We start from the raw sequence: 144,179 nt of genomic DNA on the forward strand, positions 1-144,179 counted from the left end.
GCAATTCTCAAATATTACTGCATGATTGAATTATATATTCAGTAGGTCAATTTATTGAATAAGAAGAAATATTTGATAAACCTTGTTAAAATTTCATCATTCAAATTGTGTTGAGTGCCCACTGAATGCATGCTACTTTAATAGACCGAAGGGCACATGGGGAAAAGACACAATACTAAGAACAAAACAAAAATCTCCAGATTTTGCCCTTAAATTTAAGGTCATTGTTACCTGACTGGTTCTACACAAGTGATACAATCTTTTGAATTTCTTAATTCTCATCTTCAAACCAAACAAAATGATACTATTTACCTATTCTGAGTTGTAGTAAGATAGTAAAGAAGATAGGAGAGAAAGTCTAGGGTACATTAATCAGAGTTACCCACCAAAGGGCAGGTAGTTACATAAGTAAAGTGAAGTTATTACTATAGGCCATATCCTTTAGATAAGGATCTTATAATATGTCTGTGATAAATAAGTGTACAAAACAGTAATGACTCTCCTAAACATTTATACTGTTTTCTTTTTTCCTATTAGCATTTTAATCAGTCACTAATCTAATTTTAATTTCATGCAAGGAATCTGACAGAAAACTCAGTATTATATGAACTTTAACACTTAAGAGTTTTCACAATCTGTGATTTATTCCAACTGGCCAAACATATTTATTTTTGGATCTTAATAAACCTTTAATATGGAGTCTTTTTGTTACTTTTGTCATTTTAAGTCTTTCCCAATTACTGTTTCTTAGCACTTTCTACAACCTGTCTCCAGAAAAGACAATAAGACAGTATTCTATATAGATGCCATTGTAATAGGCCAGTGTCCATCAGCTGGACTTCCCTGGTTGATCAGCTACTAAAGAATCTGCCTGCAATGCAGGAGACCCTGGTTCCATTCCTGGGTGGGGAAGATCTGCTAGATAAGAAACAGGAAACCCACTCCAGTATTCTTGGGCTTCCCTGATGGCTCAACTGGTAAAGAATCTGCCTGCAATGTGGGAGACCTGGGTTCAATCCCTTGGTTAGAAAGATCCCCTGGAGAAGGGAACAGCTACCACTCCAGTATTCTGGCCTGGAGAATTCCATGAACTGTATAGCCCACAGGGTCGCAAAGAGTCGGACACAACTGAGTGACTTTCACGTTCACTTTCATTCTTCAACTATTTCATTTTTGGCATCATTTAGTATATAACCATGCAGCTTTTAAAGAGATAGATAAGTGACATTTATTTTTATGTATGTATCACTTTATATATTTTAATGATAACAAAACATTTGTATGATTGTATTATACAGTACCTTATTGTAAAATAGGATATTAAACAGGTCCTACACCTCATACCATTAATACTGTAAATTGAGAAAGTCATAAAATGTTAAAATTTAAAAAAAAAAAAAAAAAAAGAAAGTCACATATACCGACAGAATTCATTATCCACTGAAATATCACATACTCATTCAAAGTTTCTTGATCTAATTTACAGAGATATTTTATGGTTACTATCCTTCGGTTGAAATTTTCTGTTGTACTGAATTAACTAGATCCAGGGAAAATAGACTCCGCAGGAAACACTCTATTTATTGCTACTGCTCACATGCACATTATAAGTATAATGGAAAGTAAAAAATTACCAGAGATTATGTGTGAATTTCATAATTGAAGGGCCTGAAAATATATTCTTGAAAGTCTAAATGTTTATATCCTTCTTAAAAATGATATTTTGTAAATCCAAATTTTTAAGTAAATGAGATGATATTATAGAGGACTGTTATACTGTTAGCATAAATATGTAAATCACATAGTTAAGTTCTTTACCATTTCTCAGCTTATCTATGACAATTCCTTAAACAACAATAATAGATACTGGATACATAGCTACCAAGCCATTTTTGTCTTAAAATACAATTTCTGACTTACTATAAACTTTACTTATCAAGACATAAAATATACTCTGAGTATTAAAAAATATAATGTTACTTACTGCTGCTGTTTTTCAAAAAAATTGTTTTTATTTCATGTAATATTACCAAAAGAAAAGATGGCACCTAAAGTGCATGTGTTTAGAACAAATTTTCCTTTCATTAATTTTTTTTGTGAGGGCCTATTAACAGTTTGGAAAGTGTTTCTTAATTCTTTGAATTCTAGTTTCATTCAACACATCATAAACCATATTTTAACTGCAATGAGTAACACAATCATGGCAAAATTCTCTGCCATATCGTATCGGCAATAATCTAAGAAAGTTTCCAACTTACATATATGGTTATATCGACTTTCATTCAAATACAAAATGGACATTTGTCAAAGACATTTTAAATCCATGAGTTAATGATGATCCGAATATTGATACATTAAAAGCTGTTTAAGTGAAACTGACCATAGAGAGATGTATGTTTTCTGTAGGAAAAATTCATTTCCATTGCTATGAGCAGTGATTCTTTGTATTGCAACGGTCAGAAAATATTTGCATACCCCCCATTTTCTATAATTTTATGTCTCCCTCTATAGAGTTGTAAAATAGCCTAGATAGTGACAAAGGTGACCAGTTGTACATGTCTATGCAAAATCACATAATTGCGAGGAGTCACCTACACAATACTCAGACCTCCACAGAAAGAAATACCCAGTAATCTTTTTTCCCCCCATTTTCAAACTTTGGACAATTTTTCTGCATAATTTTCATTTTTTTGCATACTCCAGATTCACAGTTTAAATCTGTTTCCTATGGAATTCTATGAAATGCATAAAGGTATAAGTTGTTACATATATGCACAACAAAAATTGTACATACATAACTGACATAATAAATTTTATCAGGGCTACTGAATGATGAAATGAAATAGAACATTTTCTAAGTATTAAAAATTATTTTCAAACTAATGTTTTTAGCCAGTCTGTTTTGCAACATACCATTCAGACATAAAGAGCTGAGATTTCTTGACAGTGATTACTTACTCAAGTAAAACAAGATATTAATTAAACACAAAGGTCAACATGTGATGTGATCATAGAAAAAATGGCTCTAGTGCATTTGTAAGAAATAAGTGTCTGACTGTCACAGCTTCATTTGACAGTGAAATGTATAAACCAATAAATATTTAAAGCATCTTTATTATTTTATAAAAATTTCAAAATTCATGTAAAGACTACATGGAAGAATTGTTTGTGATTTAAAAAAAAGCAAATAACTTTAGCAAATCCAAATTGATCTGTAGCTGCAACTGAAACTGGAGCATAGATAAAAAGTTTAAAACATTAAGAAAAAGGTAGGACCATTTTGCAAAATTTGAAATAGTTATAGTATACAAGTGGAATTTAATATAACAATGTGTTAAGTGAGTTCTCATAAACAGAGAGATACACAATCAAAGTACATTATTATACTGAAATATTTTTCAGGTTGGTAAAAATCTAGTGGTTTAATAGCAGATTCTGATGTGCAACTGTGGGGAAACAGATAATCCAGTTACTATAGATGGAAATGCAAACATCACAAAAGGGGATAATGCAAAATCTATAAAATTCCACAGACAGTTACCATTTCACGTAGCAGTCTCAAGTTTAAGGCTCTATCACAAAACTCATTGGAAAATATTTAAAATAAAATGCACAGAGACTGTAATTGAAAAATTACTTGTAACAGCAAAAGTAAAACATAATAAGTAGCTGGACACATGAAATTCACACCAAGGGGATACTAATCAAATGAACTATGAAAAATCAGCAAAACAGACATCAAACACCCAAATCTCAACAAAATGGGAAAATAAACTGCTTGAAATGGAAAGCAAATTTTATATATTACTAATGAGTAATTTCTAGAAAATGCATATAGTAATTTTAGTTTAACCTTAAAAAACATACATACACACATACCTACCATACATATATATCTATATGTATAAATGTATTATTTATGTGTAGTGTTTAAAAGGTTATCTCTAAAAAAAGAATAGGATACAAAAACTATGGATTCAATCTAGTCGCCTTTTCTTGTTTTGATTCTAAATCCATAAAAAATAATTTGTCATATTAAAATAAAATTAAAGAAGTCCTTAATAATATAATATAAACAAATATAAAGTGAAAATAAAATTAAATATGAACTATTTGAGTGATTTTAACACTCAGTAATTTTACTGTCCATCTCTAGCAAAATATAGACAAAAACACACAAGTGTTAGCCATATAGGTATGTGTGTTCTTAGTTGCTCAATTGTCCCTGATTGTTTGCAACCCTTTGGACTGCAGACTGTCAGGCTCCACAGAATATATAAATGGTTTAGTAATCATATTGTTAATGGGAGTTTTGGAAGAATTGATAGTTTTGTCTGTTTTAATTGTGAGCACACTGTAATGAAGAATATGATTATTCATTCAGCACTTTGATCCACTACTGTGATTTGTGCCAAGATGCAAGGATTCTACTTCACAGAGAAATTTACACAATTTGTATAAAAAACAACCCAAGATAAAAGGACAAACACTGTCCCACTGTTGTATAGATATGTTTTTGATCCTGCCATCAGGAACTATAACAGATAAGGAACTTCATTCATACTTAAAAACTAAAATATTACCTGCCAAACTAAAATCTTAAGATGCTTGCAAAAACCCAAGAACTCTAGGTATATCAGGGGAAAAAAAAAAGTTTATTACCCACAGCAATAGCTGTAGCTGGAATGTTATTATTTTACTCTGGTTCCCTCCCCAATCCCACAGGATGATGCAAGAAGGGTTAACTAAAGTATTGTAAATTACCAATAACTTCATTGGCCTCCCTACAGAGTTTTAGCCTGGTCAATAACAAGCAATCAATTGTACTCCCCATACAAAATCAGGTCATCAAAAAGGATCACAAGACAAGATGGCACTTAGCACTCCACAATACATCCACAGTAGGATGTACTGAAGGAGAAGGGTCTTGAATTTAGGGACCCGGAAACATTTATAATGGGAAGTGAACTTGCCTGAATTCTGCCCTAGAGGAGACTGTTTTTATTAAACTGTAGAGTAAGTAAATCTGTCTCCCACAACAGAACCTAACTCAAAACCAAAGGGAAGAGATTGAGATGATGCAGTCTAGGCTCTCAATTTTTTGAGAACAGAAAGTCACAAAGAATAGAAAAGGGATTGGTATAGAGTAATCAGCAGGTTGAGAGTCCCTTGGACTGCAAGGAGATCCAACCAGTCCATCCTAAAAGAGATCAGTCCTGAGTGTTCACTGGAAGGACTGATGTTGAAGCTGAAACTCCAATATTTTGGCCACCTGATGTGAAGAGCTGACTCATTGGAAAAGAGCCTGATGCTGGGAAAAATTGAAGGCGGGAGGAGAAGGGGACGACAGAGGATGAGATGGTTGGATGGCATCACTGACTCGATGGAGATGAGTTTGAGTAGACTCTGGGAGTTGGTGATGAACAGGAAGGCCCGGCATGCTGTGATCCATAGGGTTGCGAAGAATTGGACACGACTGTGTGACTGAACTGAACTGAAATGAATCAGCACGTTTTAAGTTTTTCATTTTATTATTGTTTCCTTTTCATTAATTTAAATAATATGCACTTTTAATGGCTGAGTAAAAAGAATTCATTTGAATCAGTTCTAATGAGATGGATGAAACTGGAGCCCATTATACAGAGTGAAGTAAGCCAGAAAGATAAAGACCATTACAGCATACTAACACATATATATGGAATTTAGAAAGACGGTAACAATAATCCTATATGCAAAACAGAAAAAGAGACACAGATGTACAGAACAGACTTTTGGACTCTGGGGGAGAAAGCGAGGGTGGGATGTTTCGAGAGAATAGCATCGAAATATGTATATTATCTATGGTGAAACAGATCACCAGCCCAGGCTGGACGCATGAGACAAGTGCTCGTGCCTGGTGCACTGGGAAGACCCAGAGGAATCGGGTGGAGAGGGAGGTGGGAGGGGGGATCGGGATGGGAAATACCTGTAAATCCATGGCTGATTCATGTCAATGTATGACAAAAACCACTGCAATATTGTAAAGTAATTAGCCTCCAACTAATAAAAATAAATGGGAAAAATAAATAAAATGCATTTAATTTTCATTGTGAGTTCTGGATTCTCAGGCAAAATCCATCACCAGGTGTTACAACTATGGATCAGAAGTAATACAAAGACATTAGATCATAATTCTGCAGATTTTTTTATGGCAGTAACGGGGGCAGAGTTCACGGAGATCTAGTGTTATACTTTCTGAATTTCCCCTGATGATGCATATCCTTTTAAAGAACTGTCTCCCTTAGTTTTGATCATTTAGTCCTCAGGGGGTGAAACACTGAAAAGCTGCCTGTCTGTGACCATTATTAATTGTAAACACCGTACCTACTTCCTATCAAAATTAATCACGGCTATATCCTCATCGAAACCAATCTTCCCAAAGCCGCACTGCACTGGCTGTTCTCAAGATTAAAAGTATAAAACAGTGAGCTATGACATAAATCTTAATTTTCAGTAATAGAAAATGGCAGACAAAAATCTCTCCTACTGCTTTTACTGTCCTGTCTCTAGAGAAATTTTCTCTGCCATTCTCCATGCACAGTGGTTGCCTGCAATCCTTTCTAGTTTCAAGAAGACTTGCCATACACTCCATGGTTACATGGCAACCTTTTCTCCTTTATTGACCCTGTGCAAAATAATCAGTTGGAAGAGAAAGTACAAAGAAACCTTGGGCTGTGTATCTTCTCTTTCAGTCTTCTACTGTGCTTGGGTTCTGGAACCCAGAGTACCTTTTGTAACATTTTTTACGAAATAAATAATCTATTTCCCATCTGGCAGAGGACAAAGCACAATTCTGTTTTCAACAGTCTACTCGTTTCTGCTATGTGCGTCGTTCTAAATTTATCTACATTCTGAGAATCACAAGGACTATATGAAGTAATGATTTCTGTTTTCATCAATATCCTGTATTATATAAAAGGTAAACTCACTTTCTTCGATGTGCTGCATCCCAAATGTATTTTTAAAACTTTCCCCTGTATTTTGTCTTTGCTTTGATCATTTTTTTTAAATTTCATTTCAGTAAGAGTGGGGAAGAAGAAAATAAATTGACATGCACAAAGGGCCGTACCTAAATAGAAGTATCCACTTTCCAAGCCTAATGCTTTGCCATCAGATCAGAGATGCTGAGATTCTAATGCATAGCCATTAAACTTCTTTTGCAGAGGTTTTACCCATTTTTAAAGTTCTTTCTCTTCAGATAGCTACAGAGCTCATATTTTGTTTTCTGTAATATTATCCTTCTAACTTAAAAGTAATGAGACCAATTCTTCTACTCATAGCTACAAGTATATCTAACTTACTCATTTAAAGAAAACTATGACCTGGAAAATATCCATGTGATGCACTATGCAGAGCAAAGGAAATCAGTGTATTTTGATTTAAGTACTTTGGGTTATAAATTTAAAAATTTATTCCTAATTTTATTATATGAATATATATACATACAATAAAACTATATGTACCACAAATATCTGAAACTTACTCTCATAGCACATTGAGCATATATTTTCTGTCGAATTATTTCCCAGTCTTTCCACTTTCATGAAAAAAACACAGCAAAAGAGTTTTTGGAAAATGAGAAAGCTCTTCAATGTCAAACCAAAGGTCAGAAGAATTTTTCATAAGAATATCAGATAAGATTTCAAAATTCTTTACTCAGTAATTTAGAGTTTCTTTGAAAAGATTTGACTTTTGAAGTGCAGTTTTAATCATAACTTTGGAAATAAGAGTACTATGTCATAAAAGATTTTCAGTACATATAATAGGAAGCTCTTTCATTTCATTCTTCTTTAAAATGTCAAAGTGAACTTAACATATTTTATATAATATCAGTATCAGAATAGTGTCTCAATATAACTTCTCAGTTCTAAGGATTCCTTCAATAATTCTGCAATACATTATCTCAGAAGTACCTTGTCTTCAGGAAATGTTCTTTAATTAGTTCTCCTTTCTAAAGGCCCTGACACTTCCATGAATATTACTAAATGATACTCTGGTGGTCAAAAAGGATCAGTGTGACTCTTTATTGACCTAATTGAGAGACTAAACTTTCCTACTTATAAGAGGTAAAATAATTTAGAATTTGGTTATCACAGTGTAGTTGAAATAGCAAATTATAAGTATATGTAAGCAACTTATATTTTAACCTATAGTCTCATATATCCTCTAGGGCTCCCCAGGTGGTGCGGCAGTGTCCATAAGCCAATGCAGGAGATGTAGGTTCGATCCTTTGATTGGGAAGATCCCTGGGAGTAGGAAATGGCAACCCTCTCCAGGATTTTTGCCTGGAAAATCCCACGACAGAGGGACCTGGCAGGCTACAGTGCATGGTGCCACATAGAACGACACGACTGAGCAAATAAGCACCTTATATATCCTCTGTGTAGTGTTCTGAACTATTACAATGTTAACTAGGAAAGTGCAAAAAGCCTTCCAAATAATCTTCAACAAAACAGTGATTTAGAATTTCAATAAAGTGATGGCGAATACTTTGTTTTTTTAAATGGTATTACCATTATAGGATTTTTTTAATCATTTGTCATGTCTGCATTCAATTAAGCTGACTTAAGTCAGTAATCAAGAATGAACTAGGTTGCAAATATCGACCCACTAATGTATATCCAGGGAATAAATAAATCTTAAATTAAAACTTAATGTTCCATTTCTGATAATGAATGATACCATCTTTAGATATAACATTTATTGTAGAAAATATTTATCTAAATCTTGATTGGTAATCTAGACAACTTTCAGGACATTTAGGAGTCATAACTTTCAAAACATTTAGGAATCATTATTTTTCTTTTTTTTAGATTTTGTTTATTGACTTCCTTTTGTGGAAGAGGTGGATTTAGTTTTCAAACTATACCATCCTCTCTGCATTCCCTTCCCCATACAGTCAGTATTACAACTTTTATTAAGTCAATCTATAATATATATATATATATATATATGTGCCGATTCCTCTTTATACATTCTCTATCAACAGACACAGGTTGTTTCCATGTACTGGCTGTTGAAAACAGTGTTGGAATAAACATTGGGGTGCATGTAGTTTTTGGAATTATGGTTTTCTCTAAGTATATGACCAGACATGGGACAACTGGATCATATAATAGTTCTATTTTTAGTTTCTTAAGGAATTTCCTTATTGTTTTCCGTAGTGGCTGTGCCAATCCACATTCCCACCAACAGTGTAGCAGGGTTCCCTTTTCTCTACACCCTCTCCAGTATGTAGTGTTCATAGAATTTTTGATAGTATGGCCATTCTGATTGGTGTGGGGCGATAATTCATTGTAGTTTTGATTAAAAAGGAACAAAACTGTTGCTTTGCAGAGACATGGATGGACCTAGAGAATGTCATACAGAACAAAGTAAGTAAGAAAGAGAAAAACAAATATTGTTTAATGCATATATGTGGTCTCTAGAAAAGTGCTATGGGTGAACCTATTTGCAAGACAGATACAGTGACACAGACGTGGAGAACAAACATATGGACATCAAAGGGGGAAATAAGGAGTAGGATGAATTGGGAGATTAAGACTGACATATATACACTACTATGTATAAAAGAGATAAGTAATGAGAAGCTACCGTATGGCTCAGGGAAGTCTACACAATGCTCTGTGGTGACATAAATGGAAAGGAAATCCAAAAAAGAGGGGATATATGTATATGTATGACTGATGCACTTTGATGTACAGCAGAAAATAACACAATGCTTTAAGCAACTATACACAATAAAAATTTTAAGAAAGATCTGTATTTAGGTTATATGCCTATTCATGCCTCAGTGTTTCTATATAGGAAATTTTCTTTACTTTTTTGTTTATCCTAAAGTTAGTAACTGCCCAATTTTTTTAAATTTACCTTTTTATTGAAGGATAATTCCTTCACAGAATTTTGTTGCTTTCTGTCAAACCTCAACATGAATCAGCCATAGGTATACATATATCCCTTCCCTTTTGAACCTCCCTCCCATCTCCCTCCCCTTCCCAACCCCTCTATGTTGATACAGAGCCCCTGTTTGAGTTTCCTTAGCCATACAGCAATTCCTGTTGGCTATCTATTTTACATATGGTAATAGAAGTTTCCATGTTACTCTTTGCACACATCTCACCCTTTCCTCCCCTCTCCCCATGTCCATAAGTCTATTCTCTATGTTTGTGTCTTCATTGCTGCTCTGTAAATAAGGTCTTCAGTACCAGTCTTCTAGATTCCATATAAATGTGTTAGAATATGATATTTATCTTTCTCTTTCTGACTCACTTCACTCTGTATAATAGGTTCTAGGTTCATCCACTTCATCAGAACTGACTCAAATGCATTCTTTTTTATGGCTGAGTAATATTCCATTGTGTATATGTACCACAATTTCTTTATCCATGCATCTGTTGATGGACATCTAGGTTGTTCCGTGTTCATGAACAATGGGATACATGTATCTTTTTCAATTTTGGCTTCCTTAGGGTGTATGCCTAGGAGTGGGAATGCTGGGTCATAGGGTGGTTTCAGACCTACTTTTTTAAAGGAATCTCTATACCGTCTTCCATGGTGGCTGTTATCAATTTACATTCCCACCAATGGTGCAAGAGCATTCCCTTTACTCCACACCCTTCCCAGCATTTATTGTTTGTAGACTTTTTCATGATGGCCATTATGACCAGTGTGAGGTGATATTTCATTTTGTTTTTATTTGCACTTCTCTAATAATAAGCAATGTTGAACATCTTTTCATGTGCTTGTTAGTCATCTGTATGTCTTTGCAGAAAGGTATGTTTAGGTCTTTTCCCCCACTTTTTGATTTGGTTGTTTGCTTTTCTGGCATTGAGTTGTATGAGCTGCTTGTATATTTTGGAAATTAATCCTTTGTCAGTTGTTTCATTTGCTATTCTTTCTCCCATTCTGAGAAGATGTCTTTTCATCTTGCTTATAGTTTCCTTTGCTGTGCAAAAGCTTTTAAGTTCAGTCAGGTCCCACTTGTTTACTTTTGTTTTTTATTTCTGTTACTATAAGAGGTTGGTTGTAGAGGATATTACTTTGATTTATGTTACTGAATGTTCTGCCTATGTTTTCCTCTAAGAGTTTTACAGTTTCTGGTCTTACATATAGGTATTTAATCCATTTTTAGTTTATCTTTGTGTATGGTGTTAGGAAGTGTTCTAACTTCATTCTTTTACATGTAGCTGTCCAGTTTTCCCAGTAGCATTTATCGAAGAGGCTGTCTTTGTCCCATGGCATATTCTTGCCTCTTTTGTCAAAAATAAGGTACTCATAGATATAAAGGTTTATGTATTGGCATTCTATCTTGTTCCATTGGTCTACATTTCTGTTTTTGTGCCAGTACCATACTGTCTTGATGACTGTAGCTTTGTAGTATAATCTGAAGTCAGGAAGTTTGATTCCTCCAGCTCCATTTTTCTTTCTCAAGACTGCTTTGGGTACTCAGGGTCTTTTGTGTTTCCATACAAATTGTGAAATTTTTGTTCTAGTTCTGTGAAAAATGCCATTGGTAATTTGATAAGGATCACACTGAATCTGTAGATTGCATTTGGTAGTATAATCATATTCACAATATTGATTCTTCCTACTGAAGAACATGGAATATCTCGCCATCTCTTTATGTCGTCTTTGGTTTCTTTCATCAGTGTTTTAATTTTCTTGTACAGTTCTTTTGTCTTCTTAAGTTTATTCCTAGATATTGAATTCTTTTTGTTGCAATGGTGAATGGAATTGATCCTTTAGTTTCTCTTTCTGGTTTTTCAGTGTTAGTATATAGAAATGCAAGTGATTTCTTTGTATTGATTTTGTATCCTGCAAGTTGCTAAATTCACTGATTAGCTCTAGTAATTTTCTGATACTATCTTTAGGGTTTTCTATGTACAGTATCATGTCATCTACTAACAGTGAGAGCTTTACTTCTTATTTTCCTATCTGGATTCCTTTTATTTCTTTTTCTTCTCTGATAGCTGAAGCTAGGACTTCCAAAACGATGCTGAATAATAGTGGTAAAAGTGGACACCCTTGTCTTGTTCCTGATCTTAGGGGGAATGCTTTCAGTTTTTCACCATTGAGAATAATGTTTGCTGTAGGCTTATCATATATGGCCTTTAGTATGTTGAGGTAGGTTCCTTCTTTTTGGTAGGAAGGTAGGCCCATTTTTTGTAGAGAGTAACTGCCCAATTTTTGGAAACATTTTCTTTATTGTTGGATTTCCAGGAATCCTTGCAGAGACAACATAAACTCATATTGGCAATAGTTTTTAATACTCGCTATTATGATCCAGTAAGTAACACAGACACATTAGAAATTAGAAAAGAGGACGTGGTATAAACAACTGATTACACAAGAGCTGGAAAGAGCAAATGGAACATATGAGGAACCAAGGAACTACTATGGGAAGCAGCTGGTAAAATAAACAAAAAGGAAGAAATGGGAATCAAAAGTATCAGAAATGTCAGGGGAAAAAAACAAAAAACATGGAGCTTGCACTTGGGTTTCTGCTATAGCTGGAATATTTGTGTGTCCTCAAAATTCGTGTTGAAACCTATCCCCCAATATAATGGTATTTGGAGATGGTGCCGTTGGGAGGTGATTAGGTCATGAGAGTAGAGCCCTCATAAATATAAGTAGTGCCCTTACAAAAGAGACAAAAAGAGCTCCCTCACACATTCCAACATGTGAGAACACAGTAAGAATATCCTATCTATGAACCAGAGAGTGGACCCTCACCAGATACAGAATCTCCCTGCACCTTTATCTTGGCCTTTAAACTTCCAGAACCATGAGAAATAAATTTTTCTTGCTTGTGTTTTGAGAAAGAGAGAAGGCCAAATGCTTTAGGACCATCAAAGTACGTGAAAAGGGGTTGGTTTTAAAGTAGTTAGGGGACAGAACCACTGCTAGAATGAAGTGCTGATGCTGGAGAGAAGCTCACAAGAATGACAAGAAAACCAAAAGGGAGTGCTCCCTTCTCCTGACTTCCAATATTTCTCTAGGGCTTGCCAAGGATGAAATCTAAAATGAAGCAAGCTGACAAGAATCTATAAGATGTACTTCATAAAATTCCAGTCCTAGTTTCAGAAATCAAGTAGACCTTTCTAGATCTGGGCATTAGAGTTGAGGTGTTCACAATTTCCTGAGATTTGATATCAATACTGACACATTTTTTTTAATGTTTTGTTTTCCTTTTTTCTCTTACAGCTGGATTTATTTATTCTGTGATTTGGAGGATGCTTTCCTTGAACATTGAGGGGGAAAGGAGTTTATTCTTCTTTAGCAATATTCAGAAAACTTGGGGGAAGCAACTTAATACAGAGAAGTTCAGACAAATTTTTGTAGTTAGTATATTAATATCTTAGACATAGTCTAAGTGTGTGTGTGCATGTGAGCGTATGTACATGTGAGCATGAGTGTTCAATCAATCATGTCTTACTCTTTACAAGACCATGGATTGTAGCCTGCCAGGGTCCTCGGTCCATGGGATTTTCCAGACAAGAATACTGGAGTGAATTGCCATTTCCCCCTCTAGGGGCTTTTCCAAACCCAGGGATCAAATCAGTGTCTTCTGTGTCTCCTGCATTGGCAGGCAGATTCTTTACCACTTAGCCACTGGGAAGCCATAAGGGATGACATAATCCATAATTTGGCCAAGCCTTTCCAGGACTCATGTCATATTGTCATACAAAGATTACCCTGCATATATAGAAGTTTGCATACAACCAGAGACACATAGTATTTCTGCAAATAGTTATATAATATAAGGGCTGTATTAGTCTTCAAGTATAGTTTTAAGTCCTAAATTTTGCCTGAATACTACTATCATTTGGGCATTTAAGGTTACAATCTTGGAAAGGCACAATGACAATGATTTCATTATGGCGAAGATTCACTCCAATCCCTGTTTTTCAGTCATTGTCTCTCATACTACAGAGAAGGAGCATGGTACACAAGATGCTACATGATAGAAATACCGTATCTTCCTTTTACTCTTGGGCAAGTAATTTAATACATTTTAAAGTTTAAACTGGTATGATAATATAACTTAGTAAAGAGCACAAATCTCCCTAAAAGATTAAAAATAATATATGAAAAAATTATATTTGTGAAAGTTACTGATTTATATTGTGATACAACTGACTCCTTCAAATTCTTAAGAGTTAAATTTGTTGTTGGGTCGCTTCAAATAAATGCATCTATGCCTCAAGAACAGTATCAATATTTAACATTTAAATGTTATTTGTGGAATTAATTTTAAGATTTTTGACAACATGAGATTTTATTTTTCTCATTTATGATATACTTGTCCTCAACTTTGCTAGATCTCCATTCACCAAATTATAATGAGAAAGTCTTCCCTTTTGACTCAGTTGGTAAATAATCTGTCTGCAATATAGGAGACCTAGGTGTGATCCTGGGTAGGAAAGACCACCTAGAGAAGGAAATGGAAACCCATTCTAGACTTCTTGCCTGGAGAATTTCATGGAGAGAGGAACCTAACAGGCTATATGGGGTCATAGAGTTAAATATGACTGAGCAACTAACACATGCAGACAAATTATACAAAACTAATAACATATAATTTGGTTTTAAAGTGCTCTTTCTCCATGTTGCTGATGACACTGTTTGTTACAGGTTCACTTTTTGTCTCTCTGACGTTGGTCTTATTCATTTTCTCACCTCATCTCAATTTCTTGTCTTAGGAAGGAATAGTAATGGCCAAGAATAACACAAGCTGAGGATGTAAATGTCCAGGGTAGAATCAATGATTCGTATCCCAAAAAGAAGAAATGCAAAAAGTCAAAAAGGTTGTCTGAGGAGGTCTTACAAATAGCTGAGAAAAGAAGAGAAGCTAAAGGCAAAGGAGAAAAGGAAAGATATCCATCTGAATGCAGAATCTCAAAGGATACCAGGGAGAGATAAGAAAGCCTTCTTGAGTGATCAATGCAAAGAAATAGAGGAAAACAACAGAAAGGGAATGACTAGAGATTGTTCAAGAGAACTAGAACTACCAAGGGAAAATTTCATGCAAAGACGGGCAAAATAAAGGACAGAAATGGTATGGACCTAACAGAAGCAGAGGATATTAAGAAGAGGTGGCAAGAATATACAGCAGAATGGTACAAAAAAGATCTTCATGACCCAGATAACCACGATGGTATGATCACTCACATAGAGCCTGACATTGAACTGCAAAGTCAAGTGGGGCTTAGGAAACATCACTACAAACAAAGCTAGTGGAGATGATGGAATTCCAGTTGAGCTATTACAAATCCTAAACGATGATGTTGTGAAAGTGCTGCACTCAATATGCCAGCAAATTTGGAAAACTCAGCAGTGGCCACAAACTGGAAAAGGTCAAGTTTCATTCCAATCCCAAAGAAAGGCAATGCCGAAGAATGCTCAAACTACTGCACCACCGCCCTCATTTCACAGGCTAGCAAAGTAATGCTCAAAATTCTCCAAGCGAGGTTTCAACAGTACGTGAACTGATATGTTCAAGCTGGATAAAGAAAAGGCAAAGGAATCAGATATCAAATTGCCAACATCCACTGGATCATAGAAAAAACAAGAAAATTCCAGAAAAACATCTACCTCTGCTACACTGACTATGCTAAAGCCTTGGACTGTGTGAATCATGACAAACTGTGGAAAATTCTTTAAGGGATGGGAATACCAGACCACCTGACCTGCCTCTGAGAAATCTGTATGTAGGTCAAGAAGCAACAGTTAGAACCAGACATGGAACAACGGTGGTCTGGTTTCAAATTCTGGAAGGATACATCAAGGTTGTACAGTGCCACCCTGCTTATATAACTTAGATGCAGAGTACATTATGTGAAATGCTGGGCTGGAGGAAGCACAAGCTGGAATCAAGTTTGCCAGGAGAAATATCGATAACCTCAGATATTCAGATGACACCACCCTTATGGTAGAAAGCGGAGAAGAACTAAAGAGCCTCTTGATGAAAGTGAAAGAGGAGAGTGAAACAGTTGGCTTAAAATTCAACATTCAAAAAACTAAGATCATAGCATCCAGTTCCATCATTTCATGGCAAATAAATGAGGAAACAATGGAAACAGTGACAGACTTTTATTCTTGGGCTCCAAAATCACTGCAGGCATCACTGACTCAATGGACATGAATTTGAGCATGCTCTGGGAGCTGGTGATGGACGGAGAAGCCTTCTTCCTGCAGACTATGGGGTCGCAAAAAGTCAGACACTACTGAGTGACTGAACTGAACTGAGAATCCGTGCTCCATTATCTTAACCTCTCTTGATTTTGCTCTTAATCATTTAATGGTGATAAGAATGACATTTGCTTCATGTGATAGCTGTAAGATGAAACAAGATCATATGTTTTAAGTAGTTAGAATGCTGGAACACAGTAAATGCTACAACCAATATATGTTACCTTTCATCAGCCCCTTGATGTTTTTGCAAGACTCTTCCATAAACTCCTTTTTCTTTCCATTTCTATATATTCTTTCAAAATCACCTCTTATAGTCCATGGTTTCAACTGTTCTCTTGATACTGGGAAATTGTTAAGTTTATTTTTTTTTTTATTTCTAATTAATCTTATGTGTTGTAGTCCAAAACATTCACTTTTTTATTCAGAATCTTTATCTAAAACCCAGCATCCAAATCACTGGCCCATGTGTTTTTTGTTTTGTCTTTTCCTTTACATAGATTCCTACTTTTCTGCTTGTTTATATGATACTAAGATTCATCAAGTTGGTTATGCCAGAAATCTGCTTGTCATTTTGACTCCTTTTTTCCTGACTCTTCACAGCCAATTAACCACATAGCCTTCCCATTTTAAATGTTCAAAGTATGTTTTCCTTATTTTTTTCCTCAGTACTTTGGATTTTATTTTAATCCCTATAAGTTTTTTTTCAAATAAACTCTTTATAATATTCTCAATGGTTAAACTTACCCCATTCTTACAAAGTAATCACACAGAGATCTTTGCAGTATACTAATATTATGAAAACTTTCTTCTACAAGAAATTCATCAATATCTTGCCATAACCCTTCTACCACATATCTCACAGAGTGCTGAATCCCCTTTCTCTTGCACAGCATGCTTCAGCAATTCTAAGCATGTTCATTTGCCAAAGTGGACTGTGGAAGAATGCACTGTCTGAGATGACTGCTATACATATAACTGGCACTCCCCCCATTAAGACACAGAACTGATGTCATTTCCATTTGTTTCTAAGTGGGAGCCTGTGACTCCTCTAGCCAGTAGAGTACAGTGAAAATAATCCTAGATATCTTCCAAGGCTCAGCCTTGAAAAGGATCTGGCTTCCTCCTTTCTCTCTCTCTATCTCTAGCTCTCTTTCTCTCTCTGTGTCCTTCTATCTTTCTCAGGATATTCACCCTTAGAATCTAGCCACCATGCTGTAAGAAAGCCCAAAAGAGTCCATATAGAGAAACCACATGAAATGTCCCATATGAAGAGAGAAACAGGAATCCAAAGTCAACAACCAGCATCAAAGGCAATATATATAAGTCAAGTTTCCCTGACCCACAAAATATGTGAATGAAATAAATGGTTATTTAATGCCACTAAATTTCTCTGTAATTTGTCACACAGCCATATTACCAGGAATATGCACCATGCTATTATACATCTATTCTCTGGAAATTAACTTCCGTCTGAAACATTTTCAATTCTCTAACATCTCAAATCAAGACAGCAGCAACAACAGCCTTCCTCATCAATAGCTGTTCAAGTTATTAATTACAATTTAAATATTACTTCTTCTGGTCTATATTTTTCATCCCTCAGACTGTAGGGTCTCTTATTATTGCTTATGCCTATTAATATATACTCTATTCCTCTTTTATCAAAGCACTCTTCAAACCTGACATGACTAATTGCCAACCTTCACTGGAATGTAAGATCAATGAGGGTTGAGTATCTCTCTTGACTATAATTCCATGGGGTTGCACAGAGACATACAGGACTGAAGAGACTTAGCATATCCCCTCATGTGCCAAGCAAAACAGTGAATTATGCAAACTTGTGTTATGTGTTGAATCAGTATATTTTTTATCGGAATCTGTAAGCAACATAAGGCAAAATAATGAAAAATAATTAAACTTAAATATCTTAATTCATGATTTCCCCCAGTTAAATGAATTTATAAACTGACCTGGAAAAGAAAACTAAAAATCAAAAATATTTATAATTTTTCCAGCTCAAGCCTTCAAGTGAATTTGGTTTCTTAGATTTTGTTAAATTAGCATAATAGGTAGACTTAAAAATGGTGAAAATGGAAAATGGATGCAGTTGTTTAACATAAGAAATGATGTATATGCCTATAATGGGATCTGTAGTTAAGGAAATGGCAATCTACTTCAGTATTATTGCCTGGAAAATCCCAAGGACGGAAGAGCCTGGTAGGCTACAGTCTATGGGGCCACAAAGAGTCGAACACAACTAAGCAACTTCAGTTTCTTTCTTTCTTTCTAAATGCTAGGGAAGTAGAGACATTAGGGACCTATTCTAAGTATGACTGAAAACATACTGAGGTTGGTATTAGGATTTCTTGTGTACAGTATGTAGTACAGTTCCTACTTTCATTGCCCCACAAATAAATTTGCCAGTATGTCTGGCCATTTAAGCCGAATTTTTGCTTTGTAGTATATTTGTTTTGCTTGTTTATTTGATGTGATGACATGCAAAAAGAGCTACATGACAAATATTGACAGTTTTGAAGTCATCTGTGGGAAGCTTTCTTAAGCCTGGTTTCATTTCTCTAAAACATCTCTTGATATCTTGTATGTTATTGTTGTTGTTAGTAGACTTAAAACAATTCTTATAAAAAATAATAGATTCAAGCCTTAAAAAGTAAGGAAAAGTATAGTCATTATCATCCATGTTAATTTCTAGATAAATATTGTAGCTGTAAATCTATAAAAAGAAAAATGCTAGTCTGAGTCAAAAAATGAGGGGAAAAAATGTTTAGCCAGTCTAGAATTAAGTAGAATCTAGGTAGCTTTTCCACTCCAGTACTCTTGCCTGGAAAATCCCTCACGTTTCACTTTTGTGCATTGGAGAAGGAAATGGCAACCCACTCCAGCGTTCTTGCCTGGAGAATCCCAGGATTGGGGGAGCCTGGTGGGCTGCCGTCTATGGGGTCGCACAGAGTCGGACACGACTGAAGTGACAGCAGCAGCAGCAGCAGCAGGTAGCTTTTACTTCTACTTCAAAATGGTTTTATGAGGGTATATTTGTTGAATAAAGTGTCTGGTCCTTGAATTTTATCAGGTAAGATGTGCTGAAAAAAATATATCAGTCACTTATAGCTTTAAATAGCCATTGAGATTGCTTTCTCTTCCCCAGATTATTCTGGGGGACTGATCTTAGGCAGATTTCTAACTTTCCCCTATGCCCATTCTCTACCCACGGTAAATCATTTAGTTACTCAGTTTTCAGTCATTTTGATTCATATAGGAGTACTTAATTTGAATCTTATATGTAATCATGGAATTCAAAGTACCAGCAAAACACTGGGGATGTATATTTTTTTCCCATTTATTTTTATTAGTTGGAAGCTAACTACTTTACAATATTATAGTGGTTTTTGTCATACACTGACCTGAATCAGCCATGGATTTACATGTGTTCCCCATCCCGATCCCCCCACCCACCTCCCTCTCCACCCGATCCCTCTGGGTCTTCTCAGTGCACCAGGCCCGAGCACTTGTCTCATGCATCCAATCTGGGCTGATGATCTGTTTCACCTAGAAAATATACATGTTTCGATGCTGTTCTCTTGAAACATCCCACCATCACCTTCTCCCACAGAGTCCAAATACATCAGCAGATGAATGGATAAGGAAGCTGTGGTACATATACACCATGGAATATTACTCAGCCATTAAAAATAATTCATTTGAATCAGTTCTAATGAGATGGATGAAACTGGAGCCCATTATACAGAGTGAAGTAAGCCAGAAAGATAAAGACCAATACAGTATACTAACACATATATATGGAATTTAGAAAGATGGTAACAATAACCCTATATGCAAAACAGAAAAAGAGACACAGATGTACAGAACAGACTTTTGGGGATGTATTTGACATATGAAAAGAAGGTAATTATCTTTTGCACCACTGGAATTACACATGTTCTATTTACACAAACTGTATGGTTAAATAAAACCTGAACAGAAGTACAATTTCAAATAAAAGTACAGATGTAAATTTGGGTGTCAATAAAGATACAAACTTGAGCATGCTGTGTGTTTAGTCACTCAGTTTTGTCTGACTCTTTGTGACCCCATGGACTGCAGCCTGCCACACTACTCCATCCATGTGGATCCTCCAGGCAAGAATACTGGAGTATATATACAGTATATATATTCACTTTCCCTCATAGTCTATCAAAATCCATCACTACAAAACCTCAAATTTAGTATTTTCTAGAGACATTTGTTTTCTTCCTTGCAAACCTGTTTCAATTCAAACCCATTTCTTGATCAATGGCATCAGAGTGCCATGAAAATCCTTTTGCCCATGTGTAAAACATGGAACTAAGCTTGATTTATTCTCTCTTTTCCTTCACTATCTACCTGTCAAATTATAGATGGTTATAGGTCAGAATCATGTCTCAATTCCAGCTGCTTCATGTTGTTCCAAAAGGTGTTATGTTAAAATGATCCACACAATTCTGGTTTCTGTACCATTATAAAAATGTTCTTACTGGAGTCTGGCAATATCAGAATGTCACTAGCCATCCGGCTCTACAAGGATTGAGTCATTAGCCACAGTAGCCGCTGGCCTTAGGAACCATCCCAAAAGAGTTCATAGCAAGGTCAGGAATGAAGCACTCCGTGCTCTGGGAAAATTGGTAGAACAGACCTTCAGACAGTTAGATATTTTCAGGAGAATCTTTTTATGAACTCAGATTCTTGCATCATCCCATACTTAGAGCACTAAAATGTTTAAGTAAGGAAACTGCTTTTCCTGACTAGCAGCAACTTTCTACAGAGATTTGGATGTGGTGGCATGTATCCTGTTGGCCAAAATCACACGTAGAGTTTTCTTCCCTCCTTACCTCATCAGAACAGTTTCTCAGGGCTATCTGAGAGGTGGTTTCTTGGGCTATTGTCCTCGGAAAGACACTGAATAAAGTCAACTCACAGCTTTAACCTTGTGCATTCCTTTTAGTCAACAAATCTTTGCATGGAGTCCTATCTCTCAATAGGGGCTTCCCTTGTTACTTCCAGGAATTGATTACTCTTCAAGACAAGCTCTTAGACTATGGGAAATCACTTTTTCTTTTTCTTTTTTTAATTAATTTGTATTATAGTATAGTTACTTTACAATGTTTTTAGTTTCTACCATATAGCAAACAAACTCAATCCTATGTATACATATATTCCACATGTTCCCTCTCTTTTGGATTTACCTCCCATTCAGATTGAGTAGAGTTCCCTGTGCAATACAGTATATTTTCATTAGTTATCTTCTTTATACCTAGCATCAGTAGTGTGTATGCATCAATCGCCATCTCACAATTCCATCCACCCCCTTTCCCTCTTGGTATCTATATATTTGTTCTGAACATCTGTGTTACCTATTATTGTTAAGCTCTTCTTGTGTCTGGCTACCAACAGTCCTCTCAAGCAAAATCCAGCTTCAGAATTCTTGAGGTAGAAAGCTGTCACTCACACTCCAAGGTTAAAAACTCCCAAATTCTTAGAAAACCTGCAATTTCTTCAGAAACTAATCTGAAGATGGTGCTTTTGACATGATCTCAAATAAAATGCATGTTATTTTACTTATAGATTTAGTAAACCATGTCAGGTTAAATCAATCTATCAACTGGTTGAAAGCCTGGGAGAGGAGGGATAATGCCTCAACATTCCTTGTAATTCTGAAATCTTTCATTTTGTTTATTGCTTAAATGACCATCTGAATGGGACTTCTCATAATATCTTATATGGGAAAATCTAAAACAAAGAACCAAAAAATTGTCTCTTTTCTCCAGAATTTTTAAGTACAAATCAAATTCGGGCTTCAAATCCTAAGAATATAAACAAGCATCATGAGCTCAGTTGCTCAGTCATGTCTGACTCTTTGCCACCCCCTGGACTATTATAACCCCCAGGCTCCTCTGCCAATGGAATTTCTCAGGCAAGAATACTGGAGTGGGTTGCCATTTCCTCCTCCAGGAAAATACATCATAGCGAGCATAATTTTATAGGTTATACTCACTGTTAGTTAGTCAGATATCGAACCTTCAATTGAAATTGAACTGATATTATTAAAATTTTATTTAACATATATTGATAATTACAGATTCTTGAAAGGATTGATATTCAAATGTATGTTCTTTTTTATAAATTATTGCATAATGCCTCATAAATTATGCAAATGAATATTAAGAGATGTCTGTATTTCCCCATTTTAATTATCTGTGCACTTTCTAAAAAAGTTAGTGACTAATTTAAGATCAAAGTTAATTTACTGTCTACCCTTCAAATGCCTATAAAACTTATTTGATTTGCTTTGATGTCAGAATGTTTGAAGAGATGTCCACAGACATAAGCTAATCACATATAATACAAAAGCATTCACAAATCTGATCAATCAGTACATAAAAATTTAAATGTATACACCACTTTGCTGGAAAGAAAGTGGCATAATCTAGAAATTGTGAGTCTAGGTTGTAAACATGTTTGTCCATCTCTGTTAAGAGAAAGGTGAAAAAGCTGAAATCTCTGCAAGGTCAGTGCTGAATGAGGGATGTATGATAATATGTGACTTAATTCCAAAAGTAGATAGGTAAAAAAGGAAATTATTTTTAAACCTATCAATGTCACTTCAAAATACATGAGAAAAAATTAACAAAATATCGCATTCAAACAGTCAAATGGATTTTAAAAGAGATTTTTTTTAACACTCAGAAATTCAAAGAAAAAGCAGACTAAAAGTTAGTATAAATACTGAAGCAATGAAATAATGATAGTGAATAATATCATTAACAAGTTTGGGGTAATAGATGTGTAGAGTTCTGTTACTAATTAATGACTGATAAACTTTCTTTTCAAGCATATAAAAATGCTTGTGGCCTTAAAGCATAAAAAAAGGACTGAAATCGTGAAGGATATGCTTTTCAAAATAATATAATTGTTAAACATTATAAATAAATGCAAAGTTTTCCCTGAGTTTGGGCATTAAAAAGGATACTTCAAAATACACTAAATATTTTTAGGAAGGAAAAATAGAAAATACATGAGTAAAGAAAACTAGAAAAGTAAAACAATAAAATGAAAATAGAGATAAAATGTAAAAAGAAAATAAATGAAAAGATTATTTGGCAGCAGGAAAGTATTTTAAAGCTGTGTGTTCTCTAGCTATTTACAGGATTCCGTAAGATGTATTTATTATAGAAATAAGTGTTACAGATTGTGACTTTAAATATTAAAATAATAAATTCTTACAGTAATATGAGCTCTCTATGCCTACATAATCTTACCACAAGAGAAGGAATGCTGTTCTTTGAATCCATCTTAGATTCAAAATAGTTCAGTCACTCAGTCGTGTCTGACTCTTTGCCACCCCAAGGACTGCAGGATGAGAAACTTCCCTGACCATCACCAGCTCCTGGAGCTTGTTCAAAATCATGTCCATCTAGTCAATGAGCCATCCAACTATCTCATCCTCTGCTGTTCCCTTCTCCTGCCTTCAATCTTTCCCAGCAACAGGATCTTTTCTAATGAGTCAGTTCTCTGCTTCAGGTGGTCAAAGTGTTGGAGCTTCAGCTTCATCATCAGTCCTTCCAATGAATATTCAGGAATGATTTCCTTTAGGATGGACTGGTTGGATCTCCTTGCAGTCCAAGGGACTCTCAAGAGTCTTCTGTGACACCACAGTTCAAAAGCATCAATTCTTTGGTGTTCAGCTTTCTTTATGGTCCAACTCTCACATCCATACATGACTACTGGAAAAACCATAGCTTGGACTAGACAGATCTTTGTTGGCAAAGTAATGTCTCTGCTTTTTAATATGCTGTCTAGGTTGGTCATAGCTTTTCTTCCAGGAAGAAAGAATCTTTAAATTTCATGGCTGTAGTCACCATCTGCAGTGATTTTGGAACCCTCAAAAATAAAGTCTCACTGTTTCCATTGTTTCCCCATCTATTTTCTACGAAGTGATGGGACTGGATGCCTGATCTTAGTTTTTCGAATGTTGAGTTTTAAGCCAGCTTTTTCATACTTTCCTTTCACTTTCATCAAGAGGCTCTTTAGTTTCTCTTTACTTTCTGCCATAATGGTAGTGTCATCAGCATGCCTGAGGTGGTTGTTATTTCTCCCGGAAATCTTGATTCCAGTTTGTGTTCCATCTAGCCCGGCATTTTGCATGATGTACTCTGCATATAAGTTAAATAAGCAGGCTGACAATATACAGTCTTGACATCCTACTGTCCTAATTTGGAACCAATCCATTGTTCCATGTCCAGTTCTAACTTTTGCTTCCTGACTGGCATACAGATTTCTCAGGGGGCAGGTAAGATGGTCTTGTATTCCCAGCTCTTTAAGAATTTTCCACAGTTGTGATCCACACAGTCAAAGGCTTTAGTGTAAACAATTAAGCAGATGCTTTTATGGAATTCTCTTGTTTTTTTTTATGATCCAATGGATCATCTCATATACTGGGTCACAAATACAGACAGCAGAGCATATGTTGAGCAGGAAAGGCCAATATGAGAGCTGAAGGATTGAAACTGTCTGGGACATTTATTGAGGGATGAATTTGTTAACGGTTTTAGAATAAGTAAGCAGATGTTCACAGCAGAACCTGCTGGTGTTGGGGGAGGGGAGAATCAAAGGAACATCAGGAGTTAGATAACTACTGTTTATAGAATCTAAATTTAACAAACAGGTGCATGATGATATAATTGGAATATTAACTGATGATAGGTTGATTTCTTGAGAAATAAAGTTATTTTTATATATTCCTCCCCAACTTACATGCTTTCAGATTACTCCATCTAAATATGGAGGTATGGAGCCTCCATTTTTCTTGGAGACAAGTGGGCAAGAGCCCATTTTTAGGTTCTAAATTAAAATAACAGCAATTCTTATTGTGAGGTATTGTAGAATGTTTAAAAATTGGTGTAAACAGATAAACATCTTAAAGTGTTAAGACCAACTATCTAGCAGCCCCCTACTAGCCACAAGTGAGAAGTTAAATGGTCCTTTGAAATGAAAGTTCTGAATATACCTGTGGGAATTTAGAGATAAAGAGCTGAAGGTGAGAGGCAGCATTAAGTGCAAGACCACTATCCCTGGTTCTTAAGCAGTCACAAAAGAGAAAAATTGAGAATGTAAGGGATATATGAGGTGGTTCTACAAGAAATCTGCGAACCAATCAGAGAGCACATTATCATTTTCTACCTTCAGGCTTCAGTGAGGTAATATAAATAAGTCTTATACTCTCAGATTTGAGTTGCACTGGTAAATTTAGGCATGAATTTAAAAATTTTGTCTTATTCTAAAACCTGAATTGTGCAAAGACCAAAGAGTGACATGTAAGTAATCTCATCATGAGATAATAAGCTCATGAATATTACCAACGCTATACATCTCGGAAAGAGGGAATATAAACTAAGAAGACGGTAATAGGTGGAAATAAATAATAAACAGTCCATGGATTTATATTTTTGCTGTCTAGATGCTTTCTTCAATTTAAGTCTGAATTTGACAATAAGAATTTCATGATCTGAGCCACAGTGAGCTCCCAGTCTCATTTTTTCTGAATGTATAGAGTTTTTCCATCTTTAACTGCAAAGAATATAATCAATCTGATTTTTGTATTGACCATCTGGTGATGTCCATGTGTAGAGTCGTCTCTTGTGTTGTTGGAAGAGGGTGTTTGCTATGACCAGTGTGTTCTCTTGGCAAAACTCATTAGTCTTTGACCTGCTTTGTTTTGTACTCCAAGGCCAAATTTGCCTGTTACTCTAGGGATCTCTTGACTTCCTACTTTTGCATTCCAGTCCCCTATGATGACAAGGACATATTTTGGGGGTTTTAGTTCTAAAAGGCCTTGTAGATCTTCATAGAACTGTTCCACTTCAGCATTACTGGTGGGGGCAAAGACTTGGATTATTGTGGTATTGAATGGCTTGCCTTGGAAATGAACAGAAATCACTTGTCATTTTGCATTCAATCACTGCAATTTGGACTCTTTTGTTGACTATGATGGCTACTCCATTTTTCTAAGGGATTCTTGCCCACAGTAGTAGATATAATGGTCATCTGAGTTAAATTCACCTAATCCAGTCCATTTTAGTTCATTGATTCCTAAAATTTTGACATTCACTCTTGCCATCTCCTGTTTGACCACTTCCAATTTGCCCTGATTCATGGACCTAACATTACAGGTTCTTATGCAACATTGTTCTTTACAGCATCGAACTTTGCTTCTATCACCAGTCACATCCACAACTGGGTGTTGTGTTTGCCTTGGCTCTGTCTCTTTATTCTTTCTGGAGTTATTTCTCCACTGTTCTCCAGTAGCATACTGGGCACTTACCAACCTGGGGAGTTCATCTTTCAGTGTCATAACTTTTTGCTTTTTCATACTGCTCACGGTGTTCTCAAGGCAAGACTATTTAAGTGGTTTGCCATTCTCTTCTCCAGTGGACTACGTGTTGTCAGAAGTCTTCTTCATAACCCATCCATCTTGGGTGTCCCTACCCAACATGGCTCATAGATTCATTGAGCTAGACAAAGCTGTGGTCCATGTGATCAGTTTGATTAGTTTTCTGTGACTGTGGTTTTCATTCTGTCTGCCCTCTGACGGATAAAGATAAGAGGCTTATGGAAACTTCCTGATGAAAGAGACTGACTGAGGGGGAACTGGCTGTTGTTCTGATGGGCAGGACCATGTTCAGTAAATCTTTACTTTTTCTGTTGATGGGTGGGACTGTTTTCCCTCCCTATTGCTTGACCTGAAGACAAACTTCCTTGGTGGTAATGAAGATAATGGAGACCTCCTTCAAAAGGCCTTGGAGTGGGTCACCACTGACCCATGCATCAGTTGCCCTGTACACTCCTGGGCATGTCTGGGTCAGTCTCTTGTGGGATCACTGCTCCTTTATCCTGGGTTCAGGTGTGCACAAGGTTTAGTGTGTGCCCTCCAAGAGAAGTTTTCCCCAGTCCTGTGTAAGTTCTGGCACTTCTATGGTGGGGCTAACAGCAACCTCTTCCAAGAGGGCATATGCCACACCCAGGTCTGCTGCACCCAGAACCTCTGCTCCTGCAGCAGGCCACTGCTGACACATTCCTCCACAGGACACACTCAGGCACAGTTCAGCCAAATTATGACTTAAATGGAAGAAAGTAGGGCAAACCACTAGACCATTAAAGTATGACTGAAATCAAATCCCTTATTATATTCCCCTCTTCTGACAACACAAGAGAAGACTCTACACAAGGACATCACCAGATGGCCAACACTGAAATCAGATTGATTATATTCTTTGCAGTCAAAGATGAAGAAGCTCTATACAGCCATAAAAAACAAGACCGGGAGTTGACTGTGGCTCAGACCATGAACTCCTTATTGCCAAATTCAGACTGAAACTGAAGAAAGTAGGGCAAACCACTAGACCATTCAGGTATGACCTAGATCAAATCCATTATGATTATACAGTGGAACTAAGAATAGATTTAAGGGACTAACCTGATAGAGTGCCTGATGAAATATGGACGGAGGTTTGTGACATGGCACAGGAAACAGGGATCAAGACCATTCTCAAGGGTGGGGGGATGCAAAAAAGCAAAATGGCTGTCTGAGGAGGCCTTACAAATAGCTGTGAAAAGAAGAAAAGTGAAAAAGAAAGGAGAAAAGGAACTATATACCCATTTGAATGCAGAGTTCCAAAGAATAGCAAGGAGACAAAAGAAAGCCTTACTCAGTGACCAGTGCAAAGAAATAGAGGGAAAAAAACAGAATGGGGAAAAACTAGCGATCTCTTCAAGAAAATCAGAGATACCAAGGGAATATTTCATGCAAAGATGGGCTCAATAAAGGACAGAAATCATTAGGACCTAACAGAGGCAGAAGATATTAAGAAGAGGTGCCAAGAATACACAGAAGAACTGTACAAAAATGACCTTCACGATCCAGATAATCACCATGGTGTGATCACTCACTTAGAGCCAGATATTCTGGAATGTGAAGTCAACTAGGGCTTAGGAAGCATCACTAGGAACAAAGCTAGTGGAGGTGATGGAATTCCAGTTGAACTATTTCAAATCCTGAAAGATGACACTGTGAAAGTGTTTCACTCAATATGACAACTAATTTGAAAACTCAGCAGTGGCCACAGGACTGGAAAAGGTCAGTTTTCAATCCAATCTCTAAGAAAGGCAATGCCAAAGAATGTTCAAACAATTGCACAATTGTACTCATTTCACATGTTAGCAAAGTAATGCTCAGAATTCTCCAAGTCAGGCTTCAACAGTACATGAACCGTGAACTTCCAGATGTTCAAGATAGATTTAAAAAAGGCAGAGGAACTTAAGTTCAAATTGCCAACATCCTCTGGATCATGGAAAGACCAAGAGAGTTCCGGAAAAAGACCTCTTTTTGCTTTATTGACTATGCCAAATCCTTTGTGTGGATCACAACAAACTGTAGAAAATCCTCAAAGGGATGGGAATACCAGATCACCTGACTTCCCTCCTGAGAAATCTGTATGCAGGTCAAGAAGCAGCAGTTAGAACTGGACATGGAACAACAGACGGGTTCCAACTCAGGAAAGGAGTACATTAAGCCCATATATTGTCACCCTGCTTATTAAACTTGTATGCACAGTACATCATGTGAAATTCCAGACTGGATGAAGCACAGCTGGAATCAAGATTGCTGGGAGAAATATCAATAACCTCAGATACACAGATCACACTACCCTTATGGCAGAAAGTGAAGAATAACTAAAGCATCTCTTGTTGAAAGTGAAAGAGGATAGTGAAAAAGTTGGCTTAAAGCTCAACATTCAGAAAACTAAAATCATGGCATCTAGTGCCATCACTTCATGGCAAATATGGGGAAACAATGGAAATAATGACAAACTTTTCTTTTGGGGGGGGGGCTCCAAACATCACTGTACATAGTTACTGCAGCTATGACATTAAAAGACACTTACTCCTTAGAAGAAAAGCTATGACCAACATGGACAGCTTATTAAAAAAGAAGAGGCATTACTTTACCAACAAAGCTCCTTCTAGTCAAAGGTGTGGTTTTTCCAGTAGTCATGTATGGATGTGAGAGTTGGACTATATGGAAAGTTGAAGCCATAGGATTGATTCTTTTGAATTGTGGTGATGGAGAAGACTCTTGAGAGTCCTCTGGACTGGAAGGAGAGCTAACCAGTCTATCCTAAAGGAAATCAGTCCTGAATACTCATTTTAAGGCATGATGCTAAATTGAAACCCCAATACTTTGGCCCCTGATGTGAAGAATGGACTCATTGGAAAAGATCCTGATGCTGGGAAAGACTGTAGGTGGGAGGAGAAGGCAACAACAGAGGATGAGATGGTTGGATTTTATCAGTGATGCAATGGTCATGAGTTTGAGTAGGCTCTGTGAGTTGGGATGGATAGGGAAGCCTGGTGTGCTGCAGTCCATGGGGTTGCAAAGTGTCAGACATGTCTGAGTGAGTGAAATGAACTGAACTGAAGTCACTGAATAAACTCACTCAAAGTTCTTACATTTTATATGTGTGTGTTTCAAGTACTTATATTCATATCATTGGGTTAATAATCGCTCTCTAGTACTAACATGTGCTAAGATGAAATGTGATGAGTTTGGTGATATGTGGAAGATAACTTACTAAAATGTCTGGGACATCTAGCTAGTCAACATTTATTTAGAGAAAATCAGATAATTGCCAGGCATTGTACTAGAATATGACAGAGCCTCAAATGTGGCCAACCTAGGTTTAGTTAGACCTCAACATTGATGAAGTTTTGTTTCATTTTTAATGTATTGCCATGGTGTCTATTATTTTGTTTAATAATGATCATGACCTATTGTGTCCAGATATGTAGAAATAAGACTATGAAAACAGATAACATGGAAATTTGAAATATTCTTCATAAGTAGAATACAATTTATACTACTTCATCACTTGTATTAATTTATTTGCCAGTAAAGAAACCACCCTTATGGCATAAAGAGAAGAGGAACAAAAGATCCTCCCGATGAAGTTGAAAGAGGAGAGTGACAAAGCTGGCTTAAAAGTCAACATTCAAAACATGAAGATCATGGCATTCATTTCCATCACTTCATGGCAAATAGAGGGGGAAAGGATGGAAATAGTGACAGATTTTACATTCTTGGGCTCAAACTCACTACAGATGGTGATTGCAGCCATGAAATTAAAAGACGCTTTCTCCTTGGAAGAAAAGCTGTGACAAACCTAGAAAGCATATTAAAAAGCAAAGACATTGCTTTGCCAACAAAGGTCTATCTAATCGAAGTTATGGTTTTTCCAGTAGTCATGCATCGATGTGAGAGTTGGACCACAAAGAAAGTTGAGCACTAAAGAATTGATCCTTTTGAACTGTGATGTTGGAGAAGACTTGAGAATCCCTTAAACTGCAAGGAGATCAAACCAGTCAATGCTAAAGGAAATCAGTCCTGAATATTCATGGGAAATACTGATGCTGAAGCTGAAACTTCAATACTTTGGCCACCTGATGCGAAGGGCCAACTCATTAGAAAAGATCCTGATGCTGAGAAAGATTGAAGGCAGGTGGAAAGGGGTCAACAGAGGATGAGATGGTTAGATGGCATCACTGACTAGATGTACATGAGTTTGAGCAAGCTCCAGGAGTTGGTGACAGACAGGGAAGCCTGGAGTGCTGGAGTTCATTGAGTCACAGAGAGTCAGACATGACTTAGCAACTGAACTGAACTGAAAAGACAGGATGAGATTAAGACGGTTGGATACCATCACTGACTCAATGGATGTGAGTTTGAGCAAACTACAGGAGATAGTGAAGGACAGGGGAGGCTGGTGCTCTGTAATTCACGGGGTTGCAAAGAGTTGAACATGACTTTGTGACTGAAAACACAGCACTAAAGATAGCACAGCATAATGACAGCATCTTTTGTTAATTTCCAATCTGCCCCTAACGATTCAGTGTAGAGTGTGTAATATCATACTTAAAAAACATGAGAGGGCTTCCCTGTTGGCTCAATGGTAAACAATCTGCCTTTCAATGCAGGAGACGTGGGCTCGATCCCTGGTCCGGGAAGATCCCACATGTTGCAGAGCAACTAAGCCTCTCCACCACAGCTATCCAGACTGTGTTCTACAGCCCAGAACTGCAACTATCGAGCCCAAGTGCCACAGCTATTGAAGTTGGCATTCCCTGGAGCCCATGCTCTAATGAGTAGCCTGTGCACTGCAACAAAGAGTAGCCCCTGCTCGCCACGGTCAGAGAAAAGCCTGCTCAGCAACAAAGATCCAGCTGCTGCTGCTAAGTTGCTTCAGTCGTGTCCGACTCTGTGTGACCCCATAGTCGGCAGCCCACCAGGCTCCTCCGTCCCTGGGATTCTCTCCAGGCAAGAACACTGGAGTGGGTTGCCAGTTCCTTCTCCAATGCATGAAAGTGAAAAGTGAAAGTGAAGTCATTCAGTCAGGTCTGACTCTTCTGAGACCCCATGGACTGCAGCCTACCAGGCTCCTCCCCATGGGATTTTTCAGGCAAGAGTACCAGAGAGGGGTGCCATTGCCTTCTCCTCAAAGATCCAGAACAGTAAAAAATAAATACATAAATAAAATTAGTAAAACAATAACAACAAAAAAACAAACAACAACATCAACAACAGTTTAGAATTACAAGGCCAGGTAAAATAATGTGAAATAAATGCAGGATAATTTTCATATTTTAGATATTTCTGGTTTCTGCAGTTTACTTCCTCACACAGTTGTAACTCATTGAGTCCAGGTTGTAGGTTTAATTCCATCTTTGACTTTATACATGCAATTTTTCAATTGGCTACTGGGGAATTTAAAGAAATTTAACTTACCACTCTGTTACTCACCACTACACAATTGTGTTAGTATCCTGTTTTGGATTTTCTGTACTAGTTTGGATAACTGATATTCTAGTTATCTCCACAAGGCTAGGAGTTTGTCTTTCCTGTTGTATCAATTTAACTGAGGTGTGCTATTGTTAATCTCCTTCCTAGCATCTTGTGTAGCTTGTTACCTCCCCTCAAATTTCAAGGTGCGAATAGCCTGACTGCATTCCTCATCTGCTATATTATTTGAATAATTTCAGAATCTGTTATCCCATTCAAAGTCAGTGCAGCAATTGCTCTATTAGATTACCAAGTTTTCTATAAACTTCCTTGTGGCATGTGATCTGGGTCTGTTTTGATCTACCATCACCCAGATTATTTTAAGATGGTTACATCTGACTACATGTAATAACCATCCAGCAGCTTTTAAATGCTCACAACAAACTGGTTCTTGGTATTTCTTCTGACTCAAATTTTTGTTTCTAGTTTGATACATATCTCTTTTTCTGATGCTTTAAAATCCTTGTATATGATTCTACTAACTTGGAATTTTTAAGTAATGTTTCCAGAATTTGAATTTCATTGCCTCTAATCTGCTTACTTCTTTTGGCTAAATCAAAAATCCATTCAGGACTTTCAAAATACAGCCTCCTAGAAGTGGCAAGTTGACTGGCATTCTGGCCCACTCAGTATGATTTAGGTTTGAAGAAGCAGACATTTACCAGATTATCATTTTGTTCACCTCTGTCTACCCCATTTTGCTGAAGTTAATTAGCCCATACTTGGCCTAATTGGTTCAATTCATCTAAGTTATCAAATCTGTAGACAGTCATTTGTAGTATTCATTATCCATTTAATGTCCATGAGATCATTACTAATGAACCTACTTTCATTTTTTTATATTGGTAATGTGCTTCTTCCCTACTTTCCTTGATTAATGTATATAGAGTCTTATCAGTTTTATTGATCTTTTCAAAACACAAGCATTTGACTTCATTGTTTTCTATACTGTTTTCTGTTTCCAGTTTCATTGATTTTTGCTCTAATTTATGAATCTTCTGCTTGTTTTAGACCTAAATTGCTATTCTTTATCTAGTTGCCTAAGGTAAAGGCTTAGATTATTGATTTTAGAAATTTCTTATTTTATAACATACACAGTTTATACCATAATTTTAGCCTTAGAAGTGCTAGCACAGGATGTAGCATTAGGTTTATATTAATTTTATTTATCTCTAAATATTTAAAATTCCTCTTGAGCTTTTTAATAATTTGAATTGGTTCTAAATTACCGAGGTGCTATTTAGAAATTTGTTGTGTGATTTTTGAATATTTGGCAACTATTTTAGCTATTTTCTGGTATTAATGTCTAGTTTAATTCTACTGTGATTTGAGAAAATACTTTGTATAAATTGCTATACCTTTTAAGTTATGTTTTATATCTTAGAATATTGTTTTACTTGGTAAACATCCCATTTGACCTTGAGAAGAATCTGTAACCAGCTGGTTGGTGATCGAAATATTCCTTACATGTCAAGTAGATCAGTTTCACCGATAGTGCTGTTGGGGGCAACTATAACTTTATTGATTTTCTCCCTGCTTGATTTGTCAACTACTGAAAATAGTAGAATTTTTTTTTCTTTTTCCAGCTCTATTAGACTTTTATTCAAGGTTTTGGATAGTCTCTTGGTGGTGGCGGTGGTGGTGGTTTAGTTGCTAATTCAAGTCTGACTCTTGCAACCCTACGGACAGTAACCTGCCAGGTTCCTCTGGCCATTGGATTTCCCAGGCAGGAATAATGGAGTGACTTGCCATTTCCTTCTCTAGGGGAGCTTCCCAACCCAGGAATCAAACTTGCATCTCCTGCATTATATACAACTTAGGAAAGTTTTCTTTAGAGAATTAGTGTATTTATCTTCATATAATAACTCTATCCCTGATAAAGTCCCTTGTTTTGAATTTGGCTTTATTGGAAGTAATATAATTACTCTAGCTTTCTTTTCATTAATATGAGAATGGCATTTAGTTTCCTATCCTTTACCTTTAATCTACCTTTCTCTTTTTTTTTTCTTTTTTTATTTTTTTTTAATTTTTATTTTTTATTTTTTCAGTGGGTTTTGTCATACATTGATATGAATCAGCCATAGAGTTACACATGGGAAATCTACCTTTCTCTTTATACTTAATGTGAATTTCTTATAGAAAATATAGCTGGATATTTTTTATTTTTTTGGATAAGCTCTTTTCTAAGTTGGTTCATTTATGCCATTCTAATTTAGAGGTTATTCATATAGTTGGATTAGTATCTGCTATATTTGTAACTATTTTCTCTACGTTCCATTTCACATCTCTTCTAACGCCAACATTTTCCTGACTTATCTAGTGTTAATTGATTTTTTAAATGATTCAATTCTACTTTCTCCATTAGAATATCAGTTATGGTTCTAAAAGCATTTTAGTGATTGCCTTAGTGTTTCCAATATATAATTTTAATTATTCACAAACCACATTTAAATAACACTATATTGTTTTACATATTGTGCACATATTTTAGAGTAGTGAAATACTTCCCTTCCACTCCTTTTGATATTTTTGTTATTGAACCATATATGTATAGTTGCTGCTATGATAGAATACCATAGATTGGTTAATTTTAGCAACAAACGTTTTTTTTCTCATAGTTCTGCAGTGTGGAAAGTTCAAGATCAAAGTGCCAACAGATTAGATGTCTGGTGAAAGCCCTCTTCTTGTTTTGCAGACAACCATCTTTCTGCCAAAGCCTTACATGCCTGAGAGATCTCTTGTCTCCTCTTTGTCTAAGGTCAATGATTCCATCAAGAAAACCCTATTTTTCAGGATAATCTAACCCTGATTACTTTCAAAAGTCCCATTTCAAAATGGGGACTAGGGCTTCATTAATGTGAAGAGAACCTAAACAGTCAATCCAAAGCAGTTACTATTTTCTATTTAAAGTTATATTTTAGACTAATTTAGAATAAGAATGGTGAAATATTTTATTTGCCTTCATCATTTTCCTTTTTGGATGCTTGTCCTTTGTGTATGTAGATTATATTTCTGACCTAAATCTGAAGAATTTCTTTCTTCTAAAGGGTATCTGCATACCTTGGCTCACGGCCCCCTTCTTCTGTCTCCAGTGACAGCAAAGTTAACTCTCAGTTTCTTCCATAGTCGTATCTTCCTCTTAGTTTCCCCTTAGTAGGCACAGATACTCTGCTTCTACAGACTAATGTGTTCAGTGAGGGCTGACATCAATAATCTCCCTATCTCAAGGTCTTTAACCTAATCACTAAATTAGCCTCCTTTTCCCCTTGTTAGGTAACACAGTTATGAGGTCCAGTGATTGTAGACCTCTTTGATTCCCAATACTACAGCATTTTGTTTTAAAAAAACAGGTAAAGACATAGTGAAAGTGTGGTGATACTCTTATTGATAAGAATGTTGTCAGTTAAATGTATGCAATTATCCCTCAAAAGATAGAGAAACGTGACAAAAAATACTTTTCATGATACATAAAATGCTATTTATCCAAGATAACTTTAAGAGATTTTACACACACACACACCATTACAAAATACTTTACAACTAATTTCTGAACTCATTAAGATTAAAGAATCCATCGGAGTTTTAAGGACACATTTTATTAAACTCAGTAATTATTGGTCAAATGTATCACAACAACATAAAAATGCACAACAAAGCAAATAAAAGTTTTAAATAAAGAATGTTTCTATTTTTGCTTAATGTGGCCACAGAGAAACAAAATAAGTGGAAAAAGTAAAACTGTATATATGATACATTTAGTGCATTAATCACGCCAATTTTATCCGAATTTTGGTATAGAATCAATGAAACTTTTCTAATATTCCTATGTAAAATAGATGGGGGGCCTGGGGGGAAATGTCTTCCTTATAAGATGAATATAATAAAGAAATTTGGAAGGAATGATGGAATTACAAAATCATCACTTTCCTGACATCAAGGTTGATTTAGCAAAGAATCATCAGTGAATGCTAAAGATGGGGGTAAAAGCTTTATGATGAATAAGACAGTTTTATAGTGCAAAATGTCTCTTTAAACTTACTTGTTATAAGCATGTTTACAGACTAGACACCTGGCTGACACTGTAATAACCAATGGATTAAAGATTACATCATTAATAATAGACCAAACTAACATCATGTATCATCTGATATAATGCAGTATGAATGTCACTACATCACTTCTATCAGGGGATGAAGAAATGCAAACTTACTATCTGTATGTAAGGCAGTTCTGTTCAGTTCAGTCACTCAGTCGTGTCTGACTCTTTGTGACCCCATGGACTGCAGCACGTCAGGCTTCCCTGTCCATAACCAATCATGGAGTTTGCTTAAAATCATGTCCATTGAGTCGGTGATGCCATCCAAACATCTCGTCCTCTGTTGTCCCCTTCTCTTCCTGCCTTCAATCTTTTGTAGCATCAGGATCTTTTCCAGGGAGTCAGTTCTTCACATCAGATGGCCAAAATATGGAGCTTCAGTTTCAGCATCCGTCCTTCCAATGAATATTCAGGACTGATTTCCCTTAGGATAAACTGGTTGGATCTCCATGAAGTCCAAGGGACTCTCAAGAGTTTTCTCTAATACCTCAGTTCAAAAGCATCAATTCTTCAGCACTCAGCTTTCTTCATAGTCCAACTCTCACATCCATACATGACTACTAGAAAAAAACAGCTTTGACTAGACGGACCTTTGATGGTAAAGTAATGTCTCTCTGCTTCTTAATATGCTGCTTAGGTTGGTCATAGCTTTCCCTCCAAGGAGCAAGAGTCTTTCAATTTCATGGCTGCAGTCACCATCTGCAGTGATTTTGGAGCCCCAAAAATAAAGTCTCTCACTGTTTCCTTTTTTCCCCCATCTATGTGCCATGAAGTGATGGAAACGGATGCCATGATCTTAGTTTTCTGAATGTTGAGTTTTAAGCCAAAATTTTCACTCTCCTCTTACACTTTCATCAAGAGGTTCTTTAGTTCTTCTTTGCTTTATGCCATAACGGTGGTGTCATCTGCATATCTGAGGTTATTGATATTTCTCCCAGCAATCTTGACCCAAGATGGACAGGTCATGGTGGAGAGTTCTGACAAAACGTGATCTACTGGAGAAGGGAATGGCAAACCACTTCAGTAGTCTTGCCTTGAGAACCCCATGAACAGTATAAAAAGGCAGAAAGATAGGACACAGAAAGATGAACTCTCCAGGTCAGTAGGTATCCAATATGCTACTGGAGAACAGTAGAGAAATAACTCCAGAAAGAATAAAGAGACGGAGCCAAAGCAAAAGCAACATCCAGTTGTGGATATGACTGGTGATGGAAGAAAAGTCCAATTCTGTAAGGAACAATACTGCATAGGAACCTGGAATGTTAGGTCCAGGAATCAAGGTAAATTGGAAGTGGTCAAACAGGAGCTGGGCAAGAGTGAACATCAACAGTTTAGGAATCAGCGAGTTAAAATGGACTGGAAATGGGTGAATTTAACTCAGATGACCATTATATCTACTACTGTGGGCAAGAATCCCTTAGAAGAAATGGAGTAGTCATCATAGTCAACAAAAGAGTCTGAAATGCAGTACTTGGGGACAATCTCAAAAATGATAGAATGATCTCTGTTTGTTTCCAAAGGAAGCCATTCAGTATCACAGTAATCTAAGTCTATGTGCCAACCAGTAATGCTGAAGAAGCTGAAGTTGAGTGGTTCTATGAAGGCCTACAAGACCTTCTAGATCACACCCAAAAAAGATGTCCTTTCATTATAGAGGACTAGAATGCAAAAGTAACAAGTCAAGAGATCCCTGGAGTAACAGGCTAATCTGGCCTTGGAGTACAAAATGAAGCAGATCAAAGGCTAACACAGTTTACCAAGACAACACGCTGGTCATAGTAAACACCCTCTTCCAACAATACAAGAAGAGACTCATGGTCATCACCAGATGGTCAACACTGAAATCAGATTAATTATATTCTTTGCAGTCAAACACGGAGAAGCTCTATACAGTCAGCAAAAACAAGACCGTGAGCTGACTGTGGCTCAGATCATGAACTCCTTATTGCCAAATTCAGACTGAAATTGAAGAAAGTAGGGAAAACCACTAGATCATTCAGGTATGATCTGAATCAAATCCCTTATGATTATACAGTGAAAGTGAGAAATAGATTCAAGGGATTAGATCTGATAAACAGCATGTCTGAAGAACTATGGACTGAGGTTTGTGACATTGTACAGGAGGCAATGATCAATACCATCCTCAAGAAAAAGAAATGCAAAAAGGCAAAATGAATGTCTGAGGAGGCCTTAAAATAGCTGAGAAAAGAAGATAAGCTAAAGGCAAAGGAGAAAAGGAAAGATACACCCATATAAATGTAAGGCAGAGTTCAGAGGTATATAGTGAATGTATTAATGATAGAAAATAAAAGAATACTCTTTACTGTGGTTTGTTCTGATAAAAAACAATGAGTGAGACAAAAGGACAATACAGTACATGGTCTGGGTTAAATTCGGCATGTATCTCTGAGAAATGTTACACATCCAGGATGACTCACTAAAGGATGTGAGGGGCTTAATGAGGTGACAGACTGTTCATTATCTTATAGAATATTTTGCCTCAGACTTGTAGATCAAAAAGAGGTTTAATTTCATAAGAGAATTGCTAACCTAGCTGATTATTAGCAACCCATCTTTTAAGAACAAGGACTGTTCAAAATTACATCAAAAGGAGTTGTGTTCACTGGTTTTCATTATAAAAGAGATAAAAGATACTTGTTTGGCCCTTAGAACTTGCACAAAAATAGTATTTTGATACATTTTATATTTACTTACAACATTAGACATAGAATGTTGAATTAAATTTCTTACATGTGGCAACAGAGCAAAATAATAGCAGAAATTCTTTGAACTGTATAGAGTAAAAATAGAAAGGGTTTGTCTCCTCTGTTCCTAAAGATACATTTCCATCATTAGCTAATAAAATGTGACAGTCTCATATTTTACTCCCAAAAAAGGCTAGAATTGCTCAGATAAACAGGATTATTCAGATAAGCCTAAGGGTAATATCGGCCATATTAATAGTTAGAATGGTGTCAGAACAACATAGGGGTTAGCACTGGAAATTAAACTGAGAACCACCATCTACAATGCTCAACAGGAAAGAGAAACAGATATGACTTTGAAACTTTAAAAAATGTGCTTGTAGGTGGCATGTACCAATAAGTATGCATCTGTGTATATGTGTGTTTCATATAATCACTTTACTATCCATAGTGATTACATCATCAAGTTAGATGGAAAGGCAGGAAGACTGAATATTTTGTCTTGTCATTTATTTTTCTGAAATAGAATAAAACATTGTTTCTAAACGAATGTTTTAACAGCTATATCTGGGGTGAAGAAAGTTATATCAGGTGTTTGCTTGAGGAGCTTATGTGTATACTCTCAAATTCTGCATCTATCTGTCTCTCACACACATACACACATGTGTGCACACATAAAATTATATTTCAAATGATATATTTGTCATACTGATACAGACCAATCATGAACAACCATTAGAATTCATATAAAAATGGCATTTCCTTTTGATTTGCTCAGGTTGAGAGTAAACACGCTGCATCACAGACAGATTACGAATACGGATAAATATACATCAATCACTTGTATTCGTATACACATATATTCGTATGTTATATACTAATTTTATGAGATAAATTTTGCAAACAATAATTTATAACTAGATAAGGTTTTGTTTATGTCTTTCATTCCTTGGTAAAACCAAAACTGTCATCCAAAATAATAACATACATAATTATTTACACAGATTTCTGTCTCTTAAAATCGCAATCTTGAGACTGCTGCCACTGATGATAAGATATAGTCTCAGCCCTCAAGAAATTAAAATTACTAGTTCAGTTATAATACCACACAACTAGTAAAAATGTATAGCTTAAATGTCATTGTGGTAAATTTTATCACAATGCACTTTGAAGTAAAAATATTAATAATATGTTCACATCTACAGTAGTTCCTCTTTATCCAGTTTTGCTTTAGATAGTTTCAGTTATCCATGGTCAGAAAACACTGAATGAAAAATCCTAGAACTAACCAATTCATAAGTTTAAAATTGAGCATATTTTTGAGCAGCATGATCTAGTCATGTGCTACCCTGCTCTATCCTGCTTTTGGGCATTAATCATTCTTTTCTCAGGTATATCCATGCTGTATACTCTACCTGCCCATTAGCATAGGGAAAAAAACATAGTATATATAGGGCTTGGTACTATCCTTAGTTTCAGGTGTTCACTGGGGGTCTTGGAACATGTATTTTCCTATCTGGACCACACTGCACATTTATCTCTCTACTACTGTATTTTTATTGATGATGATAAATAAAAGTGATGAAATTTTGAATAAATCAGTGTATAAAGAGAACACTACCATCCCTGATTTTTTTTTTAAGGACGATTACATTAAATATTATTTTAGTGTAAAGTTTTGATCAATTCTTTTTTAATAATTATTGATTACCTCCAATATGTTGGCATTTAATTGTCACACATACTGGTGAATGACATAGACAATGACTACAGCATCCATGAAGCATTCCACTTTAAGAGAAAAAGAAAGTCTTGCTGATGTAATTAAACTATTGAATATGAACTTAAAAGCCAGGAAATCTCACCTAGTGAGAGTGGGCAGATATGAATCATGGTTTGGGACTGACTCAGGAGTGTGAGTGGTGGTGAGGGAGCTAGAAAGGTATTTGTAGCAGAAGAAATAGAATGCATGAAAGTTTAAATCAGGAAAAAAAAAAAAAAACAAAGCAAAACTTGGTGCAGTAATGGTGAACCCATTTGCAGGGAAGGAATGGAGACACAGTTATGGAGAATGGACTAGTGGACACAGTCGGGGGAGAAGAGAATAGAATGAATGGAGAAAGTAGCATAGACATATATATATATATATATATATATATATATACTACCATACGTAAAATGGGTTTCTCTTGTGGCTCAGCTAGTAAAGAATCTGCCTGAAATGTGGGAAGCCTTGGTTTGATCTCTGGGTTGGGAAGAACCCCTGGAGAAGGGAAAGCCTGCCCACTTCAGTATTCTGGCCTGGAGAAGTCCATGGACTGCATAATCCATGGGGTTGCCAAGAGTAGGACACAAGTAAGAGACTTTCACTTTCACCTTCATATGTAAAATAGAGAGCTGCTGAGGAGTTTCTGTATAAGACAGGGAGCCCAGCCAGGTCCTCTGTGATGACTTAGTAGGATGGGATGCGAGGAGGGGAGGGAGGCTTAGGAAGAACGGGATATATGTATAGGTGTGGCTGATTTGCATTGTGGTATGGCAAAAACCATCACAAAATTGTAAAGTGATTTCCCTCCAATTAAAAAATATAAACAAAAAAATTAAGCAGTTTGAGACCAAAAAGAAAGAAAGTTGGTGCAATCTAGGGACACAAAGAAGGTCCATGCAGAATGTAAAAGTGGCATGCTAGAGGTCAAAATTGGAAATATGCCACAGAAAGGTTGTAATTTCTGTTTTAGGAATAGGTTCATTTAGTCACACGTTCACAAACTTGAAAATGTACCTACGACATTCATTATGTAATAATGTTTCAATTAGGGCTTCCCAGGTGGTACTAGCAGTAAAGAACCCTCCTGCCAATGCAGGAGGCATAAGAGAGACAAGTTCAACTGAGTCAGGAAGATCCCCTGGAGGCCCACTCCAGTATTTTTGCTGGGAGAATCCCGTGGACGGAGGAGCCTGGTGGGCTACAGTCTGTAGGGTGGCAAAGAGTTGGACAAACTAAAGGGATTTAGCAGGCACATCTTAATGAAGACATCAAGCAGTAGGCTTGGGATAATCTCCATAACTTGCTTCAGTTTTCTTTGATGTGACAAGTCAACTTTTATGGATTTTTGTAATGCAGATGCTATCGAAGTTACCACTCAGTAAAGAAAAAAAACGATGCCACAAGCAAAATTTTGTATATTTGACTTGGGCATTTAGGTGATATGACATGTAAGTCAAACATTTGATTTCTTTTGTAGTTGTTAAAAATTCCTATTACAGGTTGATACATATTCAATTTGTTATGCATCTGCAAGGTGTGCTGTGTACAGAATTCTGCTGCTGAATAAAATCTACATTATGATAAATAAATAATAGACAATCTATCATAGTGCATTGTTTTGTTTAGTATATATTACAGCTTGATTTTCTTAGAAAGTCTCATTGTAGTATGCTAGTGACTATTTGGAAAACTGAACATAGTGCATTCTACAATCATTTGGGGAAAAACAGGATTGTGCTGTATATAATATGACTAGTTGCTCAGTCCTGTCCGACTCCCTGTGATCCCATGGACTGTAGCCTGCCAGGATGAACTGTAGCCTGCCAGGCTCCTCTGTCTATGGGGATTCTCAAGGCAAGAATACTGAAGTGGATTGCCTTGCTCTCCTCCAGGGGATCTTCCCAACCTAGAGATTGAACCAAGTTTTCCTGAACTACAGGTGGATTCTTTACCATCTGAGCCACCAGGGAAGCCTATGAACATATTATAATTTGAAATTAAATATTTACTATTTATATACACAGCATATATTATATATATATATATATATTTATAGTCAGATGTTTGAATCTCAAAGGTTTCAGTGCTTAACATTTTTATCAATACTAATATACTTACAGAAACTGGAATCAAACGAATGGTCTATGTACATTTGAATAAACATATTCAATATAATCATATAGAAAATAATCTATTCAAATAAAAAGAATGAAGTATTTCTACCCACTACAACATGAAAAACTTTTTCTCAGTAAAAGAAGCGAGACACAGAAGAGTACAGACTGTTATTATTCCATTCATGCAAAATTCTGGAAGGGACAAATCTATTGTATAAAGATATAAATCAAAATTTTGGTTGTCAAGATAGTGGGTATGAGAAGACATGAATAAATGAGGTCCAAGGAATTTTCTGAGATTACATATATATACACTACATCCTTGAACCTGGTGTTGGTTATATATGGCATATTTTGTCAAAACTCAATGAACTATATATTAAAGCATTTGTAGTTTATCATAAAGAATTTATCATTCAAAAACAACCAAAAATTGTGGTCTAAGGAGAAAAGGTAATTCAAAGTGTCAACAATTTGCTCATTAACCAGAAAATGTAAACCTGGAAGAAATTGGTTGGCATTTTTATGAAAAAGAAAAAATACATACAAAATATATACAAAAGAACACATCACCAAAATATACAATTTTCATAAAATAGCAACATATTATTAAACATATATGACTAAAAAATTCATTAAAGTAAGCTCATGTGTTCCAAAAATAATTTTTTTACTTGTCGAGGCATACATATAAAATATGTCATTGATACTGTTCTTTATTGAAATGCATATATTTTTGAAAGGAAATTATTTGTGCAAAAATAATGATTTGCATGTTCATCAATGTAAAAAATTGTTTTGGTCTCATGTAATACTAATTATTTGAGAATTTTTTATCTCTCTATAAGTGCCCAGTTTTGTACATTAAACAATGCTGTCATTCTATTTCTGAGTAGATAACATTAAATCATCCTCATGATCTGCTTGGACCTTCACTTTCTGCAAACCTGTCCTCTCTTCAAAATACCCTTGGAAGTTATGTGACACCACAAACCTCATATTTACAGACAGATACTTGAATCTCAAAGGGTTCATTTTACTTGACATTTTTATCAATAATAATCAATTTCCAAAAAATTCATGTTTTTTGATCTTTATATTATATATACTATTCTTACAGCAAAGGTTCACCTGTCTCTAATTTGGATAATTTAAATACAGTCTTCACGAGTCTACCTGACCCTGAAAAGTGAAAGTGAAAGTCCTTCAGTTCCGTCTGACTCTTTGCGACCCCATGGTCTATATAGTCTATGGAATTCTCTAGGCCAGAATACTGGAGTGGGTTGCCATTTCCTTCTCCAGGGAATCTTCCCAACCCAGGGATCAAACTCAGGTCTCCCACATTATGGCAGATTCTTTACCAGTTGAGCCATAAAGGAACCTGACCCTAGCCACACATTATCACAATTTTTAAACTTTGATTTGTTCTTTATCATTCTAAGAATATTGTTTAACCACAATTTCACGATACATAAACAAAAAAATATTTATTAGAGCAAAGCTATGGCATAATTGGGCATTCCTGGTGGTTCAGTGGTAAAAGAATACACCTGCCAATGCAGGAAATGCAGGTTCCATCCCTGTGTCGGGAAGATCCCCTGGAAAAGGAAATGGCAACCCACACCAGTATTCTTGTCTGGAAAATCTCATGTACAGAGGAGCCTGGTGGATTACAGTCCATTGAATTGCAAGATTAGGACATGACTTAGTGACTAAACTGCCACCACATAGCATAATTATTTAGAAGTTTAGTAATATTGCAGACATTCTAGGACTGTAAGTCTATTAGCTACATAATTTTATTTTTTTTTAATTTTTTTTCATTTATTTTTATTAGTTGCAGGCTAATTACTTTACAATATTGTAGTGGTTTTTGTCATATGTTGACATGAATCAGCCATGGATTTACATGTATTCCCCATCCCGATCCCCCGTCCCACCTCCCTCTCCATCCCATCCTTCTGGGTCTTCCCAGTGCACCAGCCCTGAGCACTTGTCTCATGCATCCCACCTGGGCTGGTGATCTGTTTCACCCTAGATAATATACATGTTTCGATGCTGTTCTCTCGAAACATCCCACCCTCGCCTTCTCCCACAGAGTCCAAAAGTCTGTTCTGTACTTCTGTGTCTCTTTTTCTGTTTTGCATATAGGGTTATCATTACCATCTTTCTAAATTCCATATATATGTGATAGTATGCTGTAAAGTTCTTTATCTTTCTGGCTTACTTCACTCTCCAGTACTAGTTACATAATTTTAATAAAGCTTCTGGAGTACTTATTTGATTTAGAAATGTGACTGTTATTGCTGGGAACGATTTGGGCAGAACTGATGTTCAGTCACTCAGTCGTGTCCGACTCTTAGGGACCTCATGGACTGCAGCAAGGCAGGCTTATCTGTCCTTCACTATCTCCCAGAGTTTGCTCAAGTTCATGCCCATTGAGTCAATGATACCATCCAACCATGTCATCCTCTGTTGTGCCCTTCTTCTCTTGCCCTCAGTCTTTCCCAGCATCAGGGTCTTTTCCAATGAGTCGGCTCTTTGCATGAGGTGGCCAAAGTATTGGGGCTTCAGCTTCAGCATCAGTCCTTCCAATGAACACCCAGGACTGATCTCCTTCAGGATGGACTGGTTGGATCTCCTTGCAGTCCAAGGGACTCTCAAGAGTCTTCTCCAACACCATAGCACCGCAATGCTTCAGTGCTCACCTTCTTTAAGGTCCAAATCCCACATCAGTACATGACTACTGGATAACCATGGCTTGACTATACAGACCCTTTTCGATAGTCACGTCTCTGATTTTAATATGCTGTCTAGTTTGGTCATAGCTTTTCTTCCAAGAAGCAAGCAACTTTTCATTTCATGACTGCAGTCACATTCTGCAGTTATTTTGGAGACCAAGAAAATAAAGTCTGCACTTTTTTAATTTCTTCCCATCTATTTGGTAGAATGGTTAGAATAAAAGCTTTGATGGTGTTTGCAATGACTTAATATGTATATGTAGCTAATATCTGAGACTTTCAATACTGCTGAAAATCTAAATATGATTAAACTAAGGATGAAATAAAGTTCAAGTAAGTAGTCCATTCAAGGAAAAGAACATAGTAATTTTGTTTCAAAAATTTAAACATATTGAGCATTTATATGTAAAAGTCACATGGTAAACCAAAATTTGACCTATTTGTATTCATATTCATTGTGATGCCTTCATCAACATGAGGATTTACTACATGTCATGTGCTATCTGATAAGATTTACAAGATAGATGTATTATTAGTAAGGGAAGAATTTGCATCTATCATTACAACAATGGTGAGGGTGTCTTTTTTTTAATCCATTGGGATGAACAAAGAAGTATCCAGTAAACATGTACACTTACTCCACAAATAAATGTTCAATATAAAATAAATTATAATATAAAACTGGAAATCTGAGGTCTCTGTTATATATTTATTATGAGATATTAATATCTAATTTCTTATAATATTATATTGAGTACTATAAGAGAAGAAAAAAATTTAACAAAACAATGAATTCCAAAAAGTATTACCAAAAAACTAAGCTACAATAAGTGTACACTAAAATTTGCTGTCCATAGAACTTGGAATTCCTCCTTCTTTGATCTTCTTGACACTAGTTCCTCTGGACACACATCTTCTTTTTCCTTTTTTTTTTTTTTTTTTGTATTGCTTACTTTTAAAATTTACGTATATGTGATTGTGTGTATTTGTCTTATCTATTTATTTTTATCTGGCCCTGTGACATGTGGGATCTTAGTTCCTCAAACAGGGATTGAACTTGCACTTCCTGTATCCCCGCATAGGAAGCACAGAGCCTTGACCACAGGACTGCCAGTGGAATCCCAATACTGATTTTATATCTGAGGCTTGCAAGGAAGCAATCTCCTTTCTGTTGGTGGTTACTGCTTTTCTGCCTTATATTGTCTGGCTGCAGATATTTTCTAAATGATAAACACCCCAATGCTGTCCTCCTTGTAGGGTGCATGTAGGTTTATGATGGGTCCCTACAAAGCATCCAACCACTCGGTCAGTTGATGCGGAAGGCTTGGTGTTGATCCAACATCTCCCTCTCCACCTTTCCAACCACAGCTCCCACCATCATGGGTTCTCAGGTTCTCACTCCTAGCCTCTTTTTTACTACAAACTCTAGCCTGTTGAGAAGACCCTTTGTTAGGATACTACAACATGACTCAACTATAGTTACTTTCTACAATGTCTATGTTATCCATCAGAAAATCATGTACTCTCTTACAATATATAATAGGAGTGGTGGCAACCCCTGTGTCAACCATACTTTCTGATTTTCCCTCTCTCTGAAGTTCCTTTCACCTGGTCCAAAATGAACAAGAGTAGATTTTAAAATCTTGAACCCACACAGACATAAAATGCGGAAGGAAAAACCTGTTTATGGCTCTTACAGGCATCGCTAGTTTTTCCAACTGCTTTTCCCTCGAGGATCCCGTCTATGTTTACAGGAATATAACTCCAAAAAGAGAAAGAGTAACCTTTCAGCAAACAAAAGCAGCCCAAAATACTGGTGACAATGCCTCCTCTCTCTTCTAAAGTGGATAGGGGCTTAGTGGATTTATTATTAAGGTCCTTTCTGCTTTATTTTCAAAAGTCCTACTGAAGATATCTTGCTATAATACTGGTTATCATGAGAATACGTACAGTGCTTGGTTATCTTTTTTGTCAATATTAGACTGTAACTGCAATTAACTTGCTGTGTCTTTAAGCAGTAATACAGAGACACAAATAGCATTTATTTTATTTTTATTTTTTTGTATTTTCACTAATTACGTGTATTTGAGGAAGTCACCTCATGTCTCTGAAACTCAGTTTCCTCAACTGACAAGTGTGTGAGTGATACTAGGCAACCACCACCTCTAATATTGCATGGCTAATCAATCCTAAAGGAAATCAACCCTAAATAAGCATTGGAAGGACTGCAGCTGAAGTTGGAGCTCCAATACGTTGGCACCTGATGTGAAGAGTCAACTCACTGGAAAAGACCCCCATGCTGGGTAAGACTGTAGGCAGGAGAACGGGGTGACAGAGGATGGGGTGGTTGGATGGCATCACTGACTCAATGGTCATGAGTTAGAGCAAACTCCAGGAGATAGTGAAGGATAGAGAAGCCTGGGTGCTGCAGTCCAGAGGGTCGCAAAGAGTCAGACACCACTGAGGAACTGAAGGACAATAGAATTATCAACAGCACTTAAATGACCTTGTATGAAAATTTATTTGTTTGCATATATTCCTAAGGGTAGAATCTCTGAGTCACAGGATGATTCTGTGTTCAACTTTTTGAGGAAATGCCAAAATATTTCCACAGTGACTGAAACATTTTACATTCCTGTCAGCAATGTAGGAGTGTTCTAATTTCTCCATGTCCTTATGAACACAACGCATTTTTTAAAAATTATAGCATCCTATGGGTGTGAAGTGGTATCTCTTGATTTACGTTTGCTTAATTTTTAATAAGATTGAGCTTCTCCCATGTACTTACTCAATATTTATCTTCTTTAGACGAGTGTTTTTTCAACTGTTTTGCTCATTCTTCACTTGAACTGTTCAACCGTTTTATGGCTGAGTTGTGAAAGTTCCATTATATATTCTGGATACTAAAGTATCAGATATACAGTCAGAAATACAATCAGTAATATTTTTACCATTCTGTAGGATTTTTTTATTTAAGTTTTTTGACAATGTCCTTGATGGGCAAAAGTAGTTTATTTTGATCCAGCCCAAACTTTCTAATACTTTTCCTTATTTCCTTTGTTTTATTTTTATATATAAATTTTCATTGACAAATGCAAAGTCATGAAGATTTACTCCTATGTTTTCTCTAAGAATTTTAGAACTTCCAAGGCAATTTGAATAGCAGTGGTGAAGTATTACGAGTATCTTTTTCTTAAAATCTGTGGAAAAGTTTTTAGTCTTTTGCCTGAATATGTTGTTAGCTTTGGGTATTTTCATAAATACCCTTTACCACCTTGAAGAAATTACCTTTATTCCTATTTTTCTGTTTATTTTTAACCATGAAAGGGTGTTGGATTTTGTCAAATGCTTTTTTCCCTATCAATATAGATATAGTTATTACCTGTTTTTCTTTCCAAAGTCATTTCAGTAATGTTGTATAGTACATTGATTGATTAATTTATTTTTAATCAACTTTACATTCCTGAGATTAATCTAACCTTGTCATAGTGTATATTTTTAATATGCAGTTGGAACGGGTCTGTTAATATTTTATTCAGGAGTTTTGCATCTATATTCATAAGATATTTATCTGTAGTTTTCTTTTTCTCTAATGTGTTTGTTTGATAGGGTGATGCTGGCCACACAGAATTAGTTAGGAAGAGTTACTTTCTGCATGCTGGGGGCACAGAATATCTTACGTGCCATAGTTCTCTCCTCATCTCCCACTTCCTTCTACTGTAATATGAGTGAAAAATAAAATTTTACCTCATTGAAACTATTTTACTTTGTGGTTTCTTGGTTAAGGAAACTTATGCTGTATACTAAACAATTCACGATTCAAAAGAGTCATCCATATATAACTGTGATTCAAAATGTGCCAAAGCAAAGTTAAATAAGAACAGTTTTAGATGTACAAAAACAAAAAGATCAGAACAGGGTCCCTGGCTCTTCCATTATTTGGAGTTAGATAATGACAGAAAGAATAAATAAAATTCATAAAAATAAAAAATATCGATGAGAGGTCAAGACATAAGAATAGAGAAGCAAAGTATGTATTTTTCTGGAAGAGTGGTTCTCCACTGAAGGCTACAGTCCCCAGGAAACATGTGAATATATTAGAAGAGGTTTATTCCTTTGTCGTTGTTTTTCTTGTCCTTATAACTAGGGAAGAAATTGACAAAAAAGTTCACATTGAAATGTACTGTGTTAAATATAACTGTTTTCTCTTATTTTCCATTTTGAAATAAAGTTATTCCAAGACTTTTCCATGTAATGAAGTAAAAAATAATCTTATGATGAATTTATATCAAAACCAGATTTCAGATAAAAATTGGATCTACCTATCTATCTATATAAAATATGGTTCTGTATTAGTGAATATCTCTTCTATCTCATAGGTATAAATTACATCTGAAATCTATAGCAAAATTCCTATTAATTTGTGTCATGGACTCATTTTTTAGTTATATTTATTTTTGTTTGTGTACATTTAAAAAAGGCATAGACTGAAAGAAGTGTGTTAATTTGCCACATATAATCAATGTCAAAATGTTTCTTAATTTAAAAAAAAAAAAGTTGCCTATAGACATTTGCTTCTATTTTAGGAGGTAGTGAGTATTTAGTTTGCTTAATTTTAAAAATAACGTTATCATCGTCATGTTCATTATCATCTTATATAACCTGTGGATCTAATCTGTAGTCAAAATAGTGAGCAGAGGCAGAAAGCAGGCTAGAGACCATGATTAGCAGTGGGTTTGGGCTCTGTGAAGTCAATCACAGCATGTAAAAGGGTGTGAAAGATTCATATTCAATATGGATAGTTATAATACACTAAAGGAGTCTATGTCCCACTCCAGTCTTCTTGCCTGGAGAATTCCAGGGTCGGGGGAGCCTGGTGGGCTGCCGTATATGGGGTCACACAGAGTCAGACACGCTGAAACGACTTAGCAGCAAGGGAGTCTATGTAATCATCCTGGAGCTAAAGAGCAGAAGATCAAATGTATTAATATCTAAAGAGTGCTCATGTCAAGGGTTGTAGCCACTTTGAAACACTGCTTTTTGGGGGGAGGTGGGGACACGTGGTTGACATGCAACAGACCTCTCATGGTACTATTTGGTTTCTGATTATCACTCACCAATCTACTCACTCACAGGTTCCTCAAGAAAAGAAAGTGACAGATCTGATTGATATCAATTGGTTCCACACGTCTACAATTTTTTTTTATCTTTAAGACAAAAAATATTTCTTATGCATTGCTCTTCTTCTTAGTATCAATAGCTTCTCTTACCTGCCTGATCACTTGTGGTACTGAGGATGATCACAAAACTAAAATGGTTTTGCTATTCATGTCCTGCCTGAAGTACTGAGGTAACTTTAACAAAGCTCTCTCCTTTGCAGAAGACTCTTCACTTTTTGAACTTCAAACATGCATGTTGGGAGATGAATGTGATTATGATCAGATTCCTACCTTACTTTACTTTGCCTTCAGTTCAGTTCAGTTCAGTCATGTCCGACTCTTTGTGACCCCATGAATTGCAGCACGGCAGGCCTCCCTGTCCATCACCAACTCCCGGAGTTTACTCAAACTCACATCCATGGAGTCGGTGATGCTATCCAGCCATCTCAGCCTCTCGTCCCCTTCTCCTCCAGCCCCCAATCCCTTAGGGTCTTTTCCAATGAGTGAAATATTCACATCAGGTGGCCAAAGTATTGGAGTTGTTTAAGCTTAAACATCAGTCCTTCCAATGAACACCCAGGACTGATCTCCTTTAGGATGGACTGGTTGGATCTCCTTGCAGTCCAAGGGACTCTCAAGAGTCTTCCCTAACACCACAGTTCAAAAGCACCAATTCTTCGGCACTCAGCTTTCTTCACCATCCAACTCTCACATCCATACATGACCACTGGAAAAACCACAGCCTTGACTAGATGGACATTTGTTGGCAAAGTAATGTCTCTGCTTTTTAATATGCTATCTAGGTTGGTCATAACTTTCCTTCCAAGGAGTAAGCGTTTTTAAATTTCATAGCTGCAGTCACCATCTGCAGTGATTTTGGAGCCCCCCCAAAATAAAGTCTGACACTGTTTCCACTGTTTCCCCATCTATTTCCCATGAAGTGATGGGACCAGATGCCATGATATTAGTTTTCTGAATGTTGAGTTTTAAGCCAACTTCTTCACTCTCCTCCTTCACTTTCATCACTTTGCCTTATCTTACCTTAATTTATTAAGGTTTGGTAAAAACATTGGCTATGCCATTTACTCCAATTAAGAACTCAGTAGGCATAAAGATATGAAAAATTGGGCCATAAATGTCACACTGAACCTCCATAAGCAGTAACTGCTAAATGTCTTCTGCAATGCAAAATGCAACATAACTGGGATACTGCTAAACTGAGATCACACAAACCAAAAGAGTGTCCTTAAAAAAAAAGTTATTTATTTCTTGATGACCCAATGAGGTTTCTTTCCTGTTCTATACTTCTACTTTGGCTTTAATGACATAGCTCCAGTTTTGTTTGAAAGTTCATTAGTGGCAGTGTGTTCAGGGAATGAAACTCTCTAGTTCAAGGGTACAAAACAATTTGTTTAGAACAACAGAGATTATCTTATTCCCTTGCTTCTATTTGTTTATTTCTGCAGAAGTGACCCAATTCTAGTTAATGAGAATTGAAAGTCCTTTGGGAAGTTTCTAGAAAATTATGTATTTCCCTGCTAACAGAAAGTATTAAACAGGAATTTGACCCTTCTCTCTCTTGGATAGCTTCATATTTTTACTGCTTATTCCCACAATAGACATTCTGCAATCCTAAAACCAGAATCTATCAATATGTTGAGGATGGCACAGCAAAATGATGATGAAACAAGTGCCAGATATGTTGATATGGCTCTAAATTATCCCATCTTGAAATGATCCTATTTCCATAAAATCTGTATTTGAGACAATGACCATTTTATTGAGTAAGTCAATTTTAGTTGGTTTTAAGCAATTTTTACTCCTTACAATTGTATCTGATTTAACTATGTGTGGCTGAATGAATCTACTGGTGTGGTGGTGGTGAAGTATCTGCAGCTGAAGAAATGACATAATAATCTTTATCTGGAAAACATCTGATTTGCATCCAGGCATGCATGACTAATACCAAGAAATAAAAGAGGCAAATAACCATAAATGAGCAATGTGTAACTGAATCAGCATATAAAATATAACAATGTGCAAAAATTGAAGACATGAAAAACCTAAAAATCTTTGAAAGTTTTCGATAGAAAGCCCCAAATTTATAGTTTAAAAAGGAATACAGAGAAAGGGTAAAAAAGGAAGACATATTTATGCCTCAATGAATTTAATTTTAAAATTATTTTTCTGGACATATTTGATTTAGAGACTGCATCTATTCTTTCCTCAATATGTCCTAACTCTTGTTTCTTAAAAAAAAAAAACCTCTGAATTTGCTTCAAATTGAGTGTTGCTAATATGAAAACGGTTAACCAATTTTCCTCCTACTTTTTATTATATAAGATTTATAAAGATAACCATTAATATTTATAACCCAGATCACATATTTCCTGTGTTGGATCATCTTGGGACTAAAAACATTTGGCACATTATATAATTTATTCTACAGTGATATTTCTTAATTAGTTAATTGGCTTGTGTGACCTCTAATCTTAATCGGTATGCCTTTTGAATCTAATTCATAAATATTTTATAAAATTCATTAACATTTAAGCCTTTTGCAATTACAGGTCTTAATTGTTAATTTTCAGATAGGATTTTATGTAATCTTTCCTTGCACAGTTTATATAAGGAAAAAGATGGGCTAATAGTTAATATTCCTTTTAAAATTCAATTTAGAAAATTAAATTGGTAGAACTCTGATCCTCATATTTTTCTGCTTCAATGAAATTTCTTGTAAGAGCCAGAGAGGTTAATAATTCATCCAAACATGTGGAAAATCACACACACATTACACATAGACAAATATACATATATATACATATTATTTTCATTGTTATCTCACAAATAATTCAAGATAACCCTTCAACCCAGGCCATGTTCCCAATTTCATAATCTGAATGTATTACAGTGCTTCTTAAAGGATAACTACATTATTCCCATCATTTGTGACATCTCTGTTTATTTCAGACACCTTAAAAACTCAGTTTTCTCAGATATGACACCAAAAGCCCAGGCAGCAACAACAAAAACAGGTGAGTGGGACGACACCAAAGCAAAGGCTTCGGTGTTGCAAACAATGCAGAAAAAGGCAATTTATGGAATGAGGGAAAAATATTTGCAAATCACATATCTGGTAACAGCTAATATTCAAAATATTCAAGGAACACCTTTAGCTAAAGAGCAAAGACAAAACTAAACCAAGTTTTAAAATATGGAAAGGATTCTAAATGAAAGTTAAAATCATAATGAACATTAAAACCCTTGTTAGGATGGCCCATCAAAAAACTGAGTGATGACAGATAGTGGTAAAGATGTAGAAAAAATAGAAGTTTGGCAAACTGCTGGTGAGAATGCAAAATAGTGTAGTGTAGTTGCTATGGAAAACAGTATGGAGGCTCCTCAAAAAACTAAAACAAACAAAAAAAGAGCTTCAATATGATCTGCCAATCAGAAATCTGGGTATGTAACAAAAATAAAACTGAAGTCAGTATTTCAAATAATAACTAAAATTTCCATGTTCATTGGAACATTGTTCACAATAGTCAGAATGTGGAAACTTACTAGATATCCATCAACTGAATGGAGAAAGAAGATATTATATTTACATACAATATATGTACAACTGAATATTATTCAGCCTTAAACTTAATGGCAAACAAATTGGAAAAAAGTGGAAAGAGTGATAGATTTTATTTTCTTAGGCTCTAAAACCCATGAAATAAAAAGACGCTTGCTCCTTGGAAGAAAAGTTATGACAAACCTAGAAAGTTTATTAAAAAGAGGAGACATCACCTTGCCGACAAAGGTTTGTATAGTCAAAGCTACGGTTTTTCCAGTAGTCAAGTATGGATGTAAATGTTAGACCACAAAGAAGGCTGAGAGCTGAAGAATTGATGCTTTTGAACTGTGGTGCTAGAGAAAACTCTAAATAGAGTCGTTTGGACTGCAAGGAGATCAAACCAGTGCATCCTAAAGATACCAATCCTGAATATTCACTGGGAGGACTAATGCTGAAGCTGAAGCTCCAGTACTTTGGCAACCTGATGTGAAGAGCCGATTCACTGGAGAAGACCTGATGCTGGGAAAGATTGAAGGCAGGAGGAGAAGGGGGCAACAGCGGATGAGAGGGTTGGATGGGATCACTTACTCAATGGACATGAGCTTGAGCAAACTCCAGGAGACAATGAAGGACAGGAAAACCTGGCCTGGGGTTTCAGAGATTCAGACGCAACTTAGCAATGAATAACAACAGCCTTAAAAAAGAAAAAAAATCCTGCCACATCTGACAATATATATTAACATAGAGGACTTTACACTAGGTGAAATAAGCTAGTCACAGAAGGAAAAAAAACAACAACAACAACTGTGGGATGTGACTTACGTGAGGTATCTAAAATAGTCAAAGTCACCAAAACAGAGAGAAGAATGGTGAATGACAGATGTTGTTGGGAGGGGGAAATGAAGATGCTATTCAGCTTACAACACAAGATAAATAAGTTCTAAATACCTGACATTTAACAGTGTGCCTATAATGAACAACACTGCACTGTACACTTAAAAACAAAAATAAACAAAAAATCTAATCCTCTCAAACCACCTCTTATGTCTAAGATTCCCATGCTAATGGTATTGTATAATTTCTGATCCAACTGAATCCTCACATCCCTTTCAGACCTGTGAGCACTGTAGTTACTACTAACAGGATTCCTCAAGTCTTACTATTCCCCTAGTGCCCCTTTACTTTTTTCTTGTTTTTAGCCATTTCGTCCATGAAAACACTGTATCACCCATAACTTATCAAGCAGAGTGTGTTTTTCTTTTCCACTCCCCATACCTAAGGTTCAATAGGTGGGACTATCTCACTTGTCTTTTGCCACAAGCAAAACAACTAGACCTCCTTAGCTCACAAGCTTGAGTTCCATTAAAGGACACTGTTTGGCTGTATTAACTAACTGTTACTGTTCCTCCCTGCTTTCATTACGGTTATTTCACTCATATTCCTTAACCTATTGGGGTCTTTACCACCCAGATTGATGTCTTTTATCATGTTTTCTTGTGATGTCGTTTATTATGGTGACTGTTACCACCATTTTAGATGACTCATTCAACAAATATACCTGTCAAATTCTTTACCCAAGTTGGAAAAAAAAAAAAAAAAAAAACACCTTTTTCCTATCACTTCTTATCTTTCTTCCTTGCTTGCTCTAAAACAATTATTTTTAACCATATGATACTTTCCAGTTCACCGATGCACTACCCTTAAATATTTTCTATTTGCAGCAAGTCTTCCTTTTCACCAAATCAGATCACATAATTTGAAAATAACAATACCCTATAACCACTATGAAAAATATATCTTTCTCCTTTCTATTATATACATGGTGTAGGGGGGGCAGTATCTCACTAGATAAGACAACTACTGTCTAACATAATGAAAAGCAAATAGCTCAACTGTACAGCTCAGTATTGCTGGAGAAAAATCACCCCAAATTAATTTACTTCACCGAGAACTTGTGACCTCAAGCCTCATATGTGCATTTAAAGCTTCCCAGTAATTTTGTATTGCTCTTGTTGTTCAGTCATTCAGCTGTGTCTGACTCTGCAACCCCCATGGACTGTAGCCCAACCATGCTTCTCAATTTATTGGATTTCCCAAGCAGAAATACTGGTGTCAGTTGCCATTTCTTATTACTCCCCTTGAAAATCAGAGCATCTTACCAAAATTTATTCTTGTATAGCTCCACATTGATTTTAATATTGCCAAAATGATAGCTACTTTTCAGTTTACAAACATTTGAAAAACACAGTAGATAATACAGGAAATTGCCCTCAATTTTACAATTTAATTTAAACTTTGCATTCAATTTATATTTTTTAATTTACACGTTTTTAATATGTTTTCCTTTCCTCTCAAATCTCTAGGTGGTAAATGCAACTGAACAGGACCTTATGGGGCTCTCTCAGAATAGAACCCCTGTCTTCTACTTCCCTCTTGTCTGCAGACAAACTTTAGACTACCAGGCCTTCCTCAAGTTCCAAAGAATAGATTTAACCAGCAAAGTGAGAAAATGCAGAAAGAAAGGAAAATAGTCAAGCAAGACAAAACAGTAATAGTTTAGTCATTAAACAAAGTCAAGGACATTAAGTTTCTCCTCAAGAGCTATAGATAATATTCTGAGCCATGTTTTGCACACTGTTTTGCAGAAACTGAAACCCCCACAAGGTAGATAGAGTTAACTGTTCAGTTCAGTTCTATTCAGTCGCTTAGTCGTGTCTGACGCCTTGGTCCGGAGCACACCAGGACTCCCTGTCTAACACCAACTCTCGGAGTTTACCCAAACTCATGTCCATTGAGTCGGTGATGCCATCCAACCATCTCATCCTCTGTCGTCCCCTTCTCTTCCAGCCTTCAATCTTTCCCAGCATCAGGGTCTTCTCAAATGAGTCAACTCTTCGCATCAGGTGGCCAATGTATTGGAGTTTCAGATTCAACATTAGTCCTTCCAATGACAACTCAGGACCAATTTCCTTTAGGATGGACTGGGTGGATCTTCTTGAAGTCCAAGGGACTCTCAAGAGTCTTCTCAAACACCACGGTTCAAAGCATCAACTCTTCAGTGCTCAGCTTTCTTTATAGTCCAACTCTAACAACCATACATGTCCACTGGAAAAACTATAGCTTTGATTAGGCAGACCTCTATTGTCAAAGTAACATCTCTGCTTTTTAATATGCTGTCTAGGATGGTCATAACTTTCCTTCCAAGGAGTAAGCGTCTTTTAAATTTCATGGCTGCAATCACCATCTGCAGTGATTTTGGAGCCCAAAAATACGAAGTCAGCCACTGTTTCCACTGTTTCTCCATCTATCTGCCATGAGTGATGGGACCGGATGCCATGATCTTGATTTCTGAATGTTGAGCTTTAAGCCAAATTTTTCATCTCCTCTTTCTGACAGAGTGAACCATCATATCTGAGGTCATTGATATTTCTCCCAGCAATCCTGATTCCAGCTTGTGCATCATCCAGCCCAGGGTTTCTCATGATGTACTCTGCATATAAGTTAAATAATCAGGGTGACAATATACAGCCTTGACATACTCCTTTTCCTATTTGAAGCCAGTCTGTTGTTCCATGTCCAATTCTAACTGTTGCTCCCTGACCTGCATACAGATTTCTCAAGAGGCATGTCAGGTGGTCTGGTATTCCCATCTCTTTCATAATTTTCCACAGTTTGTTGTGATCCACACAAAGGCTTTGTCATAATCAATGAAGCAGAAATAGATACTTTTCTGGAACTCTTTGCATTTTTGATGATTCAGCAAATGTTGGCAATTTGATGTCAGGTTCCTCTGCCTTTTCTAAAACCACCTTGAGCATCTGAAGTTCACTGTTCACGTATTGCTGAAGCCTGGCTTGGAGAATTTTAAGCATTACTTTACTAGGTTGTAAGATGAGTGAAATTGTGTGGTAGTTTGAACTTTCTATGGCATTGCATTTCTTTGGGATTGGAATGAAAACTGAACTTTTCCCAGTCCTGTGGCCACTTTTGAGTTTTCCAAATTTGCTAACATATTGACTGCAGCACCTTCACAGCATCATCTTTTAGGATTTAAAATAGCTCAACTAGAATTCCATCACCTCCATTAGTATTGTTCATAGTGATGCATCCTAAGGCCCACTTGACTTCACATTCCAGGATGTCTGGCTCTAGGTGAGTGATCACACTATCGTATTATCTGGGTCATGAAGATCTTTTTTGTACAGTCTTTCTGTGTATTCTTGCCACCTCTTCTTAAAATCTTCTGCATCTGTTAGGTTCATATCATTTCTGTCCTTTATTGTGCCCATCTTTGCATGAAATGTTCCCTTGGTATCTCTAATTTTCTTGAGGAGATCTCTAGTCTTTCCCATTCTATTGTTTTCCTCTATTTCTTTGCATTGATCACTGAGGAAGGTTTTCTTATCTCTCCTTGCTATTCTTTGGAACTCTGCATTCAAATGGGTATATCTTTCCTTTTCTCCTTTGTTTTCCACTTCTCTTCTTTTCACAGTTATTTGTAAGGCCTCCTCAGACAGCCATTTAGCTTTTTTGCATTTCTTTTTCTTGGGGATGGCCTTAATCCCTGCTTCCTGTACAATGCCATGAACCTCTGTCCATAGTTCACCAGGCACTCTATCAGATCTAGTCCCTTAATCTATTTCTCACTTCCACTGTATAATCGTAAGGGATTTGATCTAGGTCATACCTGAATGGTCTAGTGGTTTCCCTACTTTCTTCAATTTAAGTCTGAATTGGCAATAAGCAGTTCATGATCTGAGCCCAGTCAGCTCCTGGTCTTGTTTTTGCTGACTGTATAGAGCTTCTCCATCTTTGGCTGCAAAGAATATAATAAATCTGATTTTGGTGTTGGCCATCTGGTGATGTCCATGTGTAGTGTCATCTCTTGTGATGTTGAAAGAGGGTGTTTGCTATGACCAGTGCATTCTCTTGGTGAAACTCTATTAGCCTTTTCTCCGATTCATTCTGTACTCCAAGGCCAAGTTTGCCTGTTACTCCAGGTGTTTCTTGACTTCCTATTTTTGCATTCCAATCCCCTATAATGAAAAGCACATCTTCTGGGGTGTTAGATCTGGAAGGTCTTGTAGGTCTTCATATTACCGTTCAACTTCAGCTTCTTCAGCATTACTGTTCGGGGCATAGACTTGGATTACCATGCTATTGAATGGTTTGCCTTGGAAATGAACAAAGATCATTCTATCGTTTTTTTAGATTGCATCCAAATACTGCAATTCCGACTCTTTTGTTGACTGAAATCTTAACTTAATTCAAAATACTTTGTAATTAAAGACCTCACTTAAAATCAGTTGTTAAACTTTCCATATTTCCATTATATATTGTTCATAATTATATTGTAGGGCTTATTAGCTTGCCAAATAATGGACATCAGTTATAGATAAATTATACTTTTACATAGCTAATCATGGGTTAGGATTCATGTTTTCTCATTGTCACCAAGGAAGGCAGATCTATGTTTTTTGGATTTTTTTATTATAATTTTTTCCATTTTATTTTTACACTTTATATTATCTTAATACACATTAACACATAGTAATTCTGCTTGCATTGATATGGTTTTCTATTTTGTACCTCATATAAATTATTCAACAAATATAATAAGACTCAGAATTATGTTTCAGATTTGTCTGGCAATATGGTTCTCTGGAATAATCACAATTCTTTTTTCTTCAATAATTCATTACATAATTCATCAACTAAAGAGTTCTATCAGCTTGCATCTGAGTATCTGAGGTGAATGGTCTAGATAATATCCTAGCCTATATCTGTAGAAAATCCAAGAATTATATTATTTCACATGAGTGGGAACAAAAACAATGTAATACCATTCTGAAATGAACTTTTTTTTTCATATTACATGTATTTATGTAATATTCTAATGCAATGGGAGCATTAACTTTGGCTAAAGCTACATAATTCTGAACAATAACAGAACACCTATATCATCAAAATTGTTGCTCTGCAAAAACAGCCTAATTATTAAAAGATAAATATTCAACTACTACTGTTTATTAATTGAAGCCATTCTATACTAGAAAAATGAAGTGAAATTTTAAATACTTACATATTTAGGCCTTGAATACAACATTGATTCAAATATTCCAGAAAGTAAACTTTATTTAAATATGATAAATTTTATTATCTGCAAAACCAGATAAGAACTAAAGACTTATTGTGTGCTTTCCATGTGCCTGATATTAACCTACTAGAATCTTGTAACTAGGGTATCCAGCTTTGCTTACTTATCAAATGCATTCCAGAAAATATTTTATTCATTTACTCAGCACTAGTGTGATATCAGCACTTCTTTGTTAATTTTCATTTTACTCCTAGGGATAGCGTCCAGGAAGAGGAATAGAGATATTATTTATTATATATAATAATAAATACATAAATTATATACATAATATTATTTATTATGTATAATGAGTCTGTAACAAAAATAAAGCAAAAGAATAAAAACTAAATAAAAAATCACTATAATATTACTAGCACCTTCAATGCTGTACTATTTTATAACTAGATATTACTTTATTCTATACTTAGGTATAGAATATATTATAATCATAGAATATATTATACAAGTATAGAATATATTATATATGTGTGTATATATATTTATATATTCTAGTATACACTGAGAACACAACTACAAGTAAGAACCGGTATTTCTTCACCATGAAATCCATCACCCTACCCTCCAAACCAACTTGCTTCTCTATAATAGTGTCCAGGCAACTGGACTCAAACTTCAGTCATCTCTATCTCTTCTTTATACCCAAGTTTCTTTCTTTTGCACACATTCATCAGGTAGACAAATACTATGAATTCTTGTCTGCTCTTCATTTCTTACATCTGTCTTTTCTTCATTTACTCTTCTACTGCCGTAGTTCAACTCCTAAGCAGATCTCAACTAAATGACTCTGCGCCATCTTCTGTCCATTCATCATGGGTTTTTGGAGCTGTTGCTCACCTGGATTTTATTTACTTGAGTTCTGATCATATAAATCAGTTGCACAGTACTGTTACTAATGCCTGTTCACTTACTGAACTTGAGTCATGTGTGAATACAGAGCGCAAAGCCCTCTTGGATCTAAGTTCCTTTTACATAAATATCTGTAACTTTTTGTGTTTGATTCTGATTTTTATTTGTCTCTCCTTATTTCCAACATTTGAAACCCTAGATTTAATTCAAAGATTCATTCAAATGCCTTTTCATCCTATAAATAGTTCTGGTTGCCTTCCCCAGGATAAATTGAATAATAAAAAGGTCAGTATTAATAAGTATTTAATTCCCAAATTATGGGAATTTTTTTGTTTTTGTTGTTTAGTGTTTGCTCCTGGACACCAATTCTCATCTTCCTTTGATATTTTGTTTGTATGATGTTTTCTGCTTTGTAGGCTGGCTTTAGGTTTCATTTAATTTAAGCCAGTTTGATTATTCTTTGAAATAGCAAAATACATGTGCTGAGTGGAGCAAGTTAATGTCTTCTCTAATAGAAATTATGACGTCTAAACCTTGAGGTACAAATCATCCTCCATTCTTCCTAATCCAGGTATTATACTTACACTGTTATCCTTGTGCATGTTCCTAACAGCTTAAAAAAAAAATGTGCAGAGCAGGACTTCTTAGAAACAAGCTTCTGTTGGTTTTCTTAGAAGGAGAAAAAGCAAATGCCCTTTATACATGAAGGAAAAGATGTAACTGTGGAGTGAAATATTCCATAGGACTCCATGGATTAAGTGGTAAAAGGAATGTTTTCTAATCAGTGTTGCCTGGAAGACCGCCCCATCTCCCAAAATTCCTACCTTATAAAGTTGTTTGTTTTTTTTTTTTTTTCTTTCACCTTCAACGCCAACTCTCTGATTTGCAGTTGCAAGTCGGGTTGTGGGAGATAAAGAAAAAATAAAAAATCATCTACTTAAACACAATGCTGCCTTCCTGGAGTACTTGAGTGAATTAATAGCCATTCTGCTAAGTTCTATCAAAATCAAATTTTCAAATCTCAGCAGACCTTGTGAAGTAAAATATTTATTTTTATTCTTAAGTAAATCTTGAGTTCCTAACTAACTTAGTTACTACAAATAAGGTAAGAAACCAAGATTCAGGTCTCTGATTTAATGGCAATCATTCTAGTTTAGTTACTAATCTGGTTGTTGTGTCATTAATTTAACTCACATCCAATCTTGAAATATACTTCAAGTGAATCATTAAGTTGCAATCACTTATTTTATTTAAGGTTCACCATGTAAAATTTTAAAACTTGTTACTATATTATATCGAATGACAGTTTTTTCTTGAACAGTTTATATGTCACATATAAACATTAGGAATATAGCTTTCTTACAGTCTTATTACATTTATATTGATGCATTTAAGCCTAGGCTGGCATTCTAAAACATTACTGATTTCTTCCCCAAACTCTCTAAAATATAATATCCCATTCTAGAGAATAATGCACCAACCATTAAGAAACCATTGATAACTATTTAGATTTTATTTAATTGAATAGAAGATTTAATCAATCAAACATATAGCAATTCATTGTTTTAGGAAAGAACATCATAATTTTTTTTTTCAAGACAAAGGGGAAAATGCATTAGCACTCAAATCACTTTACAGGGAACTTGATTTTATTTTTATAGGAATTTGAAAAACAACTGATATATGGTCAAATTTTCTTCTATTAAACTTGCATATTTCTTCATTCAGTGTTTAGGAAATACTGGGTACCAACGATTACAATTTAAAAACAGAATCCTGTACTATAGATTTAAAAACTAATTCATTTCAGATATTTTATTTTTACTTAATTTAAATAAAATGGAATATTTTCCTTATTTATGTCTTTTAAATAGCATGTCTCTAATTAGTACTTAAAATCTGAAATCTGTCTGTAGCTACTATGCTCACTGTTAAAATCAGTATTTCAAATGTGATTAAGAATGCTTCCTTTCAGAATTTCATAGTATGTTGGGACTAAAATCAAATGAATAATTATGGTAACACCTTACCAGTGACCTTCCACAGTTGTCCAAAATGGAAAGTGAAATGAATTTTATCTGGGAGTAATATTAAGAAATGTATTAGTCAAGTTAGATTGGGAAGCAAGATTTAAAAATTCTAGAAAAACCTGTGAAAAAAATAATTTTAAAAATTCATAAAGGATAGTAGGAGGGCTAATAAATTATTTCAAATGGCTACAATGCAGTGATGGTGTATGTGTGTATATATACATATCATATATTTATATATGCACATGCATAATATGTGTATGTACATAAATATATTTGGGTATATATTATTTATGTTTATTATTTTTCCAGGAGCTAAACAAACAAAAAAATAAATGAAATATAAACAGGCAACCTTTGTCACTGACCTTATTGTCTGCCCAAAAGAGAATGGATTTTACTTTGTAAATGGTAATCTGCTTGAGATTTCTGTGAAGGAAGGCATTTTGATCAGATGCTTCCTTTAAGAATGATCATTTAACACAGTGTGGAAACTGGCTAAGAGAAGGACAGGTTAAGGAAGAAAAGCAAGAAGATAGATGTTATTATGGGAGTCTAAGTAAGAAAGGATTAGAAGATGCTGTCCGGGTTCAAAGAATAAGTTATATTTTACTATAAACAGCAGAATAACAGAGTGGCAGGTATATCAAACTTACATATTTACATGGGTTTGTTATTTAAGTTCACACTCAGTAGGCACCTCATAGATATTGAGCTAAAATAACTAAAACACCACATAAAGTCAAGTACAATGGCCTTTCAAATAAACTTTGGAGCAATGATATTTGCAATATACTAGTTTACAATAAAGTTAAAAAAAAAATTGCTTTACTATTCTCTAAAAAAGATTCTTTTAATGCTTTGACATCAATTAAAAGTAAGAACCTGTATAATTTAAATTACATTAATGCATGAAATCTCTTCCATTTTTTTTTTAAATCTCTTCTATTTTATATCTCACATCTCCACTCATATCAGAAACCAGGAAGCATATATTTGAAATTCTATTTTTGGTACATGTCTTAGTTGGCTTGGCCATTGTAGCAAAATACCAGGGACTAGCCGGAAGTCTGAGATGAGAGGATCAGGATGGTTGAGCTTTGCTGAGGGCCTGCTTCCTAGTTTGTAGACAGGATGGTCTCACTGTATTATCACATGGCCCAAAGACAGCTCTGCTCTCTTCATTCCCTTACACGGGCATCAGTGATTCAGGGGAAATCCACCCAACATGACCTCATCCAAACACAATTTCCTTCCCAAGACCCCACCTCCAAACACTGCCACACTGGGGATTAGGGATTCAACGTATGAATTCAGGCTTCTCTGATGGCTCAGGAGGTAAGGAATCCACCTGCAATGCAGGAAACAGAGGAGAGACAGCTTCACTCCCTAGGCCCGGAAGAGACCTTGGAGAAGGAAATGGCAACGCACTCCAGTATTCTTGCCAGAACAATCCCATGGACAGAGGGGCCTGGCAGTCTGCAGTCCAAAGGTTGCAAAGAGTCAAACATAACTGAGCAACTAAGCCCACTGAGCACTGAGCACACGTGAATTCGGTCCGGGGAAGGCACACATTCATTCCTTTCATGGAAATGCATGCAACTGTGAGTTAAAACACATGGATCAACTAAAATAATTGTCAAGCTCAAACTACTATTACTTAATAAGGCAAAAAAAAAAAAATTTTAATGTGTAAAGGGAAGAATTCCTTCTACTTTCCCAGTTACATTCTGCTATTGTAACTCATCTGTTTGCTTTGCATCTTTTCTTACAGTTCTCAGTGTTCTTAAAAACAAAATCTTACATAAGATAAATTGATATGCATTTGTCATCCTTACACACAGCACTGTATGATGGTGTGTTCTATGGTGAGCTGAAATACAGTTGAAAAAATATTCAAAAATTCTAAGCAATGCATTCTCTGTATTTCTGTTTATATTGCATGATCATGTCTGTGCTACATTTTTTACTTTTCTTATGATTTTTATCTGAGGCTATTTCCATAGCTGCCTACCTTCCGAACTAGAGAAAGGGAAATTATTGGATGAAATTTAAACACATTATGCTGAAGTCACACAAATCTGCTGAAGTGTCTGTTGACTACACTCTCATCACATTCTTGAGCTTTCTCTCTAGTCCTCAAATATGTTCAGGGCCTTTATCCTTTTATAATGACTTCTTTTTTTTCTTTACACAAGCTTCATGAGATTCTGAACCTCATTTGAATTTTTTACTCTTATATCTCTACTGCCAAGCTCAGTGCTTGATCATTATAGGTTCTTATATATATTTACAAATGCATGACTGTTAAGTATCAATTAGCATACATTGGCTTAACACTCAACAAATTCCTCTTCATCTCCTAATACCATGCAGAATCTACTCAGGTGCTCAATTCTTAGAAACTTGGGTCTCATAGGAATTCAGTTTTCTGTCTACAGGGAAGTTAAACATTCAAGAAGGGACTATTAAAAAATCAAAGCAATGCCTGTGGCTATTCTGTCTTCACTTTTTGTCTTTGATCTGCAAGTCATCCCATGTGATGTAGTCTCTTCCCTCAAGTTAACCTTATTTTTCTTTCTTTTTAGAAACATATATTGTTGATTACATCATTTGCCAAGATGGGATATGTATGTGTTAGCAGGGGTCAGTCAAATGGCAAGTTCAACTATTTTAAGCACAGAATGGCATCAGGATGACTCTTACTGTAATTGATAAAAGACTGTTGTTTTTAAGAACACAAATACCATTTCCCCTAAGTTTTCCCTGCAAAATTAATCTTTGGGAAGGGGAAGGAGATATAATTTAGAAAGTCAATGTTTATACATATGCTAAGTTTCAATATAAAATTTGTTTATATCCTTATATATGCGCACACACACACACACACACACACACACACACACATAAACACATACATTATATAAGCATTTTTGTTGTTGTTCAGTTGCTAAGTCCTGTCAGACTCTTTGCAACCCCACAGACTGTAGCCCCCCAGATTCCTCTGTCCATGGGATTTCCCAGGTAAGAATACAGGAGTGGGTTGCCCTTTTCTCCTCCAGGGAATCTATCAGACCAAGGGATCCAATCCATGTCTCCTGCATTGGCAGGAGGATTCTTTACTGCTGAGCCGCCAGGGAAGTCCTCATATATAAGAACAAATTTATGTAAATATACATGTATGTGAATGGGCATACACACATACAACTGGCAATGGTTCATCCTTTCTATATTTATCATTTTAAAATAATAATTTATTTTATTTGGAACCCTTTTGGTATATAGAAGTGCAGGCAGCTTGGAACTACTTGTTTAAAGCAATAGAAAAATATTTCCAAAAGATTATTCAAATATTTTTATTCATCCTGAAAGACATATCTGCAGGGAAAAACTCTTATCTTTTCAATTCCACACATGTTTAAGCTTCTAAATTTTGTTATTGCCAGCAGAGATTTTCTGTCAAGCGCATTAATTTGATGTTTGATCTCAACCTGTTAATGACTTACATTACACTTAGGGTACATTAGGCAAACTGAGCTCAACATATTTAAATTTGGGGACTTGTCTTTGAAATGTACATTAAGAGAACAATGGTTCTGATCATTTTTAATGGTTTTGTTAAAGACAATGTCAATAGTATATTGGTACAGAGTTTAATTTTAATCGACAGTCATATTCACTTCAACTTATATGGGACCATTTTTTCTGATTATTTTTAAGCTCACTGAGAGACATTTCATAAAACAAAATTATTTCTCAAACATTAAAAGAGAGTAGCTCTCATGAACATTTATTTTTAGTTATTTGAGGGGAAATTGAGTACAGAGAGAACATTTCAATTTATTTCTTTTAAATTCATCTTTATATTTCAACAAGTAATTATTTTTAAAGTATATTAGTTGCTATGCAGCTTATTTGAATTTTCTTAAACAATAATGTTAAGAAGGCAAAGGACATTACTTTTATGCTTGTGAAGCATTAACCTGTATTTGGGATCTTGCTAAACAATCTTATTAGATAATTTGTAGTTATTTCTTCTTTCCATTCAGGTAATTATCTTTTGTGAATTAAAAATGCCTGCTTTTCTGTAAAGCAATTATCCTTCAATTAAAAAATAAATAAATTTAAAAAATGATTGCTTACTTCAAGTCTCTTCTCTTTTATTTGCTCCACCCCACTTATTCAGCTGGTTAATTCTAATTACTCTTTCCTGCCCTCAACAACAATCCAATTTGGTCAACCCAGCAAGACCTTTCCTTCCTCTTAATGTCTCCTCTTAGTAATTTCCATTCATCAGCAAAGCTGCACCCACACCCCAACAGGTACCTCGGCTGGAATCCCCACCTGTTCTTATTGCAGTCAAAGTTGAGCCCAACAGGACTTCTCTCCCCTATTTAAATCCTCTTGGCATCTTTCTCTACACTCCTGAATAAAACATCCTTCACCATATTAACAAGTGTCAGAATAATTTTTAATACTAATCTATATTAGGATTTCTGTATCTATGTTTAGAAGTGGGAGTAGCATAGCCTAGATCAGTTCTTCTATCAAAATTTTAAATTTATTTCTCTCTCCTTTCCTAGAAAAATTGATAGAAGGCAGGTATATAGTCTTCTTTGTTTCATTAGTTTTCATAACTTCATAGGATTATAATTTGCATAAGTGGCTTTAATAATTACTGATTGTTTACATGCTGCTAGGTATATTCAGGTTTCTAAATTTTACTTAAATGTCATTTATGCTTTTCTCGAAAATCATCCGTTTGTCTTTTTTCAAATATAATGGATATAAAGATTCCTAAGTAGTCTCTATTGACTTTTATGTTCTTTTCCCTGTGTGTGTTGTTAAGCATCTTTCTCATTCCCTACATAATTATCTTTATCTCTTTTTCCTTGATCAGTTTTTTCAGGGGATTTTTATTTAATTAGTTATTTTTTTTCCTTCTCAATTACTACAGTTTCTTTGGTTTCTACTGCAGATATTTCTTAAACAGTGTGTACTATTTCTCAGTTTTCTATGCTATAGCTTTATTCTGAAGTTTTATTTATTAACAGTTTGGTCTAATATCTAGAGTGTCACTTTTCAATCTTCTTTTGATACACATGAATGCATTTAAAGCTAAACATTAATATTTATGTACTATTGTTTTTCCATCTGACAAGTTTTGATACCTAGTACACTATTTGCTGTCATTAAAGTATTTTTAAGCATTTTGTAACATTCATTCTGACAACTTCTGGTGAACTATTTTAAATATGTTTTGCTATTTTTCATGTGTTGGAAATAGTTTCAAGAATCAATCTGTTATTCAATTTGATTGTTTCATATTGTTTTGTGTCCTGTGGAAAAATATGGTCTTAATCATATTTATTTTATATTTTTTCACACTTTAATGATATCATAGATAATTTTTGTAAATGTTTATGTTAGAATTAATAGCTATCTTACATTTCTTATGTATACTTTCTTACATATAAAAATAAAGATTGTTCATTTTGTTTTTAAAATACTGTATATGTTTATCAATTTTTGTCTTATACAGAAAATGTTATTTCAAGTTTTAATGGTATTTGCTTCTCATATGTTATTCCAATCTTCCTAATACTATTTACTGTTGACTTAATTTATGTATTTAAATAAGCATTTTCAAAGTAGCACGAAGTTCTTTTTTTCTTATATCTAGGAATTTCTTTCTTTTAAAGGAATGTAATCCACTTTAGTCATTTTAATGATTATTACTAGATTAAATCTATCATCTTAATTTTTGTTCTATTTACTTTGTTTTCCTTTATTTATTCTCTTAGTTACTTTATATGATTGATCAAATTTTATTTACCCCACCCTCTTTTGAAATGTCTTAATTATTTAATAGACATACTTTTTCAGAGATGGCTTACTGGAATTTTATTTTTCCTTCTCTTTTATTCTAAGTTTTGACTATGTTTTTTTGGGCTGGCAATAAAATAGTGTATTACATTCTCCAACTTGTCTTACACTGAGTGTGGTTTGCATGTGAGTGTATGTACTTTGACATTGCTCAGTCGGGCTCAGTCGATCATTCATGGCTGACTCTTTTGCAGCCCCATAGACTGTAGCCTGCCCGGCTCCTCTGTTCATGGAATTTTCCAGGCAAGTATACTGGAATGGTTTGCCATTTCCTGCTCCAGCAAATCTTCCTGACCGAGGGATTGAACCTGCGTCTCCTGCATTGGTAGGTGAATTCTTTACTATTGTGCCATCTGGAAATCTTAGGTGGGTATTAAAGTAATGCTTTGATGTTATAGAATAAGAAAATATATTCTTAAACTCTCTGTGACTTACTATGTAGCCATGATTTACAAACAAGCTACTGTAACAAGTATAGTTTTTTATTTTTCATCCATTCAATAATATTCTCTCTCTACTGACTGTAGTTGCCCTATGCAATTTTAGTCAATTCTGCTCTCCTAATGGCTCCTTGTATGTTTACTTAAAATGTCAAGGTCTCTTATAATATTGTTTTAGAGGCTAATATCAGTTTGGAAACAGATGAAGAGTGACTTTAGTAATAAGGAAATAAAATGTAAAACATGCATTTCATGATGAACCCAATATTTTACATTTATATTTATTATAGTAACTTGCTTAAAGCTTAATCATCTATAATAATGATAGCTTTTTAAAAAGTATGAGTAATTATATATATTTTTTTCTTAATAATAGTTACATATCACAAATGAGCCAGACTTTGTGATGACTACCGTTAACTACACTTCAGCATCAGAAGATATCATCAAAAGATGACGGTTCATCCTTTTGGACTTTCTTGGTGGCTCAGACGGTAAAGCGTCTGCCTACAATGCCGAAGACCCAGGTTTGATCCCTGGGTCGGGAAGATCCTCTGAAGAAGGAAATGGCAACCCACTCCAATACTCTTGCCTGGAAAATCCCATGGATGGAGGATGCTAGTAGGATACAGTTCATGGGGTCGCAAAGAGTCAGACACGACTGAGCGACTTCACTGTCACTCACTTTATATTTTAGAAATTAAAAAATAATAATATTTTCTCAGTTAAACTGAACTGGTGATGAATGAAACCATGATGTCATTTTGCTCAGTTAAATGGGAATTCATTCCAATTATGAAACGTAATAACTATAAAGAATTAATATAGACATTGAATAAAATAATTCCTTACTAAAATTTTATTAAACAATAAGTATTTAATCTTTATACTCATTTAAAGGTTTGAATATTTTAAAGACTATCTATGATTCTTTAGTATAGAAGTTGCACTGTCTTTCCTTTCTTTAGTTTTGCCTTAAGAAGGAATTGATGGCAGCAACTAGAATTTTAAGAAATTCTAAGCCCCCAAATATTCTCTAACACTCTTACATATGAGAAAAAAAAAATTACATGAAATTTTTTCTTTTTTTTTGCATAGTAACACCTTGTAGTCAATTAACTAATAAAACAAATATATTAACTTCAGTATTTAAAGTCTCCTTTGTTAACATTTATGCATTTAGCCAAGTTCATTTTCTTAATTTCTCTCATCATTATAGTAGTGAAATTAAGTTTAATCACTATACATTCTATAGGAAAATCTATTCTACAGCTTGTAAGAAACTTTTCCATGGTTATTTCATAAATACAGATTGTTTTAATATAACACTTTTAGGAAAAATTGCTGTCAAAAAACATGCAGAAGCACACACACATACACAAAAGAACTGCCATCAGCTGTGCCAAGTTATGTTTTTGTGGTTACAGAATGAAAAGATAACAGAAGGCAGTTGGAATTCACCCAATGTCCCACCAACGACTGAATTGTACATGCACTGTTCTTGCTTCCCCGAATAGCATGACTATCTCTGTTATCATGACCTATACACAATCAGAAAATGGGATGAACAAAAGTAAATGACAATGAAAATGAAGATCCCGTCTAAATTTGGGGATCATTCTGATGAGATGTCTTGTTCTTCAGACAATCTGTTGCTGTGCTTAGCTCAGTTGTGTCAGACTCTTTGTGACCCCATAGACTGTGGTCCTCCAGGCTCTTCTGTCCATGGGATTTCTCACGCAACAATACCAGGAGAATATCAGGAGTGGGTAGATGTTCCCATCTCCAGGGGATCTTCCCAACCCAGGGATAGAACCCAGGTCTCCTGTATTGCAGATGGATTCTTTACCATATGAGCCACTAGGGAAACCCTCTTTAGTCAAGGGATGAGGTTAAATGGAAATAATTTTAATAAATTTAAAAATCTTGAATCAATGTTTTCAGAGATTTGGAGATAGTTCAGGCAATATGTTCTTCTGCATTGTATTTGGTCTTGTCAGTGTAAGTAGTATGGCATGAAAGGTATAATCATGTTGCCTTACCTTCTAAGAATCTTCATCTATCTTGTCTTTTTTTTTTAAAAAAAACTTTATTTTAGCTTTTTTCTAATATGCCTAATGAAATCCCATTAAAGTCATATTTTTTTTTATTTTTTAGTAGAATTGATTTATAATCTTGTGTTAGTTTCTCTGGATTGTCTTTGAAAGTTTTTTGGTTTAGAACAATTATAGCAACCTGCTTAAAACTTTTTTTAAAAAGTGGAAAGTAATGTGGATATGAAAGATAGTTAATAACTTTACTGTTAACCCTAAAGCTATAACTTGCCCTTTAAATTTCAGTGGGTGAGTGAGTACCTATATTCATGGCTATAGCAGCATGAAATCAGACCCAGTAGTCCAACCATCTCAGATTTATTAAAGGTATCTCATATTCATTCCGGAATATACTTATATTATTTTAGAGAAATTATGTTTTAAAGATAACATGGTGATATAATTTATATATATACACAGATTATGTCTTCTATTTAATTTGTTAATTAACTTCTAGTGTTAAATTTAGATTGATCTGAAATTTGAGGCTAATGTTTGACTACTAAGTTTATCTTAAGACTCACACTTTTGCTTTTCCTGGGACATTAAGTTTATCCTAAGGATGAATTGTAATCTTCCCTTTTCTCTATACTGATAACAAGGCCATTGATTGCTAAAACTAAAATCAGGTCAAAACGTATATATGATGTATGATCCTACTCTGAAATCCAAAAGATTGTGGCAAGCTTGAGATTTTCTAAGTTTAAAAAGGAATGTTGATATGATAAATTTCTTTTAAAATATATATAAATAAATATTTATAAAATTAAATATAAGATATTTACTTAAAATATAAAACACTGCTCTTTAAATAGGGATAAGGTAATGTTTTGGACATATTAATTGGCTAGCTAGAGTCATCAAGAACACTGGAAAATAGCTTTTTTGAACTCCCTAATGAGTTTCCTGAATTTATCCTTCTTAATTACAAGCTTTCAAAAAGGAAATATATCCTAGTTTATTACATGTAATAGGGAAAAAATAATTGCACAAATTTATTTTCCTTAAGTTACAGTCTAGGCCCTAGGTTAAGATATGTCACAATACCTGATATCCTTCTTAAGATGATTACAATAATAAAATAATTGGTGGACAGTTTCTTTTTAACTATAATAATTTGTCAAACAGAAATATAATTTTTCCTAGGAAACTTAGTAACCATATGGACATGTAAAAATGTTACACAGAAAGCCCAATTACTGACCAAATTTCAATTATAATACAGTTTTTCTCTAGCTCCGTATCTTACAGAGAACTAGATCTTCTAATTGTATAATGAAATGGTTTTAAAATTAAAGTGACCACAAAGACTCATGTTCTATGATGACTTTGATTTTCAGGAATCAATTTCTACTCAGACACCGAATTTTTCTTCTTTCCCCAATGCATAATTACTGAGTAAATATTGGTCCATTTGGAAAAAGACTGGGTGGATAACTTCCATATACATTTGACTTAGCTTCCTCTCTTACTCATTTATTGTGTCTGAGTTTATAAACCAGCTTGGATCTCAAAGCCTGGTGACTACCCTCAACATCCTCATAATAAATCTTTGATTGTTCTTATTTGATAAGGAATACTCTTGCTCATTTCTATTTGACTCCACAAATATTATATTCTATTGCTTCCATAAGTCTTTGTGGGTTATACCTCTCCTGCTGTTTCTTATTTATGAGCTTTAGATAATTCTGTCCATTCTGATGAACATGAAATAGGAGAGTAAAAAAGCTGGCTTAAGAATTCACATTCACAAAACTAAGATCATGGCACCCTGTCTCATCACTTCAAGACAAAAAGATAGGGAAACAGTGGAAACAGTGACAGACTTTATTTTCTTGGGGTCTAAAATCACTGCAGATGGTGACCTCAGCCATGAAATTAAAAGATGCTTGCTCCTTGGAAGAAAAGCTATGACAAACCTAGACAGCATATTAAAAAGTAGAGATATTAGTTTGCTGACAACTGTCTAGTCAAAGCTATGATTTTTCCAGTAGTCATGTATGGATGTGAGAGTTGAACCATAAAGAAAGCTGATTGCCAAAGAATTGATGCTTTTGAACTGTGGTGTTGGAGAAAGCTCCTGAAAGCCCCTTGGACTGCAAAGAGATCAAACCACTAAATTCTAAAGGAAATCAATCCTGAATATTCATTGGAAAGACTGATGCTGAAGCTGAAGCTCCAACACTTTGGCCACCTGATGCAAAGAAATGGCTCCATGGAAAAGACCCTGATGCTGGGAAAGATTGAAGACAGGAGGAGAAGGAGACGACAGAGAATGGATTGGTTGGATGGCATTGCCAACTTGATGGACATGCGTCTCAGCAAGCTCCTGGAGTTGGTGATGGACAGGGAAGTCTGGCGTGCTGCAGTTCATGGGATTACAGAGTTGGACACAACTGAATGACTAATCTGAACTTATCTTCTAACAGTTAATCACTGCCACCATTATTATTATTATTTGTGGTCCTTTATGCATCTTGTTTCCAGTGTTCCTGGCTTTGCCACTCCAAAGGTAAGGCTTGACCCAGAGAGAAAAATCAGTACTGAATACTTTAACGACACCTGTGCCTTCATCATGGTGTACCATCAGCAAAGGCGTTTTTGTTATTCCACCCATTCTTTGCATGAGACACAAATTTGTCATTATCTCCAGTAATCATCACAGTCATGAATTTGCTTTATTTTCCTGGACTTTAACCAGGATACTAAATCTTGTATCTAGTTAAATCACCTCCAAAATGATAAATTCTCTCTTCTCCACACTTATGTTCTGTCCCACTTTATAAAGTATCCTCAGATCCAAACCTACCCAGGAACTGCCAATTCTTTGTGACTTAATTTCCTATAGCTCTTTATGAGGTCCAGTATTTCCTCTCTAGGTTAATTATAATTAATTTGAAGCTTAATCTTATTTATAGACCTAGTTGCCAAGAAAAAAGACAAAGGGTCATTTCCAAAATGTACGTGTTATCTTTCAGAGAGGCTTCCACGATGTGATAAGGAAGGTAGGGATACATGTTCTTAGTAGTAAGGTTTGGGTCACTTCTAATACACTCAGAGATTTCAGAAAAACCTGGGAATTAGGGTTAATGCATCCCCAATCATGGTGCTGATCTTATCAGAGTTGACCTTGTTTTATTGGGGATAAAAATGTATTGGGAGCACAGGCACTCTATTAAGTGTTGTTCCTGTTGCTCAGCCTTTTCTGTATTTCAGCTGTACTAGTTAAAGACCACTCTGAATGCTACTCAGGAAGCTGTCTGGTGTTCACACTTAGCTTTCTCTTGGAAATTAATACTCTTCAGCCATTTGTTACCCTTGTCTAGAGTGTCAGTGGATGTTAGCAAGAACCACTTAAAGTTACTGTTGTTATTATTATAATTTCTGCATTTTCTCTAAGAACTGATATATCACACCCCTTAAATCATTCCTGTTGACCCTGAAAGAACTGCAAATCACCAGTGATTGTTTTAGCAAATGGACGACACCTTTTGCCAGAGTTTACCTGTGTTCCACTTACCATCCAGTAATCATATTTTTGACTGACCCAGATGCAGTGTCCCATTTTACCATTAGGTGTCTTGAATTATTCTGTACTAATGCTGCAGATTAGGTTCTCCACAAAGATTCTTTTTAGATAGATATTCCAACATGCATGATGTCTGTTATGGATTGTCCTTTAAATTAACACTTGGGGAAGAAAAAGATAAGAAGAAGGCCACGTGTTGCCCATGGCTATTCCCATAAGGGATAGCGGAGCTGGAAGGGTCATACAGAATAGACATAAGTACCTAAGAGGGTCAGGTTTTTACAAAGAATACACATTGAATATGGGCCACGCTAGTAAGAGATGCAACACGGAACAAGCAAGCAATCTGCTGGTAAGGAAATTCTGAAAAAGGCTAACAGCCCTCTCAACATCTTGGGCCAGAGTCCTCTACTGAAGGGGAATCAAGTTGATGTCTGATACAGAATAATGATCATCTCATACTTTAGTATTTAGAATGACAGGATATCTTGAAAAGTATTCAACAAGGACCAAAACAAAGGAAACTATGCACAGTATTTATTATAACACCCAATACTGAAAATATGTCAGCTTTCCCCAAAGTGATCTATGCTCTCAATGCAATCCCAATAAAATTCTCATATGATTTTTGTGGATATTGCCCAGATGCTTGCCAAATGCATATCAGAATGCAAAATACAAAGAATTTCCAAGTCAATTTTGAAGAAGGAAAAAAAAACTGTCAGGTTTATACAACCACAAATTAAGATCTGTTTTAAAGAATTATAATAAAGATGATGTTTGACAGAAGGCTGTGTATGTTAACAAATAGAATAGAACAGAATTCGGTAAGAGAACCAAGTATGTTTTTATCAACCTACTCATAACAAAAATGACACCACAATTCCATGGCAAAAAAGACAGGTCTTCTTAATGGATAATGCTATGTCAAATTGCTGGCGAAATCCATACAAAATGATCATTTTCCCTTCCTCATGTATACATGCATGCTAAGTCACTACCATCGTGTCTGACTCTTTGTGACCCTAAAGACTGTAACCCACCAGGCTCCTCTGTCCATGAGATTCTCCAGAAAATAATGCTAGAGTGGGTTGCTACGCCCTCCACCAGGGGATCTTTCCAATCCAGGGATTGAATCCGAGTCTCTTATGTCTACCTGCATTGGCAGGTGATTTCTTTATCACTAGTGTCACCTGGGAAGCCCAAAGAAATTCAATTCCAAATGTACTGAAAATCTATGAGACATCAACGATAAGTTGGTTAATGCAGTCAACTCACTAGTGCAATCTCATTTTGGAGAAATGAAGCAGAGTATATTGTAATTATTTGTACACATGTCCTCCCACCTCCATCTGTGGATTCCTTGGTGGCACTGAAGATGACTACGTATACCCAATACCTGCCAAGTGTCTAGTCCACAACAATAATAGTTACCACTAGCAACATTTTGCTAATGCTGTGCTATTAATAATTCATATATGATATCTCACATGATTTCCACAAACTTTTTAAAATCATTATCTTCATTTTTGACAAGGAACTGAGGTTATAAGTTATTTTAACTAGATCAAGTCTATGTATATTATAAACAAAAAAATAGGAATTTGAACTTAAGTATTTCTGATACCCAGAGTTTTCCATGATACTGCATAGTAAATATTGGTTGGATATATGTTATATCCCAATCAATCCATCTGAACAATGAAATTTTCCCTTTAAGATCTATAGAGTTGAAATGTGCAGTTACATATAACACTCTGCTAGGAAATAGACGTAGTATAATTCTTGAGAGATTATATGTGTACGAGAAGAGTAAGATTTCTATATTACACTAACTACAAGATAAATAATATGACTATGTTGTGCAAAAAAGTGACAGTTATTTATGACTTTTTTCATAATAACAAGTTATATTACAAAATGTGAATAACACTGAGGATGTATTATATGTCTGTGGAACTCTGTGAAAACTCAATTAATACAATACAATACAATACAATGACCTACTTGTGCACATTTACTTTTGGACAGGGGAATAATTGCCCAATCCTGTTATCTCAAGACAGACATTTCTCTTTGAAAATAAATTTAAATATTTCCAGATTTTTGGACAAGATGCAATGTCTGCATGTTCTTCATTTAATTCCATGGTAAATCTGATGGAGGATAAGTGGATGTGAGTTAAGAATGTTCTTCCGCCAATGTGGAATTATTAATTAGCTTTTATGAGCTGTAAGAGCAGCTCGAAGTTATATGGTTCCCTGTAAGACATGCAAGTTAGCATATATAAAAGCATTAGAAAAATAAGTATGAACTGTTATAGTCTGGATGAATTATCTTGATAGTGATAAGTATCTGAAAAAAGTGACATATTTATGTGATTATCACCAGCTGAAACAGCCATAACTTTTGAAACTATAGCCAAAAACTAAATAATTGGCCTGTGGAAACCAGTATCGTGCAGACATTATTGAAAGAGTCAGTTGTGTTTCTAAGTGAAGTGCATTTTATCATAAAACTTTTTTTTTTGGGGGGGGGCAGGGAGAATAGGCATCATTTGTTCAGAAAGAATAATATTTCAATTAAGTGTGGTTTATACGTGTTATATACAGATGCATTAATGTTTCTAGAATGTCGACTTTATAAACAGTAGATATTAATAGAGAAGCAGCTGATAGAAATATGCCATACCTTACCAAGCAAGTGCTGGAGGATGTCAAGGCAGGGGAAGATTATGAATTAGAAAGCTGATATGTGAGCTCACAAGTCAATTGCAGGGACATGACTATAAATATTTCACAGGTTAAAAAAAAAGAAAATTATCTTCTTAAAAGTGTTTAGACCACATTTCCACAAAAGGAAACCAAAAGGCAGCCTTTACTTTCCAAAGTGTGTAAAACACCACTTCATATTTCTTCTATAAACATTTTATTTTTTAAGAGCAGTTTTAGATTCACATTGAAATTAAAGGATGCAGAGAGGCTCCCCACACACACCTGTCCTCACACATAAATAGCCTCTTGTATTATCAACATCACTCAGTAGAATGGTACATTATTTTTTTTTCCCCAATGATGAATCTTCATTGACACATCACAATCACCTGTCTATAGTTTACCTTAGGATTCACTCTTGATGCTGTACAGTTTGAAGGTTTGGACAAAAGTATAATGATACCTTTTGTTATAATATCCTACAGAGTATTTTCACTGCCTTTAAAATCCTCCCTCTGTCTTCTACCTATTCATCTCTCTACCCACACCTCTGGAAAGCAATGACCTTTTATTGTTGTCATACCTCCTCCAAAATGTCATGTAGTTGAAATTGTATATAACATAGCCTTTCAGACTGGCTTATTTCACTTTCTAACAGTCATTTAGGGTTTCTCAAGTCTTCACGGCTTTACTAGCTCATTTCTTCTTAGCACTAAATAATATTCCATGGTCTTAATAGACTATAGCTTATTTATCCATTCATCTACTAAAGCCTATGTTGGTTGTTTCAAAGTTTTGGCTGTTATAAATAATCTGCTATAGACATTTGTGTGCTGGTACATGTGTAGACTTAAGTTCCTCTTTGTAAATACTAAATAGTGAAATTGCTGGATCATATGATAGAAAGCATGTTAAAAATCAAAGACATCACTTTGCTGATAAAGGTCCATCTATTTAAATCTATGATTTCTCCAGTAGTTATATATGGATGTGAGAGTTGGAACTTGAAGCCTGAGTGCGGAAGAACTGATTCTTTTGAAATGTGGTGCTGGAGAGATTTGAGAGTCTGGAGACTTTGGAGCATCCCTTGGACAGCAAGGAGATCAAATCAGTCAATCCTAAAGGAAATCAATCCTGAATATTTATTGGAAGATTAATTAGGGAGCACAGAAGTGAGATGCAAAGATGACTTGGAACAGTCCGGTTCAGTTCATAGCTGTGGGGAATTTTTTTTCTGGTGTTTTATTATTATGATGTTTGACATATTTTCTAAATTCCCTTTTAATTTTTGTTTAAATGCATGACTATTTAAAGATTATTGCATAACTTTTCATTATTTAGGAGTACTTTGGGTTAAATTATTTTTAACATCAATTTAATCAAATAATTTAACATTAATTTTTACTTTTAGTTTTTGAGATTTAGTTAATGGCCCAGCTAGGTGCACATGAAAATAACATGTATTCCACAGATGTTTGATAACATATTCTAGAAACATCAATGAGTTCAAGTTGGTTGATGGAATTATTCAAGTCATCAACATCTATACTAATTGTTTTTTTTTTAATTTACAGCTGCTTATCATTCACTGTGAGATGGATATTCATTTCCCTAACTATGACTGTGGACTTTTCAATCTGTATATAAAGTTTATGTTTATTATGCTCTCATGATGAAGGTGGTGTTAAAGAAGCTGCCTGCCAATGCAAGAGATGTCAAGAGACTCAGGTTCGATCCCTGGGTGAGGAAGATCCCGTGGAGAAGGGAATAGCTACCCACTCCAATATTCTTGCCTGGAGAATTCCATGGATAGAGGAACCTGGTCAGCTATAGTCCATGGGGTCGCAGAGAGACATGACTAAACCTACTTAGCACACAGAAATAGTTACATTTTTTTATGTTAATACTCTATATCCTAGGAACTACAATGTCTCTTTTTAGTATTACCACATTGAGGTTCTTGTGTTTATTGTTAGCAGGTTAGGCCAATTTCTACTCTTTAGCTTTCAACCTGTCTTTATATTTATAGTGTATCTATTATGAAAAAGGATATAGCTGTCCCCCCGCAGACAATAGCGAGCCTTCAAATTAACATGAGTCATCTTTCAAATGCTATACATCCCCCAGTTCCTGGATGTTTTGGGTTTCTCTCCATTGTCTTTAAACAAGATTTCCCTCAGCAAAGTTTATATATTTTAATGTAAAAATGTTGTCTTATAAATCTGACTTTCTCACTGGCAGACCAAAAGCTTTTTTAGATTTCTGTCTTTCGGTAGTAAAATACTCCACTTACAATATTATTTATTACTGTTCCTAATGGCACTGCTAAATAATAGAATTGAACAGAGTACAATTTAAATATCTTATTGACTCTAGTCAGCCATTCACAAATTAGGCAGTATTTCATCTAGCAGAAAGTGAAGAGTTCTGAGGAACTCTGAGGAGCAAAAGAGTGGATGGTTTCAGGCAAAGTCACCTTTTTGGGGGGGAAGGCAGGAGTCTATCAGAGGGGATTACCTCTGATAAGAGGTAATCACTACACATATAATACAGAGACTCCCTTAAAGTTATTCCAGCTGTAGGTTGAATGAATATGCAAACTTTCTCCTTGAGTTTTATATTCCCTCCAAATACAGTTAATTGTTAAAATTTTATCAGATACCATGAGATTCTCAGATCAAATTTTCTATAGAAATATAACACATTATTTGTAAATGTATGCCTTATTCTACAAAATTAGATTTGTTACTCTTTCAAATAATTAGCACTATTTTATACATAATTTTCTTAGGAATTGCTATAGAAAAATGTATACTGAAAGATAATATTGACATCATTATTTTAAATCAAGCAGATAAACAAACTATGTTAGTGTATAAATGTAAATTACAGGCCACTTTAGAAAACAATTTGGTAGTTTCTCAAAAAGATATAAATAAAACTATTATATGACCCAAACTTTCACTTATAGTTAGGTAACCTAGGAAAGTGAAACATATGCTCATGCAAAGAAACGTGGCTATTCAGTCATCATTATTCACAATAGATCAAATTAAACAATCCAAATATCCATCAACTGGTAAACAGATATACCCAAAGTTGTATACTGACAAAATGGTATACTATTTAGCATTGAAAAGGAACAAGCCACTGAAACTTGCTACATCTTGGATGAGTGTCAGTCTACCTTATGTTACATGTAGACACAGGAAATAATGTATTACATGATTCCATTTATATTACACAGTCAGGAGAGGCAAATTTATAGAGAAAGAAAACAGATTAGCAGGCGTCTAGGGCTGGGATAAGATTGGATATTTACAGTAAATGGGCATATGAGATCTTATTGTAGGATAAGTGTGCTTTAAAATTGATTTATATTAATAGCTGCCCCACTCAGGATAGCTACTAAAAACCATATGAGATGACTCAATGTGAACTGGCAGATTTTATAGATGAACAACTTCTTAATAAAATGATTTAATGAAAAAAGTGAAATAAAAACATAGTGAAAATAAAATGCACCAATCAAAATTAATTAGATAATCAATCAAACTGCTGTATTATTGAAACTTGCAAACATTTTGAAAAGGCAAATTTTGCAGTATTTTCAGATAAATTCATTTGGATTTACACATTCCTAATTTCTGAGCAACAAAAAGGATAATGCTTAAATATGCTAAATGACCTTCTGGATGAGGAGGAGAGATTACCTACACTGCCTCATACTCCCCTGAAGGAATATTTAAAAACTGCTAACCCCATTGGGAAATTCAAATAGCCTCATTTAGTTTTCATCTTTTTTTTTTTTTTCTTTTTTCTATCATGCCAACTCTCTAATGAAAGTGCTAAAGAGCAATGAAATGGCCATAGGCAGGAAGCCAGAGGAAAAGGGAGAGAATAAAGAGCCAAATAAGCAACCTTTAAATAACTAAGAGCTGATTGATTGATTCAACCCATTTAGACAATTATCTTAATAGCTCTGTTTGTTAAAATTTCCTGGTAGTCTTGCCAGATACTCTGAAATAGCTGTGATTCAGAAATAATATGAGTTGTGCTTAAGTGCAGAAGATGGGGAGTCAGACAATTTCGATTTAAATAGAGCCTCTGTAAATTCTAATCTGTGCAACTTCTCCCAGGTTCAGGCTCAATTCAGACTGATTTATGGATTTAAATGAGGTCACACATGTGAAACATTACCACTGCACCCGGTACCTTGTATTTACTCAAAACACAAATGCAGAATTAATTAACTAATATATAACAGCTGTCATTAATATTTTAGAAAGTCATTCAGGAGGAAATTATCAGAGTAGATCACGTATACTGAAGGTCAATACAATGACAGAAGGCAGAAAAGTTGACCTATTCAAGAAACTTCAGTTGAGCAGAGAAAAGTCTTAGTGGTTGAGTGCTTGGTCCATATAACTGAGCAATATACAGTCCGAACAATTATTAAGTTATTCTACAAACCTAAGTTTTTCATGTTTTTTTTTTTTTCTATTCAACATAATAAGATAGATTAAATAGTATAGCCGGTGTACTAAGTCGTTCAGTTGTGTCCGACTCTGTGACCTCATGGACGGCAGCCTGCCAGGCTTCTCTGTCCATGTGATTCTCCAGGCAAGAATACTGGAGTTGGTTGCCATGCCCTTCTCCAAAATAGCATAGAGTTATAGAATAAATGAACCCAATTAAGACTTGAGCAATGAACTCCTTCAACAGAAAATAATATGTTCACATACACCTTTATAATGATTCTCCCTGTCTTATATATCAAACACATTCATTAAGCACCTGTTTGTCTTACAGGTGTTATATATTAGGTTTTCCACTAAGGAACACAAATAAATATAGAAGATAATTTGGAGACAGGATAATGCCTGCTTTGATACAGATATGTACAGGTAGCAATGGTAAGAATTAAGGAAGAATAAAAAGGAGCCTCATCTGGACAAGCAAAATCTCCCTTTAGGATAGACGTCTTTAAGCTTTTTGTGATAATGGTCAAAAAGGAAATGTTTCAGGCTTTACAGGTTAGAAATTATCTATCAGAACTACTAAAGTCTACTGTTGTAGGGTTAAAACAGCCATAGACAATATGTTTAATTAAAAAAAAAATAAGGAAAAAGAAAAGAAATGTAGAAAAAGGGCAAAGGATGTTGACAGTGTTCTTAAAAAAAAAAAAAAAAGAAGAAGACAAAGAAGACTATTTACAAAAAATAACCCTATTGACCTGAGTGCCATACTTCACTAACCCTGCCCTTGAAGAAGCTATTTGAAGGATGAATTTAATATGTGAGATGCAATTAAGGTTGGAAAAGTGATATACCTAAATAGCTTATTTTGTTTAAAGGCAAGTTTGCGTGAAGTTAATGAAAATGTTGAACACATTTAAATATAGAAGAAAATCACTGGATTACATATCAGAATGACCACTGTTCCTTGATTTTGGGTAAGTTATCCTTTAAAAACACAAATTAAAAAAAATACAGTTTAATAAAATCTTAAAGGGAAGTCCATGACTTAGTATATAGAAATTAAAAGCTTTCCTATTTACTTCCCTAATAGTGTCTGTTGTTTCAATCAAGTGCATTAATAATTTGGAGTTTTACCAAGTAAAATCTAAGAGCTTTTCTTGTTATTATTATTTTTTTTTAATCTCAGCAAGCTGCAAAATACTCCCCCATTGAATATTATCAGAAATTTGATAAATATCTTAAAGCTCCAAAGTTTTGATTCAGAATTTTAAGAATTGAGTTGAATATGTAAAATATTCAGTAATCTGTGCTGCTCAGATTTCCCCTGGAAATTCATCATTCGAAATACCAAAAGTTCAGGTTTAGCAACTCTTTGTATTAAAATAACTTTCTTGAATCTGTGATTTGTTTAAAACTACTTATGTGTCAAAGCAACCAGTGATCCACATACATAATTAATTAATGTTTACTTTTCAGTCAGGCATTATACAATAATGATCTCGGAAATATATCTCAATTTATAAACATATAGCGTCCCATGTCGCTCAACAGTAAAGAATCTGCCTGCCAATGCAGAAACCACCTTGAGACGCGGATTCAATCTCTAGGTCTAGAAGATGCCCTGGAGGAGGAAATGGCAACCCACTCCAGTATTCTTGCCTGACATTCTGTGGATAGAGGAGCCTGGGGGCTGTGGTCCACTGGGTCACAAAGAGTCAGCCAGCTAAGCACATACAAAACAACACAACAGATGGAAGTTGAGAAACAAAGTCAATGAATCAGGTGAAGACTTTGTACTAGGTAGCGGCTTCAACAGATAAAACCACAACTGTGTCTCCATTTCTGTTATATTTACAGCAGAGCAAAGACTTACTTTATTTCATTCTGTGGTGCAAAGATAACAGTCTTGGCCTATATTAGGTAATAATAAGCTAATCTAATTAAGTAATACAACTCTAATTGTATTAAAGTGATAATGAACCACACTTTACAAATAAGAAGATATCATTATAAGAAGGAAATACCCCTTAAAAACGTTAAGTGCTCAGAGTTAGTGCTGTTCAATAGAAATATAATGAAAGTCACATAGATAATTTATAAATTTTCAGGATCCACATTAAAAAAAAACAGTAAAAAGAAACAATGGAATCAATATAAAATGATTAATGAGATATTTTATATTTTTTTATGCTAAATGCACCCTGGATTTTCAATATGTAGCATATAAAAAAAGCAAAGCATCATTAGTCATTTTATATGCTCAAATACTATTTTGAAAATATAAGGTTCAAACAGAATGTTTTATTAAAATTAATATTCTGCTAATTTTGCTATTTGGTTTAGCTACATTTCACATGTTCAACATCTGTGCATGGCTGGTGCTTACTGCGCTAAACAGGACATCAACAATATAAACAACACATTTGGCTCAGGAACTGCTAAGGAATGTTTAATGAGGTGGTGGTTCAAGAAGTTTTGCAGAGGAGACAAGAGCTTTGAAGATGAAGAGCACAGTGGCCAGCCATCAGAAGTTGTCAACGACAACTGAGACAATCATCAAAACTGATCCTCTTGAAACTACAGAAGATGTTGCCAAATAACTCAGTGTTGACCATTCTACGGTTGCTCAGCATGTGAAGAAAAGTAGAAAGGTGGAAAATGCTTGATATGTGCATGCCTTATCAGTGACCGCAAATCAAAATTATCTTCATTTTGAAGTGTCATCTTCTCTTTTTCTCCACAACAATAGTGAACAATTTGTCCATCGGATTTTGACATGCAACAAAAAGTGAATTTTATACAACAACTGGCAGTGATCAGCTCAATGGTTGGACTAAGAAGTTCCAAAACCCTTCCCAAAGCCAAACTTGCACCAAGAAAAGGTCACGGTCACTGTTTGATGGTCTGAGCTGGTCTGACCCACTATAGCTTCTGGATCCCAGTGAAAACATTACATCTGAAAAGTAAGCTCAGCAAATTAATGAGATGCAGCGAAAGCTGCAAAGCCTACAGTTGGCATCGGTCTACAGAAAAGGCCCAATTCTTCTCCATGACAACACTTAACTGCATGTTGCACAACTAACGCTTCAAAAGTTGAACAAATTGGGCTATGAAGTTTTGTCTCATCTGCCACATTCACCTGACCTCTTGCCAACTGACTACCATTTCTTCAAGCATCTCGATGACTTTTTGCAGGGAAAATACTTTCACAACCAGCAGGAGGCAGAAAATATTTTCCAAGAGCTTTGTTGAATTCTGAAGCAAGGATTTTCATGATACAAGAATAAACAAACATTTCTTTTTGGCAAAAATGTGCTGATTGTAATGGTTTCTATTTTGATTAATAAAAATGTGTTTGAGTCTAGTTATAATGATTTAAAATTTAAGGTCTGAAACTGCAATTACTTTTGTACCCATGTAATATATATATATAATATGCATTCACTATATATATGTGTGTGTGTGTGTGTACTACATCCTGCTTTTCAATAAGAGAGCACATGTAAAAAAATAATTATATTAATCTACAGAGAAAGTGTAATTCCATTACTATGTGATTTTACAGTGAAAATATACATAGACACATTTTAGTGAATATTTGCTAATTACTTTTCAATGATTGAAATAAACTTGTGGACAAAGCTTGGATATAACTGATGCTATAATTAAGTTCCTAAGCTAAAGTTAAAATATTGCTAGCAGGACAACATAAAATTATAGTTAAATTTGACTTTATTAAAGAAAGACAATAAAGAAGGAAAAAAAACATGGTGATGGGGATGTGTGGTTGATACATTTATTCCACAAAGTAAAAGTCTGTGAAGCATAGTGTAAAATAGATGAAATAAGAAATTGATGTTTATATTTTAAATCTTACTAAAAATTAGAGGAATGACTTAATATTGAAAGGACAAATGAGGATTGTATCAATAAAAAATCCTTTTTATTGGCAAGCAATTAACTGATTGTATAAAATAAAAAATAGCAAATTAAAAGTTTGCCATATATTATTTACTTAAATAGAGGAAATGGACACATTTTAAAACACAGTATTTAAAAATTATTTTCTCTTGAAAATAAAACTTAATATGTCAATACTGTTTTTCTGTGGTAAACTCTTTGTAATATTTAGTTTTTACAATATTTATACATTATTAAATAGAAGGGATAGGATTTTAAATCTATCAAAATAATAAAGATTCCCACAAACTTTGATGCACTACTGAGAATTTGCTTTAAGAAAATTATTCAGCTTAATAAAGTTACATGTATGAAAATTTTTATTGTGGAATATTGACAATATTGAAGTGTGGAAACATACCAATAATAAAGGGATAAAATATACAAGTAGCAAACTATTATAAAGCCTGAAGAAATTTGAATCTATGACTATACTGCACAAATATAATTGTATATATTCTGTTGCATTTATAATGTATTTAGAAATAGTCTAAGAAAAGCAGATGCTTGGTTTTGCTGTTCTTCTGTTTTGTATGGCTTCTGTGTTTTGGCTTTCTAAACTTGTGAGGAGTAAAGGCCCCAAAGGGAAGAGATTATGGTGACAGAATCAGGTTGGGAAATAGAAAGATTAGAATCTAAAGATCAAGAAGAGGAGGTATGTTTGGGAAAGAGAATTGAAATTATACAGAAGAAAATGGTGGAAAGACTGGTTTGAATGTTGCAGAATTTGGACAATCAAGCCATTGAGCTTCCCCAAGGCTGGGTCAATCACAAGTAAAGAAACACTAAATACCCTCAACTGTGAGACAAGAAACAAACCTGTGTCAAAGTAGTGGGTCCACGAAGAGACTACCCAGGCTGGGCAAGCCCATAAATTCCTGAAAGTGACAGGAACTTCTTTTATTTTATTTTTATTTTTTGGCCAGAAGGTGTCCTCTTTTTTTTTTTTTTTCCATTTTTTTTTTATTAGTTGGAGGCTAACTACTTTACAATACTGTAGTGGTTTTTGGGTGGAGAGGGAGGTGGGAGTGGGGACAGGAACTTCCACACATAAATTAGCAGCACTGTCTCAAGGTTTTCAAAGGTCAGGTGAAGTGCCTATTGAGCTCCATCAACTGCAAAGGAAGTTCACTGGTCAACTGATCCTATAGTTAAGCACTTGCTTTTGACCATGACTTGGGCTTCCCTGGTAGCTCAGGTGGTAAAGAATCCACCTGCAGTGTGGGAGACCTGGATTTGATCTCTAGGTGGGGAAGATCCCCTGGAGAAGGGAATGGCTGCCCACTCCAGTATCCTGGCCTGGAGAATTCCATGGACTGCATAGACCATGGGGTTGCAAAGAGTTGGACATGACTGAGCAACTTTCACTTTCACTTGTGCTATACCTATTATTTTCTTACTTTTACATTGCTTATGTAGACGAATAGCTTTGAAAACTGCAATAAAAACAATAAAGACAAAATAACCAGCTGCATACATGCATCTAGCAGATATAACATGTCAAATGTCAAATCAGCACAGAAGAGGGACAATGACTGGCTGTGGAACATAGTGAAGAGAACTACACACTTCCCTCCTCTAACTCTGACATCTAGGCAGGAACTTGACCTCTTTCTCACACAGATTAGAAGAATAAGATAGTCATCTGCATATTCCCTGGTAAAGCCAACCTTTTCCCCCACTACTGAAACTTTGTAGAAATAATTGTCTAGCCTCCCCAAAAAAGAGGAAAAAGAAAAGAAAGCAGTCACTTAAGCATTTTTCTTTTACATTTTTTTCTCATAGTTTTGAATATCTATGATTAGACAAGGACTGACAACATGCTTAGTGTTAGAAATACTTTGAGATTTACTTTCATTTTGTTAAACTTAGCTCATCTTAACATCCAGGAGCCTGATCAAACTAAAAGAGTTTACTTGGTTTTGAAAAACATGAGAGAAATGATAGGATATTGCTGGAAACAAGAATGCATTTTTATTAAGCTAAAAGATGGTCACTGTAACCTTAGTGGACAACACATTAACATGGAAATACAAATGACCTTGAGGATGAGTCGGAAGGCATAATATTTCTACATCTTGTGATGGCTGTGTTTCTGAGATAGCAGTAGGAAGGCTTGAATATTCTCAAATGTTTTGTTCCACCCCTGGGGACTGCCTCCTGCTTGGTGATAAAGGTGGCTGGATTTAAGCAGGGTTGAAATACTAAAGTATTTGAATCAAATGAAATGAATTAGATTGTGGTCAAAACCTAAAATAGTAATTTTATCTGCTTTTGGAAAAAAAAACAAAACAAAACTTAAATTTGCAATCTATAGAGCAAATTTTCAAAGAAAGAATCTTTTATGGCTCATAATGACTATCACTATCAATCTAAAGCTTTGATTTCTCTTTCTCTGAATATTACTATAATTATCACTTACAAACTACTCCAGGCATTTTTCACAGATTCTGACTCTCCATCTGTTATGGTTTATTATTTATCTGCTGGAGAGTTGACAGACACAAAACATCCTATCACTATACTTTCATTAATTATTGAATTAGTAAAATTTCAATTCCATCAAATGATGATTCCCTATATAAATCTGTTATCATGCCATTCTCTTCCAAATACATGTTCTGGTTTTCTTTCCTCTTTCTCATGACAAAGTGCCATTTAAATGAGAGACCTCTCATGATTTTGTATTTAAGATACTTGCTGTGACAACTCTTAACCTAAAACCGAAAGAATAAGAAACCCTCTTATTCTGCACAATATGAGCAAAGTAAAATGTGGACATCAAGAGTTTAAAAAGTTATTAAAAATTAAAAAAAAAAACCCTGAAAGTGATTATTTAAAATCACCAGAGATAGGGGCTCATAAACATAATTCATAACATTAAGAAGTAAAAGTCCAGCCTAAGAAAAGATCACCTAAGAGCATGAATCTAGATTATCAGTATCTTTCTATTTAGAAATCCACAGTACTCTGCTTACCCAAAATTGCATGAAACAAGTTCCTGGGCCTATTCAGGAAGAATTTAAAAGAATTCCTGTCAAACAGTCTCTTTTCCTTAGGACAGGGTGACAGATATGAGCGATCAAAGAAGTACTGTATACATAACCTTTCTTAGCTTTAGAAAGGTTCCTGATTCTGTCATAACATTAAACACTCTGGGAAAATATGACCTTGGCTACAAAATTATTGAGGAAGCTGAACACCTGGTTGCTGATTTTAGTGGATTATGTCAACTGAATTGGGGGGATAAAAGATGGCTTCAGTGATTGTTCCTTGACTCAGTGATATTTATTACTGCCATCAATAACCTAGATCGATACTTTCTTTCAGGAAAAAAAAAAATCCTTGTTACTCACTTAGGAATCCGGGGACAGGTATTGTCCAAACTGCCATTCACCATTTAATCTTTGCCATCCACACCTCATTCGAACCGCAGGTATACCATTCTCTTTCCTATTACAGCCATTCTTAATTCCATTATTTACCCTCTTTTAAATCATAAGTGAAGAACACAAGGAAATACTGTAACTCATTAATTTATCTGAAGTTCTACAATGCCATATTGCTCAGTTTGCAAATAATGAATGAGATAATGCAATTAATTTCCAGAAAGCTCTGTTCTGAAGACTTACATGGGTTATATTTGCAGTTCAATTTTCAATACTCCTTTCCAGGAGTTATTGACTCTGAATTTGAACTGGAACCTGGAATTCCATACTTTCCACTAGTGCCCTGCAACTAGGTGTTTGACAAATACTCATTTAAATAATATAATTGAACATGTCTTTTAAGTTTTCAAATCAAGAAGCAAGTAAAAATAAGATACAAGACCAGTATTTGATGCTTTACTGATTCCTTTCACTAAAGTATTTAAAATTCTATTTATAAAATGCTCTGTCTGAGATATGATGAGTACAATAGAAATGCCAAGGAATATTTACATAAGAGCACTACATCATCATCAAAGTTATACATTAAAGGGTTGGCATTTTTTACATTCTGATATAAAGCGAGAGCCTCAGTCCTAGGTATTTCTGGTAAGTGATTTAAGACTGTTTAAAGTTACTAAAAAGTGTATTCAATTTTGCATAGAATATTCCTGTTTAATGCTTTTGTCTTTAGAGAATCCTAAAATGCATGCTAACAATCAATTTATATAAGCTCTTCCACTTTTGATTTGAAAATGTAGCTCCTATCAAGTGTAAGAAATAGAAGAAAAATAGATTATAGTTTGTATATATATATATACTAGATATGGAGTCCAATTCAGTTCAGTTCAGTTTGGTTTCTCAGTTGTATCCAACTCTTTGCAACCCCATGGACTGCAGCAAGCCAGGCTTCCCCGTCCATCGCCAACTCCCGGCATTTACTCAAACTCATGTCCATTGAGTTAGTGATGCCATCCAAGCATCTCATCCTCTGTTGGCCCCTTCTCCTACTGCCCTCAATCTTTCCCAGCATCAGGGTCTTTTCAAATGAATCAGTCCTTCACATTAGGTGGCCAAAGTATTGGAGTTTCAACTTCAGCATCAGTCCTTCCAAAGCAAACAGCAACCTGGACTCAGAGATGGTGTCCAAATTCCCAAATAGTATAAGTCTAAGGCTGATTTTGAAGAAAGATTGTAACCTTGTGTTTTTCTTCAAATTACACTCAGCTGGCTGCATTCATTCTCTGTCATAGAGATTCGTTACCTCCTTCCTACTTCCTACAGCCTTTTGCTAGTATTAAGAATTGAAAATGAGGAATCTAATTATATCACAAACCTCCTCAAAGACGTCAATGGTTATAACAGATGATATACAAATTAAATTCCTTTCCATTGAATGTTCATGGGCTGGCCTTTGCCTGTGATAAAACTCTTCTCAGCTCTTTCCTGACTCAAACTTTATGTTCCAGTAACTCTAAACTATGCACTTGCAGTTCTCAAACATATCAGACTCTCATACCCTTATGTCTACATAACGACTGTCTGAGATGACTTTACTTTGTCAATCATCAAGCATATGTTTGGTTATCATTCAAGTCTCATCTCTATTTTAATTTCTAAATGTTCCATCATGCACATCTCGTACACAATTATCACCACTATATAAACTCAGCTTTATACCTAGTAGTATTAGTATTTCCCTGTATGTGTTCTCCCAAATAGCTATAAATGCATCATGATTCTTCATTAAGACAATTTTATAACTGATATTTAAGGTCTCAGATTCATCATAGAATGTTAAAGCTGGATATGACCTTGGATTCATTTGAACATGGCTTCTTTTTGTTAAACACAGTGAGTATGATGAATACACTGCAGGAGGTTGTTTTGGGAGTGAAACTCAGAGCTTAATTTTTCCAGAAGTTTAAATGTCTTGATTCACCTTTCCTCTAATATCCAAATATTAGGAAAATAGAATGATTAAATCTTAATTTGAAGTCATCCATGAGAAGCCTCAACTTGACCTTCTGACATACAAAAGTTAAAGCATTCTACTCTTATTCATGCTTTATCTGACTTTAATGAAAAACTTTTAAATGTTATAAAAAGTGTTCTAAGGTAAGACTTGTTTGTATCTATTTTAAAAATTCATGGTTGTCCAAATGTAAAAAAAAAAAAAAAAGCCTGAAATTCAAATGGAAGATATATGTCAATGAGAAATGTAGGTAGAATCTAACATCACAAATGTATTCACTGAATGATTATCAGTTTGGCCAATTGAGTAAAACACAGGGGAAAAAAATGTCTAAATCCATGTGGCTTAAGATATACTGATTATTTCATAACCTTACAGGAATAAGGAGAAGTCTCTAAAATTAAAAATGTCAAACAAGAACCTTTCACTCCAAGCTGAGTATTTCTGCATATACATTATTAATATATTTGAAATACCTTTACAATGAAGTCTGTGATGGATCACATTTATTTGGAAGATCTCAAAAAACAACAGAATCTGACTCTAATCATCAAATTTCCAAAGGTATCTTAAGACATGCTTACTTTATATTGTCTTAGTTAAATCTGTTTCCTTAGATGTGATGTTATCATAATATCTGAATCTCTGCCCACTTATCTTTACTGGATAGTTTTAGTTGCTCAGTCATGTCCAACATTTTGGGACCCTATGGGCTTGTAGCCTCCCAGGCTCCTCTGTCCATGGAATTCTCCTGGCAAGAATACTGGAGTGGGTAGCCATTCCCTTCTCCAGGGTGCCTTCCCTTGCTTGATAAGATATATGTGTATCTCTGGGGAGATTTCTTATGAAGAACTATGAAGGATATGATATTTAACCTTGTTTTAAGGTTTAGTTATTGGCCTAAGGAGGTTCTAAAGAAGCTTAATACTATAGAAAACATAGGGAAATAGCCCCACAAGTGTCTTCATGTAATAGATGCTGGTAGAATACAAGAGTCTCACTGATCAGAGGTATACAATTTTCTTGCTTGCGGCACAACAGCACCGCAGGCTACAGGGCTGCACTTGTTTCACTCATCACCACCTCCCACCAAGTCCCACCGCGTGATGCAGAGCAGCCAGATGCACGCTGCACGTGCAGAAGGTTTACATCACAGGTAAGGAAACCATAAGGCAGCTGTTAGCTAGTCTACCCAAACTTTACCCCAGATGGAGACATAATACTTATCATATTAGACAGTAAACAACTCAGTACTCTGGCATGAAGCGAGCCATTAACACTATCATTGAAGTTGTACCCTATACATACCTCCTTGAAAAGATACTCCAGAACTAATATTTTCCAAAACAGAGAGCACCAGGCCTAGAGGGGTTCACTGGTACATTGTACCACTTAAGAAATGCATTCTACCAATTCTCTACAATCTCTCTCAGGGGCCAGAGTGGAAAGAATACATTTTAATACAGCCTGTGAGGCCAGCATTCCCCTAAAGTCAAAACCAGATAAAAATGTTACATGGAAAGAAAATTACAGGCCAATATTTCTCATGAAAATATGTGTAAAAATCCTCACCAAAACATTAGTAAATAGAACCAACAGTGTACAAAAAGAATTATGCACCACATCCAAGTGAGATTTATTGCAAGCATGAGAAGGTGTTTCAACATTTGAAAATCAATTAATGCAATCCTTGATATCAATAAACTAAAAAAAGAAAACTCACATGATCACATCAGTAGGTGCAGAAAAAGCATTTGATAAAATCCAACACCTATTAATGACAGAAATTCTTCATAAAATAAGAATAGAGGAGAACTTATGCAGCTTGATAATGAATATCTACAAAAAGTGTATAGCTAACATCACACTTAATGCTGAGAAACTTGAAATTTTCCTACTTAGATCAGGTACAAGGCAAGAAAGGCTACTACCACCACTCCTTCTCAATATCTTGCTTGAAGTTCTAGCTAATAGAACAAGATAATAAAAGGGAATAAAATCTACACATAATAGGTTTCTTCCTATTGGTCTCTCTTATCATCAGAGGATCTGAGAGCACCCTATTTTGGTCTCCCAACTCTATTTAATTGAGATTTCATTAAATTTTTATATAACTGAAGGATTCCAAATTTATGTCCATCCACACATTTAAATCCACACAAGTTCTGCACACAGAAGTTTATAGCAGTTTTACTTAAAACTGCCTTAACTTGGAAGCAACCAAGGTACTTCAGTAGGCAAATGGATAAATAAATTATGGTACTTCCAGACAATGGAACATTATTCAGTACCAAATGCATATGATCTACCACATTATGAAAAGATATAGAGGGACATTAAATGCATAGAAGGATCATCAATGCATATTGTTAATAGTAAGTCAGTCTGGAAAGGCTCCTCCACATTGTATGATTCTGGTGGGAGATACTGATAATGGGGAGGCTGTTTAGGTACAGGATTTGTATGGGAAATCTCTGTATCTTTCTCTCAATTATTCTGGGAATCTAAAACTCTTCTAAAAGTAAGTCTTTATAATCGTAATGTTAGATACTCCAGAACAAAAGTCGATTCAAGATATGCAGAAACATGAGAGCTCTACGCAGAATGTTTTCCCAATTTTTCTAGAATCTTAAGGTTCTTTAGGACCTCTTCAAACCATTAGGCAGTACCTGAATGAAGTGAAAGTGAAAGTGAAGTTGCTCAGTCATGTCCGACTCTTTGTTACCCCGTGGACTGTAGCCCACCAGGCTTCTCCGTCCATGGGATTCTCCAGGCAAGAATACTGGAGTGGGTTGCCAGTTCCTTCTTCAGGGGATTTACCCGGCCCAGGGATCGAACCCAGGTCTCCCACATTGCAGGCAGACACTTTAACCTCTGAGCCACCAGAGAAGCCCAATAGACCTATGCAAATAATGACCTTTTGAAGCATCCAACTTCTGCTGTAATCTTATTGTACACAGTGGTAGCTGGGTTATTTTTTTTCAGGTTCAGATTCCCTGAGTGGAGATGAAAAGAAGGATTATTGTGCAAATGATATAGTGATGAAATTATGTCAGTAAAAGCTATGAACGTGTGAGGAAGCAAGATTAAGCAGGGGGAAAAAAAAGCTGGATAAAGATTTGACTTCAGCGGATCTCTAGTTTCAGCCTGAACCAACAGACAGCATAAATGCCAGGACAAAGTGGTCAACCTCGGGGGAAGGTTGCTAGTTTTCAGTACTCCCTTATCTGTCAGTCTTTGGCTTTATCCACACCTAGGGTGAGCGCAAAACTGTGAGCTACTTCTGTATATTTAAGAAAACTCCATTTTGTCAAGACCATTTTTCAGGATAAGGGAACAGTGTTCAACTATTGTCAGTCAACACTCACAGACACTGAGATATAGGCACTCCAGTCCAATAAAGGTGATATAGGCAGGGCACCAATGATGTGGACTACATAGTATAATGGCTTTATATAACATAATTAGGCTTCAAATAATCATAAGTTGCCTTAGAAATGTATTAAATAAGAAGCCTTAAAAACATACATGTGTCAAATTTACCCATAAGCACATACATGTACTTAGGTACACACATTTATATACAGTTCCACTGTAACAAATATGAAATATATATATATTCAACTGATATAAATTTGCCTTCATATTTTATAATTTGTAAATCATTTGTAATTAAAAAGGTGACTAATTTAATTATGTACCTAGAAATTCTAGACAATGCCTGATTATATTTTTTTCTCACATAATGCCTGCAGCATGTTCTGGCAACAAAAACCATTTCAGATACATTAGCATTGCACTTAAGGTTGTGATAATTACTATTCCTGTAGTATATAAATATTTAAATTTCATACTAAGTATATCAGTTTTGTGGCTTTTAGCACTCTCTTCAAATTGGTGCTCATATATCCTTCTTTGATTTTTTCTTCCAATTCAAAGAGAAAATAACTAACAATCACAACCATAAAAGAATTTTGCTTTTTAAGCTTTCTTTAAAAGTTCGGCACCCCAGCAGGTATTGGTGAGTCTTTACAAAAAAACAGAAAGAGAAATTAAGAAACGATAACTGACTCCCTAATTAAGCTACAATAATTCTGTTCTAACAAAAGCTATTTCTCTTTTTAAGAACTTAGGCAGTGTCTTGTCAAAATTAAATACCCTTTTATATTTTCTTATATTAGGGCACCTGTTGGCACATAAATTCAAAATGCTAGTACACTGCTTTAATTATACTGGTCATAGGGAACAGTCCTTTAGTGTTTTCAGGATGCTGAAGATCACAAGATGCAGAATGCTCTACATTAAAACAAAACCCACTGAAAAATAAAAAAAAATAAAAATTAAAAAAAAAAACAAAAAGGATGTCCAGCAGACAAATTCCTTAAACAATAGTGAAGGTTACTGACAATGCCCTTCACTTATGTTGAAGTTGCCAAACATCCTTTTCATTCAAACATTTTGTTTCAGTGCATGGAGATTTTAATGTAGTATGAGTGAGTCTGAATTACTAAATGAGAAATCTCTATGTGTACTGACCTAAATGAGATACGTGTGATACGTGAGATACGTCACTGTTTGCCATTCGGACCAACAGAAGCTTACACATTTCATTATGCTACTCTGGCTTGTCTTCATTCCGTCCAGTGACAGAGAGAGAGACATCAAATAGATTTAAATTTTCAAGACAAGTAATACTTTACATTTATAAGTGTGATTTTGTGCAATTCTCATAATTGCTTGAGAAAGGTTATTTTTATTTCTGTTATTTAAAACAAGGACATTCTTCAAGAGAAATATACATTACAAAATAGAAAAAATACTATTCTTGTCCTGTGATTTGTATGGGAACATGGGAACTATAGGCTGATGTGAAGATGGACCTTTCAAGCTAGATAAGTAAGGCTAAGTTACCTCTTTCACCACTTTGAAAGCAACTGAACAGTTGCAAGAGATCTGAAAACCATGCAGAAGTAGGATGAGGGCATAAAAAGAAACACAAATTCTGTTTCAAGTACTATATACTGTAAAGAATGAAAAAAATATAGAAACAAGAAAAAAGGTTACAACTGTCTTGATGAAATAAACCATGGCTCTACTAGCATTTCAAAGTAGAAAGCCAATTGCCATTTCTCTATAAAATTACACAAGCACAAATATTAACATTTAAGTAATGATCTAGGGATACTGAAAAATATTTCATTTCTACCTGCATCATCAATATGTTCAATTGAAAGTCATAGAGTGGTTAAATATGTTTAATATTGGGGCTTAATGGCAGTTCATTTTGATGAAAACTGATGATTCATGAAGTTGCAACATGTGTAACAGAAGACATATTTGGCAAGGAGTTGAAACATCTGGCTTCTATTTGTAAATTTCTTATGACCATTCTGAATGTCAGTTTTTTCATCAGTTAAATAAAGAGGTTGGATCAAATTATCTGTAAATTCCCTTTTGGATGGCTGCATTGCGAGTCTATGTATGAAAACACTCTAGAACCGAAAAACAACTTTAAACAAATATACTGAAATACTTTATAAGGTGTATATTTAAATATAAACTTCCATTAATATTTCAAAATAGTTTATAATTAGAAAATCTAAGTAATTTTATTTTATTAAAATACATATACAAGCAGTATAATTTTCTTATAAAATACATTTCTCTAATATATAATTAAATATTAATCCTAGAAGACATCTAATTTAGACAACTGTTATATAAACCATTACTCTGTATCTAAAGGACTATTGAGATTTCATACATTCAAAACGAGATTACTACATAACAAATTCTTATTTTTTAAATAATTTAATCAATGATTATTTTTTAAAAATTTATGAGTTAATTGTAAAATAAAGGATTTTTAGTGAGCATGTTAAATTAAGATCACATTATTTTTAATTTTATTTACTGAGAAAGTTAATGCTTTTTAAAGTGATATGTGGCTCTCTAAATAAAAAGTAAAACTTTTCTTCACAGTTTTATATTATCATAATATTTTACCTCCTATTCAGTGTAATACAGCTATTTAAAAAGAGTGACTGAGTTTGTATGCCTTCTTCTTCACACTATGAGTTTGTACCAAGAAATTGTAAAAAAGAAAACTGAAATTGTTATAAATAAAAGATAAGTAATTTGGTAGCTTGATCCTCAAACCAGATTTTCACATTTCATGTTCTCTGGTATATTTATCTAGCAATAGATAGATAGTATGAGAGATACATATATATCTGGAGTGTAATGATATTACCTTTGAAATTTGATCATCTTCCAGAGAAAAATGCTTCATTTAAAAGTATATGTAATGGGACATTATTTTAAAAGTAGTCATTTTCACTGAAAAGGACAGTCATTTATAAATCTGATCAACAGATGCACTCGTGTTAAAATTACTATGATTGGAAGGATACACAGAAAATAATCTACAGATTCTTTTTCTTATGCGTGGGATCGCCAACCTCTTGTCTCAGAACTCAGTTCCTACCCTAATGTCAGTTACCGTTATCAAATTATCGGTGTTCAAGTTTTGTAACAGAGCTGTCAAATTTCATATTATTAATCTCTTTGACCATAAAATCGTCACATTTATCAGGCAAATATATTCCAATGTGCTGACAATGAAAATAATACATAAACGCACCTCAGAAATATTGAAGGCTCAGTTCCAAATCACTGCCACAAATTGCACATTGCAATCAAGCAAATCAGAAAAATTTTGGGTCCCCCACACATACAGAAGTTGTGTTTATACTATACTGTAGTCTATTGTTTGCAATAGCATTATGTCTAAAAAACAATGCATGTTCTTTAAATTGCTTTATTGCTAAAAAAAAAAAAAAAAAAAAATGCTGTATTCTGAACTCGCAGCAAGTCATAAACTTTTTGCTGGCAGGGGTCATGCCTTGATGTTAATGGCTCCTAACTGAGGAGTGTGGTGGCTGCTGAAAGGTGAGGTGACTGTGGCAATTCTTTAAAATTAGAAAACAATGCAGTCTGCTACTTTGATTCACTCCTCTGTTTAAGAACATTTTTTCTCTATAGCTGCAGTACTGTTTGATAACATATACCTCACAGTAGAACTTCTTTCAAAATTGATATCAGTCCTCTTAGAATTTGCTGTAGCAATTTAATAATATCCTCAGGTATCACTTCTAATTCAAGTTCTCTTGCTATTTCTACAGTATCTGAAATTATTTCCAACACGGAAGTCTTGAACCCTTCAAAGCCATCCATGAGGATTAAAATCAATTTTTCCCAAACTTTTGTTAACGATGATATGTTGACCTCTGCCCATGAGTCACAAAGTTTTTAATGGCATCTAGGATGGTGAAGCTTTCATTCCAGTCCCAAAGAAAGGCAATGTAAAGAATGCTCAAACTACCACACAGTTGCACTTAACTCACATGCTAATAAGGTAATGCTCAAAATTCTCCAAGCCAGGCTTCAGCAATACGTGAACCGTGAACTTCCAGATGTTCAAGCTGGTTTTAGAAAAGGCAGAGGAACCAGAGATCAAATTGCCAACATCCGATGGATCATCGAAAAAGCAAGGGAGCTCCAGAAAAACATCTATTTCTGCTTTATTGGCTATTCCAAAGCCTTTGACTGTGTGGATCACAATAAACTGTGGAAAATTCTGAAAGAGATGGGAATACCTGACCTGCCTCTTGAGAAACCTGTACTCAGGTCAGGAAGCAACAGTTAGAACTGAACATGAACAACAGACTGGTTCCAAATAGGAAAAGGAGTATGTCAAGGCTGTATAATGCCGCCCTGCTTATTTAACTTATATGCAGAGTACATCATGAGAAATGCTGGTGTGGATGAAGCACAAGCTGGAATCAAGATTGCCAGGAGAAATATCAGCAACCTCAGAAATGCAGATGACACCACCCTTATGGCAGAAAGTAAAGAAGAACTAAATAGTCTCTTTATGAAAGTGAAAGAGGAGAGTGAAAAAGTTGGCTTAAAGCTCAACATTCAGAAAACTAAGATCATGATATCTGGTCCCATCACTTCATGGCAAATAGATGGGGAAACAGTGGAAACAGTGGCTGACTTTCTTTTTGGGGATCCAAAATCACTGCAGATGGTGACTGCAGCCATGAAATTAAAAGACGCTTATTCTTTGGAAGGAAAGCTGTGACCAACATAGACAGCTTATTAAAAAGCAATGGCATTACTTTACCAACAAAGGTCCGTCTAGTCCAAGGTATGGTTTTTCTAGTAGTCATGTATGAATGTGAGAATTGGTCTGTAAAGAAAGCTGAGCACTAAAGAATTGATGCTTTTGAAGTGTGGTATTGGAGAAGACTCTTGAGAGTCCCTTGGACTGCAAGGAGATAAACCAGTCCATCCTAAAGGAGATCAGTCCTGGGTGTTCATTGGAAGGACTGATGTTGAAGCTGAAACTGCAATATTTTCGTGATGTGATGCGAAGAGCTGACTCATTTGAAAAGACCCTGGTGCTGGGAAAGATTGAGGGCAGGAGGAGAAGGGGATGATAGAGGATGAGATGGTTGAATGGTGTCACCGACTCCATGGAAATGAGTTTGAGTAGACTCTGGGAGTTGGTGATGGACAGGGAGGGCTGGCATGCTGTGGTCCACAGGGTCATGAAGAGTTGGACACAACTGAGTGATTGAACAGAACTGAGGATGGTGAACGCTTTCCCAAAGTTTTTGATTGACTTTGCCATAGAGCAATCACTATCTATGGCAGCTATACTCTTAGGAAATATATTACTTCAATAGTAACACTTGAGAGTGAAAATTATCACGTGATCCATGCGCTTCAGAATGGATGCTGCATCTGCAGGCACAAAAAACAACATTAACCTCATTTTCATCTCCATCACAGTCCTTGGGTGATCAGGTGAATTGTCAAGAGCAGTAAAGTTTTGAATGAAAACTTTTTTTGTTTCTAAGCAGTAGGTGTCCATGGTGGATTGAAAAGACTCAAGGAATCACTTTGTAAACTGATGTGTTGTCATCCATGCACACTATAATCCTTACCTCTAATGTTGGCTTTAAAAACCCTTTGTTAAAATCTATCGGGAAGTTCAAGTCTTATGAGCATCAACTGCATGTCGTCCTTACTCGGCGCCTTGCAAATAAATGCTGTAATTCCCTTTACCATAACCCGGTGTCAGTAAACTGGCTGTACTGTGTGTCTGCAAGCAAACTCAAGTTCGACTGGTAATTTGCAGAGTAAAGACAAAAATCTCAAAGTTACCCATGGGTCTTCTTAGCTGAACCAAAAATCACACGATGAGATACATGATAGAGTGTGTTTTTACATTTTGGAGATTAAAATCGATTTTGAATGTTTCAAATTATTTGTTTTAATATTGTTTGGAATTGAAAAAATTACAGGATATTTTTGTCAGACCAGCATACACTGGAATAGTCATCTTTAAACATTAATTCACTTCAGTAACTTAGAAAAGTAACTGGAATGGAAGATGTACTCTTTATATAGTTCGTCACACTTCAAATTACAAGCTCTTATGCATCAGCAATCAATGATTATTTATTAAACCATTATTACTCCCAAGATTTATTTTTCTGTGCACTCTTACTAACATCCTCACCCACATATGCTATCTCAGGCAAGAAAGAAGGAGGTACCTGGATATACTGAATTTATGGCTTTTCATTATATATATCTGACTATTATTGGAGTTGCTCTATGAGTGAGAACACAATGAGACTTTAGTCCTAAGTCTGCTGAAACAGGGAAGAAAGTTCATGCTCACAAATGCAGCACTTTAAAGTTATATCAAACTAAATCCAACCAGCAAAAGCATTTGTAGTAGCTTAAGTGATATTTGTGGAATTATTTCCGGGTTATATTTTCTTATGCATGGTTTAAATCTCAGAGCTATCATACAAGTAGCCTCTACACAAAAGTGATTCTGATCAAATGTCTGTACTTACAAATCCCACACAGTTGAGGAAGGAAATGGATAAATGGATGTTGTACAAAAGATTCAAATGACAACAGCTGCAGACAAGCTGTGCATCTGGCACATTCTGACTTGTTATCTCCACACAGCGGAAGTGACAATTGGTTTCCTTAATCCTGTGATCATACTCTGTACAATCTGAATCATTTTCCCATAACTTTTGGACCTCCTACAGACATCTATGTTCCAAATTTCATCTTTCATCGGATTACATCATAGTATTACAGCTGTATACCATGGCGCGGTAAACTGATATTTTACATGCTGCCTCTGTATGCATTTAATACTGATAAAAAGAGAATTACTCAGAGCAGTAATGGGTCAGACAGACAAGTAAGAATTATTTGGAGGTACAGCAGCCACACACAATGTTATCAGTGGCAATGTTTTTTCTTGTTAGTTTCAATTTGACAAATATTTATCACAACCTGCCTTGTGGGTGAAAGCAAATATGAAATCCCTGTATTCAGGAAGACAAAAATTACACATGAAACATTTAAATATAATCCAGACAGTGCTTCAGTGCTAAGATATTCAAAATTTAAGTTTAATATATGTTCTAAAATGATGTAGCTAAGAATATTTATAAATTCACCCACCCTCATAATGACATTCTCTTAGCGATCATGATAGCTACAGTTTTTGAGCACTCACCATCTACCAGTCACTGTCATTAACTCATTTAATTATCCCAACTACTGTGTAAGTCATTTTTTATTATTAGACTATTAGGCCACAGATGAAAATATAGATTTGTGTGAAGTTAAATATGTCTCATTATTCCCTGCACTAAGTGGAGATGAGATTCAAGCCCAGAATTCTATGAGTGTGGAGTTCATTTTCTTGAGCCTTTCACCACCCTACCTAATTAGGTGCTAGTATGCACAGTATTTTCCCCAACTGTATTGAGATACAATTGATATTCAACATTGTGTAACTTTAAGGGGATACACTTACATACTGCAATATGATTACTACCTTACTGCTAGCTAACACAGCCATCAAGTCACATAATTATCATTTATTTTCCATGCTGAGAACATTTAAGATCTACTCACCAGTGACTTTCAATTATACAGTAGAGTACTGTTATCTAGACTCCCAATGCTGTGCATTAGATCCCCAGAACCACTGGACATCTGTACCCTTTCACCAACCACTCATTTACCCCCATGTTTCAGCCCTTGGTAATCACAAATTTAGTCTCTGTTTGGCTTTTTCATGGCATATTTAAAAAGTTCTCAGGAATAATAGACAAATTTTGCAACTGAAGGGACATCTCCAATGACTGGAGGAGATGTTGTTACTGGCTTCTGTTGGATAAAGATCAGAGATGCTGCAAATCACCGTACACTATACAAGATGAATCCTTGTAATCAAGAATTATCCTGCTTGAAACATCAGGAATACCAAGGATATTTTAACTAGACAATTCTTTGTTGCAAAAGGATGTCTTGTATGTAATTTTGTTAGCCACACCCCAGCCTCTGTATAGGACTTCCCTGGTGGCTCAGATGGTTAAAAATCTGCCTGCAATGCAGGAGACCCAGCTTCGACCCTGGCTCAGGAAGATCCCCTGGAGAAGGGAATGGCTACCCACTCCAGTATTCTTGCCTGGAGAATTCCATGGACAGAGGAGCCTGGAAGCTACAATCTATGGGATCACAAAGAATCAGACAAGACTGAGAGGCTAACACACACACACACAGACACACACACACACCCCTCTATACAGTAGAATGCAATAGCATTCCCTCCTCCAATTATGACAATAAAAATATCTGCAGATATGAACCAATATCACCTGATGGATCAGCAGCTGACACCCCTCATAAGAGCCAGGCCCTGGTTAATTAACTCATAGTCAAGTGAGGAAGACAGAAGTAGTCTGCCAGGTAGTCATGATATTTCATGTAGCTAAAACAGAGAGGGAGAAGACATCAGGAAATGAATGTTGCTTAGGTCAATTCATGGAGTCTTCACTATGATGTGACTGAAGGTGCTTTTAAGGATAAAAAAATAATATCTATCACAGGAAAAAAAAGAGAGAGAGAGAGAAGCCACTCAATTCAATGGGAGAAAACTGTACAAAGCCACAGCAGAGAATAGGAAAATGTGGCCAATGCAGGAAGTGAGGTCATGTTCATGTGGCTCATCAATGGGGTGACAGCAGGTGTGATGCTTAATTTTATGTCAACCTGACTGGACCACAGCGTACTCAGACCTGGCCAAACATATTCTGGGTGTGTGTCTGAGGACATTTCTGGATAAGACTAACATTTGAATCTGTAGACTGAGTAAATAAAGCAAGCAGATTATCCTCCCCAAAGTGTGTGGGCCTCTCCCTATCAACAGAACAAAAAGGCTGAGTCAGAGGGAATTTCTACCTGATTGCTTGAGCTGTGACATTGCTCTTTTCTGGCCTTCAGACTCCTCCTGAAACATTAGGTTTCCTTGTATCTTAAGTTTGCTGGTTTTGCGGTTGGAATTTACATCATCAGCTGTCCTCGTTCTCAGACATTCAGATGCAGTTGGTACTACATATACAGGCTTGCCTGGGTCTCCAGCAACAGTCACACAGTCATGGGAGCCAATTCCTTGTAACAAACTCTAAAGGTCCCTCTCTGTAGAGAAGTGTTACTAATAAAAGGAGTGACAGGTGATATAGAATAAAGAAAAGGTCGGAGAGTAAGGCTGGTGTCAGACTACTCAAGGCCTTGTATAATGAACTAAGACATTCCAACTTAACCCAGAAGGAGAAACATGAGCTAAGATACAATTTTTACATGTCTGTCATTTTTCATGCACTGTTTGCCACAATGGGGGAAGCCAGTATCAGATAATATATGCTTGTTCATGAGTTTATTGGTATGAGGAAAAGGGTTTCTTTTTTTTTTTTTTTTTTTGGGACAATGTGGAGTACAGCCTGGCACCAAGAGGCTGGATAAAAAGTCCTATTACTCTAAACCAGGCAAGAGATGGTAAGAATGGGTACAGGTTGCTAATCAGAGAATTAAGAAAGGACAGTTTAGGCAGAAGGAACAACACACAAGGTAATATGATAAAGAGGAATGCTGGGGGCACAGTGACTCTTCATTATTCAACAAAATATCATATAATCTATTCCTCATATTCCAATATGATTTCTCGACTCAAAGAGGCCATATTTTTATTGTTTCATTTCCCCAAAGCAGGGATAAAATCATGAGGTTAACAATGTAAATATCATCTTCTCTTACAGCCTTCCAGACTGTCTCTATACCATGCAAATAACACACTGTTGGCCTAAAACAGACTGCCAGTTACTTCTTTAGCAAAAAAAAAAAAAAAGAAAAATTAGTTTATTTGAGATGAATAAAAAATTGCAATTTAGGGATTTTTCAACCATGACAAAACATATGCAGATCCTTATAGAGCGAAAGGAGAACTCTTTTAAAGAGAAGAAAAATAAGTTGGAAGGGCTAGGGTAAACAAAGTCCATTGGAGAAACTAAAGTCTGAAGAACAGCAGTTTCTTCACTGGTTGAGTCATGACAGGTTCTCATTGGCTGAGCTTTTGTCAGGGAAGAAGGGGAAGTCTTCTTACTGCTTCATTCTGCTGTTAGTGGTGGGGTGTGAAAGTTCCCCTTTGTGACCTCCCCACCCTATTTTAATTGAAGATAATGTTCATTAATTTTTATAATATAAAGTAAATACATAAAACATTCCTTCTCAATTTTTCTAAGTAGTGCAACACATGAGTCTGAATGAGCTCTCCTACCCTCAACTGAAAACACAGGTTACTTGTTTCTTACACAGAACAACCAGCTACAGTCAACTATTTAAAAGAGACAAAACCGACTGAAATGTTGTGAAGTAATTAGCCTCCAACTAATAAAAAAAAATTAAAAAAATAAAAATAAAAAAAAATAAATAAAAGAGCCCTTATCAAGAGAGCCAGATTTCTCACATCTACAAATAATAAATTATGGAACTTTGATGATCAGATAATTATTAGGCCATTTTGATATATATTCTTCTCCATTAACTGCATATCTAGGCAGAAAACACAGGAGCTGAAAGTCAGCAAGTCAACAAGCTTTTCTTTTTCTCTGTATTTTATCTGAGTTAACTGAGTGAGTCCAATAAAACCTTTGAGGCAATCATTCCTGAATTATTATATGCTCCCGACTACACCCTGGAGACACATACTCTGACAGAAATACAGGTGGCTGTGGAGTGCTTCACTTAATTGAACCAATGTTATGAGTTAACATTAAGCTTTAGTGTGACAGAGATTGTTTTCACAATTCAGAAAATCTATGATTTTCACTAACGGGTAAGTAAATAACTGTCTGAATCACATTCCTTGTGGTCTTTCAGATGGCTCCAGGCAAAAATGCATGTTAGAAATCTGTCTTAGTAGTTTTCACCTCACCACCTATCAAAATTCTCTAGGTTCAAGGGAAAAGCCTTGAAATGTTCTGTTTTACACGTGTGCATGACTGGAAATCAGTGTGCTACTTCTCCAAGTATCATGTTTTTAAACCTTATTTGAAGTTATAAAATAAAAGATTCTGCTTAGTTTAAAAGACTCAGGGTTTAGAAGCAGGTCAGTTAAACACTGAGCCGGTATCAATGCCTGTCTTTCAGCCTCCCCGTCACCCCTGCTTATGCCCTTGCCCTCAGACAAACCACAGATGGCAGTTTATCACACACGGCAGAGGTGGGAAATGATAGAATGCAGAAGAGGTGTCAGAGAAGAGACAGGGAAGAAAGATAGGAGGTTAACTGGACATTACAGAGTTGTTATTGCTCCCGGGAAACCAGGTAAAAACCATAGCTTGGGCTCTCCAACATTCATGTTTCTTTTGGGGAATGCCGCTGATGTTGAGATTTCTGCTATGTTCCTGGATTGATGTATTAACCCTACTTCATTTCAGAGAAAGCATAGTATGTTACTGGAATATGTATGTTCTATTTTATACTTTCTTCTGAATTATGAATTCTCATAAATCATATTTTAAAAGGCAGGTTCTTTATGAAAAAACAAAATATATATCTTTCCTTCTGAAATCATGTGACAGTATAAATGCTTAATAAGTTTTGTAACAGCATTAATAACTCATTCTAATATACAACAGAACCTGCAAAAATAGTCATTTGAGGCTGGATTTTAGAACCAAATATAAAAGCTTTTAAGGCTCATCCATGGCCTTCTTTATCTGGTCACAAAGGAAAATATATCCTCTTACAATGCACCAAAGTTTTATATTTTTCATCTTTTTTTAAAAGATGAAAGAGCAAAAACTCAATCAGCAAATGCAAAAAAAAAAAAAGAGAAAGAATTCATTTTACCTTTATAAGGAATCAGAGAGACCTTAAATACTCCCCTCACTCCCAATTATTACATATTATGTTGACAAATGGTAATGCTATTAAATAATAACAGGAACCCAGATCCTTTGAGGGAGCTGAATTGAAAACCAGGCAAGAAATACTAAAGATAAGCTGTGAACATTATCTGGTGCTAGAAGCAAGGACTGTGTTAGTTGCTCAATGGTGAGTGAACGCAACTCTGAGTAACTCCCAAACCTGTGAGACCCCATGGTTTGTCGCCCACCAGCCTCCCCTGTCCATGGAATTCTCCAGGCAGGAATACTGGAGTGGATTGCCATGCCCTCCTCCAGGGGGTCTTCTTGACCCAGGGATCAAACCCGAGTCTTGTGCATTACAGGCAGATTCTTCACCATCTGAGCCACCAGGGAAACAGCAAGGCAGTGTTAATAAATGATGGGACTATGTCAAAGGGACATGGAAGTTAACTGAAGGAGCTCCCAGTGTATAAAGTTAGCAAAGAATTAGCAACAGGTAAGTAAAATATTATTATAACCCAGAATATAAATTACACGTCCACAGATCCATACTGATATGGATGACTGAAGTGAATGGTTGAATAAATATATTAATAGAGAATAACAGACAAATTGACCATAAAGAAAAATTCCAAATAATTAACATAGATATTTCACTTACCCAGAGGTCAAGTATAAATCCACACTCCTTAAATGAAGGCTGCACATTGTGGTGTCCTTTCAAAGAGGAATGTACTGAAAGAAAGAGGAAAAGAGTAAACTTACAGTGGAGAAATTTGACAAGCACTCTCTCAACCAGGTGATCAAGTTTAATATGAATAGTAATAAAGTTATGTTGAGCCTATTGGTATGATGCAATAGGAATGAAACTTTACCTCAGTGGTTTTTCTTCCCATACTTCCAGTTCCAGTCAAATCATGACTGAAACATCAGACAAATCCTAATTTGAGAATGTGCTACAAAAATGTGACCAAACACAAGAAAGTCTGAAACTGTCACAGCCAGCTGAAACCTAAGGAGACATGATGACACAATGTCTTACCTTGTATGAATTGCTGGACCTAGAAAAAGTCATTCAGTTCAGTTCAGTCGCTCAGTCGTATCCGACTCTTTGCAACCCCATGAATTGCAGCACGCCAGGCCTCCCTGTCCATCACCAACTCCCAGAGTTTACTCAAACTCATGTCCATAGAGTCAGTGATGCCATCCAGCCATCTCATCCTCTGTCGTCCCCTTCTCCTCCTGCCCCCAATCCCTCCCAGCATCAGGGTCTTTTCCAATGAGTCAACTCATGAGGTAAACACTAAGGGAATCTGGATAAATTGCAAACTTTACTTAATATATCATCAGTATTAGTTCACTAATTGTAACAAATGTACCTTTCTGATGTAAGATGCTAATACTAAGGAAAATGGATGAGAGGAATATGAAAACTCTGGATCATATCTGTAATTTTTATGAAAATTTAAAATTATTCTGAAATTAAAAGTTTATTAATAATTAAAATGCAAATAACATTTCAATTCCTCAGTCATCTACAAGTATCTACATGTTGCTATGGGTATTACATTGGATGGTACAGATAAAGAACATAGCTTTCATTGCACAACTGGACAGTCTTTTGGGCAGTCTTCTGAACAATTTTTCAGTCTATTTCATCCTTCTTTTCATTAACCTAACCTCCATAAGGTTGAAAGTTCTAGATCCAGGGTTAAAAATACCAGAGGACATGTGCCTGGTCTCTGTGGCTCTCTCCATCTTTCAGATTTTCAGATATTTCAGACATCTTTCATCTTTCAGACATTTAATAGCCTTATTTAAAAGTTTGCTCAGTCACTCTGTTGTGTCCTACTCTTTTTCCACCCATGGACTGTGGCCTATTATTTATTCATGAGATTCCTCAGGCAAGAATACTGGAGAGAGTTGTCATTTCCTATTCCAGGGGATCTTCCTGACCCAGGGATCAAACCTGTATCTCCTGAGTCTTCTGCTCTCATTGGCAGGTGGGTTCTTTACCACTGAGCCACCTGAAACATCTGGCTGTAATTAATCATTGTTCCAACACTTTCTAAAAGTTACTTGGTTCATAGAAAATATTATTAAGGAATGATCCCAAAATCCATTTAACCATCTTTCTATTGGTCTCTTAGGAAATTGGTAAATATTTTACATTTCCAAAGGTTATGAAGGCTTTGAGACTTTGCTCATTGACAATACTGCAAATCTTCACCCCGCAGATTCTGTAAAAAAGTTTCATCTTGACTATAATAGTGTTCATCATATTTATTATAGAAACACATTTCATATATCATCTTGAAATAAAATCTTGAACTATACCTAACATAAACACAAATGGCCAGAGGTACCCTTAATGTATACAGGCTGAATGTCATATTTCTAGTGTAATTGATACCCAGAGCTCCCATTGCTTCTGAGTATGTATTCTTTGGAGGAAAATATGTCTTTATCATTAAGACAGGAATAAAAAAGTAGAAAAATATATTGTAGAAGTTTATAGGTTTATTTACTACATTTCTATATCTGTTTAAATCAGAATAATCTTTAAATTTATAATGAACTTAATGAAAAAATTGTTTTGCTACTCTAGAAAATATAGCATGTTCCATTAAAATATCACTGATAGTAATAAACTGTTACTCATTTGAAATAAAATTTTCTGTAAAAATAATTCTTAAAATTTCTTATTTTGTTTCACAGATGTTCACACTGTGACACCACAGCTCCCTAATAATTCCAAGAATACACATCGTCATGGTATCCATTAAATTAGAGCAATTGGGTCTAAAATTAAAGCCACCATGATTTCCTTATATTTATGTAGTAAAACACTGTGCTTCAATAGTTTATAAAATGTATTGCACCATCAGCACTTCATATATGACTACTTTATACTAATTCTGGACTTCCCATTTGCTGAGGGATATAGGGCATTCACCTATCTTGGGAATGAAAGATTAAGGTTAATTGAGGTAACGACTGTGGCACATTTCCACATGTACCTGTCTAAGTAAAGTTGTGGGGTTTGTCTCATAACGTGCATGGGATTTACTGACAAGTTCTCCTAGGAAAGAGATTATGCTAAAGGAAAGCTTGAACATATATGATTTGATCCAATAAGAGCGCCTTAGACCTCACACAGGATACAAGAGACTTCGTATGAAGTGTTATCTATCCCGCAGAAATACACCCAGCCTAGCTCCATAAAAAGTGAGCAGATCCTAGAGTAAAGGACCATTCATTAAATCAGGAACAGTCACTTCCCTTAAGCTCTCTAATATATGGGTAAGATGAGAACTTGTTTTGCTATTTCTATAATTAAGGCATATTAGGCAGAAAGAGTCAGGAAAAAAATCACTCTTTGTGGACTTCAAGATTCCAGTTCATTGATGGTGGTAATCATGGGTGATGACGGAAAACTGACTCTGGCATGGCTGAGAGTGAAGGGCTTGTGAAATGAGAGAAAACACAGCAGTAGTACTCAGGGGACATGATACAGTAGATGGTAGTGTGAGGCTGTCAGGGCTAATGCCATGGCAGGCAGCCTAGAGTAGGAGTAGGCCTGGTTTCCCGGGGCAACATAATTATCAGGCTACCTGGAGCTAGCCAATCAACATATGCCTAGCCAGAAGAAAGGGAACCTATCAAGGGAAAGCTGAAAGCCCCACGTAGGGCCAACAAAAATTACCTTGCAACTGTGTAACCAATCTGCTTACGCCAACTACCCACTGTGTAACCAATCCGATTGCGCCAACTACCTGCTTCTGGTTTTGACCTAATAAATACCCGAGAGAACTGGGGCTTGGGGCCTTTCGTCCTCACACACCTGGTGAGGGCGGGAGGCCCTGGCTCGAGTCAGTAATAAATTCCCCTATTGCGAGTTGCATTGTTTCGAGGAGTCTTCTTTCCCGACCGGGGACTCGGACTATGGGCAGAACATTTGGGGGCTCGTCCGGGATCCCTTGACCGGGGAAGAACACTCTTTGGAACAAAGGGGAAAAAGACAGGTAATAGCACCGGTGCTCAGGCAGGTTTAGAAAAAGTCCAGAGTAAAGCCGAGGCCCCGCTGTGAAGTGGGGAAGGTGTCTGGCGCAGAAAAAGTCCAGAGTAAAGCCGAGGCCCCGCTGTGAAGTGGGGAAGGTGTCTGGCGCAGAAAAAGTCCAGAGTCAAGCCGAGGCCCCGCTGTGAAGCGGGGAAGGTTTCTGGCGCAGAAAACGTCCAGAGTAAAGCCGAGGCCCCGCTGTGAAGCGGGAAGGTGTCTGGCATTAGGGAAAGCTTTCCATAAGGGAACGGACTAGCCGCCCCGGCTGGCGTAAGGCCGAGGCCAGCGAGCGTGCTGGGAGGCAGTCAGCTCTGCGAGAAGGAAACCTCCTCTCCTAAGCCCGAATCTGGGGGAACAGTGGACGCCATACGGTAAGGTGACCCTTGTTCCAGAGGATCTGTGTTGTCGGCCGATGTCTGTCTGTCTGTGTGTTTTTCTGTATAACTGCTGGCATTGTCTCCTGTCTCGTTGTTCTCTGGTGTGTCGTTGTCTACTTCCTATAAAGCCTTGGAGCCTCATTTCTCTTTCTGGGAGTTTCAGTGAACAGGCTGACAGTTGTCGGGGCAACTGACAAGTCCCGGCCAGGGCTACTCCCTGGCGGATTCTGAAGGCCTCCCAACAAGTCAGCCCCAGTAACGGGAGCCCGAGAGGGTGAAACTCCTTTCTTTTTTCTCGTATTCTAAACCGAGAATCTGGCCAAATAAAAACCCATCTGTGTGGGCACGGGACAGGCACTTAAGAGCCGATAGGGCGCCTGCCACTAAAAGACTCCCGTGAAAGGATAAGGGGGTCACGGAACGGGCTAGAAACCCTTAGGGTGCCCGCCCCCAGCAAGAAAACTTCCGTGCAACGACGCAGGCACATAAGCAGTTCCAAAAGCATACCACAAGCCCAACCTCCTGGCCGCCACCACTCCCGATAAGATTTATTGGTGGTAATTCTCAGTGACTTTCTTCTGACTCTCACTATGAGGCACAGAAAATCTACTCAGTCTCTCTCTCATGACTGATCATTTCTTGGAGGTCAGGGCTAGTGTGTATGATCCGTTGCTACTGGTTACAAAGAGTAAATTAATAACCTTTTGCTCTGCAGAGTGGCCCACCTTCCAAGTTGGATGGCCTCCAGAAGGAACTTTTCAACCTTCTATTATTCAGGCGGTGAAAGAAAAAGTTATGGCTCCTGATACCTGGGGCCACCCCAGCCAAGTCCCACATGTTATGGTCTGACAAAATCTAGTAAAAGATCCACACGAATGGTTAAAACCTTTTGTTCACAAACTCCCTGATTCTCCTAATGTACAGGCCCTGGTTACAGAAACTCCCACTCCCCCAGAAGAAGTCAAGAAGAATAAGGGCCCAAAACTGGTCTTGCAGGAATCCTCAGACCGGAACCTGATTGACTTGGAGATGGAAATTAGGCCCCCGCCATATGCCCCTCCTCTGTTGCAGGTTCCCCCTGGGGGGAAGAGCCCCCCTGATGAATCAGAAGGGGCGGGGGAGTCCCGACCCTGAAGAGAGAATAGAGGGGGTGGGGGTGAGTGAGATCATGGGGACCCAGAGTTACCTTCATCTACTGTACAGGCACTCCCCATCCGGGTGGGACCAGCTAAGCCGGACGGAGAGCGAACCTATCAATACTGGCCCTTTTCCCATTTTGTTCACTCATAACCCCACCTGGGATGATTGCCAACAGCTGTTGCAAGTGCTCTTCAACACAGAAGAACGGGAGCAAATCCTGGCAGAGGCATGAAAACGGGTCCTGGGGGTCAACGGGAGACCAACCGCCCAGCCTCATCTCGTGCACGAGGGGTTTCCTCTGTTGCGGCCTAACTGGGATTTTGAGCAAGTGAAAGGTAGGGAGCGTCTCCGATTGTACCGCCAGACTCGAATGGCTGGCCTGCGGGCCGCAGCTAAAAAGCCAACAAATTTGGCAAAGGTAAATTTAGTAAGGCAAGAGCCCACTGAGAGCCCGTCAGCCTTCCTAGAGAGGCTGATGGAAGCCTTTAGGCAATATACACCCATGGACCCCCAGACTGAGGAATCACGCACTGCAGTCCTACTAGCGTTTGTGAATCAGGCAGCCCCAGATATTAAGAGAAAATTACAAAAGATAGAAGGGTTAGGAGAACAGACAATACAAGACTTACTGAAAGCAGCTGAAAAGGTATTCAATAATAGGGAGACCCCAGAAAGAAAGGGAGAAACGACTTTGTCGGGAGGAAAGGGAACTAGCTGAGAAGATCAGGAAAGAAGATAGGGAACATAGGGCGAAGGAAAACCGGAAGAACCAGAGAGAACTAGCCAAGATTCTTTTTGCGGGGATAAAGGCCAGAACAGAATTGAGGGAGCCTCGAGGCCCCCAGACAGGAAAAAAAAGAGAGAGAGAGACCAAAAAGGCAGGCCCTAAAAAGATCAGTGCGCTTACTGCAAAGAACGGGGGCACTAGAAAAATGAGTGCCCTAAGAGGGACCCGAAGAGAGGAACAACCCAGAGACAGAAAATTTCCCCTGGAACTCGAGTTCTATATGTGGGGGAAGACAGTGACTAGGGGAGTCAAGACTCGACACCCCTCCCCAAGTCCTGGGTTACCATATATGTAGAGGGGAAACCTGTTGGCTTCATGGTGGACACTGGCACCCAACACTGTTTTAAATCAAAAACTGGGACCAATGTCTAAAAAAAAAAAAAAAAAAAAAAAACCGGCTTGGTGCAGGGAGCCACAGGGACAAACAGATATTTTGGACCACAGAACGGAAAGTAAATCTGGGGACCCATCAGGTGTCCCATTCGTTTTTGGTGATACCAGAATGCCCAGCCCCTCTGCTTGGATGCGACTTGTTGACTAAAGTTAATGCTCAGATCCATTTTGACCCTGAGAGAATGTCAGTCACGGATGGACTTGGACAGCTGATAACATATCTTGTCTCTAGCTTTAAGAGATGAATACAGACTTTTTGTGCCTAAGCCCTCAGAGGTTATAGCACCAGATATACAACCATGGGTCCACAAATACCCGTTGGCATGGACAGAAACAGCAGGAATGGGACTGGCTAAACAGAGACATCCGGTCGTCATCGAACTAAAAGCCAAGGTGACGCCTGTGAGGGTGAGGCAATACCCTATGAGCCAGGAGGCTCGGTGGGGGATCACTCCCCACATTCGACAGCTCATGGATGCCAGAATTCTCAAGCGGTGCCAATCCCCTTGGAACACCCCCTTACTACCGGTGAAGAAGCCAGGGAGTACGGATTACAGACCTGTCCAGGACCTACGAGAAGTCAACAAGTGGCCTACCACTGGTGGCCCAGAGCCAGGAGATATTTGCCTTTGAGTGGACTGAGGGGGAAGGCCAACTGGTAGTACCACTAACTTGGACCGCCTCCCACAAGGGTTCAAAAACTCCCCTACCTTGTTTAAGGAGGCTTTGAGTGAAGACCTCTATGAATATCAGACTCGCCACCCAGAGGTCATCCTGCTGCAATATGTAGATGACCTTATGTTGGCTGGAACCACAGAAGAGGCATGCAGCCGTGCCACCGGTGACCTCTTGCAGACTCCAGGCACCTTAGGACATCGTGCTAGTGCAAAGAAGGTGCAAATATCCCAGCAAGAGGTCACCTATTTGGGGTATAAGATCAGGCAGGGGCAAAGGTGGCTAACTCAGGCCATGAAGGAAACAATATTGCAGATACCAGAGCCCAAGACCTCCTGCCAGATGAGAGAGTTTTTGGGGACTGTTGGATATTGTAGACTGTAAATCATGGGGTTTGCTGAGAAGGCCCGGCCCTTTTATGAGGAAAGTAAAGAGACCCCAAACTGGACTTGGACTGAGCCAATGAAACAGGCTTTCCAGACACTCAGACGGGCCCTACTAAAAGCCCCAGCCCTTGCCCTGCCTAACTCAAATAAGCCATTCCAGCTGTTTGTAGATAAAAAGCAAGGAATAAGAAAGGGGTCTTGACGCAACAATGGGGACCATAGAAGCGGCCGGTAGCATACCTTTCAAAGCGACTGGACCTGGTGGCCTCTGTGTGGCCCCCTTGCCTCCGCATCATTGCAGCCACTGCCCTCCTCATCCACGACGCCGACAAGTTGACATATGGACAGCAACTCTGGGTTTACACCCCCCACGCCATCGAAGGGGTTTTAAAGCAGCTGCCAGATCAACGAGGATACCACCCTCCAGAAGGATGACAAAGATAGATGGTACCGAGATCAAAACAACAACCTGATATTGCCTGTCATCCTGGGTCATCACCTATGTGAACACCTGCATACAACTACATACTTAGAAAAAAAACAAAAAGGACCTTGACACTTCTCCAGACAGCCTGCCTAAGGTTCCCTCGACAAAATGCAACTGTATGAGAAATAATCCAGGCTTTCAAAGCATGCCAGCTGATGAGGACAGGGAAAAGGCAGCATACTGGAACGAGGTACCGAGGGGAAGAGCCAGGGCAACACTGGGACATAGATTTCACTGAGGTAAGACCAGGCAAGTACGGGTATTGCTATCTGTTGGTTCTGGTAGATACCCTCTCGAGATGGGTAGAAGCCTTCCCCACTAAGGGAGAGACAACAACAGTGGTTGCTAAAAAGATCTTAGAGGAGATAGTGCCTAGGTACGGGCTGCCAGTGACTATGGGCTCTGATAACGGACCTGCCTTTGTGAGCCAGATTGTACAAGGGCTGGCCCAAGCTCTGGGGACAAAATGAAAGTTACATTGTGAATATAATCCCCAGAGCTCAGGACAGGTTGAAAAAATGAATCGGACCCTAAAAAAAAATTTTGACAAAGTTGGCAATAGAGACTGGCGGGGACTGGGTGACCCTCCTTCCCTTCGCGCTCTTTAGAGCGCATAACACCCCTTATAAGCTGAATCTTACCCCTTTGAGATTCTGTATAAAAGACCCCCTCCTGTGTGTCCTATATTCGAGGGAAAATGCCTACCACCCCCTCCCTTGGGACAATTCCAGCAATCACTGATGGCATTAAATAAGGTGCATAGCCATGTTTGGAAATTAATTCGAGAGATACATGAGGGAACAAGCAAGGGAACCATCCCCTCACATATTATTGGCCCAGGTGATTGGGTTTGGGTAAGACGACACCAATCTAAAGCATTAGAACCTAGATGGAAAGGCCCTTATGTTGTTCTCCTTACCACTCCTACTGCTGTTAAGGTCGACAGGATCGGGCCCTGGGTTCACTGCAATCACGTGCGGCAAGCCACCCTGGAAGAACAGGAGAAGGCACAAGCAGAATGGGAAGCAAGACCTCACCCGTCAAACCCTTTGAAACTGAAACTCGTACGACGGGAGCCCTCTTAACTCTTCTGCTGATGACAGTTTTCATCGACCCAGGAACAACAAGCCACAACCCCCATCAGCCAGCTAACCTGACTTGGGTGATCTACAATCCTGAGACTGGACAAGTGCTTAATTCGAGCTCCAACGTGGCCCCCAAAGGGACATGGTGGCCAGTACTGACCTTTGATTTGTGCGTGCTGATGGCTGACGGTGATGGGTTTGGTCCCCACCAACTGACCAAGTTCTTTTCCCACAGCTCTTTCGGTCTGTTCACCCGTAACTGTGAGCGAAAAGGCCCACAGTACTACGAACAGGTGCATGTCTATGTCCGCCCGGGGGGAAAAAGGGATCGGAACCAAATTGAGAAGTGTGGGAGAGTTGACTCTTTTTATTGCGCCGCTTGGGGTTGCAAAACTACGGGAACAGTCCATTTCGCACCTCCAAGAATCCTTGAGCTTCTTGGCTGAAGTAGTGTTACAGAATAAGAGAGGTTTAGATTTGTTGTTTCTGCAACAAGAAAGATTATGTACAACACTGGGAGAAAAATGCTGTTTCTATATCGACCATTCAGGGGTGGTACAAAAATCTCTCCAGAAAGTAAGAGAGGGACTAGCCCAGCGAAAGAGAGAATGAAAAGCCCAACAAGGCTGGTTTAAATCTTGGTTTCAGCGCTCCCCCTGGTTGACCACTTTGATTTCCACCCTCCTGGGTCCACTCATAGTATTAATATTGTTACTGACCTTTGGTCCATGCATTTTAAACCATCTGGTCTCATTTATTAGGGAGCGCCTAAATACCATCCAAATTATGGTATTGAGACAACAATATCAGTCCATTTCACAGGGTGAAGAGAAAGATTTCTCTACAAAAGTACAAAGACAAGGGGGAAATGTGAGGCTGTCACGGCTAATGCCATGGCAGGCAGCCTAGAGTAGGAGTAGGCCTGGTTTCCCGGGGCAACATAATTATCAGGCTACCTGGAGCTAGCCAATCAACATATGCCTAGCCAGAAGAAAGGGAACCTATCAAGGGAAAGCTGAAAGCCCCACGTAGGGCCAACAAAAATTACCTTGCAACTGTGTAACCAATCTGCTTACGCCAACTACCCACTGTGTAACCAATCTGATTGTGCCAACTACCTGCTTCTGGTTTTGACCTAATAAATACCCGAGAGAACTGGGGCTTGGGGCCTTTCGTCCTCACACACCTGGTGAGGGCGGGAGGCCCTGACTCGAGTCAGTAATAAATTCCCCTATTGCGAGTTGCATTGTTTCGAGGAGTCTTCTTTCCCGACCTGGGACTCGGACTACGGGCAGAACAGTAATAGTTTGGGGGCTTATATGAAACATACTCTGAGAACACTTGAAAATATATGGAGGAGTCTGAAATCAGGGGAAGCCCCTATTTCAAATGCATAGCTCTTTCTGTGTGTTATGTTGTGTGCCCTTTAGTTGATGAAGAAAACAAAAAGCTGGTATATACACAGGGTAAAACAGGGTGAATGCATTTTGAACCAAAAAATACTGAAGACATCAAATACCTTTTGATGTATCAGAGACAATTTTATAGGTTTTTAACATACAGGTATTAATTTGTGATTAAACATACATCTTCATTTTCACCACTTATGATTTCTAAAATGAAAGAAAAGTGCAGAGTTTCAGCACAGTTTGTATGTTTCATAGTGAGTTTGTTTTGCTACTCCTTTTCTGCACATTGAGTAAGAGACTGGTTGACTACTTTGTTGTCAGTTCAATGAAATAAAGATGAAATCAGCAGCAGGGTCTAATATTCTAAGTTGTCCCATCGTGACTTTACTTCAAAATGGTCTAATGGGATAAATATATATTTCACATTGTCTCTCTTATTTAATAAAGATGTATGACTTCCTGGTCAGAGCCTTCCAAAGGAAATAAAATCACTGACATAACCTAGCATGTTTCAACTGGATACAACTGTGGTTTAAATTCTGCTTTTGGTTTCCTCTCTTACTTGTTATTACTTAGAAATTTTCATTCTCAATTTGTCACCTACATTGAAGGGAGGAAGAATAAAGATTGCTGAAACATGCGCCTATTTTCATGATCACAATAGATGTTTTCAGCTAGATCTCTGTGTTTCTCCTTCTTTTATATCTTTTAGTGTCAGGGGTCCTTGCCAAGCCCCAGGTTAACTTTTCAGGGAAGGTAATTAAAAGGAACTAGCAGCCATTCTCTTTTCATAGAAAGATGGATTGATAAACAATAGATCAACAGTAGAATATTTTAGTGATGATTTATGCCTAACAATTGTTGGGAGTATATAATAGATCCCCAAATGAATGTGATTTTAGTATCTGTTCCATTAACCCAAGTCAGGGAGGGTTAGGATTGTTTTTCAAAATATCTTCATGTTTAAGTTACTTGTTAGAATGTACAAAGAAGCTCTGTCATATAAAGTTTTTTTGAAGTTATTAGGATTATACACAAGCTTCCAATTTTTTATTTGTTTTAAAACAAATATCTTTATCTTGTTATAAAAGCAAGAAAATATATTCATTTAATTTTTAATATGAAGAGTTAAGGATCTATTGTCATTCACTAGCAGTATGGCTATAAGAAAGTCATTTTATCTGTGGGAACATACTTTAATTTCATCTAGTGAATATTAATGCACATATCAGCTTTCATCAGTAAAGTGAACATCCAGTTAATTTGTAAACAACAGTGCTTACAGTATATAAAGATTAATAGAACTGACATAGTGGCTTCAAAGAGAACACCTCCCAATATGTTTTCCTTCGCCTATTCAAGGTTATACAAATTACAAAATTGCTTCCATTTTCAATTTCAATATGTAAAGAACTTGGAAGTCATTATACTCCCATAGGTCACGGGGCAAACTACTCTTCAATTTCTCTCTGAAATTTGCAGAGACAGATGAATACATAGTCACAGCTGAGATATGCTTACCTAGAACAGAAGTGACTGGGGCCATAAAATGACAGAAACACTTACACGGTGATGTTGATGAACTGCTGGGGGCTGAGTGTGGACTAGCATGGAAGCGAGAAACTTATGAGGACTACAGTTTCGGGTGGGGAGAAGCACACATTTTCTTGGGCTTTGCCTCTTGCAATTCACGGCGAAGAGCTGAGAACTAGCCAGTCATGGGTCTGTCTGGCAGGGGAGTATAAGGGTGATCCTTGCTGTTCATGTTCATGTCCTTCTATTAGATAATGAAAGCTTACTCTTCAGGAGGGAGAAACTTTACCAGAGAATTTTCCAGAAGATGAAAGAGTATTTCTCCCATTCTAACCCCAGTTAGTCTTTGTATATCAACAAGAGGTGGTAAAAAGGGACAGCTATCCTGTAAGGAAAATGTGTGAAGCCCAGAGACACATGTCCATCAAAGACTGTCATTTCATTGGAAGATAACTAAAATAATCTTCTTCTGAACACTTAACCAACATAACACTAGGACACCAGGATAATCAGAGTGGATTACAGCCTAAAGAGCTGCAAGCGCTGGACTCCAAGTGAGTAGTACTTAGGACAGGCAGAACTCAAGAGTACAGGTAAAAATGAGGACACCAGAGAAATCTGATGTCTCTGATGCTTACCACACTTCATAGGGGGCACTAGTGGTAGAGAACCTACCTGCCAATTCAGGAGATATAAGAGATGTGGGTTTGATCCCTGGGTCGGGAAGATGCCCTGGACAAGGGAATGGCAACCCACTCCGGTATTCTTGCCTGGAGAATCCCATGGACAGAGGAGACTGGCGGGCTACAGTCCATGGGGTCGCAAAGAGTCAGACACGACTGAAGTAATTTCGCACAGACACTTATAACTACAGCAAGTACCAAAAAGAACAAAACTCAACTACTAGACAGATTATCACAGATGCCCACATGAGAGTTCTGTTTAACACATTCCCTGTTCCCTGATACAACATGTCTGGCTTTCAAGAAAAAAAAAGTTCCAATGCATACTTAAAGTGCAATATAAAGCATAAACACAGTCTGATGATGCAAAGCAAGCATCAGAACCAGCCTCAGATATGACACAGATGTGAATATTGGGCAGGGAATTTAAAATACTTATAAGGAATATACTTAGGTTTCTATGAACCTTACAGAAACTTTTATCAAGTTGATAATATGCAAATACAAGCGGAAAAGTTGGCATTCTAATGAAGATTTAGAAGAACAAGTGGAATTACAAAACACTGTAATTGAAATGTCTCTGATGGGCTCTTCAGTGGACTTAATGAGGCTGAGGAAAGTACTAGTACATTTGAAGATAAGGTCAGTAAGAACTTCCCAAGCAAAAATGCAAAGAGAAAAAGAACAGTTTTTCAACAATAACAAAAGAGTAAATAACTTGAAGACAACTTCAAAATGTGTAACAAATATGTAACTGGAACACTAGAAAGAAAAATAGAGAGAGAAAGGTACAACAGCAACACTGTTGTAATAATGACTGGTAATAATGGCTGGGTGCTTTCCAACATTAATGACAGATAATAAGCCATAGATCCAGGATGCTCAGAAAACATAAAGAATAAATATCCAACAACAAACAAACAAAAACCAACAAAAGACTACACCTATTCACATACTCAGGTTGCAGAAAACCAAATACAAAGGAAATCTTGAAAAAAAATTAAACGTAAAAATTTTAAGTATATATAGCTAAACATGGTAAAAGTGATAGCCTACATCTCATTAGAAACCATGAAAACTACAAGAAAATGGACTGAAATGTTTAAAGAGTTGAAAAATAAAAAGAAAACTACTAATCTAGCATACCACACCTTTATGTTTCTTTCTTCAAAACAAAAAAAAGATAAAGACTTTATGAGATAAACAAAAAACTGAATTAACTCATTGCTACCAGGTCTGCCCTACTAGAAGCAGTAAAATATTATTTTCATGTGGAAGGAATATAATATAGGTTAGGAATTTGTATCTACATAAGAAAGCAAAGATATCAGAGAAGAAATGAAGGACGGTAAAAAATTATTTTTTTCTTATTCACAAATAATAGAAAATGAAACTATTTAAAGCAATAATAGCAATACAACTTTGGATTCTCATAGCAAATGGTGAAATAAATGACAGAAAATTTCATAAGAGATGAGGGGTAGTAATTGTGAATACTCTGCTACACAGTATTTGCACTACACTTGAGGCAGAAAACAATTATTAGAAAATAGACTTTGAGCTGTGAAAAATATATAGGGTATATTCTGTGTGTGTACCCGCTCAGTCATGTCCGACTCTTCGTGACCCTGTGGACTGTAGCCTGCCAGGCTCCTCTGTCCATGCGATTTTTTGCCATTTCTTCCTCTAGGTGATTTTTGCAACCCCAGGGATCGAGTCCTAGTCTCATGCACTGGCAGGCAGATTCTTCACCACTTCTTTACCACTGAGCAACCCAGGAAGCCCATAAGCTTTATGTTAACTAGTAAAATGTTCTAAAGACGTTAAAGTAGATATGCTAAGAGAGGAAATGAATTACAACCAGGTAAAACAAGGATATTCATTTTCATTTAAAACCTTTCTTCTCTGCAATCACCCTCTGTGCTTTTTCAGTCTTTTAACTTCACTGAGGCTTTCAATGCCTAAGTCAAAGATCTCTCTTGGTAAATGTTACATTGCACTTGAAAATATGTAGGTTATTTTCAAATGTCTTTTGATAATGATTTCTAACATAATTCCACAGTGAAAAGAGAACAGACTGTATGGTTTCAAAACCTTCTAGCCATGCAATTTTTGCATCTTGTTTGACAACCCTGGAGATGTTTCAGTCTCCTGGTTTATAGATTATGGAAATTTGAATAGAATTTGTAACCTGTTCTTTTGTGAGAATTGTATAAATCTTAAGTATGTTCAATTGGTTCACAGTGTTTTTAAGGTCTACTATATTCTTCTGCTTTTTTGTCTGTTCATTATATTAATTTTTAAGAGTTTGATATTGGCACTCAATTAAAAATCTTTATTTACTTAAAATAATTGTAATATATAGTGGAACTATATGCAACATTGTTTTGTATTTTCCAAGTCTCCTATAAATGTGATAATATACTTCCATAACTTAAAAAAATAAAGAAAAAACAGAAAAAAACACAAAATATGTAGAAAAGAACTATAAATACAGTTAATATTAATCCAAATATATCAATAATCACTTCATTGTAACATTCTAAATACACCAATTAAAAGACAAACATTGTCATATTGAATAAATATCAAGACTCAAGTAAGTGTTTACAGGAAATCAAATTTAAATAAAATAGGCTTAAAACAAAGGATGGATAAAGGCATACCTTGCAAACACTAGTCCAAAGAAAGAAACAGCATTAATTTCTGACAAAGGTGACTTTATAAAAACAAAAATTATCAGGAGTAAGGAAGGGCATTACCTCATAATAAAGTTATATACTCTCTAAAAAGACATAAACCTAGTTGAGCACATACCTGTATTAGGTTCTGTGAATCAAATTACCACAAACTTAGTAAAATAAAACCAGATACATTTATTTTTAACACAGTTCCAGAGGCCAGAAGTCTAATTTCAAGGTGTCATCAGAGCTGTTCTTTCCTGAGGGCTTTTATGCGAGAATTCACTCTTTGACTCTTTCCATTTTTGATGGTTGCCAGCATCCCTTGATTTACAGATGCATCACTCAACGTCAGCTTCCAGAGTCACTTTCTGACACTTCGCTGTGTCTTCCCTTTCTGTCTGTCCTAAACCTCCCTCCGCCATTCTCTTATAATGAAGTATCATTTTTGTTGTTATTTATTTATAATTAATTTAAATGGAGGCTAATTACTTTATAATATTGTGGTGTTTTTTGTCATACATTGACATGAATCAGCCACAGGTGTTTGACTCGGTGGGTAAAGTATTTTGCCCGCAATGCAGGAGACACAGGGGATGCGGGTTCGATCCCTGGGCCAGGCAGATCCCATGGAGAAGGAAATGGTAACCCACTTCAGTATTTTAGCTGAAAAATCCCAATGATAGAGGAGCCTGGCAGGTTACAGTCCAAAGTGTTACAAATAGACACAACTGAGCGACTAAGCACATGCATCATATAATTTAGGACCCACATGAATATGCTAGGATTGTCTCCTTATCCTAAGATCCTTAACTATTTCTTATCTACATCAACACCCTTTGCCGAATAAGATAATGCTCACAGGCTCTAAGATTTTACTATGGGTATCTTTTGGAAAACCATTTAAAAACCTTTAATACTCTTCATTTTCAAAAGTAGTTTTAGGTTGAAGAACTATTGCATAGAAAGTGCAACAGAAATTATTCACATATCCCTCCCTGCCTACAGTTTCCTCTCTTAGTGCGATGCATCTATTATAATTAATGACACAACACTGCACTGTTAATAAGTACATAATTTACATTAGAATATCCTCTGTATTCTAATATTCTGTGGGTTTTGCCAAATACCTAATATCATATGTAAAATACATCAATATCATACAGAATAATTTCAGTACTCTAAAGATCTTTTGTGCTCAACCCTTCCTTTACAAACTCCAGCAACCACCAATCTTTGTACTGTCTCTATAGTATTGCCTTTTCTAGCATGTCATATAGGTGAAATCAATTATTATGTGGCATGTTCATACCAGTTTTGACTCAGAAATATGTATTTAATTTAAATATTTTCTAATTATAGATTATTAAACATCTTCTATAGACTATTAAAACACTATATATTCCAAACCTTTTTCCAAGTCTTACAGACTCTATGTATCAAGTTTATATTAAAATAATAACCAGTAATTATCTTATGAAGAGAAGAATTGCCTTTATTTGGGTATAACCTCAGTATTTTACACATTTAGGTATATGGCTAAAACGTTTGTGTTAGTACCTAGTGATTTTGTGTTATTTTCCTAAAAATGCAATTTTGTCTAGCATAAGATGTGAATATCAGTGGTTAGAATAACTCTGCTTAATATAATTACAGGCTGTAGAATAGTTTATAATGAGACAATAAGAAATGCAATGACCTGACACTAGACAATTTTTACAGTCTATGGCTTGAAACAAACCTACTGTCAGAAGACTCTCATTTTCTGCTTAAGTTTTTCAGTTTGATTCAATACTACCCAGTTTAGAAAATTTACAATACTTTTATCCTTAGGGATATTACTTCTGCATTGGAAACAAAGTTCCTCTTTATTCAGGAGGAAAAAATTTTCTTTAGTCACAGTTTTAAAGAGAGAACAAAAAGCTGAGTACTTTTCCAGTCAATAACCTTTCTGTAATTCACTTTGGAGAGGAGTCATCATTTAGAGGGACTTCCCAGGTAGCTCAGTGGTAAAGAATCCACCTGCCAAGGCAGGAGATGCACAAAATGTGAGTTTGACTCCTGGGTGTGGAAGATCCCCTGGAGGAGGAAATGGCAACCCACTCCATTATTCTTTCCTGGAAAATCCCATGGACAGAGGACCCTGGCTGCCCACAGTCCATGGGGTCATGAAAAGAGTCGGACACAACCGAATTCTTATGATTTTAGTATTTTGATTAGATTCACAATCAAATTAAATATATTCATCTTAAAATTACCCAATTAACTACGGTAATGTAGCAACATCTAATTAAACTAATTTATACTGAAAAATGATTGAATGACCTAGCCAACTATTTAGAAAACTTGTATGTAACACTGATTAAAATGACAGACATCAACAATTTATTCTATATTGCTTATTTCTCTGCTATTTACTTATAAATATTCCAGAAAGTGAAAGTGAAATTGAAAGTCGTTCAGTCCTGTCCAATTCTTTGCAACCCCAAGAACTGCATAGTCCATGGAATTCTCCAGGCCAGAATACTGGAGTGGGTAGCCTTTCCCTTCTCCAGGGGATCTTCCAAACTCAGGGATCAAACTCAGATCTGCATTGCAGGCAGATTCTCTGCCAGCTGAGCCACAAGAGAAGCCCAAGAATACTGGAATGGGTAGCCTGTACCCAGGAAAAGAACAGAGGTCTCCTGCATTGAAGGCAGATTCTTTACCAACTGAGCTATCAGGGAAGCCCATAAATATTCCAGACATAATAACAATGCCAGGAAGATTGCTTTATCAATTTTGTATTTATTTAAATCAAAGTTCAATAAAATATTTATTTAGAAGAGAAGGAAACTTAAAAATAATTAGCTCTATCCCTAAGTATTTTTAATTTTCTGTCTTGTTTCCTGGGATTAAAATCTACTCTAAGCTTTTTGCTATGGGCACGTTTTATATTTAATATTTTTGCTCCATTATCCCCTTTGCTTCAAGTGGATTAGATACCCAGTATTATTATGCTGGGATAAGTAGTTTTTGATCATTAAAGATCTGTCCTATATTTTTGTTAATTCATAGTGTCATTTATCTACTGTTTATGAATGCCTATCATCTTCATTACCAATTTGTCAGTGCAGTTAATGTCATGTTAATATGTGTTGGGGAGGATTAAATATGAGCTATTAAGTTCTCAGAGATATTTATCTATTTTGGTTCTTCTCAGACATGTCTATTTTGAAGTGATTGTTTATTTATAGGGGTTTCTGATGTTATCAATTTTACAAATTGAAAAAGTGCAGTGAAAATTTTCAAGCTGTCATTATTTGAGATATGGGAAAAAAAAAGAGGGTATTAAATGCTCAGCCAGATAATTTTGCAACAGGGCTGGTACTGTAGATCCTGAATAATTTTCCAAGATTTTTATGAAACAAGTCTCTTCCTAGTTTGATTTCCTACTCTTTGTTACTTGAAATGTTTGTCTAAAAGACAAACAGTTTTGTCTTGGCTTTTCATCAGTATATCAGTGCTCTAGGGGACAAATAATCAAAATGAACTGCAGCTTTTCTTAAAATATACTTTATTTATAGGCCAGTATAAAGTAAATCAAGGAGAGATACAGTGAAGATAATTATAAATAGCCACATTTTTCAAATAGTTAAATTACTATATTTAATTTCATTTAATATTAAAATAAATTCAAATTTCATATGTACATAGTCACAGTCACGAATAATTTACTAATGGCAGAAAAATATCTGTTATTCATAATAGTCAAGTGGGATTTTATCTTCACCTAGGATGTTGAAAACTGACAAATGCTGTTCTACCACACAAAGAGGTAAAAAAGATAACTCTAACAAACGACTGTTCTTGTTTTCTTTTTTTTAAACAAATAATCTGAGGTTTCAGGACAGCTAGGATTCCTAATATTCAAGAGGGGACAGATGTTGCCAAAGAGAGACGAAAGGTGGTAGAGCCCTGAAACAGAAAAGGGAAGTCAAAAAAGACACTGTGTGGGAAAAAGCATTCAGGAGCAGACAGGATTTCAGCACTGAGACGGGAACTGTAAGAGAGCAAGCTTAAAAAAATACACATATCAGATATGAAGAATCCCCTTAACGGACTCATCAGCTGAGGAAATTTACATCCAGGGAGAAGATCAGTGAATGGTACCTCAGTAAGAAATTACCATAATGAAAACTCATAAAGGAGAAACAAGCAAAACCAAAACAGAACATCTTAGGACTATGTGACAAACTTAAAAGACGTTACACACACACACACACACACACATATGTACACACATATATACATCTATGTATACATACATACACACACATACATATATACACATATACACATCTATGTATACACACACATATGTACACACATATATACATCTATGTATACACACACATATATACATTCATGTATACACACATATATACATCTATGTATACACACATATACACATTTATGTATATGCACATATATATGTGTACACACATATATACATCTATGTATACACACATATATACACACACATATATATGTACACACATATATACATCTATGTATACACACATATATATACATCTATACATCTGTATCTATCTATCTATATATATATGTAATTGAAGTCTCAAAATGAAAAAAAAATGGGGAAATATATTTAAAAAGATGTTGGGTAATCAACAACTTTCTGAAAATGTAGAAAGACACTGGCCACAGACTCCCAAAATTTAAAGAACTCCAAATGAGACTAAAACAAATGCAAAAACAAAGCAAAACACACGTGTATAAACACACCTCCACACATCATGATCAAATGATCACATCAATTTAGAAAAACTGAAGATAAAGAGAAAATCTTAAAGGTAGTCATGCAGGGGAGAAAATGCACATTACATGCAGAGAAAAAGAAACTGCAACAATTGCTATGCAAGCAGGAAGGCAACAGAGGGTTATTATTAAAGCTTTAAATGATAAAAACAAACAAACAAAAAAAAAAGGAGGAATTTATACCCAAGGAATCTATTTTTCAAAAAATTACACAAAACAAAACATTTTTGCAGAAATTAATGCTAAGTAAACTCATTGCCTGAAGAATTATGTCACAAAATTGATAAATGGAATTATTTAGGAAGATATCTGATATCAATCAGACAGAAACTTGGATTTACACAAAGAAATGAAGAGATTTGAATATAGTGAAAATGATTTAAATGTAATAGCCACTTACTAAATCCACTGTCATTAACTGAATTAAACTCATTCTTGGCAAATGAGATTAAAGCAATGGGAGAAAAAGTGTCAAAATAAGATCACACTGACGGTTATGAGTTATTTAAAAATACAAATAGCTTTATTTTAGATCTCATATTCAATTTTAATCCTGTGTTTTCTTAAGCTTTTTTTCAGGTTTAAAAAGTTAATGTGAAATTTCAAAAGATTAGATTGGTAAGTCTACATTAATGCTGTGTTGAGTGTTTGCATGTGATCAGTCATGTCTGACTCTTTGTGACCCCATGAACTGTAGCCCACCAGGCTCCTCTGTCCATGGGGTTTTGCAGTCATGAACACTGGAGTGGGTTGACATTTCCTTCTCCAGGGAATCTTCCTGACTCAGAAATAGAACCAGTGTCTCCTGTGTCTCCTGCATTGGCAGGAATATTCTTTACCACTGTGTCACTATACTGAAATTCAGTTCCATAAAGTTTGAAAACCAAAGTTTTACTCAAAGTAAAATTAGAAAATATAAAAATATGCATTCAGTTTATAAATATATATAAACATCTTTGAGCTATAAAACACATCCTATTAAAATTTGAAGTAGATTATCCATTGACTTGGATTAATTTATTATTCTTAATCAATAATGCACTGATTTCCAAAGCTCTATATTTTAGTTTTTCTTTCAAGAAAAATACAGTATGCAGAATTTTATTTGAAATAAAAAAAGAATTAATTTGTTGGTAGGGAAGTTGTTTTGTTCCCCAATGCACTGTAACATTATATATTCAATAAATATGATATAGTTTTTAAAAGCTTTGGGAAACAGTATAATATTCTTTGTTTCTTTTTTTTACATTACGCATTGTACTAGAACCTAAAGCAATAGATTTGTTCTGAGTATTAAGAAATAAAAATATGTATTTTAATAAACTGTTCAAATGCACATAATTATGTAAGTATCACACTGTGTTTTTTAATTGATTGAGTTTGACTGTTGTTGTAATTATTTGACAATTCACAATGCTATCAACTACAATTAAAATATCTTTTGTTTTTATTTGAACAAGCATTGACTGACCTTTTCAATATCTCTGTCATTTGCATCCACAAAAGAATTTCAAAGTTCCATCTTCTCTTCTCTTTTCTCAACTGATATCTACTTTCAAAGTGCTGGTTTAGAGCATTCTATTCAGCATGCTTCATTAAACCCTCAAATCCAAACATTATTTCCTCCTTTAAAACTCTGAGGTTCTAATTTCAGGAAATTAGGAGAATACTCTCATGAATAACATCTACAAAGTTTAAAACAATCCCAGGAATTCCTTTGATCTATCTGTCTTAATAACATCAACAACAAAACACATGAAAAGGATGATAACAGAGGGTAGAAACGGCTGAGCAAATTCTAGCTGTCAGCTCAGGGCTGGGAGCTAATCTCCACTAATTTTTATTGTGTCTGCTCTTTGCTTGCCCAGAAGCTGATTTAGAGAAAGTAGTGGCCTTTCTGAATGTTTGTATTAAGACATCTGAATTTGACTCATTAAGATTTATCCTAAGATATGTGGAAAAGAAGGGGGAAAAAGGTCCAGACATGAGAAAATGTTGATATTTCTGGGCATTCAGCTACAACTATTACATTAAGGCTTCCCTGGTGGTTCAGTGATAAAGAACCTGCCTGCAATGCAGGAGACATGAGTTTGATTATCAAGTCCTGACAATCCCTTACAAAAGGAAATGACAACCTGCTCCAGTATTCTTGCCTGGGAAATCCATACGACAGAGTAGCCTGGTGGGCTACAGTACATGGGGTCGCAAAAGTTAGATACAACTTAGCGACTAAACAACAACAAAAGTAGAATATCATGTAACATACAAACATGGTAGAATTATAGAGCCCTTTTACAATTTAAATCAGGTGTTGATTTAATTTTGAAGACTATACAAGCCAGGATAGATTCTCTTATTTGGTCAAGGACTTCCCTGGTGGCTCAGATGGTAAAGCATCTGCCTACAATGCAGGAACCCAGGTTCGATCCCTGGGTCATGAAGATCCTCTGGAGAAGGAAATGGCAACCCGCTCCAGTACTCTTGCCTGGAGAACCCCATGGATGGAGGCGGGTGGTAGGCTATAGTCCATGGAGTCGCAAACAGTCAGACACGACTGAGCGACTTCACTCAATCACTCACTCACTATATGGGAAGGGCCTCCCTGATAGCTCAATTGATAAAGAATCTACTTGCAAAGCAGGAGAGCCAGGTTTGATTCCTGGGTTGGGAAAATCACCTGGAGAAGAGAAAGGCTACCCACTCCGGTATTCTAGCCTGGAGAATTCCATGGACTAGCAGTCCATGGGGTTGCAAAGAGTTAGACATGACTGAGTGACTTTCAATATATATGAAAAGATATTTCAAATGATATTCCTTATAGCTTCTTATTGTGCAGATATTTAAAATATTTCAACATTATCATATGAAAATATTTTAAAGAATAAAAGTTTAGTGTGCAAACTTCTTCAATCAAATAATAAAAATATTCCAATATAAACAAAATTTATTGTAAGATATGTGAGAGCAGAAAAGCAAAACTATCAATCTAATTTTAAAGCCACATCTTGACTTTCCTCATGCATAAGATATTTAAGTCAACTTTTAGAATTTAAAAGTGATTACACCTTAATTTATGTGAAATATTCTCCCTCCAAAAAAGTTCTTGGAGTGTAAACAACAGTTGAGAATACTGGATGCATTATAAGGTGCAAAAACTTCATATTCTTTAACGAAGTCATAGTAATTAAATTATAATTAGGATTTGAAACAGTAATAGCTAGACTCATTTATTCATGATTAAAAAGTAACAACTGACCTCAAAGTAAGGTAACATATACCTCACCGACAGATTTTACTTAAGCTCATTTATATTTTTACTTGCAAATCAACCTACTATAAATGGGAACCCTCCAACAAAAGACTCTAGAATGAGTCAACTGGAATATGACAGGCACTCCCATTCGTGCCACACCTCCCCTCATCTCCCCCACACCCGCCCCCAAATTTCCTTCACTTTAGTTTCTGTAGAAGTTTTAGCAATCTTCACTCATGTCTCCCAGAGTCTCTGGACACCTCACGATGGCCTAAAGTTGGCCATAGACCATGTGATGCAAAAAACTGCTCTCTTCAGTTCCACACTTTATGCCGTTAGACTGGTAATTACAGTTTTAGAGTTCTCTGTTCTATGGCCTGCCTTTCCTTCCGTACAGAATATCTGATTTACTGTTCTGGATCTGGGAGTGGAGATAGAGGCCTACTTGTTTCAAAAGTGACACTTCTGCAAAAGTGAGACAAGGTGGTGTGATGACAGTGAGGTCCCCGATATCCTTATCCTACCAAACATGGGTAAATACTTAGCTCGACAAGTAGGAACTGTCCGGTAGAGGGCATCCTACAAGCTTCTGACCACCCTCACCATACAATTATCTCCAGTGTTGAACTGGGTACAATGAGAAATGTTAGCAGACTGCCCTTCGCATGGAGGCATCTTGCCTTCCACTGTAAGCTGGGTGGAGAAAGAGCTCTGTTCTTGGCTGCACCCACCTGGAGTGAAGTTTATCTCCTACTGGGTGGGAGAGGGAAGAAAGAGCATATTGAGATTCAAATGGCACTCTTTTAGTTGAGTTTTAGTGAACGTTTTAAAAATAAAGTGATTTTTTTTTTTTTTAATGTATGTTTTTCAGTTCAGTTCAGTTCAGTCGCTCAGTCCAACTCTTTGCGACCCATATGTTCTTCAGTTCAGTTCAGTTCAGTCACTCAGTCATGTCCGACTCTTTGCGACCCCATAAATCGCATATATTCTTAGGTCAAGTTAATTTCCAGAGATTTCCTATTATTGCATTTTAAAAATAATTTTCACTCATTATGCTCATTTCCCTATTCAGTTCAGTTCAGTTCAGTTGCTCAGTTGTGTCTGACTCTTTGCGACCCCATGGACTGCAGCACACCAGACTTCCTTGTCCATCACCAACTCCCAGAGCTTGCTCAAACTCATGTCCATCGATTCGGTGATGTCATCCAACCATTTCATCCTCTGTTGTGCGGTTCTCCTCCTGCCTTCAATCATTTCCCTATAGTTCACAAAACTTTCTTGAAAGCAAAAATTTCCCATGCAAACTTTTCATGATGACAAACTTATAATAAATGTATAAAATCATATCATGCTTTCCTGATTAAAAAAATACACAGGCAAAAATGTTAAGTGCCTTTGAAAAATACTTTGCACATATCATTTTATTCAAATTCATTATTTTTAAATTGAGGTGTAAAATATTAATTTATTTCATAGCCCAGTTTAATCCTTATGATTTCACTCCTTAACATACATCTGATTTTTTTTTCCTTAATAAGTATCTTCAACTCAGGAAAATGAGGAAACATTCCCAAGTTCACAGATCATATGAGTGTCACAGCCAAGGCTCAATCTCTACGCTGTTAAGAGCTGAAATTAATTGTTCTTTACTGTTATGCTCTAATGAGTTTATAAATCAAGTTAATGAGACTAGTAAGAAGTAACCAAACTAGTAATTCAAATGTGTGTTTGCCAGTATCCAATACGGATCATTTTCTCAATAAGTATGAGACTCTACCTGTGATAGGACTGATTTGGACTCACTGATATGGTATGAAGTTCACTTTTTAAGGTGAAGAGATCAGAACAAACAGAAGCTACAAAAATGAAACAAAACCAAAACAGAACACACTCACACACAAAGCCTCATCTAAATTTCTTTTGCTGACTTACGCAAAAGTGAAAGTGTTAATTGCTCAGTCTTTTCTGAGTCTTTGAGATTCCATGATAGCCCACCAGACTCTTCTGTCCAAGGAATTTTCCAGGCAAGAACACTGGAGTGGGTTGTTGTCCCCTCTCCAGGTGATCTTCCCAGTTGGGGATTGAAGCTGGGTCTCCTGCATTGCAGGCAGATTCTTTATTGTCTGAGCCAGCAGGGAACTCCAAAGCCACCCAAACAAAGCCAGCACAATTTCCCTTTCCTGGTGGTTTACAGCCAAGAGAGACCATTGATACCTGGATGAGAATTTATATTAAGAAAAAAATACTTATCAAAACTATCCTTACTTCCACTTGTTTCCAAGACTTGTTTCTCATTAGTTTCCTAGCATTTCCTTCTGGAGGTCCTAACTCCCTTTTTTCTTATGAGGATATATAAACCCTCAGATCCAGCTCTTCTGAAAGCCACTTCTTTATATGCTTCCAAGAATATAAATAAGCTTTGCCTTTTCTTCTATAAATCTATCTTTTGATAGTTTATTTGCAGGCCCTGAACCACTGAATCTATGCTGTTATAGTGTGTGTGTGTTTGTGTGTGTGCATGTGTGTGCACGTGCACATGTGTGCTGGTAGTGTGTGTATGTGTGTGCTGATAGTGTGTGTGCATGTGTATGTGTGTGCATGTGCATGTGCATGTGCGTGCATGCACACTGGTAGAGGGATAAGTTACTTTTCCTTCCAGCACCTGTTCTGGAAGCTAGGTAGCTAGACCATTGGGATCATACTTCAATTTAGACTCTAGGTATAGGTCATCAAAATCTATTAGACAGCAATTGTTCAGACTGGAGAACTCTGAGAAAAATAATTTGACCTGGGACTGAAAATTAGTCACTGAGAATAGATCCTGATTTTATAGCAGTCAAATACACTTAGAGATGACTCAGGATGCATTAAAAAGAAGAAAAAGAGCAAGAAGAAATAGTAAACCCAAGTGCTGAGGAACAGACTAATGCTTTGAAAAGAAGCAAAACAGTGAAAAAACAAAAAGATGAAAGCTGTGCTTCAAATGAAAGCTAAGTTAACCAAATGATGAAAAACAGAATCTCATTAAAATTTTATCAATGAAAACATGATGCACTTTTTTAAAGTGTGGTAAATGAGTAGCTAAAACTCCACTGAAAAATTTAGGGAATATTGCTGTCTTCCCCAGATTTCTGTGAATTTCCAGGACTTGGCAGTTTATGCTCTCATGACAAATATTTAGCGTGAACTCTTTCTTGTGTTAGTTCAGTTTAGATTATTATACAATTTCTTACATGCTGCCTCTATACTGTAACAAAGTCTAACAGGTACTGAATCCCTCTGTCTAACTTAAAACAATCACAAAATAACATCATGAGAGAAGCCATGCATGTGACACAAAATACAGCTTTCAAGTGACAGAAGTTTATATTGCAATATTTCAAACAGTTTAAAGATGTATTAAGATTGCATGTGTGGGAAAAAAAAAAAAAAAAGATCATGTGTATGCCTGAAAGTCACCTAAAGAACCCACTCCTCCATTATCTGACATTTTCACAAGCCATTACACCATATATTATGCATCAGACTTTCATGGATTTATCTCTTTCTCCTCTCGCCACAGCAACAAAGTCCTCCCCAGTGGAAATAATAAACATTCTACCATTATAATATGCAAAGAATTTGTTGTTGTTCAGTTGCTAAGTCATGTCCAGCTCTTTGGTATCTCATGGCATGATAGGCTCCTCTTTTCTTCACTATCTCCCAGAACTTGCTCAAATTCAGGTTCATTAAGTTGCTGATGCTATCTAACCATCTCATCCTCTGCTGCCCCCTTCTCCTTTTGCCTTCAATTTTTCCCAGCATTAGAGTCTTTTCCAGTGAGTTGGCTCTTCAGATCAGGTGGCCAAAGTAATGGAGCTTCGGCTTCAAGCGTCAGTCCTTTCAATGAATATTCAGCGTGATTTCCATTAGGATTGACTGGTTTGATCTCCTTGCAGTCCATGGGACTCTCAAGAGTCTTCTATATATCCTTCTTTATTTAACCTCTATAGCATATCAAGGTGTGGTTCTAAACCAAAATAAATTCTAATATTGTAAGAATACTGTAACAAAGGATCAGCTGTGTATATCTGTGTGTGTATACATAGGTTTATATATTGATGGCATTTTTGTACAAAGTTAAAATAGATTAAGATTTTAAACTAACTCTGCATACAAACCTTCAAAGGTATTGGCTTTCTGATATGGCCAATACCTAGTTTACTGTATTATATCCTTGTTTATATATGTATTCCTCTTGTGCTCATCCTTCTTTATTATTGTACCAATTGCCTGAAAATAGTTCACCTAAAATACTTCACCATAAATCATTGTTTTCTGAGCTACAATATTTTTAACCCAATTCTATTTTTATCAAAATCAGCCTTATCTTTGACACCATGTTAAAAGGCCTAATAATTGAGTGCATCCTGCTTTATGTAATACTTTTTTCAAAAGAGGGAATATCCTAGCAAAAACATCCTTATAAGTTGAAACAGTTTCTCTGGATCTAAAGATAAAATGAAGTGCTAGAAATGGTTTCACTTTGAACTGATAAGGATATAAAAATTAAAACAATAGCCTTGATAGTCTAGTTAATCAAACTGAAGATAAGTGCATAGGGCCAGTTTTGTTTTTTGTTTTTTTTACTACACTCGATCTATATCACAGATGGCAGGCAGATTTCTACTTTGAGACTCTCTCCTATTTGATTAAAGAAATAAGAATTATTAAAATATTAAATTATGTTTGGTTTGTCTAAAGTACTTGCAATGAAATAATATATTTGGGTATAAAATAACATTAGTTTTTCAATTTTACTTCTGCTTTAAAAATACATATGAACATATATCTTGTTTCATAAAACTGCTTATATATTATGAACATTTTGAGAAAAATCAGTTTTACTTAATTTTATTCCATGAAAAATGATTGTTCCAATAAAGAAATAGCTCTGCTTTCTTTCTGGTTAAAACAGTTTAAGTTTAGTCTCTCTACAACATTTTACTAGAAAGAGACATTTTCCTCTATCTAATCACCTGTATTAAAAGAACTATTGATGGTAACAATGCAGTTGTCAGTTTTGATCCCTTACCATGTGTCATTCAATACAAGTGAAATGCAACATCTGTTTAAAATTTTAAAAATCAGGACTGGAGTTGAAAGGAAGCATAAAAAGAAATTTTAAAAAATTTGAGGATTTGATGGTAGATATTTTCTTCTTAGAGCCTAAATAGGCTCCCTTGAAATTTTAATAAAGATCTGACCAGTATAGTTTTATACTTGTGTATAGCAGAAATGTCAGTGATGAATTATTTGATTCCTAACAACTTTCCAATCTGAAGTTCTGATTAGCTTTACAAATAGTTACCTATACATTTCATATTGTTTAAGCTTTATTTATTTTCTTTCCCAGTAAAACTGAAACACTTCAACAAAAATAACTTTTTATTTTATAATTAACCTTCTATATTTTATTAAAATAAATTCAACAATTTAGCTCCTGTGATTCATGTAACACATACTAAAAAAAAAAAAAAAAACTGCCTTAATATCACCAAGACTTAAGTGAGTAAGCAAATTTTGTAGCTCAAATTATCTTGGTAATGCTGTAAGCATAAATTAAGATAGCCAATATCAAAGGAAGAGTCCATACTATTTCACATCAAAGGGTTATATATAAATGAGAGATAATATAAGTTATTTTTTTGTGATCACAATGTGGTAATGTATTATTGCCTTGGCACATACAAACACAGGAGTGAATATTATGTCTTTATATATTATGAACCTATTTACTCATATTCCTTGCATTGATTACTTCATAACTCATTATCATTTTGAAGGTTCACCTTAACTCTCATTTTAATCTAAATTAGCCAGCCCATTAATCTCTAAATAAATCATCTATTTTCCTTAATATTTTATCAGAGTTTTTTTCCTCAGGTATAGTTTGTGTTTTCCAACCAATATTTTAAGTTTCATGAAGTAGTGATTATATATATGTGTCACCATGTTATAGTATCTCAAATATAGATGAATTGATATATATTGATCCTATATAGGTGTACACATTGATCCTATACAGATGAATATTTAAATAACTGTATTTCTCAAGTATTTAGTTTTCTTTTTTAATACAATATTCTTAAATTTAGGGTTTTCAGGGTTTAATTTTTTCTCTTAGTCTTATGCAAGATGTTATGAAATAAATGAAATTTTGCATTGCCAATTTGTTTTGTTTTACTTGCTTTCTCATTTGTTACGTGTTACACATGTGTTTCTTTTGTGGCACTAAATTAATTTCCATAAAGTCTCTATATAAAATTGCATTCAAAAAAAAAAAAAAAAATTGCATTCACATGCTATAATAAAAACTGTAATTAACTTTATTCTTTATTTATAAATTTAAAGAAAACATTAGTTATGAATAAAGCAGAAATGTGTTTACTTCATTAATACACAAGGAAGAAAGTTTTAACTATTTAAGGTTATTTTGTCATTGTAAACAACACATTTAGTGAAACATGTCCATTTCTTTCTCTTTTAAAAATTGTTTTCTATGCCCATTTTCCTCAAATTGCTTAAGATTTTAGTTTGCTTTAACTTAAAAATATAAACTCTGGGTACCATCTTAGGCCTATCAAATACAATTTCCACAGAAATGATCTATGAAACTAATATATACACTTACATAAGGCAAATTTAATAGAGCCTAACTTGTAATATTTTAAGTGCTTCCCCCCAACACACACACACTCACATAGAAACATACATATGACAAATGTAAATAAAATCTAAAGGAGAAAACCAAACTAACTGTACATCCAAAGACATCGGCACTATTTAATCTTTATGTATCACTGCACCTGAAAATATTTAATACTATTTTAGCTTAACTCTGTGAACTCCATTAAAGTCAAGTATAGAAGAAAGATGAAAGGAAAAGGAAGAAAGGAAGGGAGAGAAAAAAAAAGGGAGAGAAAGAGAACAGAGATAGTGAGAGAGAGGGGGAGAAAGAGAGAGAAGAAAAGTAAGTAAGGCTGAGGAAGACAATGTGCCTGTTCAGTTGCAAAAACACTGCAGTAGGTTGCCATTTCCTCCTCCAGGGCATCTTCCAAACCCCAATCCAGGGATCGATTTCACATCTCCTAAGTTTCCTCCATTGGCAGCCAGATTCTCTACCCTGGGAAACCAACACTGAGAGATGATTCTTTATGGATGCCTGAGGTTTCCTGACATTTTGCAAAGACATTGACTGCCTTTGTTCTAGACTTATGTTTTCAAAGGTATCCGTTTAACAATCAGCCAAAGAAGATAGATAAAGTGCCTTCCTTTGGAGCAGGCATGCTTAACTCCCTTCATAAAAAAATTTCAGTTTCCTAAGGTTGGAATGTCTTCCCATAAAAGACAACTCATTGCATTTTCAGGCATCTCTTTGGATCCAGCTGGGTAGCTCCCATTGGCTTTCGTGGCAAAGTGGACTGAGGAAACCTGACGTCCATGTTATTTGCACTGCCATTAGCCATAACGTTTTATGTCTATGACTCATGTCTCCTGCATTCTGCCAACATCTCTAAAATTGTGGCAAATTACTTGCCAGCTTTTAAGTCGAGCATAGTCACAGAAATCTCACAGTTCTTGACAATTTTAGCAATAAGGATAGCAAACTGACATAGATCTCCTTCTGGAAAAGGAAGAGTATAGGCTTTCTGTATGTTGATTAATGGGATTTGAAGAAATTTCATGGGAACTGATAGTGAATATGTTGTCCAAAATGTTATGCTCTACCCGGTAATAAATGATCTGCTTTATTTTGTGTTAATGTGGAAGAATTTGGGATAATACTGCATGCTGTATGCCAGATAATACTTTCAAAGACAGGTGACCAAATGGTGTCCTGATTGTTTTCAACACTTTTCAAGGATTAGTTCTTGCTAATCTGGCAGTGAGCCTCAAGTCTGCCTCATTGTAACAAGTAGTATTAATTTCCATTCTGAGTAGCCAGAAGATTCCAACCCATTTCAGACATCAATTATATATTCACCCATAGCATGGTACTGCTGAGTGATAGCTATGGGAACGGGTGTGGGAGGGGAATCTGGAAGCTTTCACAGGTGTCTTCCATGAGAGATGCAGGAGTTGGGAGGACCATCCCCTGCTGTTTTTAATAGCTATAATTAAGGTTATATAAAATGACAATAAAATCCTGGTCTAAATTGCCTCATGGCATGTCAGATGATAGATCCTACATTTAAATATAAGTTTCTTGCAAACTTTTGGAGAATTGTGACACATCATTTTGTTTTGAGAGAGAAGATACAGGAGTTTCTCTGCCTTCCCTCTCCAGTACCTAATGGACTCCTTCATACTTGTAATTTTATACCCATTGAAAAGGCAATCTGTGGACTGAAAGAAGATATTTACAAACCATATATCTGATAAGGGCTTAATTTCCAAAATATAATGAACTTCTAGAACTCAATAGAAAAACAAACTCAAATAACCCAAGTAAGAAAAAGGTAAAAGTCTTGAACAGACATTTCTCTAAAGACATATAAATGGCCAGCAGGTAAAAAGTAAAGGGAACTTCACTAATCATCAGGGAAATGCAAATCAAAACTACAATCTCACATTGTAATAGGATGAGTATTATCCTAGAAACAAATAAAAAATAACAAGTGTTGGTGAGGATGTGGAGAAACTGGAATCCTTGTATGCTGTTGGCAGAAATTTTTGATTTATATTATTCTAAAATTAAATTATATTAAAAGAATTTCTACCATCCTGATAGGAACTAGTTCATTTAATGTTTACCCCTTTCCCACTATCTATTATTATTAAAGTAAAGTCGCTCAGTTGTGTACAACTCTTTGTGGCCCTCTGGACTGTAGCCTACTAGGCTCCTCCATCCATGGGATTTTCCAGTAGGAGTACTACAGTGGGTTGCCATTTCCTTCTCCACTGGATTTTCCCAACCCAGGGATGAAACCTGGGTCTTTGGCATTGTAGGCAGATGCTTTACCGTCTGAGCCACCAGAGAAGTTCAGAACTGTAATGTGCTCAGTTGTCTCCAACTCTTTGCGAACCCCATGAATTGTAGCCAGCCAGGCTCCTCTGTCCACAGAACTTTCCAGGCAATAATACTGAAGAGGGTTGCCATTTTCTTCTCCAGGGAATCTTCCCGACCCAGGGATCGAACCCACATCCCTTACCTCTCCTGCATTGGTAGGCGGGTTCTTTACCACTAGCCTCTGTCCTGCACACTCCTTATAATTAAGGAGTTCCCAAAAGGATGCCTTATCTGTCCAAAGAAAACTGTCCATTAACAGAAGTTGCTCTACAAGGTCACTGCTCATTTTCTGCACATGCACAGTTCAGTTCAGTTCAGTCTAGCAGTCGTGTCCGACTCTTTGCGACCCCATGGACTACAGCACGCCAGGCCTCCCTATCCATCACCAACTCCTGGAGTTTACTCAAACTCATGTCCATCGAGTCAATGATACCATCCAGCCATCTCATCCTCTGTCATCCCCTTCTCCTCCTGCCCCCAATCCTTCACAGCATCAGGGTCTTTTCAAATGAGTCAGTCTTCGCATCAAGTGACCAAAGGATTGGCGTTTCAGCTTCAACATCAGTCCTTCCAAAGAACATTCAGGACTGATTTCCTTTAGGATGGACTGGTTGGATCTCCTTTGCAGTCCAAGGGACTCTCAAGAGTCTTCTCCAACACCAAAGTTCAAAAGCATCGATTTTTTGGTGCTCCTCTTTCTTTATAGACCAACTCTCACATCCATACATGACTACTTGAAAAACCATAGTCTTGACTAGATGGACCTTTGTTGGCAAATTAGTGTCTCTGCTTTTTAATATGCTGTCTAGGTTGGTCATAACATTCCTTCCAAGAAGCAAGCATCTTTTTATTTCATGGCTGCAGTCACCATCTGCAGTGATCTTAGAACCCAAGAAAATAAAGTCAGCCACTGTTTCCCCATCTATTTCCCACGAAGTGATGGGACCAGATGCCATGATCTTAGTTTTCTGAATGTTGAGCTTTAAGCCAACTTTATCACTCTCCTCTTTCACTTTCATCAAGAGGCTTTTTAGTTCCTCTTCACTTTCTGCCAAGAGGGTGGTGTCATCTGCATATTTGAGTTTATTGATATTTCTCCCAGCAATCTTGATTCCAGCTTGTGCTTCTTCCAGCCCAGCGTTTCTCATGATGTACTCTATATATAAGTTAAATAAGCAGGGTGACAATATACAGACTTCTCATATTCCTTTTCCTATTTGGAATCAATCTGTTGAATTACTACTAGGTAATCCAGTAATTACACATCTGGGTAATTTAAATCAGGTTCTCAAAAGATATTAGCACTCTCATGTTCAGTGCAGTACTGTTAACAATTTTCAAGATAAGAAAGAAACTTCAATGTCCACCAGTAGATGAATGGATAATGAAAATATAATATAAATATTCACACACACACAGACAATGAAATATTATTTGGCTTTAAAAACAAATGACCTTCTGTGACACATATGTGTATGAAATTTGAAGATACTATTGTAAGTGAAATTAACTACACACAGTAAGACAAAAACTGCATGATTCCACATATATGAGGTATCTCAAATAGTCAAATTCAAAGAATCAAAGAATGTTATAGTGATTGCTGGGGGATGGAGAAAGGAAGAAACGAGGAGTTACTAATCAATGTGCAGAAAGTTTCAGATGATTAAATTCTAGAGATGAAAAAATTTTATCTGTTTTACAACATTATACCAGTAGTCCACAACACTGTATTGTACACTTAAACATTTGGAAAGACAGCAGATGTGAGTCTGATTGTCCTACTCTAGGACACTTCTTCTCATGGTCACCGGAGAAGTACGACTTCACACTTACAGGATTTGGTGGAACAAGACTTATAGAGCACTGTTCTAAGGTCAGTTGTGATTATCAGTGGTTTTTGTAAACATTAATTCAGATGAGTACCTTTCATCATTTACTAGGATTCCAATCATTTGGGGATCCTGATAAAACGCACATTCAGATTAAGAATGAGTCGGTACTGAAATTCTACATTTATAATGAGCTCTTAGGGGACTAATGTAGACCACACTATGAGAAGCAAGGTTTTATATCATTTAATTCAAAATTCCTTTGTTTCACATAAACACTGTAACATATATTTTGGGCCACCCCCATATATCAGTAAATACAAAAAAATTGTATTTTTACTCAAGTTACCTTCATACTTACTGTTTATTAAGCACACTAAGAACTGAATATGGTGGTAAGGCAGCCAGGTTTGTATGTGCTGGCAATCAATAGAGAACATTGCATGTAATAAAAAGAAAGTTCTAGATAGTATCTAAAAAGAAGATTAATAATGGTCTACAAAAAACGTGCTGTAATGATCACACAGTTTATTTCTATGAGAATGAACTTAAATACTGACTTGTATTACTAATGTCAGGGAAAAAAAAAAAAAAAAATGCCCTGAGTCAGTATCAAGTATTTCCCATCAACTGATGAATGTTGAAACTATGGTACTGCCACCTCTTGGTAAGAGGTATAGTAGCAAGACAAGTACTGTCTAAATGATTACATTTTTTAAAAGTAATATATTTTCACAGTTTTATGTACTCATAATTGATGGCATCAAATTTATGTCATTCCTCTAAGGATAAACCAAGTATTCAGACTCATTTGTGAATATCTTTCCTTGTATTGATGTATTTGGTAAGAAGTTCCTTAGTGTAAAATACTATTTTACTAATCTGTTCCTCTTTATTCTGGTGACACTAACACAAAAGATAATGGTAACTAATTTATTCAGTAAACAGTAGCATCAGTACTCATATTCACTATGAGCAAACTGAGACTTTTTCTTTCTATTCCCTCCACGTAAAACTGAGTCATATGGTGTCAATCTGGATAGCGACTGAAAGAAGGAAAAAAGAACCAGTCACATTTCTTGAAGGAAATTTTACTACTTGGTAACATCCCAGTACCAAATAATCTTTTAATATTACATATGACTTTGTAGACTAATTCATCAATTTGGTTAGACGAAACAAAAATCAGTTTTTTGTTTGTTTGTTTTAGAACGTGAATTGCAAATAAAATTGTCTACCAAAGTTGGAGCAGGCAAAGAATTGGACAATGTAGGAATGATGAGTGCATCATACTCAATAAAAATTTGTTCAAATAGTGAATGAGAAAGAAAATGGAAAGATTGTACCCTTAATATAAACAGATACCATATGCAAATTTAGGGAGAAGTTGTTAGATTTTATTTCTTTGAGAAAAATACAGCCATTTAATTTTTATGTAAAACTTTCTGCTTTGTAAATGATGCATTTCTAATTTTTTAAATACACAGGCTACAGATTTGCTACCTATCATATAGAATACAGAATCATAAAACAAGATGTTTTGTTAGAGATCATGTATTTTCTTCTAAAAATTTTACAAATGAACATCCTCAAATCAAATTTATTTGATCATGGTTTCGATCAAAGTTCCTGGATTAGAGAGTAAATTTAACAGTTTTTAATCTGATATCAATTGATAAAATATACTGAAAAATACTTCAAAACTACCCTTACTGTACAAACTTTGAAATAAAATCTAACTAGGTTGTATCAGTTTTTGCCCTTTATCATATTCCATAATATTGTACCTACTTTAGCTTATAGAACACAAGGTATGTACACATCTATTCATGAATTATTCAAAAGATTTTACAGATTGTTTTTCTTCTTTTCCTTAGATGGTGTTCATTATTTATGTCATATAGTAGATGATATGGTCTCCACTGAATATATTAAAAAATTATAACATGTTGATAATGTTAACATGTCAATCATTTGTTTACTTCTTACAAGGAACTCAATGTGTATTATGAAACCATCACTTTAATTCTGCATTACCACTTTAAGGAATGGAAAGCAAGTGGTATTTGGCACGTAATTTGACTTACAGATAAAAGAGAGAATCAAGCATGTTTTCCAGATAACAAATAGGAATTACTGATTAAAAAAGGTGATTATGCTGGATGATAGTTAACTTAATGTAGAAACTTCACTAGATCATGGGTTGTCCAAATATTTGGTCAAATATCATTTTGGTGTTTCTGTGATTGTGTTTTGGGATGTGATTAATGTTTAATTAGGTAGACTGAGTAAAACAGATTGCTCTCTTTAATGTGAATGGGCTTCATCCAATGAGGTGAAGG

Source organism: Muntiacus reevesi, chromosome 11, assembly GCF_963930625.1.
Source record: "Muntiacus reevesi chromosome 11, mMunRee1.1, whole genome shotgun sequence".
Lineage (NCBI taxonomy): Eukaryota > Metazoa > Chordata > Mammalia > Artiodactyla > Cervidae > Muntiacus > Muntiacus reevesi.